Raw genomic sequence first — 117,871 nt, forward strand, 5'->3', positions numbered from 1 at the left:
GGAAAGTCATCTCAGGTAATCATTGAGTTAGGGGATCAAACTCATTGACATCTCCCACTGCGTGAAAGGCTCGCTGACTCCTTGTCATCTTTCTTTAGCTGCTACCTCGTTCACATAGTTTGTTCTTGAGATCACTGAAGGGGAAGCTAGAGAAGAGATCTGGTCATCTGTTAATTATATTCTTCATTTTTACTTCTTTGCTCTACAGAAAGAACCAACATCTTAGGCATGGTATTGTGTGAGCAAAAGATTTGAAAGGTGTGCTTGGGCCATAGATGAGTAGAGCAAGGGGGTGCCTGGTTTAAGTTAGTTACAATATAATTTTGCTAAAGTGACAAGACAAAAGCTCTTTCCTGCCAAAAGCTGCTTCCATTACCCCATCTAGATGATCCAGCACAAGATACTGTACTGGTTCAGTACGTGAATGTAACGGGACGTGGTCAGGGATTCTGCTTCGGATTTCGTTGGGGAACGTACAGTGGGAAGTTGTGAAGGAGATAAGGGCAAACCGATGAGTTGTCCAAGAGGACTCTGTGAGTGATCTAAGCCCTGGAAGGTCCTGACCCACCCCCGGGCTCCGGGAATGTGGCTGCCCTTTTATGCAAGGAGGGCAGAGTCTGGCTCTGGAGTGGGGGGTGAGCAGATGGGAAGGAGGTGGGAGAGGTGTCAGGCTCTGTGGCGGGGGATCAGGATGTAAGGGGGTAAGGGAGGGGGAGGGGCACAGGGGAAGTGATGGGTGGAGATAAATCTTTTGCCTAAATAAACAGGATGTTGTTTGTAAAAGAGAGCATTTCGCAGGTATAAATATTTTGTTGGTGGTGGTGATGAGTAAACCTTTAGTGAAGCCCCAGAGCTTCGTAATATACACTACATATTTGTACATTTTGCTGTTTCTTAATTAGCCTGGGGGGTTATTCAGGACCCTCTGTGTCTGCCTGGAAGTTCATTGCTCACTGGCGTCCCCGTTAGTGATGGGTCAGAAGACTCTCAGAGCAGACTGCGTGGGTAACCTGAAGAAGCCAGGGTGAGGAGGTTGAAATCAATGCCTCCTGGCACTTAGGAATAAAAGCCAAAACTGGGGACCCCAGAGAAATGTTTTACTCGGTCCACATCACGTGCATTACCCGCTGCCCCCAACCCCGACCCAGGAGGTGGGCACGCCTGACCCAGGCCAGTGTGGAGCACGTTGCTCACCCAGGGTCAGTGTTTATTTGCAAGGCTGTTGTAGAAGAAAGCCGGGGCCCTCAGGGAACTCCTCCCTAGATCCGTCTAGTACGCACCCCCCATGCCTGTAATTTGCATGGTCACCCTTGCGCCATGGTGACGTCTACCAGCTTCTGGATCATCTGGGCGTGAGTGCCATGGAAGGGCAGCCCGTCCACCTCCATGCCTAGGGTGCCCGAGACTCTGCTCCGGACTCCATGCTGCACCAGGATGCCCAACATTTTTTCTTCCTGGAAAGAAATGGGGCAGAGATAGAAGCAGTGGAGGGGGAGGAAAAAGAAAGAAATCCATACATTTATAAGTGGAAAAAGAACGTTTGACTTGACATAGTCTCTTTTTTAAAAATAAAATGTTTAAAAATACTAACGCCACTGGAAGACTCATAGTGAAAAGTAACAGTGTCCTACATCACACCTCATGGGCTCCCCAATCCACTCCCCGGAAGCTGCTACTTTGAACAGTTTGGGCTGTTTCTTCATGTAACTATATAGTATGTTTTTTATGGAAATCTGCATTTTCTTAACAGACGCTAAAGATTCACTTCTGCAGGGGCAGCTTGGCTACTTCCTGCCAACCTAGCCCTGCCCAGCTCTGCATTATCTGCCAATGGCCTTCGTGCCAGGAAGGCCCCTGTTCCTCCTGAGAGCTCCTCCTCGCTATCAGCCTCTGTTAGCCCTGCTTCAGTCACCTTCTAGACTTTACCCGGTGTGGTTGTGGGAGAATCTGGAGGGAGCAGAGCCACGGAGAAAATGCAACCCCATCCTGGGCCCAGCAGGCAGAGTGGTTTAGAATCAGACAGATCTGACTTGGGTCTTTCCTGGCAGGTGTGTTAAACCTCTCTGTGCCTCAGTGTCCCCATCTGTATAATGGGGAGGTGGATGATAATAACAATGCCTCCTTAGAAGGTTGTTGTGAGGATTAAATGAGAAAATGCTGGACTTCCCTGGTGGTCCAGTGGGTAAGGCTCCACGCTCCCAATGCAGAGGGCCTGGGTTCAATCCCAGAACTAGATCCTGCATGCATGCTGCAACTAAGAGTTCACATGCCACAACTAAGAAGTCCACATGCTGCAACTAAGAAGACTACACACCGCAACTAAGAGTCCACATGACGCAACTAAAGATCCTGCATGCCGCAACTAAAGATCCCGCATGCCGCAACTAAGACACGGCGCGGCCAAAATTAATTAATTAATTTTTTAAAAAAGAGAAAATGCAAGTACAGCACCTAGCACGGTCCTTGGCACACAGTAGGTGCTCATGAAATGAGGTGGATTATTATTGGCAGGGCTGGGTCCCCTAGTCTTTAGCCCAGAGCTTTCTTCCTTTGACTTGTTGATTTTTTTAAAAAAGTGATCTGATTTGCTTTCTTCCATCTCCCTCCAAAAACAAGGTGCCAAAGAACCACTTGTCTAAGCCACTAACGTGTCTGTCCCTTGTTGAGCAGTTCAGGTCCCCCTGAGGAAGGTGGGTCTTAGGTGAAGACACAGGAGAGAAGATGGTGCCCGAGGGGCAGAAGTCAAGGACAACCTCCTTCTTCTCTACAGACAAAGGAAGGGGACAAAAGGATCTAGAGCAGGTGGATCATGACAGACCAGAGGAAGGTTCTCATCTTCCTGCTCAGGCATTTGCTCATTCATTCCATCACCCATCAAAGTTTTATTGAGCACCTGCTTTGTGCCAGGACCTGAACCAGGGATACAGTGGTGAATGTGATGTGGTCCCTGCCCCCCACACTCCCGGGGGCGTCACATTCTAGACGACTGATCAGGCAGGCACAGTCCATGGGGATCACGGCACAGAGCAGGGGCCCCCAACCCCATTTATTGAAGTGGCTCAAGAAGGACTTTCTGGAGGAGGGGCAACTAGGACCACAGGTGACAAGAGCAGGAGCGAACCGAGCCAGGGGCTGTGGGGAGCACTCACTGAAAACTTTTCAGAACAAGGGAGAAAGTGTTGGCAAATATCACCTAGGACTTGTCTCTACTCACACCTGGCCTGAGAACCTGCATTTCCACTCTTCCCCAGGGCCCAAGATAGGAGGGAGGCCCGGAGCATTTCCAGGCAAGCCCTTCGTCCAAGAGCCCCTTCCCAGGGGTACCCAGCCCAGAATGGCATCTTCCGTCAATTGTCTGGACTTTATTCTCCCATTTCTCTTCTCCATTGGGACATATCCTCTCTTTATGGGGCAAGGCTCCTGGGACCACAGGGCCATTTCCCCCTAGCACACTGCCTGCCCCCACCATTCACATCCTCCTGGGTCCCAGTAGAGCCCTGGGGGTCCTCAGGGTGCACGAGATCAGTCAACAGCTTAGGAACTGGCTGGCACTCAGCCTCCATGAGCCACAGGGAGCAGCTGGGCCAACAGTGATTGCCGGCAAATTCCCAGGAACCCTAAACGACCAGACCATCTTCAAGGAGGCCCCACCAAGAGGAGGTGGTGGGGCGGGGAGGAGAGCTGACCAGGGAGTGGCTGGAGACACAGGGCCTGGGGGCTGCCACACCAGTCCAGGCTGAGACGGTGGGGCCGGAGGAGAGGGACAGAGGACTGAATTGGGCAGAGGGGGCGGGGCCTGGGGCCTAGTTCACTGTGGATGTGGAAAGAGGCCCCGGGATGAGTTCTGGATGTCAAGGCTGAGTGTGTGGGTGTCACTATTGATTCATGCTTGGAGCATAACGGGCTGATTTTCAGGCGATGCTGCTGTTCAGAGTGGGGTGGGAGAAAGGGCCTCCTGGGAAGTTGGAACTGCTCTGCATTGTGACCTTGGTGGTGGCTGCATGGATGTGTACGTGTGTAAAACTTCACCCACTGTACACTGAAGCTTATGTGCTTTACTCTGTTAGTTGTACCTCAATTTAAAAAGTATAAAGAAAATGGAGTGGGGTGAAAGTGCTGGAAGAGAATGGTAGCCAGGATGAGGCCAGAAGTCATGTTCCTGCCTCTCTGTATCATCCATCCTACCATTATCCATTGATCTATCATATCATTCATCCAGCCAGCCAGCCAGCCTACCAGCAGTCCGTCCATCCATCCATCCATCCATCCATCCATCCATCCATCCTTAGTCCCTCCTGTAAGGTGTCATCAATCAGCTCTTGGCTCCTGATAAGCTCTAGGAAATGTCCTCCAACAATTTGTTTTGCCCTCAAGTAAAACCCCTGGGACACAGTCAAGGGCCAGAGTGGGCAGGGCGTGCCCTGGATGGTGGTGGCCACCTTCCCTGGGCTCCTCAACATGGTGCCCGCTCCTGCTACAGTCATGATCACATCCGCAGAATATGGAAGGCCCTTCTTATAAGCAACACACAGAACAGGGTTGAGGGACATTCCTCCGCTCCTAACCAGCCAAACTTCACCAAAACTCAGGCCACAGTTCTGTCCGGCATCTCTTGATGACCCAGGGGTTTCCATGGAGTGACCCACTGAACTCCAGTAGGACGACTCTAGTTATCCCCTGCACAACGCGCTGCTTCATGTCTCTGCACCTTCACTTCTGTGAGTCCTGCTGTCTGGAAGGTCCTTCCCACGCTTTCTCACCTGGCTCCTTATATCCTACTCACCCTCCAAGACCTAGTTCAGTGCTACCTCTTCCAGGCAGCCTTCCTTGAGCTCTCTGAACGAGCCAAGCACCTGTTCTCTGTGTCCCCACAAGCAGTGTTCACAGTTCTATCCCAGCTCCTGAAATGAGCCCCTCTGCGCCCCCATGGACCCTGGGTTCTTTACCCCTCATTATCTCCCAGAACAAGCCTGGGCCTGGCCCAGAGGAGGGGCTATACAAAAATGTGTTTGTAATTTTGGTTTAATGATGTTCCCTTTTATTTTCTTTATAAGGGTGGTACATTATTAATATATTTATGAAGACTGGGTGGAAATGTGGAAGGAGAATTTCCATCCCCAGAGGGTAAGCGTGGGGCTGCGTGAACTTGTTTGGCTGGGTTCAGTCTTTTGTGTCTGCATGAATCAGGAATCATGTGTGAGGCGGCCCTCTGAGTGTTTTTTTCCAATTCAGATCCAGGAAGTGTAAAGAAAGCATAGAAGGCTCTCTGGGCCCCTTTAGGGCAGACCATTTCCCCTGAAAATGTCACTTTAGCTGCGCGACTCCTCCTTTCCCCTCCTCTCCTGCACCCTGGCATTGCCGGAAACTAGGAAACTACTGAGCCACATCAGGAAGAGCTCAGAGTATGGAGTCAGAGAGCCTAGACTCAGCTCTGCCTCTTAGTTGTGTGGCTTTGGGCAAGCCACCTTCCCTCTCAGAGCCTCAGCCCCCTCCTCTGTAAAGTGGGGATAACAAACCAATCCGGGGAGGTGTTGGAGAGAAATGGGGGCGGGTGCAGGAGGGAGACAGACACAGAGGCAGGAAGAAAAAGGGAGCAGAGAGGGTGCAAGACAATGTAAAAGAAGGACAGGAAGGAGGCAGGGAGGGGCTCTGGATGCAGAGGCTTCGCACAAGTGAGGGGCCCCAGGACCTCAGCTGCTGGCTGGCTGGGGGACCTGCAAGCAGCCCCACCTCAGCTGCTGTCTCCAGGCTCAACGCTCAGGAACCTTCCTGTCTCCTGGATCGCCTTCCCATCTCCCCACACCAGCCTCTGCCACAACGCTGGGAACCCACCCTCTAGTCCAGGGTCTCAAATGTGGTCCCCGCAGCAGCAGCAGCAATATTGCCTGAGAACTTGTCAGAGGTGCAGATTCTCTAACCCGTCTCAGACCTACCGAATCAGGAGCCCTGGGGTGGGCCCCACTGTGCGCTTTAAGATGCCCCTGAGGTGATTCCTGCTGTGTGAAAGGTCCCTTAGATGCCTCTAAACTTGGAAGAATCACTGCTTTAATAAGCACGGCATTCATTCATTCATTCATTCATACACTCATTCATTCAACAAGGATTTACCAAGCACTGGGTTTCCCTCCACTAGTTGCTGGGAAGGCAGATACGAAAGACCTGGTCCCTGATTTCCAGAGGGTTTTCTTTGTTTTGTTTTTTCCTCATTTAGCAAATCTATTTGGGGGGAATAAGACTGGGGCAGCCTTAAGTTGCATGAGACTGTTTGGACTGTCTGGGAGTGGCCTTGTGGTCAGCCTGATGGAACTCGAGAAACTTCTCCCCCGACCCTGACCCGCTCCCTGTGTCCGAGAGCTCCCTCCTCGCAGGCTTGGGCAGTAGCTCTGAGGAGAACAAGCTCTTCCTCACGTGAACCAGAACCTCTGTCTTCTGGCCTGCTTGTGTCTCTCACGCGGCCGAGGAGGGTATCTGTGCCCCTCCCCCAGGAAGCTGTTGCGATCTCAGGCCCCCCCAAATCCTCTCTCCAGCAGGCCAGACACCCCAGCTCCCTCGGCTGTTCTCCAGGTGTCCCCAGCCCTCCCCCCTCCTGCCTGCCTGCCCTCAGGCGAAGCTGTCCGCTCACAGGTGAAGTCACCTGTGACCTGGGATTTAGATGTAAAGTCTGGGCTTTGGCCCCAATTTCCCGTGATCCAGTTACTCTGGAGAATTCCCCCAGAAGGTGCCTGGTAGAGACTGACATGCCACCAGCTTCTCTCCGGGGTGGGCGGGTCCCAGCTCTGCGAGGGGCACCCGCTGGGGAGGGGGCTTGAGGCTGGAATCGGTGCCAGGAGAGCCGTGGGAACTGAGGCCTGAGGTAGGAACAGCCGAGTCTCCAGCGGCCCATCTCGCTGCCCAGGGTCCAGGACCGGGAGCAGAATGCTGGAACCACTTAGAGGACTGGCTGGCCTTCTCTCTTTTTGTTTTCCCTGCACGTATATGTGAGTTCACGTAAGTCAGCCATGTATGTGCACGTGTGTGTGTGCGTGTGTACGTGTCCGTGTGTGTCCTGCCTCTGCGCTGGTCTATGGGGAACGCCTGGAACTGCACACAGCCCTTCACAGTTGGCTCTGCAGTCAGAGGAGCTCACTCAAAAGCCACCCAGTGGGACCCCGGTTCCTCGCTCAAAGCCCTCACGTGGCTCCCTATTACTTCTCGGGTAGAAGCCTCAGTCAGGAGTCGGGTTTGCTTTGATCCGGCTCATGTGACCTCCCTCTGCCAGGGGTTCTTAATGGCCCCAGACTACTTGGAGACTCTGATGAAACCAGGGCTTCTTGCCCAGGAAAATCCACGTATGAAACAATTTTGCAAACTGTTTCGGAGGACTTGCGGGCCCCCTCTTTGGGGACGCTGGGGTCAGAAGCCCTCCTCTGCTCCTATCACACCCTGGCTTGCTGCTGCCAACCTCAAGAGCAGTCTCCCCAAACCAGCACTGAGCTGGTCCCCATCTCCCAGCTTCTGTTCCCTCCGGTCTTCCTGCCCAGATGCCTCCCCTTCCACTGGCTTTATCCCTCCCAGCCTTCAGCCCACAGGGTCCTCTTGCCACCCTGGGCCCTCACACCTTAGCACCGTGTAGGATGGCTGACGGTGCCAGCGGGGGTGTCAGTGCCCTTGCCGGGTTGTAAACTCCTTGGAGGGAGATGCTAAGGACACCTCCAGCTACCGCTATGAAGCGCCTACCATGGCTCAGGTATTCCGTCCTTCCCAGAATGCTGACTGCCCCTCTTTCACAGAGGAAGAAAATGAGGTTCAGAGAGGCTAAGCAACCTGCCTACAGTCAAATTAGAAGGAAAATGGTCATTTATATGAGATCTTTCATAGTGATTTAGGGTCACTAGTAGGTCAAAGTCCAGTCCAGTGGTTGCCTGATGGGAGACTTTTGTTTTGTTTGTTTTTTTTTTGCGGTACGCGGGCCTTTCACTGTTGTGGCCTCTCCCGTTGCGGAGCACAGGCTCCGGACGCGCAGGCTCAGCGGCCATGGCTCACGGGCCCAGCCGCTCCGCGGCATGTGGGATCTTCCCGGACCGGGGCACGAACCCGTGTCCCCTGCATCGGCAGGCGGACTCTCAACCACTGCGCCACCAGGGAAGCCCGAGACCTTTGTTTTAAGGCAGGCTCTGCCTCTGACTTCTGATGGGCAGCAGTGGTGCTGGCCCCTGGCTTATGGATTGAAATACCATGTCTACTCCTCATCCGGGGAAAAGGTTGCATCCGTGAGAGTTGCCTGCTGGGCTATGTTACCTTAGTGATGGATGGGAGGGCCTGAGTCCAGTTCTGTTCTCCAGGTGCTCTGAAGGGCCCAACTGCCTTCCTCAGATAACGTCTGTGGACCTCACATGAGTTCAGGATGTACAGAGCACAGGCCAAGGCATAACCTCCCCAGTTAGAAACGCCTGGAACAAATAAAAAAAGATTCCATCATAGGATCGCAAAAGTCATGTCGTTTGCCTGGGAGGAAGAAATTTTCCTCTACTCTTCTATGTTCTTCTGGCTGGTCTAACAATTAAATTGACATGAGACAGATTAACAGGAGAAAGTCAAACAAAAGTTTAATAACACGTATACACAGGAGAAACCCAGGAGAACAGAGAAACTCACCAAAATGGCTGAAGCCCTCACCTTAAATACCATCTTCAGCTAAAGAAAAAAGGATTTTAGGGGCATTGGTTTGGGACCAAACCAGTAATCAAAGACCTAATAAAAACAACATAGGAAATTATTTTGATAAAACATAAAATCCTTTCTTTATAGGCAGACTAATCAAAGGTAAAGAAAAACATTTTATAAATTATCAAGAGCAGACTTTTGTCTTCTTAACACAGAGAAAACAAGATTCTAATTTTGTATCAGCTTACTTTTAATATTAAAATTCATTCACTCAATTGAATGTATTCTAATCTTTGCCAGTCCTGACCACACACAAAACTCTTTTCTCAGAGTTCCTTTTCCATAAACCTACAAATCCTTTTTTTTTTTTCACATTCAAACTTTGTCCTATGCTTTTCCTCTTTTTTTAACTTTTTTTTTTTTTTTTTTTTTGTGGTGCACAGGCCTCTCACTGTTGTGGCCTCTCCCGTTGCGGAACACAGGCTCCGGACGCACAGGCTCAGCGGCCATGGCTCACGGGCCCAGGCGCTCCACGGCACGTGGGATCTTCCTGGACCGGGGCACGAACCCGCGTCCCCTGCATCGGCAGGCGGACTGTCAACCACTGCGCCACCAGGGAAGCCCTTTTTTAACTTTTTACTTTATTTTCCCTTAACAAAATACATTCCCGTTCCTTATACCTTTTAAACATTTTCCTTACATATGAAGATGTTTTCCTTATTTATTTTAGTAGTTTTATGGTATATTAATTAGAATTCTTAACCCTTAGAAAACAATGTCTAGTGAAAACTAAGAAGTAAGCAATTGTGAACTGTTTGTTATACCAGTATTTTTTAAAGACATTTCATAATGTGTAATGTATAATAGACCCAAACATCTTTAGGTGTTTTTTTTGTAATAAGAAGACAAAAGTAGGTAAACTTAGACTTGTTTAGCAATTAATATTTCAGTATTTTATCTTATTTGGAAATGATCTAGACATTCAATGAATTCCCATCATTTAACTTTCCTTAGAAAAACTCTAAAGTTTTAAATTACCAAAAGATTTTCAAAGTTATTTTTAAGTCTTACCCCATTTATATCAATATTTATCTAAATAATTTGTTACCAACAATTATGTTTAGAGTACTCATGAAAACTTCATGAGACATTAAAGTCAACTATCATCCCAAGCCATTATTCTTGCCGATAAACTTCGTAACAGACATAACGTGAACTTATTTGATTAGTAAACCCAGGTAGAATAAAAGTTTTACATTTGCTGATAACTCTAAAGACATGCCTATTTTAATTAAAGCAGTAACTTTAAATTGCTTTTATTTACTAAAGGTTAATCTTAGATCATGTGAACTCGAAAAATATTTGGGTTAGTCTGTTATATTTAGAAATATTTAATTCAAAAGTGCTTACTTTTAAGCCAATTAGAGTTCTTCTACAAGTTACTTTTGGCAATACCATCAGAAGGTAGAAAAATACCCTATCTAGAACACGCATGCAGAGATATACAGACAGACACAACCAGAGACCTCATAGCTTTCATTTTAAGACTTTAGTCATGAATCAGGTATAACAATATAAAACTCACTAGTTCATAAACATCAGTTGCAGTAAGTTAAGTTTATCCACTCAGATGGCAAAGGCTTTTTACTATACGTGGAAAAGACGTTTAAGATTTGTATTTGTCCTTGACAAATAATATTAATTAAAGAAGCTGTGAATTAGATTTTGGGTGAGGGAGCACTTCCAGCAGTTAGTAATTTGTTTTTTTTTTTGGCTGCGTTGGGTCTTCGTTGCTACGCTCGGGCTTTCTCTAGTAGAGGCGAGCGGGCTTTCTCTAGTTGAGGCAAGCAGAGGCTGCTCTTCGTTGTGGTGCACAGGCTTCTCATTGTGGTGGCTTCTCTTGTTGTGGAGCATGGGCCCTACAGCGCGCGGGCTTCAGTAGTTCTGGTGCAGGGGCTCAGTAGTTGTGGCTCACGTGCTCAGTAGTTTTGGAGCACAGGCTTATTTGCTCCGCGGCATGTGGGATCTTCCTGGACCAGGGCTCGAACCCGTGTCCCCTGCACTGGCATGCAGATTCTTAACCACTGTGCCACCAGGGAAGTCCAGTTAGTACTTTTGAAAAGGTCTTTTCCCCTTTTTTTCCCCCCAGGTTCTACTGATTGATTCCCCAGGCTCAGTCTCAGGTGACTGTGGGCTGTGCTTACATTTCTGATTTTGTAGAGATTTACAAGACAAAGACAGTCGCTTTCAATTCCACAAAGAACTGGGCTACTGCCTAAATGATATCAAAAGGCTGATCTGCTCATCCAACTATATTTTCTTTAATTTGCTTCTTTATATCAGGGAGAAGATTTCCAATTAAAATGGAAATCAAAAGATTTCTATGTTTTAGAACTTCAGAGATCAATGCATCATGCCTTCAAAAAGTCTGCACAAGGTATTCAGTCAAGGCCCTCTTTATGAGTGCTCAAGTCAACCCCAGACCAATTCACCCGAGGGGCAAAAAGCCTCCACCATTGCTCCTATCAGGCCCCAGTATCAGCCCCCAGTTTTCATCTCACATTGTGTGGGCCCAGGCAACCCTACTGACTCTCATTAGCATGTCTAATTAACATTGCCCAAAGGGTGTATTTATGTGCCCTGTTTTACAATACCAAGCAGTGGAAACATTCCCCAGGGAGAGGCAATGTCTACCCCGACAATACAATCAGGCAAAAGAGACATAACCACCTTACATAAAGCCCATTCAAACACTGCAATTTTCTTACAAGCTTTCACCTCAATTTCATCAACTCTTATACCTTTGACCATAGCCTCCATTAGGACCCCATCAATAAGTCTCAGTCTTACAATACTGGGTCGGAGAAGTGTTCCTGGCCATAACATCCATTACCATAAAGCATTCCAGCAACGTTGTTTAACCTCTTCATATAACACCCACTCAAACATTCCGACTTTTATAATCTTATCAACTCTTGCACTTTTTACTTTTCTCAATCTTGTTGTAGCCCAAGTCAGGGTTCCACTAATGGGTTTTGGTACCACAGCTTGTGAGGTTCTGGCATCAAGGAGTTCCAGAAACTTCTCTCCATCCCTCTGCCATCTCCCCACTCTTGTGTAAAAGGCTTTGGGTCTGCAGTGAGGGGTTGAGCTAAGGGACCCAGGCCCTTTTGTCAATCTTGAACTCAATTAATCGACCTAATTCTTGCCCCAAGTGATTGTTGGTTAGGTTTCACATTGTAATTTTTGCCTTCCAGTTTAAAAAATTTCTCTAAACTGAAGTAAGTAGAGAGGACTTGTTTGGGGCCCTTTAATGTTTTGGGGATCAAAGAACGTCCCTTTGGCCCACCTAATCTTAGATAGTGCTGTATTAGAAACCTTTATTTTAATCCCATCAATGTCCATTTTACTTATCCCATTTCTTAATAGCCATCTGAAGATTTCCATCCTGCTGGGACAAGTCCTGTGTCTTCTCTTTCTGATTCCTCTTCATTCTGCAACTTTCAATATTTGCTTTATTTACCTTCTTAATAACCCTTTAACACTTTCTACCTTTTGGGGAAGAGTACCTTGACTTTCCCCTTGGTTTCTTCCCATTCTCTTGTTAATTCACTGAATGCTTTTATTAGCATCTGTAAGACCCATGAGGAGAGGCTGAGACACCAGATTTGATAAGCTTTCCCAAATCTTTTTGTTTTGTTTTGTTTTTTAATTAAGGGAGTTCTTAGGGTTAGCCATTATATTTTTTTGTTTCCACCTTTTAATTTGGTCTTTCCACAGGTGCCAATAAAACAGCTGTTTACAATGAGAGTTCTCTAAAAAATTTACCAGTTTAGAAGTTTTTCCAATTCAAAGGATCCATCATCTGCTATTGACGAATAGTGTCTTAATAGCAACACAAACCAATAAGTCTTTTTATGCCTTAACCGTGGATGAAAGAGGCATCCCACAAGCATGTAAAGGACACAGCCCTAACGAGATCCAGAAATTTCACTCCCCAAAATAGTCTAAGAAAGTGGAGACAAAGGTTGAACAACAAAGGCCCCTTACGGACTGGACCCTTTATGACAAACTCCCCTGAGAGCTGGCATGGCCACACAAAGAGACGCCAGTCAGAAGCCTGGGTTGTTACCTGGGCTTCTGACCAGTTGGCTACAGCTGCTTGGAATCCCAGTCTATCTGACTGCAAAATGCATACCAGTATGTGTACCCTTCTGATGGCAGAGACCAGAGAGAGTTTTCTCACTGGTCAGCAAACCAAGCTCTTCAGGATGTATAGTAAGATGGAAGGAAAAAACTCATCCAGTTTTTTTTTTTTTTTCTTATGAGACTAGCAAACTCACCAGTGTGCGGGGCCAGCCTGGACAACAAGTTTAATGGACCTATGCCTGCGTCCTACCCTATGGAATTTCCTTCTTATGACAAACAACACAATAGAGAGATAAAGAAAAGCAATAACCATCTTTGGGAGGAAAAGGATCAACAAATCAAGCGTACTCTGCCAGTTTTCAAAACAAGAGTCTCTGGGTCCAAGGAACTAGGCTCCATAAATATTCCTCCTGTTAATCTAACTTTAGAAAAGCAGTAAAGGGCTCTTACCACTCGCTTCCAATAGACGCTGCAAGCAGAGATGGGGAGACTGACTGACAGGCAAGAACTCTTACCGTCTGTGGCTTCTGTCAGTTGTCCCAGGATCTCTTAGCCACAGCAGCTTCAGGGAGAGTAGTATCCAGCCAGTAAAGGGAAATCCTGCTGATTGTGCCAACTGTCGGGGAGAAAGGAATTTTCCTCCATCTTTCTAGGTTCCTCTGGCTGGTATAAGAATTAAATTGACATGAGTAAGATAAACAGGAGAAAATAAAACAGGAGTTTAATAACATGTATACACGGGAGAGGCCCAGGAGAACCGAAAAATTCACCCAAATGGCCGAAGCCCTCATCTTAAATACCATCCTCAGCTAAAGACAAAAGAGGATGTTGGGGGTACTGGTTTGGGACTTCAAAGGGGAGGAAGGCAATGCACATGGAGATGGAAAAGCAAATGTTTGGCAAATAAATGTTTGCTGGGTCATGTAGAGACAACAGGACACAGGGTGGACTTTGATCTCTAGGCCATGCTGAGTTTCCCCCACTACACCTAGCCCGTATTCTCTGCAGATACCTCTGCTTATAGCTCTATTCTGGGAACAGGCCCTTTAACTAAATTCTTTATGCAGCTAAGGGGGAGCTAAAAAGAAAAACTTCCTGAGTCTTCTGTTTCTTAAAAATCATCATCCTCTATACACCTGAAACTAACACAACATTGTAAATCAAATATACTCCAATAAAAATTTTTAAAGATCATCCTAAATTAATCCTCATGCCAAGGAGACAGATTTCTTTTTTTTTTTTAATAGATTTATTTATTTATTTATTTTTGGCTGCCTAGGCTCTTCGTTGCTGCGCGCAGGCTTTCTCTAGTTGCAGTGAGCGGGGGCTACTCTTTGTTGCGGTGCGCGGGCTTCTCATTGTGGTGGCTTCTCTTTGTTACTGAGCACGGGGTCTAGGTATGTGGGCTTCAGTAGTTGTGGTTCATGGGCTCTAGAGCACAGGCTCAGTAGTTGCGGCGCGCGGTCTTAGTTGCTCCGTGGCATGTGGGATCTTCCCGGACCAGGGCTCAAACCCGCGTCCCCTGCACTGGCAGGCGGATTCTTAACCACTGCGCCACCAGGGAAGCCCCAAGGAGACAGATTTTGGGGTCACAAATTTTGCTCCCCAGCAGGTTCATCACCCTGCCTCTAAGCAGCAGAACTCAAAGAATGGTCCCAAGACCAGTGGCAGTAGTACCTGGGAACTTGTTAGAAACACAAATTCTAGGGCCCCAGCCTAGACTGACTTAATCGAAACTCAGCAAGGGAATAGGGGAGCAAACTGAGTTTTAATAAGCTCTCCAAGTGATTCTGATTCAAGTTAAAGTTTGAGAACCATTGCCCTAAACCATCTGGGTTAGGCACTGTTAGTGACCAGAAGAGAAGAACATTCAAGCTCTAACCCTAGGAAGCCATTCCAGAACTCTCCCTTATGGCTAACCTGAATCCCTCACGCTGCATGGAAGCCCACCATCAGAGCGGTGAGGTAACAGCTCCATCATGCTGTGTTGCATCACTTCTTCTTGTGCTTAAAGATCACTCCTAGGTCACTCAGAAGCCAAAAGTGGGTTTGTACTGAGTATAAGAATTAGAAGCCAACAGGCAAAATGAAAAAATGCTGATTGTGCTGTGATGAGATGACAGTATTTTTGTCCTCCTGTCACCCTTCACTACCGCCTTCTGAGAATGTCTATAGTATTGTTATGTCATCTTTTCAATTAAAAAAGTGAAAGGTATGCTGTATTCAAGCATGGCTAGATCATGGGATACGTAGTGGAGATCAGGGAGATGAGGCTGAGAGGGTCCCCAAGACCAGGAAAAGGGATTAGACTTGAGCCCATATTCAGGAGCCTGTTCTGGGAGGCCCCCTGTGATGTCCCACTGCAAACTTTGATCTCTATAGGCACCAGATAGCACAGAAGAATACACCTTTAGGGCCAAGGCACCATTTGCTTGTGGACCTTGTCGTGGGTTTTTTCTCTTCTCACTTCCATCATACCTGTCTGACTATGGCTAGGCCTGACACCTTGCTGACCAGCCCTGGTGTCAAGAACCAAAGATGGAGTCAGCAGGGCTTCTGTGCCTCCTAATTCACTCTCCTTGGGAGATCCACTACCTGCCTACTGCCCCCTCTTGACTGCCCCTCCTGGAAGAAGAATCGCAAATTTGCTGTGACTACCCAGCCCAGGGCCAGCCTGGGTGACTTTGAAAAGGCTTTCTCTAATCCTCAAAGAGACTCACTTTCTGGGTGAGGCCAGCGAAGCTTGGAGATAAGAGCTGCCATCTCCTTACTGATTCCAGAGCCCTTGATCTTTCTTGTCTTTGTTGAGCTGAAGGAGCAGACAAACTTCTCTGCTTTCAGGGCCCAGCAGCTCCCAACCCTAACTGGATGGGCCCCTTTCCATCTCTCTCAGCCCCAAACCACAGATTTTCATCTGAAACTCTCCCCACTGCCAACTGGGATCACCTTTTCTCTTTGGGGAACTTCACCTGCTGCTAAAATCGCATCAGTGATGCAGTTGGCCAAGCGTTTGAGATTTGTTCAATTATACAGAGAACCTACATTCTGGGTGGCAGATAAACAAGGAAATCTGGGGACTTCCAAAGAGATTCTCCAGAGGCTCCCTTCCACTGAGCTCCAAGACCCCATGATAAAGGGGACTAGTAAATAACAGACGTGCCGACAGCAAGCAAGCTCGGCACGCCTGAGGGGTAGGGTTTGTCTGGGTGTCGCAGCCGAAAAGCTAACCCAGGGTGGAGACCTGAGACATAAGATGTTGAACATCTTTTCATACCCTTACTTGCCATCTGTACGTCTTCTTTGGTGAGGTGTCTGTTCAGGTCTTTTGCCCATTTTTAAACTGGACTGTTTAAACTGGACTGTTTATTTTATTATTAGTGAGTTTTAAGAGTTCTTTGTATATTTTGGGTAACAGTCTTATCAGAAACGTCTTTTGTAAATGTTTTCTTCAAGTCTATGCCTTCTCATTCTCTTGGCATTGTCTTCTGCAGAGCAGAAGTTTTACATTTCCTTCTTTCAGTTTTATTGAGATATAATTGAGATACAGCATTGTATAAGTTTAAGGTGTAAAGCACAGAGATTTGACTCACAAACATCATGGAATGACGACCACAAGTTTCGTGAGCATCCATCAACTCAAATCATCTCCTATTGATACAAAATTAAAGAAACAGAAAACAAGTTTTCCTCGTGATGAGAACTCTTAGGATTTACGGTCTTAACAACCTTCACTTATACAGCAGTGTTCATTATACTTATCATGTTGTACATTGCATCCCTAGTACTTATTTATCTTATAGCTGGGACTTTGTACCTTTTGACCACTTTTATCCAATTCCCCCACACACACCCTTTTTCTCTGGTAACTACAAATCTCATCTCTTTTTCTGTCAGTTTGTTTGTTTGGTTTGCTTTTTTTTTTTTTTTGCGGTACGTGGGCCTCTCACTGTTGTGGCCTCTCCCGTTGCGGAGCACAGGCTCCGGACGCGCAGGCTCAGCGGCCATGGCTCACGGGCCCAGCCGCTCCGCGGCATGTGGGATCTTCCCGGACCGGGGCACGAACCCGCGTCCCCTGCATCGGCAGGCGGACTCTCAACCACTGCGCCACCAGGGAAGCCCCTGTTTGTTTGTTTTTGAAGTGTAATTGACCTACAACACTATGTTAGTTCCTGGTATACAACATAGAGATTCTGTATTTCTATACATTTCAAAATGATCACCACTGTAAGTCTGGCTAATATCTGTCCCCATACAAAGATATTAGGTAATTATTGACTACATTCCTCAAACTGTACATTTCCTACCCATGACTCATTTATTTTGTAACTGGGAGTTTGTATTTCTTAATCTCCCTCAGCTATTTCTTTCCTCCCCAACCCCCTGGCAATCACCTATTTGTTCTCTGTATCTATGACTCTGTTTCTGTTCAGTTATGTGTGTTCATTTGTTTTGTTTTTTAGATTCCCCAAATAAGTGAAATCATACAGTACTTGTCCTTCTCTGTCTGACTTATTTCACTTAGTGTAATCCCCTTTAAGTCCATCTGTGTTGGTGCAAATGGAAAGATTCCATTCTTCTTTATGGCTGAGTAATATTCCCTTATATATATATACCACATCATCTTTATCCATTCATCTACTGATGGGCATTTAGGTTGCTTCTGTATCTTGATTAGTGAAACTAATGCTGCAGTGAACATGGGGGGGGTGCATATACCTTTTCTAATTAGTGTTTTAATTTTCTTTGGCTAAATACCCAGGAGTGGAATTGCTGGATTGTATGGTAGTTCTATTTTTAAGTTTTTGAGGAATCTCCATACTGTTTTCATCGTGGCTGCACCAATTTACATTCCCACCAATAGTGTACAGGGTTCCCTTTTCTCCACATCCTCACCAACACTTGTTGTCTGTTGTCTTTTGATAATAGCCACTCTGACAGGTGTGAGGTGATATCTCATTGTGGTTTTGATTTTCATTTCCCTGATGATTAGTGATGTTGAGCATCTTTTCATGTGCCTGTTAGCCATCTGTATATCTTCTTTTGAAAAACAAAATGTCTGTTCAGGTCCTCTGCCCATTTTTTTTTTTTGTGGTATGCGGGCCTCTCACTGTTGTGGTCTCTCCCGTTGTGGAGCACAGGCTCCGGACGCGCAGGCTCAGCAGCCATGGCTCACAGGCCCAGCTGCTCCGCGGCATGTGGGATCTTCCCAGACCAGGGCATGAACCCGTATCCCCTTCATGGGCAGGTGAATTCTCAACCACTGCGCCACCAGGGAAGCCGGTATGCCATTTTTAATCAAATTTATGGGCACAGAGTTGTTCATGGCATTCTTTTATTATTCTTTTAATTTCCATGGCATCTGTAGTGATGTGCCCTCCTTTATTTTTAGTAACTTGTGTCTTCTCTCTTTTTTTCTTAGTTAGTCTGGCTGGAGGCTTATCAATTTTGTTGATCTTTTCAAAGAACCAGCTTTTGGTTTCGTTAATTTTCTCTATTGATTTCCTGTTTTCAATTTCATTGATTTCTGCTTTAATTGTTATTATTTATTTCCTTCTTTGGATTTAATTTTCTCTTCATTTCTTAGTTTCCTAAGGTGAACACTTAGATTACAGATTTTAATATACACATTCGATATAATAAATTTCCTTGCTTTCACTGCATCCCAAAAATTTTGATAAATTGTATTTTCATCGAGTTCAAAATATTTTAAAATTTCTCTTCAGATTTCTTCTTTGACTCATGTGTTATTTAGAAGAGTGCTGTTTAATCTCCAAGTATTTGGGGATTTTTCCAGCTATCTTTCTGTTACTGATTTCTAGTTTGATTCCATTGTGATCTGACAGCAGACATGTTATGATTTCTAGTCTTTAAAATTTGTTAAGGTGGTATTTATGGTCCGGAATGTAGTCTATCTTGGTGAATGTTCCATGTGAGCTTGAGAAGGATGCGTAGGCTATTGTTGTTGGAGGAAGCAGGGCATAAGATGTCCATTATATACAGTGGATTGATGGTATTGCTGAGTTCAACTATGCCCTTACGGATTTTCTGCCTGCTGGATTTGTCCGTTTCTGATAGAGCTGTGTTAAAGTCTCCAATTATAATAGTGGATTCATCTATTCTTCCTTGCAGTTCTATCAGTTTTTGCCTGACATTTTAGGAGTATGCACATTAAGAATTGTTATGTCCTCTTGGAGTATTTACCCCTTTGTCATTATGTAATGCCCCTTTCAACCCTGGTAACTTTCCTGAACTGTTCTGAAGTCTGCTCTGTCTGAAATTTATATAGCTACTCCTACTTTCTTTTGACTAGTGTTAACATGGTATATCTTTCTCCAAACCTTTACTGTTGATCTATACATTTCTTTATATTTAAAGTGGGTTTCTTGAGACAACCATATTTGGGTCTTGTTTTTTGATCCACTCTGACAATCTTTGTCTTTTAATTGGAATATTTAGACCATTGACATTTAAGGTGATCATTGATATGGTTGGATTACTATCTACCATACTTTTGCTATTTTCTATTTGTTGCCCTTTTTCTTTTTCCTATTTTGTCTTTCACATTTTTTTGACTTTCATGGTTTTAATTGAACACTTTATATGATGCTATTTTCTCTCCTTTCTTAGCATATCAATGATACTTCTTTTAAAAAAAAATTTTTTTAGTGGTTGCCCTAGAGTTTGCAATATATGTTTACAATGAATCCAGGTCCACTTTCAAATAAGCACTTCACAGGTAGCTCAAGCATGTTATAATAACAAAATATTCCTAATTCTTCCCTGTCATCCCTTGTATCATTGCTGTCATTCATTTCATGTGTGTATATATATATATATATATATATATATATATTATATATATATGCCCATATATACACATAAGCACATATTATTGAACACATTGTTGCCATTATTATTTTGAACAAACTGTTATCCATTAGATCAATTAAGAATAAGAGAAAAAAATTTTAATTTTACCTTCATTTATTCATTCTCCAATGCTCTTCCTTTCTTGTGTAGATCGAGTTTCTGACCAATATAATTTTCCTTCTCTCTTAGAATTTCTCTTTTTTTGTTGTTTTAAATATTTATTTATTTATTTGTTTGCACCAGGTCTTAGTTGCAGCAGGCGGGCTCCTTAGTTGTGGCATTCAAACTCTTAGTTGTGGCACTCAAACTCTTAGTTGCGGCATGCATGTGGGATCTAGTTCCCTGACCAGGGATCGAACCCAGGCCCCCTGCATTGGGAGCACAGAGTCTTATCCACTGCACCACCAAGGAAGTCCCTAGAATTTCTTTTAACATTTCCTACAAGACAGGTCTACTAGCAACAAATTCCCCCAATTTTTGTTTGTCTGAGAAATTTTTTATTTCTCCTTCACTTATAAAGGAAAAGTTTCCAAGATACATAATTCTAGGTTGGTGATTTTTCTCTATCAACACTTTAAATATTTCACTCCACTTTCTTCTTGCTTGTATGGTTTCTGAGGAGAAGTTGGATATAATTCTTATCTTTGCTCCTCTATTGGTAAAGAGTTTTTTTCCTCCAGCTTCTTTCCAGATATTTTCTTTATTGTTGATTTTCTGAAATTTGAACATATGTCTAGGTGTAGTTTTTTTGGCATTTATCCTGCTTAGTATTCTCTGAGTTTCCTGGATCTATTGTTTGGTGTCTGACATCAATTTGGGAGAAAATTCTCAGTCATTATTTCTGCAAATATTTCTTTTCTCTTTCTCCTTCTGGATTCCTATTACAAATAGGTTACATCTCTGTAGTTATCCCACAATTCTTGGGATATTCTTTTCTGTTCCTTTCAGTCTTTTTTCTCTTATCTTTTTAGTCTAGGGAGTTCCCATTGTCATATCGTCAAGGTCAGAGATTATTTTCTCAGCTGTATCTAATCTACTAATGGGCCCATCAAAGGCATTCTTCATTCTGTTACAAGTGTATTTTATCTCTAGCATTTCTTTTTGATTCTTTATTAGAATTTCCATTTCTCTGCTTACATTATCCATCTGTTATTGCATGTTATCTACTTTTGGGTATTTCTCTCCCCTAGGTAAGTTAGGCTCTGTTAAAACCCTAGCAGGCTAGGCTCTGGTATAATAGTTTCTTCCGAGGGCAGGCGTTGTTCAGAAGAACAGGTGCCGTGGTGTATTTCAAAAATGGCTCACTTTCCCCTCCCCTACCTAAAGCATGAGGGGATTTTTCTCTAATATTCAGTGTGGACCTGGTAGAGCCTGTGAAGGTAAAGCTCACAGAAGGTGGGAGCTTCCTACGACTAGGTCCCTCTGGAGCTTCTAACTCAGACTTGTCCACACGAAACTTCCAGCAACTTGTCAATTACAGTTCAAGTTTTCTTACCCAGGCACTGGTACCCTCAGATATTTCTGCTTATCTCCACGGCTGTTTTTGACTTTGACAATGAAAAGGGAGAGGGCCTTTCTCAGGTATGGGTCAAAATTCCTGAAACTTGTGATGAAGTCAAGGGAGGAAGGGTGGGGCCTGGAAGGACCCAGACACAGGAAAGGTTGGTCCTGATGGGAAGGGCAGCTGCAGGGACGGGCAGGGAAGCCTGGGGCAGAGGTAAGTGAAAGGAGAGCTGAAGCCTCCTGCATCTTCCAAACGTTTGCCAGATTGTTCTCTTCCTTTCCACCCCACAGGAGGTACAGATAAAAGCAGAGATGACCCCTCTTCAGAGCACTGATCTAAAGTGGCCTGCCTGTCACTCTCTCTATCTACCTGTAGCTCTTCTCACTGTTTAGCACCATCTGGTATATTTCTTTGTTAGGGCTCATTGTCCATCTCCCAACACTAGAGCAGGCACTCCGTGGAGCAGGGCCCTTGCTGCTCCAGCCTCAGTACACAGAGCAATGTCTGGCCCACAGCAAACGTTTGTTGAATGACTGAGAGGCCAGAGGCTAAGAACCAGGTCCCCTTCTTACCCTGGCGCCCTCTAGACTCCACTAGAGGAGTGGAGCCTCCATCTCATCATGGAGGAGATGATTTTCTGGCTGGACAGGCTCCAAGCCAGGTCCCTCCCCCGGGCAGCCTTGCCTGATTGGCTGGCCGTCTGAGCACTCACCAGCGATGATGACCGCAAAGTCAGTCTCCACGTCACAGGCAATGACGTCCCCATTTCGTATGTGCCTCTTCACGGCCTCCTTGACTTTGCCCATCCCAAGCTCGTTCCCTCCGTCACCGACCCCTGGAGGGAAGGGAACTGAGTCAGGGCACAGGATCAGGCAAAATGTGGCGTGGTTATGGGGTAGAGCAGCCCCTTCACATGTGCCTCAGGGTGGGGAAAGGGGTTGGCTCTGGATACATTTTCACACTACCAGGAGATGCTGGACTTCTTCAGGTATTCTAGAAACTTCTCCAGTTAAAAATGAGTCCAGGTTTGGAACTCAGCAGAGTGTGGCCGTGTCCACCGTTGGGTCACATTCTCCAGTCACAGATGGGGCGCCAGGTCCACGAGAGATGGTGGCATCCAGGACTTCCTCTCCTTGCCAGTAGCTCCGGCTCAGGGAGGGGCCACAAGGCCCTGAGTCTCATTACTGTGGCCAGACAGCATTCCATTGGCAGAAGGGAACGGGTATAGGTTTGTTAAAGTCAATTCTGTAATTTAAAGCCTTCTGTTTCAAGTATGTGAAATGTATGTGTGTCATTTTAGTTAATTTTAATCTACACCAGATAGGCGCCTGGTTAATATGTGAAGCAGCATAATGAGGAATTCACACCCCAGGGGTGGCCTGTTAGCGTTTGAAAGAGACCACAGAATAAAGGCCAATCTGCTAGGCACCAGAAGGTTTGTTAATTATTGTAGCATAATAAATGCTAGAATAAATATGTTAGAATAAGTAAATGTCAGAAATTTTCTTTTTTTTTAAATTTAATTTTATTTATTTATTTTTGGCTATGTTGGGTCTTCGTTGCTGGGTGTGGGCTTTCTCTAGTTGCAGCGAGCGGGGGCTACTCTCTATTGCGGTGTGTGGCCTTCTCATCGCGGTGGCTTCTCTTGTGGAGCACGGGCTCTAGGCACGCGGACTTCAGTAGTTGTGGCAAGTGGGCTCAGTAGTTGTGGCTCGCAGGCTCTAGAGCACAGGCTCAGGAGTTGTGGCACACGGGGTTAGTTGCTCCGCGGCATGTGGGATCTTCTCGGACCAGGGCTCGAACCCGTGTTCCCTGCATTGGCAGGCGGATTCTTAACCACTGCGCCACCAAGGAAGCCCTGTCAGATATTATTTAATTCATTGGTGAAATAAACGGTGTTCAAGAGAGGTGAACTGGCTAGAAGTAATTACCAGGTAACTCCACCCTTGTAGGAACAAGATGCAAAAAACTCTCACAAGCCCTGCAGCCTGTGCCCTTTGAGGTGGTGCCCTAGGAACACCATTTGGTCCTGCGTCCAAGTGTTTCTGGAGGATTCTGTAGACTAGAGGTCAGCTGAATCTGCCTCTGGAAGATGGTTGCAGCTGCCTCAAGATAACCATTCACCAAGGGGATTATCCCAGTGCCCCAAGGACAGAAGGCTGGGCCCCTCAAGCCTACAGAATTGTTGTGTGACTGTTTTTGTGTCTATTTCTACAAATATGTGGAAGAATTCCACCAGAGGCAAGCATTCATTGCCTGATGGTGGAGAGGGGCCTGGAGCTGACTCACCTTGGGCATCAGAGACCTGGTCTCGGCCAAAAGAATGCGATGATTGTGGATGACCAGACGCCCTAGGTCCTCACCCTGAGGATTTTTCTCAGAACAGTTTTCTAGATCCATGACAGTCCATTGAATGAAAGAAAATAACAACACCTAGCACTGATATCTTGTCTGTTTCTGCCTCTGCCCTTTAACATTTTATGAAGTTCATCTTGTTCGCTCCTCAGGTGTGTCCCGTCTGTGGACTTGACCTCACTTTACAGAGTCTCTGAGAGGGGCAGGACCCGGGGAGTGAGTGGGACATGGGTGTCTTGATTCTCAATTGAGTGTGATTCCCTGACAAGGCAGCTGCCTGTGGAACTGAGGAACAGGGGTGTTGATGGAGCAAAGGAGGGAAAGGAGGGTTTGGGGGGCAACTCTGTTGAGCAGGGGGCTCCTGAGGCCAAGAGAAGGGTCCAGGGGTCCACAAAGGGGGCAGCTTGAAAGCACAGCCAGCTCCACCTGCTTGCTCTGGGATCTTGGCGGCATCGTTGGGGGAAGAGCACAGATCGGGGGTCCATTCAGCGGGGGAAGAGTGTTTGCTCTACAGGTTCTTTGGACCCTGCTGGCCCGTGTGGACACAGAAAGCCCTTCCGCTGTATCCTGGGAGGCCTCCCCAGCCCAGAGAGGCAGGAAGCATGAAGCCAGCCACACTGGGAGCACCACACCCAAGGCCTCTTCTGGGAAAGACCAGGGCGATTTGCGGAAATTTTCTACTCAGCCAGGAAGGCTTTCATTGTCTCATCAAAACCCCAAAAGCCAAAGGCAACTAATGGGCCTGGGAAACATTCTGAAGTGTTTGAATGGACAGAAAAAGTAAATATGGAACACGACAAACGTGCCTTCATTTCTCCACGCTCTGGTTCCCACCCCAGGGGAGGACTGCTGGCATCCCAGTCACATCAAGCCTTTCAGAAATTCATAAAGGCAACGCGGTCCCACGAAAAGCATAGTCGGTAGGGCCCTGGGAGTCTGGACTCTACTCCTAATTACCTCCCTAGGCCTCACCTTTGGAAACTATACCTGCCTTACCTGCAGGTTTTAAGAGAGGCTTAAACAATACAATGATTGTGAAACCTCTTTGAATACCATAAATTTCTATACAAACATGAATGATCCCAATCAAAATATCACACTGATCATACATTCAAGATATATTTAAAAATGAATAAACTTCATAAGATGATACAGAATACATATGGTACATTCACCCTGTATGACCAAAATAATATACCATGGCTTGAGCTTATTATTGTCATTATTTTATTATTAGTTTTGATGTTTTAGAGTTGGACAAATAGAATATGCTCAGTTAAGCGTCATTTCCCTTTCCTGCTCGTGGGAACACTGGATTTCTAAATGTCAGCATCGTTATTGTCTACACCAACCAGAATAAACAAAGACCAACTCTGAAGTGGAAAACAATGGTCCCATATAACTCCTTTTTGTCATGTGTTCAACAGTCAATAAAAAAGGTTTTTAGTGCTGACATGTTCTTGTCGCATTCTCAGCGCCCCTTGCTTACCAGTTGTTGAAATTCCAGAACTCTTCTGCACTGCAAGGAAAAGACCATCGATGGGGTCCACCAAGTGCTTGATGTTCCTCTTCCTTGCGTTGTAGTAATCGCCATCGGCAGCCCCTCCCGTGCACTCGATCGCCACCAGATGGTCAAACCTGCCGGGGTGAGGGCACAGGGTCCTTATGGAGAGCCAGGTGCCTGGCTGGCTCATGCCTTCCTGTGTTTGTGCGAAGGACCCTTCCGTCTTCGTTTCCTTCTTTCCTACAGAACTTGGTTGAAAATCCATTGTGTGCCAGAGCCTGTGCTGGGCGTTGGTCTCTCAGATCATTTTAAGAAACAGTATCAGGGCTTCCCTGGTGGCGCAGTGGTTGAGGGTCCGCCTGCCGACGCAGGGGACACAGGCTCGTGCCCCGGTCTGGGAGGATCCCACATGCCGCGGAGCGGCTGGGCCCGTGAGCCATGAACGCTGAGCCTGCGCGTCCAGAGCCTGTGCTCCGCAGTGGGAGAGGCCACAGCAGTGAGAGGCCCGCGTACCGCAAAACAATAAAATAAAATAAAATAAAAAAGCACACTTTCTAATTATAATAATAATACATATTATTGTAGAATATGTGGAACACACACACAAATCCCATAATAAAATAAAATTGATTTGGTTTCCATTAACTAAACCCCCTCAGAGCCGTTTGAGGTAGAATCTTTGCATATTCGCTGGCCCAGGACGAAATCTTATCCAGAGGCTAACAGAGGGCCTGGGACGGGGATGGTGGACCCAGTGCTCAGGTCCCGCTGGTTCTGCAGGAGCTCCTGAACTGCTCTGTGGCCCAGCAGCAGTATCAAGGGGCGGTTGGGGGAGCTTTGGTTACCCCCATAAGCTCCATCATCAGCCCCTCACCCCCTCACATAAAGCCAACCCAAATAAGCACCTTGTCTATGTTAAAACCATACGGCCTCGAGACAGCTGCTCCCCACCCCAGCCTCCCCATGTTGTCACCGCAAGCCCTTTGGGAGCTGTCGTGGCCCCCCCAGTGGGTCGATGGGGCGAGCTGAGGGCAAGGAGCCAGATCACTGTCCGAGCTCCTGAAGCGCCCCTACCGGGGCTCTCCCAACTCCCTTCTCCAGTTCCACCCCTCGCCTAGGGGGAAAGACAAGAGGAGGGCAGTTGTCCATCAAGGGATACTCATGAGGCACAGTCTACGTGTGACGTGACACCCCAGGGAATGGGGGGCAGTCACGACAGGTCGAAAGACCCAGCCCCTCTGTGTGCTGTGAGGGGCAGGCTGCTGGCCCCGCAAGGGGGTTGAATAGAACCAAACGACAATTCCTGGCTGTGTGACCTTGGGCAAGCCACGGGACCTCTCTGAGCTTTGGCTTCCCCCTCTGCAGAATGGGGGTAATCAGGCCCTCTCCCAGGATTGCTGTGGACGCAATGGTGTGATGTTTGCCGAGCACCAAGCTGGGGGCCTGGCACAAAGCAGGTGCTGTGTAAAGGCTGGCTCTTTATTTCTTTGAAATTGGATTGAGGATACAGGATACTAGTAAGACGGGGCAGCAGGGAGCCACACAGGGTGGGGAACATAGCATATCCCCAAGGGGGGCACACAGAGAGAAGGAAGCCCAGGCAAGGAAGGTCGGGGCGAGCGGAGACCCTGCACCCAAGCCATAAAGAACCAGTTTATCAATTTATCTTCAAGACAGGGAATCAATGACTGAGCTTTCTTCTTTAAACATTTCCCAGGCTTCACTTATAAAAAAAGAACTGAAATCATTGTCATTAAAAGGCCAAATTGCTTCTACTTTCTTCGTCCACATGTAATGAAAGTTCTGCAAAATCTAATACAGCGAATTCCAAATTCCAAGCCACTGTGTGGGCAAGACCCAGTTCTGAGCTGAGGTCCAGCATGGAGCCGGCGGTCAGGTGAACAGGAGGGCAGAGCGACTTCTGGGAAAGTGGGCAGCAAAAAACACCCAGCAGGGCGTGGCCAGATGGAAGAGACTGCCGGCCTGTGAAGCAGTGGGCACAGTTGGCTCTCCCTTCTCCTTGGTGACAACACGGTTCTTGGTTTTCCTCCTTCCTCAGTGCTGATCCTTCTTGGACGAAGGATCCTGCTCTTCCCCTTGACCTCTGGGCGTGGAGCGTCCCAGGGCGCAATCTGGGTCCTTCTCTCTGTCTCCACTTATTCCCTCCATGATGTCATCTAGTGTCTTGACTTTGAGGCCATCAACACGCCAACTGTTCTCCAGTTCCTCTTTCCAGCCCAGATGGCTCTCCTGAACTCGACTCGTGGATCTGATTGCCTGCTGTCTTCCCCACTTGCATGTCTAATAGGTACCCACACTTTCAGTTACCCAGGCTCAAACTTGCACTCTTATAAATTTTTTCAAATTGTAATTGTGGTAAAACACACCTACTGTAAAATTTACCATCTTATCCATCTTTAAGAGTACCGTTCTCTGGCATTAAGCGCATTCACGTCATTGTACAAATATCCCCACCATCCATCCCCAGAACTACGGGCCTCTCACTGTTGTGGCCTCTCCCGTTGCGGAGCACAGGCTCCGGACGCGCAGGCTCAGCGGCCATGGCTCACGGGCCCAGCCGCTCCGCGGCATGTGGGATCTTCCCGGATCGGGGCACAAACCCGCATCCCCTGCATCGGCAGGCGGACTCTCATCCACTGGGCCACCAGGGAAGCCCCATCCCCAGAACTTTCACATCTTCCCAAACTGAAACCCTGTGCCCATTAAACACTTACTCCCCCTTCCCCCGACCCCAGTCCCCAGCAACCACCTTTCTACCCTTTGTCCCTAAGATTTTAATTACTCTGCCCACCTCACATAAGTGGAGTCATACAGGTTTGTCTTTTTGTGACTGGCTTATTTCACTCAGCATAATGTCCTCAGGGTTCATCTGTGTTGTAGCATGTGTCAGAATGTTCTTCCTTTTCAAGGCTGAGTAACATTCCACTGCATGTACAGACTACACTGTGTCTATCCAGTCATTCGTTAATGGACGCCTGGGTTGTTCCCACCTTTTGCCTACTGTGAACAGTGCTGCTGGGTGTGTAAACGGGTGTGGAAATATCTGTTTGAGTCCCTGCTTTCAGTTCTTTTGGGTACACGCCCAGAAGTGGAATTCCTGAATCATATGGTATTTTCTATTTTTAATTTTTTAAGGAACTGCCATACTGTTTTCCACAGCGGCCGACCCATTTTACACCCTCACCAACAGGGTGCAAGGTCAGGCCTGCTCCACCTTGGTCTTCCCTGAACCAGTCCACGCCAATTCCATCCTCTCAGTCCCCTGCCCCGAACATGAGAGCAGTCACGACTCTACCTTCGAAACATAGATCTGGCTGCTTCTCACAACCTCCATCTCTACCATTCATCCCTCTGGGGTCCCCTGAAACCAGAGTCTGAGACAAAGACTTGGGTGCAGGTGGTTTATTTGGGAGATGATCCCAGGAGGGAACAGGGACAATGAGGACGGGAAGGAGAAGCCAACAGGAGGGTTTGTGCATTTTCAAGGCAATGGGGTCTCCGTTCCTTCGGGACCTGCGTGTCTCCAAAAGACAGGAGGCAAGGCAGCAGCTCCCACTCTCCACGGGTTGAGGGGGCCCTGGAGGCATTAGTCCCCATACTTCCTGGCTGGGTGGTTTTGCAGGGGTTTTTGGAGAATTCCCCACAGAGCACTGGCCTGGGCCATCTGTGTGACTCAGAGCTTCCACCCCAGCTGTGGCTGAAATCACTGGGGGACAGAAGGACTCGCCACAGGGCAGCAGCCTCGTCTCCCGCCTGCCGTAACCTGGCCCATCTCCTGTCCCTACGCTTGTGCCTGTGGCTACCCGGGGGATCCGTTTGTTTTCTTTTTTAGCGGTACGCGGGCTTCTCACTGTTGTGGCCTCTCCCGTTGCAGAGCACAGGCTCCGGACGCGCAGGCTCAGAGGCCATGGCTCACGGGCCCAGCCGCTCCGCAGCATGTGAGATCTTCCCGGACCGGGGCACGAACCCGTGTCCCCTGCATTGGCAGGCGGACTCTCAACCACTGCGCCACCAGGGGAGCCCCCGGGGTATCCTTTAAAACCTAACCGTGACCTCTGTCCTCCATCCAGCTCCTCTTCTCCTTACCCACTCCAGGCCGGTCAGCTGACTGCTGCCCTGTCTTAAGCCTGCCGGGCCCCCACTCCACCTCATAGCCATTGTCACAGCCAGGGCCACTCTTCCCGCAGCCAGTCCAGGCCTCACTCTTGCACCCGCTTCAAGCCTTGCTCACATGGCACCCTGTCCAGGAGGTCTTCCCTGACCCTCTTGTTTAAGAGAGCAGCCCACCCCTGCGCGCCCCCCTCACGCCTGGCCCGTCAGTCCCCGTTCCCTGGGTCCCGGGCCACTCTATTCCATAGCGTATCACCTTCTAACACACTACACATGCACTGTATAATTTTCCTATGCTGTTTACCGTCTCCATTACTCCATGAGGGCAGGATGGCTGTCAGTCTGGTTCACCGATGGATCCCAAAAGCCTTAAATAGCGCCTGGCACATATTAGGTACTCAATACACACTCATCGTGTGAAATGGATTCTGTATGTCCAGACACAGCCTTTTCACAACTTCTAACGTAGCAGGCGCTTTAGGATATGCCTTCCTGAGGTGGAAGCCCTTTTGAGAGGCTAAGAAGACAAAAGTACTTCTCTGAAGAATGCATTTTGAGGGACACAGAGAGACAGGCAGTCGGAAGCGCGGTAGGCTCCCGGCTGATGCCTGAGTGACACCCACAGAACGACGAGAGATGAGTAGCAGCTGTTCACCCTGCACCCTAGGCCGGTTCTGACACACTGACAGCAGCGTCACAGGCTCGCACGGTCAGCACTCTCGGCCCTGATGCCCATCTAGGTGTTCTGGGAACCTGGGAAGCGTGGGGCATCCTGCCCATTTGGGCTTTGTGGGACACGGCTGTCTCAGTCTCTCCACCACCCTATTCTCGACCATTCTACCCTCAACTCGGGGGTCCAGGCCTGTCCCGGGTGTCTCAGTGTCCTCTGCAGGTCACCCCTGCCTCTCATGGGGGGAAACATGTGCACAGGTGGGATCATGGGGCCTGGTGGACCCGGCTTCAAATTCCAGCTCATCATCCCCACCTGGTTAGATCACCTGGCCCTCTCAGAGCCTCAGTCTCTTCATCTATAAAATGGGGATAAGGCTGTTGCTATCAAAGAGTTGTTCTGAGTGTTAAGGAAAACGTCCCGTGTCAGGTGCATAGCACTGTGCCTGGGCACCCGGAGGAAGTCCCACAAACGCTGACTCCCTCCACCCTCCGCCCACGAAGCCTCATCTGGCTAAATGGACTCCCCTCCTCTCACTGCTCACCTCGCTGTACAGCCTCATCAACAAGCTTCTTGTACAAATTCAAGGCTCTCTGGTCGACGACCATGGAGACCCCCTTCTCCCAGGCTTGCAGGAAGGCAGCCAGAGCCGCGGCTCCCGGCGGGCCGTCCGTCTCTTCCGGAGGCTCGTGGTTGAGATGCGTGGGGAAGCCGGTGGTGCGGAGCACGGAGCGGGTGTGGGACGGAGACAGGAAGGCCCGCAGCAGCTTGCCTGGACGGAGCAGGTGTCCGAGACCTCGGCTGCCTAAAATTAGGCAAAAACAAAATTAAATCACAAAATCACATAACTGTGTTCCAAGTAGCATCTTATGGGACAGTAGCTTGTTTTTTTGTTCGTTTGCTTGTTTTTGTTTCAGAAGTGGATTTGAAGGTGTGGCAGACCCCTCCTGGGCCAGTCGAGAAGAATCACTGGGTAAGGGGCCCACCAGCCTCTCTTTCAGTTAAGTGTGGCCTCGAGACCAGGTCCTCTCCATGTGACAATCGAAGAGCAGTGGAAAGAGAGTGGGAGTGGTGATGTGGCCTCCCCCTGGCCTGGTTGTACACCCACAGGCTCTACTCCAAGCTCTTCCCTTCCTGGGAGCTGGGCTGTTGACAGCCAGCGCCCCCTGGGGGTCTCACGATGGGATGCGGAGCTGCTGGGTCCCTGAGTGACCGCGAGGGAGCAGATCCCCTTCCTGCAGAGCTAGAACACTCACCCTGGAGGACCCGCCCTGGACTGCTGTGTGAGAGAGGCACACATTTCTGCTGTATGTATTTGAGCAAAGCCTCTTGGGGGTCATTTGTTAGAGCAGTTTAGCAAGCTCTAACCAATACAGGGAATACAGAAGGAGGAAGGGAAACAGGGCTGTCTTAGCTGGGGATTCCCCCAAAGCAGACCTAAGACAAGGGCTTGGGGCAGGTATTTCAGTGGAGAGGGAGCCCAGGAAGGAAGTCAGAAGAGGGAGGAGGTGAAAAGCCACGAAAGGATGTGTGAGTGAGCAGGTTAACTCCAAAGGCAACGGCGGCTCAATCCTGCTTGAGATCCTCTAAGAAACCAAGCAGTAGCCCCTGGGGACTGTCCTGCCAGAGGACAGGGAGACTGAGCCGTACGCACCAGCTCTGCCCCCTACTGCGTGAAGGCTGCCCGTCGGGCGTTGACTCCCCGGCACTTCTGGGCTGCACCTGCTCTCCTGGAGAAACAGAGAGACCCGAGGCCCAGGTGGAAAGCTGATGTGCTGGGAACTGCCCACTGCAGCTGCAGTGAACCCGGGGGGTGGGGGGGTGGGGGGTTGTGCTGGGCACCAGCTGCATCTTACAGATGCCACCGTGGCTGCCAAGCCAGTCCCAGAAGGCTGCACAGCCTCCGGACTCCCATCACATACCATTGTGCCTTCGTCCATGCTCAGGCCACCTCGGGGCGTATCTGTGCCGTGCAACGGGGGGATGTGACTTAGAACTCCCACCCCAGCTGCGGCTGAAATGAGAGGGGGGGCCTAAGGGATGTGGGGGGCGTCAACTTGCATTCGAGGTACCTGGACAACGTGGAGGGACACAGGGTGTGGATTCTGGTTATGGAGGAACAGCTCCAGATTCAGCATCTGGAAACGTACATTCAAGTCCAGGCACTGGCACGTCACAGCTGTGTGACCTTGGCCTTGTCCCTTGATTGCTCTGAACATCAGTTTTCCTACATGGAGCTGGGGGTGGTCCAGGTGGAGGAAGGCTGTGAGGCAAGGGCCCCTCACGTACTGCCCGTGGGAGTAGAAACGGGAACATTTGTCTGGAGGGTGATTTGTACCTTAGATTTGTACACTCCACTGGAGCCAGCAATTCACTTCTAGGAATTTATCCTACTAAAGTGATCATGGGTATGTACACAAATGTAGTCATAAGGATGTTCAGTGCCGCATTGTTTGTGGTGTCAAATAATAAGCTATTAATAAAATGGTAGAACATTCATAAGATAGAATTCTATGCAAACACTATAAAGGATGTTGTGGTGATATTTAATGACATAGAAGGATGTTCACAATACATTTAAAAGGGAAAGAAGCAAGTCCTAAAATAGTATCACAGTATGATTCCTATATATATATATATATATATATATATACATTCAGTCTTATAGGTTCAAGACTGAAGAAAAAGACTTTAAGGGCAAACATAAAACTGTTAATAATGGTTAATTGTGATGGGAACCTGGTAATTTTTATTGCCTCTTTCATGTTTTCTGATGTTTGTACAATAAACATGAATTACTGTTGATAAGTGGGGAGAAGAATAACAACATCTTAAAAGAAAAAAATTGGAATGTAACCTATTTAATAGGATGTGGTGAGCCCCGATAGAGAGAAGAGGGGAGAGAGACCTTTGTCAACTTGAAAGCCGTCCATCCATCTATGATGATGTTATTATTAGCACAAACATTAACATTATAAACCTGCATTTCTTCATCTTCTCCAGGCACCTCAAACGCCAGCCATGTGAGGTCCTCTCAAAAATGACTGAGTGACTCTATTATTATGCTCTGTGACTGGTGTTCACTATATGGCCATCAGTCTTATACCTGCTTACTTAATACAGTGGGAATCAGAAGCCTCTGTTGTTCTTGAGGGTTAAAGACGTTCCTTGATAAACAATATTGGCACCTCTGGACAGTCATAAATCTGCCTATCCCCTGAGCTTCATGCTTCAAGCCTTGACACACAGTTCATCCAAGCACTGAGGGTATTGCTGTGGACGACCTCCCAGATCATTTTGATTAAGCAACGGGAGCACCGTGTCTGCAGCAAATTTACTTCCCAGTTACTTTTTTATCTGAGCTAATGGCAGAGCTAACAATACATCTTCCCTCATGACGCTTGTACTGAGCAGGAGAGCCGTCAGCCTGAGTAAGAATGTTTGTGAGACAGAAAGTATTGCAGAATTTTTAAAAATATTCACCACGGAGACCAGCTATGTCAGAAACTCTGTGTATACACAGCCACGACTCTATGTATGTGTGTGTCCTGAAACGTGCATCTGTAATGAACAGATATCCCAAACTTACTATGTGTTTTCATGAAAAGGAAACTGTTTTCTGCAGCATGAATGAATGAATGAGTGAATGAACGAACAGACAAGCACCTTTCAGCAAACCTCCTCCTAACTGGAACCAGCAGACCTGCGGCGAGCCGTTTCCGACCAGCAGAATAACGAGCCGCCACACGCAAGATTCTTCTCGTATCACACTTTATTGGAGCACAGCTTGGTTGAAGAAAGATGGAAGGAAGACCCCGCAATCCTATAGCAGTCTGCTTATATAGGGATTAAGAACATGTGTCGCTCTGTGATTGGCTTTCGCCGATGGTGCGATTTGTGAGCCAGCATCGGATAGGTCGCTACTTTAAAACCTCATTAGTATACTTAGCGCAAGCGCAGTGGCCACAGGAAGGATGACTCAGCTTATTTCAGCTTCCTGCCGCGTAGCAGTTAGCTGACCGCGCCCTACATCTCCCCCTTTTTTATTTATTAGAACACCAAGCAGAACATAGCCCGTACAAGTGTTCACCTCATGATGTGCTCACTGTTCGAGGGCAGTTTTCCGTTGGCATGTTTGAGACACCTTCCTGCGTGCAATGCCAACAAGGGCTGCAGGGTGCAAAGGCTGACTCAGAATAATGGCTGACTCCCTATAGAGGTGCAATGGCAACAAGGCCTCTCTGTGCAAGGGCAATCAGGACAATGGATGACTCCCTATAGAGGTGCAATGGCGACAAGGCCTCTCTGTGCAAGGGCAATCATTTCGAATTATTCAGGGCGGAGAGCCAGGCTGCGGGAGAATCTCCTTCCTTAATAGCCAGAAGTGCCTGAGTGAGCAGGACCCTATCTCGATGTGCCCTGATGCGCACACGACAGACCAACCAGAGACACAGCATAATCCCAAATACACAGCAGACTCCAAAGATTCCTACCCCCACCCACTCCCCAAAGGAGGAAAAGGCAGAAGAGAGCCAAGAGGCAAAATCTCCAAAGGCAACGGGCTCCAGCCCGGCAGCACTCAGTTGCACAATCTGAATAATCCTTTGTGGAATTCCAACTAATACAAAGACCTCGATTAAGAATCATCAGGAACATCCAACTCAGCATCTTCTCCGAAGTTTTCTTCAACAATTCTCGTCAGTCTTGATGGCACCCAGATCGGATCTTGATCCTGTGGGGAGACACAAAGAGATCCCCTGGATCGAGTAATAACACGATCCGGGCCCTTCCATTGATTGGCATCATTTAAATGTGTAAATAAGGCAAGTGAAAGTCTCTGTCTAGGGGTACAGTTCTCTGCGATTCCCCCTTTTTGTTTTATTAAGAGTTCTTTAAGCTGATCTGCCTCATTGACAAACCCTGTCGTTCACAATAGGCTTTCATTAGTTTCCTTGTGGATTATAGGGCAAGCCTGTAATATGAATCACCTGCATTTCTTGACAAAAAAGAGCAAAGCTTTTGGAATGCCTCTGGGGTTAACCCCAGTCTTTTGGGTAACAACTCTTCACAATATTCCTAGCCAAAGCTCTGGTAATGTTAAATTTTTTTTTTTTTTCTTAAGACTGTAGATGAAGCTTATGAAACTCTTGAGCCTGTGTCGTAGAGTCTAGCGCTGTTAGAGCGCGTGTGGATCCAAACAGGTTGAGAATCATCACAGCGTTCTAATTGTGCATTTGTAATAGCTTGTTCTACCTTTTGAAGTGCCTGATGGGCTTCTGGGGTCAATTGGCGTGGGGAATTAAGATCAGGATTTCCCTCTAATACACTAAACAAAGGTTTTAGATCCAAGCGGGTTAAACTTAAATATGGCCGAATCCAATTCACATCTCCAAGTAACCTTTGAAAATCATTTAATGTTTCTAAGCAATTAGTCCCAATCTCAATTTCTTGAGGTACTATCTTATTCCCATGTACAGCAGCTCCTTAAAAATTTACAACATCTCCCTTCTGTATTCCCTCGGGAGCAAGAAACAATCCCCCATTCCCTAAATATTTAATCAAAACGCCTAAGGCCTGTTCAAGCAACTCCATACAAGGGGCTTTATCTCGACTATTCAAAGGAATAGAAAAGAAACAATCTTTACACCATTTCCCTAATTTTTTCTTAATTATTCCAGGGTGACTGGGAGGGTTCTAAATGCCCTAATTGTAACTGCTCATCCACTAGTTTGGATGCCGCCTCCAGCTTTTCCTTTGACAAAGGCCACTGAGGTACCCACACAGGTGTTGTGGTCCTCCATGTAATCATAAACTCAGTGACCCTTGAGAAAAACCCAAGCCTCGGCGGTTTAAATTTCCGCGGGCTTCTATAGGGGCGGTCATGCCTTATAACTTACGTCTTATCCCTCTATTAGATATCAGGGGCGGAAGCTCTAGCCTCCGCAGGATTAAAATATGGTGGGCTAGCGAGCGGCGGCATGTACCAATGCTCATACCGCTCTTGTTCATATGTCGCGGCCGCTCCTTCTAAATCTTCCTTCTCTCTAGGATTTAATTCATCTTGAAACAAATATAATTCCTTAAACTCATCTAGGATTGGATATAATCCTGGCACCGTTTCTTGCTTTTCCTTTTGTTTTCTTTTTTCTCTTTTCATAATTTCAGGCCTATCTACCGTAGTCCCTGTTTGTTCATTCTCTGATGCGCTATCTTGAAAACATACCTGACTGGACTACTCACCGACGGTTCACTCCGTGTGTCGAGTTCTGAATCGGTCCTCCATGCAAGGCGCGAAGTTCCCGGGTTTCGGCACCAAATGCGGCGAGCCGTTTCCGACCAGCAGAATAACGAGCCGCCACACGCAAGATTCTTCTCGTATCACACTTTATTGGAGCACAGCTTGGTTGAAGAAAGATGGAAGGAAGACCCCGCAATCCTATAGCAGTCTGCTTATATAGGGATTAAGAACATGTGTCGCTCTGTGATTGGCTTTCGCCGATGGTGCGATTTGTGAGCCAGCATCGGATAGGTCGCTACTTTAAAACCTCATTAGTATACTTAGCGCAAGCGCAGTGGCCACAGGAAGGATGACTCAGCTTATTTCAGCTTCCTGCCGCGTAGCAGTTAGCTGACCGCGCCCTACACAGACCCCTACTGGACCCCAGCAGCCCTGTCTCATGTCTAGAAAGTCAGCGGCTCTCAAACCACAGAAGGGCTATCCTCTGAGATGCCAAATACAATATACATGTCGGCTGCAAACTGTTGTGAGGTTGTCTCAGCAGGGTCCTGCCCCACCAAGGATCCGCCAAGGAGGAGCAATCCAACACCCCCTCCTATCATCGCTGCCCAGTGCACAAAATCTAGTCTACGCCCAACCCCAGGCAATGGCACAAAAGAAGACGATTTGGGACATTATTACGGAATGACGGATGACATTGGTTAAACGGTGGCAGTTGACTACCTAGGAACCATTCCTCTCCCTTTTTCTTCCCTACTCAACCCCAATTTAGTTCTGGATGGGAACGTGCCCACCTCCCAAACTCCCTCATACGTTTAGTGTTGAAAATTTGGGGGGAAAAAAATGAAGAAAAAAAAAATCATCCGCAATCACGCTATCCAGAGATCATCACCGTTAGTATTCTGGTGCATTTACTTCTCTTCCGGATTCATACACAGTATTAGCATTAAAAAAAAAAATCATACTGTAGATACAGTTGGCATGCTGCTTTTCCCCCTGAACATTCATCAGTGATGAACTTCTCCAGGTCCTTGAGGTGTGACTGCTTGTTTCTTACCAGGGTCGATGGCAATTATCATCTCCAGTTCTCTGACCCTCTGAGCGACTGAAGCTGACGCCATGCTGCAGTGCAAAGGATCCTGGGAAATGTGATGGACCTCTGGCATTCCCTCAGGGGTGAGACATCTGGCCGGAGCCGCTGTACCCTTCAGGTCAGTCATAACTGTGCAAGCCGGTGCGCTGGTGAAAGCCAGTGGCATCTCTAAGGCACACAACAGGAGGGTCTGAGCCCAGCCCACTTCATCAAACCCTGTCCATGCCCATCTAGCCCACCGTCAATGGGAAAGATGGCGCCCATGCCTTGGCTCAGCCGGTGGCGCTCCTTACCCAGTTGTTGGCACCAGGCCAGGACGAGCTGGCTTACGACTAAATCAAGTTCCACATTAAGGGGGGCCCCTGATTTTTAGGAAGGTGAAGATGGGTTGAGTGTGGGCAAAGAAGTGAGGTACCCACAGCTACAGTTGGGGCTCTAGGAGTTTCCATCAATGCAATCCCGTGGATATCAGAAAGTACTTACTAAACACTTGCAACGCATCAAGCCATCTTGCTTTACTTTGCAGCAGTTGTTAGATCTGCTAACAAATAGTTCTCTCTGAACATAGCTTCTATTTTTCTCATGTCCCGCATATTTTGCTTTGGTTTATGCTAATTTTGTTCTCCCCCACTAGATTCTGGGCAACAGATGCACTGTAGCATAGTTATTAAGACATGACTTTGCATGGTGAACACGCTTGAGCATGAGATGTGACTTTATCCTCTCTAAACCTGTTTCTTCAACTGTAAAATAATGATAATGCCTCATCTGGTTGTTGTCAGAAGTGAACTGGAAAATGCACATAAAAGTGTTTAGCAAAGTGCCTGGTCCAGTGTAAGCCCTCGGTATAGGTGATGGTTTGCATTATTGAACCAGGTGCTGTATCTTATCCATTCTCATGTCCTTGTGCCTGGCCTGTTAGGTGCTTAATCCTCACTATAACTTAATTTAGACCTTCTGCTTTCTTCAGTGTCATTATGATCCTTGAGTACTTTAACCCCACTCAGCTGTATATTCCCAGAGAAGAGGGACCATTGCTTATCCATCTCACAAGTGCACACAATAAGTGCTCAATAAATGTAGACATGAATTGAGTAAGTAACAATGTCTTGGATTTCACAGGAAACCGTAAAATTTCTCAGATCTAACAGAAAGCCAAAGTCAGCCAACACTTCAGAAGGAAAACCTACTGACAGATGCGTCAAGCATTCTAACTTAACTTTCAGCTGTGATAAAAAGTGGAAGAACTAAGGATTTCGATGAATGCAATAGTTTTTCTGTGTTTGGGGCAGAACCTAAAATTGGTCACTCTAAAGCCATCACACGCTAGAACAGTCAGCTCGAAGTGTGACATGGGGTTTTGGCCCATCTGTTGTGAGATGTGCAACAATTAATCTATTGCTAACAGAAGTTTAAGTATTGAAGTTTGAGCATGATTTGTATAAATTAGAAAGATTCAAGGTGATCCCTGACCAATGATGTCATTTGTTCTCATTTACAACCAAACATGCTATCGCAAGTCAGAACTGAAGGGCTATCGTGTGCTGGGATCCCAGCCGCAGTGAGAGCTCTTCTGCAGGGCATCCCCCTGGCAGGGGACAGGAGAGGGCTGAGACCATCGTGCTGGAGGGTATTTACTGTGGGTGTGTGGATGTGTGTACACACGTGAGCACACACATACTTGTAAATGACCACAAGCTCCCTGAGAACTGCATCTTGTCTCCTATAGCATTTTATTCCTAAGATCTGGGCACAGAGTAGGCTCCCAATACATTTGTGTGAATAAACGAATAGAATCCCCTATCACCATATTAGAGATAATCTTCCCCTATCATGAGGCCATTCTAATAGCTAAGCGTCCATGAATGCTTTAAAAATAAATTGAAAGTAGCACTAAATTCTATTATTTGTAGTGCAAGCCGGGCTGACCTGGCTAGAATCTTCCTCTGTCTACAACAATGGGCTGCAACAGTTATTTTTAATGTCTCTGTCACATCCTTACCTCACTGTGTGCTAGTTAGGGGGCCCTCGTGTGTCGCTTCAGTGTAATATCACCCTTGGCCTTTGAAAAAAAGGACCGACAGTATTGCTTTCAAACACCCGGCAAATACCACGTGAAATGCTTTGCTTAATTGAGTTGCTTGCCTTCACCTTTGCTTTCAAAGCCCCACTAACCTCCAAGATGTCTCAAAATATCAAGCAAAACTGGCACCTCTGTTAGATTGGACTGTGAGCCTTCCGCTGATAGAAATATATTTAATCAAAACATATTTGAGCTGAAAGACAAGCTGCTCTGGTGAGACCCAGCACTGGGATGAAAGCAGTCAGAGGGATCTTTGCTGTGGGCTATAGGCCTGTGTTTTATGACTTTATTCCTTAAGTCATTGCACCATAATCCTATGCATTCAGGAACTGGAAACCCACCCAATTCCCTCCTAGGTCAGAGTAACAGCCCCCTTAAGCCCAGACGTACTGCAGGCGCTGACAGCTTCGAGACTGGTCAGCTGAGAAGGCCAGAACACTGGAACGTGCCCTGGCTGACACACCACAGGCTCCCCGTGGTCAGGTTTGGAAAGATCTTTGATACCCAACAGTTCTGCAGATGGAAGAAGAAAGTGAATTCCACTGGGTCCTGCACTGGCTGGTACTATCTGATTTGAACATGTTGAGTAGTTTATGGTTCTTTCTCCAAGAGCAACTCTAGTCACAGAACCACTGTAAATTGGAGAAGTCCAGGGAGGACACCAGGAATCCGGACTTTACCAACCCAGAATACTTGCTGACTTCTAGTGCATTTTGAGGGGCATAGTTTCAGAGCATGGAATCTTAAATGCTTGGTGTGATTGCTGGAGGAGACTAGGGGGGCATTTAGTCCAACACTGTCATCATACAGATTGCGATTTTGAGTTTATCTTGGTGCAGACCGAGTCACATAACCTAGACAGAAACTCTGTTGCTTGACGACCAACAGCATCCCTACCCCTGGCCGGATATCAGAGTGCTCACGAAGACAGCAAAGATGGATGTATTGGGTTCAATTCATCCCACTAATAATAAAACTGCCGACACGCTGCTTTGGGTGGTCCTGAGACCATCTTTCTGTGAGGGAGGTGACAGGTGCTGGTTGCATTTTTGCAGAAGACCGGGCTTTGTCTGATTTTGTTTGTTAAGCAGCTGAGTGAGTTCAATTACTCTGAACTCTGACTCTCACCCAAGACCCAATCCCAAGCTCTCATCAGGACCTCTGAGAGCCTGCAAGAGGCCTGGGAAGCTTCCACGCTTGGATCTGCTCACTTGCCAGCAGATTGAGTTAATACACTGGGGATCAATGGCTTTCGGCTCAAGTTAACATTTGGAAGGAAGCCGTCCCCTGCCCAGATATGCCACTGAACAATAGCCTAGATTAGCGGTTACTATGATTTCAAATTTCAAGGCAAATAGCTCTGCTGACATCCTCCACCACCTGCTTCCCCAACCCCCGGTTCACTTGAAGTTCACAGGGACCAATGGATGAGGCTGGCTATTCTGCCAAGGGCGTCACCTTCAAACCTGAAGGGCACCTGCAAACCCAGCCCTGGTGCTACTGCAGGAATCTGCGTCTTGTCCAGGGCCTTAACCCCCAGGACGGCTGGGAAAGATGAGGACACGTCAGGGGAACTCAGGAACACAGCAAGTTCCCGTCTTCTCAGGCAGAAGTCCACGTGCAGCTGTCAGAATCATGAAAGAGAGTGGACACTGACCTGGGTCGCCAGTGTGAACCGGTTGTCCATATGCTCACCCCCCACGGAGCAACAGGCCTGCACCAGCTGTTCCAGTTTGTCCTTGGGAACGGGCCTCACTGTGACCACCAGAGGGCAGCAAAAGCCAGCAATGGTGGCACAAGGCACCTCTGTCTGCCAAGAAATCAAGTGAAAAAATGTTAAAAAATAGAATTAGCACAGATGAAAGCCCTCAGGACCAAGAGTTCAAAGCAGCTCAGTGAAGGAGGAGGTCCAAGTAGCCATCATAAAAATATAGCTTCTACTTTTTTTTTTTTTTTTTTTTTGTGGTACGCGGGCCTCTCACTGTTGTGGCCTCTCCCGTTGCGGAGCACAGGCTCCGGATGCGCAGGCTCAGCGGCCATGGCTCGCAGGCCCAGCCGCTCCACAGCACGTGGGATCTTCCCGGACCGGGGCACGATCCCGTGTTCCCTGCATCGGCAGGCGGACTCTCAACCACTGCGCCACCAGGGAAGCCCCCTAGCTTCTACTTTTATGTGACATAGAGATGAGGAAGATTGCTGGTAATTATTGGTCTAAAACAGAGAATCTTAATTTTGTACTCACCCTGGACCCCTTTGGAAGTCTGGTGCAGCTACGGACCTGCGTCGAAGTAGTATTTTTAACTGTGAAAAAGGAAATGCATAGGATTACAAAGGAAACCCATTATGCTGCAAATGCAGTTAGCAAATTATGAAAAAACTATGATACAGCGATAGGTTTGCTTCTTCATTAGCAACTCAAGCAAGGAACAAGATGGGAGACCTACCCTTGGAAGTGTGAAGTAGCGATCAACATACGGGATATTTCTGAGGTGTCAGGAAGGACTGTAGTGTGACATGGGCACGTCTGTGACTTCTTTGGGCAGCCACCAAATCACAGGGGCTGCTGACGTGGTGTCGTTTTTTTCTTTCATTACAATCATAACGGAAGGAAACACTCCATTTCAGTTTGAGGCTATGAAAAAAATGCAAATTTTTTCCCACCCAATTTCATAGACCCTCTGAATTTTCTCCTCAGACCTCAAGGGGCCCGTGAACACAAATGCAGACCTCTAGGAGAATCAGAGGCAGAGGGTCCCCAGGAAGCGGGAGCCTCGAAGGAGGCCCCAGGGTCTCCTCTGCCCCATGAGTCCACAGACCCCACTGAGCCCTGCTCACTCCTCCTGCCTCAGTGGAAGCTGCCCAGGATGACCTGTGTGACTTGCCCTGCTTATGTTGGTTTTTTTCCCCCCGAATGTTTTCTGGTCCCTGTAGTGGGGCTTATGAAAGCTTCAGGCCACGGCCAGGAGGATACACCACTGGGACAGTCTTGGTAGCTGCTTGAAGGACGTGCTGTTAGCACCCTGGCAGTAGCAGGATGAAACCTTGGTGTGCCTGCCAGGTTGATGTCTGCAGAACAGCACTCAGGAGGGAGCACATGCCAGGGACACTCACAAGAGACCGGCAGCACTCCTCAAGGCCAAGGAGCCTCCTTCTGGGGGACTCCCTGCATCCCCTCAAGGCCGCCAACCGAATCCATGATGGCAGCCTGGCCATTTCTCCCAGCAGCCAACGGGCAGAGGCATCGATGTTAAACAGAAAACTATCTGGTATCCACTGGGATGGTGAGGTGTGGCTAGACCGTGGCTCTGCAGAGCACGTCCTCTGGGCAGCAATGGGCACCTCTGTGCAAAGCATCTTATAATTGGCACACCTCCACTATGGGCATTTTACAGATGGGAACCAGGAGTCCTGGGTTCCAGCCTGGCTTTGGGATTTAAGCAAGTCCCTTTCTCTCTCGAGCCTGAGCTTCTGCATCTAAAATGAAAGGCTGGCCAGGATGAGCCGCGAGGCCCTCCCGGCTCCTACCTGCCACAGACAGCGGTGTGTTCCAGGGCCAGCCCTGCAGGGGCGCAGCCAGCAGCTGCGGTTCTGCAACCCCCCTTCCCAACCGTCAAGAAAACCGCTGACACATATTTCACACATGAAAAGCAGCACGCACTGTGGGCAGCCTTGTTTCTCATCAGAGGCAGCCTGGGCCCCTCTGGCAGGAGCCCAAACCAGGCAAGTTTTAATAAACGTCTCAGACCCAAGATGAAATCTCCAATCTGCGTCCTCCGTAAAGAAACCTGGGGCTGGCTGTGGACACTGGCTGCCCATCCATCCAGCAGAGTATGTTCTCAGACTTCACACAAGTGTCCAGAAGGGGTCAGGGGAACGAGCGATCTGGTTCTCCACTCCCCCCATCTCCCTACCCCGTGACAAGCAGTGGCTGGAATAAAACCTCAGAAACACTGCAGAAGGCGGCCCCGTGGCGGGCACGTCATCCAAGAGGCAGCCACTCTGCATTAGTGACCACCAGCGGCCGCCTCTGGCCAAGAACATGACCCAGCTTTCCTGACAGAGACATGACCTAGCAGCTAACAGCCTGGCCAAGGCTCTGCCACAAATCCCTGGGCATTTACCCAGCCAGGCGCGCTCTCCCCTCTGCCAGGGAGCTTTTTCAAAAATCTCACTGAGGTGCCCGAAGTTAAAGGAGCCAGACAAATTCCAGACAGGTTTGGTTTACACAGCACAGTGATCTGCCCGGAAGGGCTTCACTCGCACTCCCAAGGGCATGCTGGGCGCTCACAGAGGTAGGCAGGGGAGAGGCTGGTGGTCCCATTTTCCAGATGAGGAAAAAAAGCCCAGAGAGGTTAACCGCTTGTCCTGGATTGCCCAGCTAGAAAGTGGCCAGAGCTTAGGTCTCTTGCCTCCTGCACCATTGTTCTCCCCACTGCAGGAAAATACAAGATGACCCACGTTCTCAAGTCATTCTGCCCCTGTGGATTGCGTCCCTACCTTGTATGCACCCTTGTGGCCGTGGCCTGCTGAGTCCCTTCTGGGGAGTCCCCCCTTCTCCCAGGCCCCTTCCAGGGAGAAGCTGCTGCCCAGGAGGAAGGCCATCATGTCCTTCAGCTGCCCCAAGGACTCCTCCAGCGAGGTCAGGCTGCCCGTGCAGGTGCCGAACTCATACTTCCAGAACTGGGACAGCCCGTCCTGGAGACACAAGGGAAAGCTCATAGGCCCCCAGACTCGGTATGGACTCTGACAATGCATTTTTAAAAAGGACTGGGGAGGGAGAAGAGGACACCTGGGGCTGAAATTTCAGACACCAGCACCAAGGTGGTGAGCACAGTTTTGGGCAGGGGGCCTTGCTGGCATCCTTCAACATCCTTCATCCTTTCCAGACTGGAAACTATCAAATCAGCATGAATATACTGTAGCCCCTGCCTCTACCCTATTATATTTCCTGTAACCTCAACCGGAAACCAGCCAAACCAGCAAGAAAAGGACAATGGTGCCCTCTCTGCCGTCGAGGCGAGGCCCGCAGACCAAAGGGACAAGGAAGCTCTCAGTGCTAGCAGTGGAAAGGTCTTTCTCTGCTCTCTTAGAGAAACTCCTCCACAGGGTTGAAAGTCTTCAGTCATAAGCCTATTCTTCATTCACTCCAAAACCATTTTGCTGAGTCGCTCCTCCGTGCCAGGCACAGGCCAGGTGATGGGCTATAGTGATGGAGAGGATAACGGCCAGCCTTTAAGAAGCTTGAAATCCCACACTGGCAGGCGAGGCTCCATTGAAATCAGATGCTAGCAATACAGAGCAGTGAGTGCTAACTGCCTAGATAGAGGAGTGACTCAGAGAAGGGAGAAATCCATTCTCTCCCACAAATGGGGAGAGGCTGGAGCTGGGTCCTAAAGGTTGAATAGGAGTTCACCAGCTGGACAAGGGAGAAAGCACATCCTAGGCAGAGGGAGCGGCATGTGAACAGCATGGAGGCATCAAGGCCTTAAGAGCCGCTGAGAGGGCAGCATGGGAGGGGCTCGCAAAGGAGCTGACCTCGGACCCAGGTGGGGCTCTGAAGGCCCCTCCCACCCCTGGAGTCCACAAATGATAAGAGAAGAATGTTCCTGGGAACTTTTTCTCTGAGGAGATGGTTGGGGATGACTGGACTGTCGGAGGGGGGTTAGGTACTGAGCCAGGGCCTGGTCACTACAGGCCTGATATCAAGTAAGGTACAAGCCACAGGAAGGCACCAAAGAACTGTATTAAAAAAAAATATTTTATTTATGTACGTATGTATGTATTTGGTTGTGCTGGGTCTTAGGAGCTCCTTAGTTGTGGCATGTGGGCTCCTTAGTTGCGGCATGCATGTGGGATCTAGTTCCCTGACGAGGGATTGAACCCGGGCCCCCTGCATTGGGTGCATGAAATCTTAACCACTGCGCCACCAGTGAAGTCCCTACACCAAAGAACTTTAAATGAGGGAGTCACGTGATCAGATGTAGAAAAAGTCACTCCAGGGGGAGAGAAGATGGGGATGGGTTGGGAGAATAGGAGAGGGAAAGAGTGGGACAAGGAGAACAGTTAAGACATCACAGGATTTTCGGAGAGAGATGTGAGCCTGAGCTAGGGCAGGAGAAATGTGGGCTCCCCAAGTGCTACTATGGAAGCAGAATCAGTAGGGCCATTTATTCCATATGTTGTATTTTAAAAGTCTGGGAGGGCTTCCCTGGTGGCGCAGTGGTTGAGAGTCTGCCTGCCGATGCAGGGGACACGGGTTCGTGACCCGGTCCGGAAAGATCCCACATGCCGCGGAGCGGCTGGGCCTGTGAGCCGTGGCCGCTGAGCCTGCGCGTCCGGAGCCTGTGCTCCGCAACAGGAGAGGCCACAGCAGTGAGAGGCCCGTGTACCGCAAAAAAAAAAAAAAAACAAAAGTCTGGGAGAACATTCATGACAGTATTAACAATGTCTGTCTCTGGATTTAATTGCAGGTGGTTTTATATCCTTCTTAATCCTGTGGAGTCAGGTTTCTAGCTTGGGCAATGAAGTGGACGGATGGCAGTGCCACCTGTCCAGGGCTGGACTTTCTTGGTAGTCCCAAAGATTTTTCCCAGGGCAGAGGCAGGGGCAGGGGACAGGGGTAGGAGTGGACATGCGAAGACGGCAGCCCCTTCCAAAGCAACAGTCATGAGTGAGGCTCCATGCCAGGCACCATGGGGTCCCCCAGGCTGGACAGAGAGGTTCCTGGTGACAGACACACCTGGCTGCAGCATCTGGCCACTCCCAAGCTTTAACCCCGAAAACTCAGGTTTTTTACCTGGTACCTGGGACAGCACCCAGGGCAGGCAACGTCCACTTGCCTGGCTCACTTTGGCCCAGCAGCGGCAGAGGGCCACTGTTGACTTGGCAGAACTTTTCAAAGGCCGGAGCAAGGGACCTGGGCAGGGCCACCACACTGGCTGGCTGGAGCCCTGGGTTTGGTGAGAGAAGGGAAGAATGCAGTCAGTTCCTTCTTGTAGAGGCTTTTTAACTTAACTTTTTGTTGAAGCGTAACATACACACAGAAAAACGCACGTACGTGTACAGCTTGATAACTTTCACAAAATGAACGCATCCATGGAACCGGCAACCTGGTCAAGACACAGAGTGTTACCAGCATCCCAGGACCCCCTATGCCTCTCCTGGTCATCATCCTCCACACGCCCCCGACAGGGATAGCCACTGCCCTGACTTCTAACGCCACAGATTCCTTTTGCCTGTCCTTCGTACATGTTCTTCCTAGAACGGAATCATACGGTATGTGTCTTTTGAGTCTACCTTCCTTCACTCACCAATAGTGGGTTCATTCTCATTGCTCTGTGGTGTATTCATTACTACAGTGCATTTACCTAAAACTATTGCTGATGGATATTTGAATCGCTTCCGGTGTCAGGTTATTACAAATGGTGCCTCCGTGAACCCTTTAGTACATGCATTTTGGGCACACGTGTGCACGGTTCTGTTTGGCACATACCTACGGTTGTAGGAAATATAATTGCTCAGCTTTAGTAGATGCGGCCGAGCAGGTTCCAAAGTGGTTGTGATATTGACCAGGGCTCTTGGCCTTCCCCAATCAATAGAAATTGATAAGAGGTCAATCAAGAAATTCTGGGTTTGGTGATTGGCCCCTTTATTGGGGCCCCTGTGGCCGCAGGAGGGAACGACAATAAGTAACAGGTTCCCTTGCTCGCTTCCCGACGCAGGGTAAGCTGGTTCCTTACATGGGGTGAGGGTAGGGGTGTGTCTAGGGTCTGGGCCGGAGCTGTGGCTTAGGTGTTTTGCCCACCCTTTTGGTGGCGTTGAGTGCAGGGGTCATGCACAGTACCCTGCTTTTGCTCCTGACTCCCTGTTTTTGCTCCCAGCTCTTGAGAAGTGGCAGTTGGGTTTTTCGGTCTTTTTGTTATCTTTTGTCCAGAATGTGCCCCAACTGCGCATGCACACAGTTATTTTTAGTCTTTGCATTTTGTAGCTCGAGGAGACGTTCGTCCAGGTGCAAGCGTTGCAGCACTGCAGCAAACGGTCCCAGGTCCCAGCCGATCCCAGTTGTACCGATTTATACTCCCACCAGGGGGCGCGTGAGTTCCTGGTTGCTTCATACCCGCTTCAACGCTTGGTGTTGCCTCTGCCTTTTTCATCCCAGCCTTTCCAGTGGCATCGAACTGTGGTTTTGATTTGCATCCCCCGATGAGTAATGCAGATGAGTGCCTTTTTGTTTGCTTTATTGGCAATTTGGGTATCCTTTTTGGGCAAGAGACCGTTCACTTCTTTTGTCTGGGCAGGTTCTTAACTGGGCAGGCTCAGAATCCTCGACTCTCCTCCAAAGAGATAGTTTTACTGGAGTTTTAGAGGAAGACCCCCATGTGCACGCCACAGTCTCCCCCGGGGGGCAACCAGCCCACCTCTGGAATGGGAAGTCCTTTGGCTTTGGAGGCAAGCAAACCCGAGTTTGAATCCTGATTCTGCCTCTGGCCACTGCTGTGACCCTGGGCTTGGTTTTCCCATGGATAAGATGGCAGTAATCATACCTACCTCAAAGAGAACTCCTTGAGTCCTTTCCTGTGTGTAAATCACCTAACACACCGGTATTCGGGAAGTAGGGGTTGGAGTTACATTCATTCAGTGAATCTTGTATAGACATTTAAAATTATGGTACAGAAGAAATATTTAAAGATATTAGAAGATATTTGGGATGTACCATTAAAGGTACATTACTAGGTAACAAAATATTATGTTCAGCATATTCTCCTTTTTAAAGGAGATAAGAGAAAGAACTAGAAGGAAACACATCTTCATGTTAATCACGGTTATCTCCACTGACAAGATGGTAGGTGATTTTAATTTTCTCCTTTGTGCTTTCCTCAATATTCTAGAATTTATGCAATAAATAGGTATCTGGAGGAAAACTGTAACTGGAGGAAAAACAAACAAGAAAAGTTATGTTTCAAAAAAAAGGACTGTTTCCTTAAAAAAAAAGATCATCCCAAAGAAAAATATACTCTTTTGGAGAAATAACCTTGGTGACAAATCTCCTAAATGCCGGGTATGCTCTATCAACAAGTGGACATTTCTTTTCTGCAATAATATCTGTCAGCTAGTATTTTCTGAGTGCTTATTATGTACCAGGATCTCTGTGCTAAGTAATTTACATGTGTAATCAATCATCTGTATTTTATACAAGAGGAGAGTAAGGCTCAGAGAGATAGAGTGACTTTCCCAGGGTTACACAGCTGGTATGTGGCACAGCCAGGATTCAAGCCTCAGACAGATGACCCCTGTGTCCCTCTGAGGTCACCACTGGGCTGCGGGCACGGGCCGCCCCGGGATGGGTCCACCATCACCTCCAGCATCTTCCTCCTTGGGCATGGGGTAGTGAAGCAGATGTGACCCTCTGCAGGGAAAGTCTGGGACTGGCTCCTGCTCTAACTGCCTGGAACTCATTACCTCAAACCCTACAGAGCCTGCCAATGCTACAGACTTTGCAAAGGAGGTCAAACTGAACACCCCCCGCTGCTGAAAGCTCAAGGAAGCTGGCTGCACGGCTCAAGCAAGCCCAGCATGCTCCAAAAATAATCTGGAGTGAGGGAAGGGAATTCAGCCAGCCTAGAGGCCGCCCATCCCCTCCCCACACCTTTCTTACCTCCGAAGCCTGTTTCAAGAGCAAACTGGATTAATACCATAAATCACGAGGTATTACGTGCACAAAGCTTCTCTGTTTCCTTTTTAACTAAATGTACTTCAGAAGGCGCTGTGTTTCGGTTTTGCTCATCTCTACTGCTGGTCATAGCAAGTCCCCGCGTCGTCCCCATTAGTAACAGGACATGGGATAGAAGGCTCCGTGGTGCCTTTTTGGAGGGGCGGTGGACACACGAGCTGGGGCTACTCTATGGTCTGCTGTCTCGGGCTCCATCTAAGGTCACGACAGCTTTTTCTTTGTGGCGAGAAATGAAGTGTGTCCTCTGAGTCCTTTTACCCAAAAATCAATGTTTTCATTTTTTTTTAAAAAACTTAATAACAAGAGAAACAAAAAAGAAGAAGCAGCAGCAGAAGCCTTTTAATGTTCCTAATCTGATCTAAAGCCCTGGAAGATGTAGTCCCAAGCTGGAGAGCGCCAGCTGTTCCACAAAATGGACTGCTTTCCTTGTGGAGAATCCACGACAGACAGCAGCTAACGTGGGTCCCGCATCTTATGTACATCAGCTCTGTGGGGAAGATTCCGTGGTTACTTTCAGTAATAGATGAGGCTCAGAGAGGTCACACAGTCTGCCCACGGCAACAGCCAGTAAGGAGCCACCTGTGCCCTTGGCCCCCCAAGGTTCTAGTGAGCAGGGTCGACCTGGTTGAGCTAGGGTTTGCTGGTCCATCATGTGTACGAAGGGTTGTGGTCCACTGTTCCTTGCTGACTCTGTAAAGCACACTTCCCGGTATTCACATCATTAGGAGCCCCCTCCCCCTTGACACTGGCCTGGGCCACATGACTTGCTGTGCTAACGGGACATTAGGAGGTGTGATGCAAGCAGAGGCTTGATATGTGCTTGTGCATTAGGGCTTGTCCTCTTGGAATATCTCCCACGGAGGCCTGAGCTACTCCGTAAAGAAGTTTGGCTTCCACTGCTAGAGGGGCTTCCTAGAGAGAGAAATGAGAGGCTAGTCCCAGTGGTTCCAGCCATCCCAGTGGACCCTCCAGACATGTGAGGAAGAAGCCATCTTGGTTGTCTAGCCCAGTGGACACCCGTGGAGCCCAGCCTCAGGGCAGAATTATGGTTTAAACCACTAAGTTTGGGGTGGTTTGTTAGGCAAGACTAGATAATTGTTGGCCCACAAATAGCGACAGAGGCCGGACGTGTCCATAAACAAGGAAAATTGTCCTGCTTTAGTATTTTAATCTGTGTTGCTGGTGACTCCACCAGAACCAGAAAAGTCTTTCCCGTCGTGAAATTTTGCTGGGATTCAGGTCAGTGACAATTTGGATATCTGTTTTCTCTTGCAGGACCTTTTAGAGCCTTGGGCGTCACTCCCGGGATGTAGTAGGGAGATGGGTGCCACCAGTCCAAGGAGGGAGACTTGGTCTGAATCAAAAGCAGATTAAAATGCGGCGTAACATGGGGGCACTTTTCCCAGAAGGGAAAACCTTTCCATCACCGGAGGTCGTTGGCGGTTCTGCCTATGGAGCTGTGGAGACCAAGCAGAGCTGGTTGGTGATAGCCTTCGCACCTGAGTCTGGTCCAAGGTGCCCGCTCCTTCTGGGAAGTTAATTAGTGAGCAGCGAGAATCTCCTTCTGCTCTGACTTGCCGTCTCCTGTGCAGAAGCTAGGCGTCTCAGGAGTTCCTGGGCCCTACGTGGCTGGTATTTCCAGGGAATATTTTTTTAACATCTTAGCACCACTCACCCCTAGCCATGCTGGACATGTTTCTGAGGTTTGGTTTCTTCTGTAGAATCAAACTCCTCACACCAGAGGGAAGGCGGGACTTCAGGGGGAGTGGGAAGGTCATCCTGGATGGGCCACAGAGGATCCGGGTTATGGGACAGGGAGGGACAGATGAGAAAGCACAGCTCCCTGGAAGGCAGCAGATGCAGCATCAGGACTGCCTCCCGACCTGCCCAGGGCTGCTCCTGGCCCTGTCCTGGGGTGGTTGTTATTTGGAGCAAGTTCTCGCCCAGCCCCATCCCCTTCATGTCTCAGTTTCTAATGAGAAATTCCTGACACTTCAAGATGCTCTTTCTCTGGCCTGGAATGTCCTCCCTGCCTCCCTCCCAGAAGGCCTTTCCATGCCTCAGAACTGGTTCAGAATCTTCTACCTCCAAGATGTATCCAACAGGCTCGTGCTGGCTGGCGCTGAGCTGCCTTGCCCCCAAAGCATTCTTTGAGCCACTGATTTGGGCCTGGAGTTGCAGTCAGCCTGATGTTCTACTTGACCCTGAACCCCCTTTCTCTCTCCCAGAGAGACCCCGAGTGCCTGGAGGGTACGTCCATAACTTAGGGCTCTTCCTCAGCCCCCAGAGCACTTATCACAGCCTAAGCACGTAGCACACACCAAACCTACTTACGAGTAAGTGAAGAAACGAATGCATACCACGTGAGCTCACAAAGGAATTAATAGGCTAGATTTTCTGTCTACGTATGACTTCTGTTATTTAGATTTAGGACCTAGAAGGTAGAGATTTTATGTTTTCTTCTTTATATCCCCTCCTCTCACCACTACTATAGGCACAGTGTCTTATACAGATTTTTGGTGAATGAATAAAAACTGTAAATTTTAAAATATAGAGATAGTCTCAAAGCTCTAGGAAAATATGCTCAAAAAGTAATCCTATAAATTGACTTCTTATACTCTAGAAAGAGAGGCATCAACATGTCAGCAAAATCTAGGGCTAGATAGCCACGTTGTGTTGGCCTCCAAGGCACAGCCCATGTCCTCCTCATCTAAATATACCACGTGCCTAGCATAGTGCCTGACATGAAAGTGGGAGTTCATACGTGTCTGTTGAATGACTGACTGCAGGCTGGTTGAAAGCAGGATTCAAGGGCAGTGTCCATAGCGAAGGTTCTGGACAAGCCTGATTTTCCACAGTTCTTTCTATCTACAGAGACGAGCCCAATGGAATTCCAATTCACCAATGTGTGTTTTCAACTCTCATCTCCCAGACAGAAGATCATGTAAACCTCATGGCTATTTTCATGAAGAATTTGAGATTGTATAAAATCTCTAACACAAAAAATATAAAGATACTGTCCTGGAAGGGGTAGAGATACATTTGAAACTGACTGCAGGTGCTTTCATAGGTGCAGGAACAAAGGGCCGTGGAGGCACAGAGGAGAGGACAGTCGGTTCCCATGGGCTGGGGTAGGGGTGCCGGGAGGGTCAGGTGAGATTGGATTCCATACCCCAGCTGAAGATACTGAGGCTTAAAGCAGCTGCTTTGGCAGGTCAAGCCTGTGCTTGCCTGCCAGACTGAGCAAGCCCCCGCTGGGCCTGGCAAGCCTGTCCTTTTAGCCCAGCATCCAAGGTACCAGCTAATGTCCTGGATGTCTGTGGCTCCCTTGAGGTTTGTGGAGGGCTTAGCACCTCAGCCAGGCATTCAGCAAAGTTTGAAGAGAGAACCACTCCATAACCATGTGGGTCAGTGGCCAGAGCCCTCTGATAACTGACCTCACTTCACATCCGGAGGAGAGAGTGGAGTTTACCCCGAACCCGACGAAATGCGACACCCCACAGGTATCTGTGGGCCCTCGCTCCCCATTATTGCTCTATAAGGCAGCAGATGCAAGCTGGGTGCTGTTTTGCAAATAAATTGTAGCCAGAAGACCCAAATCTGAGGGTAATTGCCTTTTCTTTCCTTTATTTATTGTTTTAATATAAATGTAAGTGGATCTAGGTAATTCCTATAATAATGTTACTTCCCTAGCCTGGAGATAGTTGAGTGTAGGTAGAAATCCTGCCCTGTGCAATGCATGCGGGGAGCGTGCCAGGCACTTAATGTCACTGGCTGTGCACGCTGGGAGGGAAAGAAGGTCGAGGACCCCCACTCAACAGGGTCGTTCCCTTGAAGGCAGGGGCCAAACAGAGCGTGAAGTACATGTTCATTGGCTCCTGCCAAAGAAATGCCCTCAGTAACCAACCAGAGCAAGTCAGTCATAAAATAAATGACAGGGAGAGCACTGTGGGCCAGGCACTGTGCTGGGCCCTTCACCCTCATTGGTTTACAACCACTGGCTCCCCACCACTGCCCCACAAAGAAGACATTCCCACTATAGGCAAGGAAACTGGGGCTCAGGGAAGTCAAAGAGGTTCCATAAATAGGAAGTAGCAGAGCCCAAATTCAAAAGCAAGTCTAAGTTCATGCTTGCTTGATCAATACCTATTTATCTATGGATATTTTCTATGTATCTATGTATCCATCCAACCTTACATCCACCCACCCACCCATCCATCATCTATCCTGTGGTGCTAATAGGAATCACATCCTCAGGAACATCAGAGGCCTTGTCCCTTTCCCCACAAGGTGATTCTGGGGCCAGGGTTCAAACATGTTTCTTTGTGGACTGATCCCTGGACTCAGGCTTCTCAGGGCCTCCGTGAACTCACTGCTGAGTGGCCCAGGTGTTGCGTTGTCCTGCTAGGTCTTACTCTAGAAGTAAGGTCAGATGGGATCCAGTCAGTAAGACTTGGTCAGACTCCAAAAAGCCACCTTTCTGCTGTGAGGTCTCTCTTTTCTCCTTAGAGAATAACAAACTATCAAACCCACAGATATCATTCCCCAGTATCGAATATGCCAGAGAGGAGGACCCATGGCCAATCAATTCCTTAGCAGGATCTGAAACACCCAAAGCCTCAGTGTAAACATATCTTATCTGTGCCTGTCACAGATGACTGAAATTCTACCATTAGAAAGTCATTCCTCTGCTTTACCCAAGCAATCCAATTCTGGGAATATAACCTCCAGATGTGTTCAAAAGTGGATGAGATAATGCCAGCACAGAGGCAGCACTGTTTATAATAGAAACAATTTAGAAACAACCTAATAGAGGCTGCTTAAATACATGGAGGACTGGTTAAGTAGAGGAGAAGCTAAACTATGGTACATCCCTACCGTCCATCTAAACCATACATAGATGATATGTAACCATTAAAAGAATAAGCCTACTCTATACGCCTCAAATGCAAAAACTCCCAAAGATGTAAAGTGAACAAGGCAAGGTGAAGACTTCTGTATTGAATAACACACAACCGATCAGTTCAAATGCACAGAGACCTGCTCTGGAAGGATGGAGAAGAGCTTGGCACCAGTGATGGCTGTAGAGAGGGAAACTGAGCAGATGGGGGCTTGATCAGGAGCAGTGGCTGCTACACGATTTTATGTGAATGGTACCCTCTGGAGTTGTGCCACAGGGTGACCCTGGTGAAAGAGGGACTCTCTGCAACTTTGAATAGCACAACATGTAAGTATTACCTAATAAAAAAATGGAATTTAATTTAAACATACATTAGGAAGGTAGAATCAGGTCATTATGATAAAATAAGTTACTCCTTATACTTCTGAGGATCTGGGTCACTTGGTTTTCACTCTTTCAGGAAATATTTATTTAGTCCCAACCGTGTGGGGTATGCTGAGTATACGGAGGTGAGTAAAACAGATCCTATTCCCGTTCGAGAGGCGTGGATGCCTGGGAGTGTGAACACCACAGTGATAATAACAACAGCTGTCATTCACCAAGTGCTTGCTCGATGCCCAGGGTCCAGGCACCATCCACCACCCATCCATGCAACAGGCACTGTGGTCCAGAGCACAGTTTTGGGGCAAACTGTCTGAATTCTAAGCGTGCCTCTACACTTAAGAGGGAATCATTAACTGCTCTGTGCCTATTTTCTCACCTGTAAACAGGGGCTAATAACCGTTTGCTCCTCATTGAGTTGTGGTGAGGATTTTAGCGACGCTTGTGAGGTTCTTAGAACAATTCCTGGCCGGGCCCACAGGTAGCAAGGTGCAAGCACTGTGTATGTTTATTCCTCCTCGCCCAGCTGAGCGTGCTGCAGATACAGTGGGAATGAGACAGACACAGCCCACGCACACAGAGGGCTTACCATCCCCCAGAGACAGACATTAAACACGTAATTACCATTGTGTCGTCTCCCAGGGAGAGACAGAAAAATAAATAGGTAACTATAACTGCATGTGCTGAGCGCTCCTGGGCCACATGGACTGCAGGTGGAGGAGAAAAAGGGGCTGAGTCTAGAACGAAAAGTAGGGGTCAGACTAGCAGAAGTGTGGGGAGAGAGGGTGCTCTAGGCCAGGGCACAGCACGAGCGAGGGCAAGGAGGTACGTGCAGGGAACCAGCTTCCGGTGCCGTTGGAGTATACACTGCACGGGAGGAGGTGAACGGAGCAGGGGCTGGGAGGGTAAGCAGAGGCCAGCTCCCGAAGGAATTTGGATTTGTCCCCAGAGCAATGGGAAATCACGAAGGTTTTCAGCAATAGAGTGACTTGGTAAGATGTGCCCTTTATGAAGATGGCTCTGGCTACGGGTAGCAGACGGACTGCAGGGCAGGCAAAGCAGGAAGCTGGCAGATGAGATAGGAGGCCAGGCCAGAGAGATGAGCATCTAGAAAGCCTCCCTCCCAAAAAAGAACCTGGCAGGAGAGAGGCTGCCTTAACCCTTCATGTGCCCTGCTGGACCAGCCAGTGCTCAGCGGAAGTTGCTCCTGTGAAGTGGGACCACGGGATCACACACACACAAGGGAGCAGGTTTTCTGTTTCCCTTCAGTTCTGCCAGGACAGGCCTTTTGGTCTGTTTTACTCCTTGCAGTATCTCCAGCACCTGTAACAACGCCTGGCACATGGAAGACACCCAATAAGTGTCCTCTGTCGGAGAGGCGGGGGATGGGCAGAGCAAATAGGATGTATCAGTACAAAGGCAACCAAGACGAGGCAGCCAGGGAGGCAGGAGATGTGGCTCAGCAGCCAAAGAAGCAAGTGTCTTAAAGAACAATTTGTGATCACGGAGGTCAAGGAGGATAAAGCCCAACAGGCGTCCGTCAGATCTTGTAACTCACGCTCTCTCTCCCTCACTACCATGAGGAAGCCGTCACAGCTCTGTCGGCCAGCAAGCCCGGGAGGCATCACATATGTACGTACACAGATCATACTTAGGACCTGACCTTGAGGGGTGCAAAAAATAGTAGAAGACACAGCCCATTTCCTTGATATTCCCAGTCTAGCCAGGAAGATCTCATTATTCACTACAAGGCAGTTCACAGTGTTACAAAACTCCATTTCTGGTTTCTGTAGCTGTCCCTGGATCACCTCCCCAGAGTCCTATAATTTGATAACGGAAGCATGGAATTAAGTAGGTGTACAGACCTTGTCTTCACTCATTAATTTTTGTGGTGGGAGTTGCTCAATGTTTGCCAAGAAGGTTGCTGGTGGCAGCCTAAACACAACTGCGAATTTGCAAAGTAGATGTGGCTGTAAGGAAGACGGCATCCTGGCTGTATAAATATTTCATAAAATTTTTTCATTACAATAACAGAGACAAAAGATTGGGAAAATGCTGGCAGTCATGATTAGAATTGTCTATGTAATAGGTCAGACACAAGTGTTCCCAATATGCAAAGGATTGTTAGCAATACAATTACTTTCAACCAAAGTCAGTGGTGGTCCCTTCCACTTCCTCTTCCTAAACAATTTGGTCCTAAAGTCATTAGGTGGAGTGGAGAGGTAGGAGTCCATGGCGGGGATGGAGGGCAGGAAGCCATGAAGGCCCAAGGTGGGGGTCAGGGCCAAGTAATGAGGAGGACATCCCCAGGGAGGGTGGCCTGGCCTGTGGTGTCACAGCCCGATCAGGGTAAGGGGGGATTCTTCAGAGTGCTGGGGAATGGCAGCCTGGCAAATGGTATCAGAGGGTAAGGAGTGTATCTGTGTATGTGTGTGTTTGCAGAGAAACATATATTCCTTAGCCCTGCCTGGGAGCAGCAACATCTCAATAGGAATGAGCACATCTACTGCCCAGATCTTGGATTCTAAATACCATTTTCCATTAAAATGAATTAAGACTCCTTGGAGAAGAGGCTGATTTCCAGAACTGAGGCAAGAACAGAAGATAAGCCTTGAACATCTTGTCATGCCAGAAAGCACATGGATGTGCTCAAAGAATGATGGGCCCATACAGAAAGGACACAGATCGAAGGGGCTCTCACTGGTCAAGCTGGGGCCAAGGTGCACTTTAAATAATGATGGGAATGGAGTATAACTCACTAATACAGGAATCCATAAGTCTATACGGATATAAAAAATAATTAAAGTTGATGAGGCATGTGATATTTACCTAGTTTCAAAGTACCTCCCCAGGGACTTCCCTGGTGGTCCAGTGGGTAAGACTCCTTGCTCCCAATGCAGGAGGCCCAGGTTCAATCCCTGGCTGGGGAACTAGATCCCACATGCATGCCGCAACTAAGAGTCTACATGACGCAACTAAAAGATCCTGCATGCTGCAATGAAGATCCCGTGTGCCACAACTAAGACCCAGTGCAGCCTAAATAAATAAATAAAGTACCTCCCCATAAAATACCTATTAATCAGAAAGGAGGAAAAGACTAACTTTATAGTGGTGAAACCTGGTAGACACCACCTTAATCATGGGATCAAAGTGCACATCATTAGTATAGAAACAAATCACAATGGTGAACCCCTTGGCAGGGGGCAAGAAGAGCACAGTGTCACTGCTGTGATTTTTCTGCCAGAACTGCATCACCTGAATCTGACCATGAGGAAACCTTAGACAGACATTCTACAAAGTCTGTGATCTTCAAAAGTGTCAAGGTCATAAAAGACATCCGTACATGCCAGAGTGGTTCTGAGCTGGACCCTGTTGTGATAAAAGACACTATTGCGATGCTTGGCAAACCTTGGACAGAGTCTGAGCATTCCATGGTGGTTATGAATCTGTGTCAGATTTCTGGTGTTGGTGGTTGGATTGTGGTGAGGTAAGAAAGTGTCTTTGTTTATAGAAAAACACAGGAAAGTATGGGAAAATGATGAGGATCAGGGCATCTTATTCTCAAACAGTTCAAGAAAAAAAGAGGTGTTTTTTTTGTTTTTTAGTACTGCCCTTGCAATTTTTCTGTCACTTTGTGATTGTTTCAAAATTTTAAAATGATAAGAAATAGGGCTTCCCTGGTGGCGCAGTGGTTGAGAGTCCACCTGCCGATGCAGGGGGCACGGGTTCGTGCCCCGGTCCGGGAAGATCCCACATGCCACAGAGCGGCTGGGCCCGTGAGCCATGGCCGCTGAGCCTGCGCGTCCGGAGCCTGTGCTCCGCAACGGGAGAGGCCACAACAGTGAGAGGCCTGCATATCACAAAAAACAAAAACAAAAAAAATGATAAGAAATAGACTATAGAAAAGTTAAATGTTCGATAAAATGTGGTATATACAAACAATGGAATATTATTTAGCCTTTAAAAGGAAGGAAATTCTGTCACATGTGACAGCATGGATGAACTTTGAGGACATTATGCTAAGTGAAATAAGTCAGCCACAAAAGGACAAATACCATATGATTATATTTATATGAGATACTAGAAGAGCCAAACTCATAGAGACAGAAAATATTAATAGCACAATGCTTGCCAAGGGCTGGGGGTGGGGGAATAGGGAGCTAGTGCTTAATGGGGACAGATTTTAAGGTAAGGATGAAGAAGAAGATCTGGAGGCGGATGGTGGTGACGGCTGCACAACAATGTGTGTGTATTCAATGCCACTGGATCGTACACTTAAAACTGGTTAGCGTGGTAAATTTTGTGTTGTACATATTTTCCCATGATAAAAATTTTAAATTAAAATTAAAAAAGGAAACTGTGATTGTTAAGGTGCATTCACATTAAATGTTTAGTTACAAACTGTTGGGAAAAGTGACACAAGGGTTTGTGTGTCTCTTGAATTAAATATCAACTATTCTCTAACTCAGGCTTCCTGTTCCAACTCCATGGAAAGGAGCTTATCTACGAAAGGAAGGTTTCTTTGTTTATGCTTCACATGGCCAAACATTAACTTTATGACTCTATGAAAATCTGGGAAAACTCTGTCTGCCAAACATAACTGTGAATGTCCATTCTTAGAGAGTTATAGAAGATTTGTTCTTCAAAGCAAATCTGCTTTTAGTTACTAGGCCAAATAAAGCAATCCAACCAAGTGGCAAAACTCCAAGGTATGACAGTGCTATGGGCAAGAAAGGCAAGCCCTCTGTTTCATAGTTTGCTTCGCCTGTAAAACTAGAGCACACGTGTTTGCTTATTTAATTCAGAGGCTCTGCAATGCTTGGTCACACCAAATTCCTGTAACCACAAAACACGATATACAGAACCCAGATGCAGGTTACGTGTATGATGCTACGAACAGTAAATGTGGAGTGACATGGTTTCACGGATGAGTCCTAGGGACAAACCAGGAAGTTGCTTTAATGTCTGGCTACGCTTCTACTGCGCAGCTCCACCAATGGCATGACCTACAGGCCTACTTCAAGGTCACTGTGAGCACCACTCGCTAGTTGGAGGGGCGGGAGACTCCATGCATTTCCACTGCTGGGACAGGGCTGGCCGTGTGGTAATGACCTGACACACCACCTGCATACACAGAAGATATGCTGAGCTAAACAGCAAAGCACCTCGACTCTTTGGGGCTCAGTGTCTTCATGTCAAATGCCAGATATGCCAGGATAGACTTACTTTTAGCGCCTTCCAATGCTATGATTTTCACAATCTGTAACTACCTGGGCAATAATTCATGAGTTGATGGTGGTATGGATTATTAATTGTTTTAAAACAAACTCCTTTGTTAAGGGTATGTGTGTATGTGTTTCTTTAATTGAGAGTAAAATTAACTTCAATTGGTCAATGCTTAGAATTACTGGTCTGAGGACCATACTTTAGTCCAGAATTATACTTCCGCTGCCCTGAAGGACGTATGCCATCTGATGGTATAAATGTATGGAAACAAGTATATGTAATAGAGCCCCACTGCAGAAGGAAATATGATGGAACAGATATTATAACATATGTCCTTTCAACGTAACCCTCTTATGCCAGGCCTAATATAAGACAGTTAGGTTTAAAGGGCGTGTGTACACATGGGTTCTATTTCAGAAGACGTGTAATTGGTCTAAATCCAAATAAAAACAAGCTAAGCTCCACCAGGATCATTTACATACATCTACAGACAGCGATGCTGAGATGGTTATATAAATGCTATGGGACAGCTCGAGCAGTTGTTTCAAAGGGTCTTTCAGTGCATTAACGCTGCATCCGGAAGCAGCTGTGAGGCTGGGCCTGAGTCTGCACTGTCCGAGGTTCACAGACTGAAAGCACGACCTCAGACGTGATTGATGATGCCCCTTCCTGCTCTGCTTTCAGGTCGAGATCCTCTGAGATTTCATTTTATGAGTGTTCCTGGTTACCAAATGTCTGGGACTCAATCCCAGTGGTAAAAGCTCTTTATTACCATTGCATAAAAGCAGTGACAGTTCCACATCTAGTCAGGATGGGGACAGGGTGTTCCCAGCAGTGGGGACAGGAACGCTGGCAGTGTTAGAGGCCACTTTTGGCCCGCATGGGCAAGGCCAAAGCTCCCTAAGACAGTGTCTGGTATGACTCAGAGAGCAGCTCCATGGGTGCCCTCGGAGGGAGGGTGTGCTATCAGGGACCTTGGACAAACTTGGTGAGAAAGTTGGAAGCCTCGAGGGGCCATCCTAAAGCAGTGTCACGTGGTTGACTGGAGCCGGGCCCTTCGGGGAGCCTGCTGTGCGCTGCAGCCAGAGCACAGCAGAACCCTGGGCTCTTCCCAGGGCTCGGTGCATTTCCATGGGAACGGCTGGCTCGGCAGCCCCGCGCTGGGCGGTGCTCCATCTATTTCTATGGTACCTGTCACCATGGCACCTACTTGCTCTGAAAAACACAGGCTAAAAACAGAACACAAGGAAAAGGGGGGCAATCCACTTCCCTGCAGTCACCTTCTCCCGCAGCTGCTGTTACACCTTCTGATTGCTCACGTGGACCTTGCTCATTCCCAGTTTCCATGTTTTTGTTGTAGTTGGCCTTAAAAAATAAAAGGCTTACTATCAGCACCAGCATCATCTTGGGGGTGATGTGTCCCGAGGCTCCGGGAAGTCTGCACTCTACTTGCTGCAGATAGAAAATTCCTGGGGCGGAGGGAGCCCGCACGGGAAGTGACTCCTCTGGGGCTTGTTCAGGTATTGGGGGAGGGGGGAAGAAGTGGAGAGTAGGGGAGAGGGATGGTGACATCAGTGAACACAGGTGCCCCAAGAAAGGATCTGTGCTTATTCCAACAAAGTGGATCAGACGCTCTCCAGGGAGCACGTGACGTTCTCTTTGGGGAGGGATCCACAAGGCCAAACAGCTTCACTGAAGGTTTTCCCTAAGTTCAAGGTCACCCTTCACAGCAGAGCACTTAATCCAGTCTCTGGAGTCAGACAGAACTTGAGTTCAAATTCCAACTCAGTCACCTGCCAGCCACGTGAGATCGGTGGGCAACCTCCCAGAGGTTAACGTACTCATCTGTAAAATGGGGATGAGAAGACACACCCACAGGCACAAGCCGCTTGCTGTGACCTCAGCTGTCATGGCCGTTCCTTGGTTTGCTCATCTAGGAAAATTTGTGATGTTCGAGCAGACACTGTACATAGAGCAGCGAGCAGAGCACTCACAGCTGCCGGAGGGGAGGGTGTGAGGAGGACAGTTATGACTTCCGGAGACAGTTATGACTTCCGGAAAGGAAGCTCAGCAGCCCCTCTGCCCCCGGTTCTCCTGGGCCTGACTTCCCGTCCTCGGTCCGGTGGGGAAGGTACAGAGTCCCTGTTCATGAGTAGCCCCCCGCCTCCAGACTCCCACATTCAGTAGGGTCCTCGGGCACAACCAGTGTAGCCGAGGACAAGCTTGTGCTCTGAGGCAGGTGTCACCATGCAAAAGGGTCATCAGCCCAGGCGCTGCTGTGATACAGGACAGCGGAATTCTCAGGAACTGGAGAAAATCCCAGCCTGGTGCCCTGCTGTGGGCTTGGGAGTCAAGCAGCCTTGGGGACTCCAGGTTCCCCACTGCCATCTCTTAGCTGAGTGACTCAGGACAGGTCACTTCCCTTCCCTTTCCCATCTGCGAATGCTGTAAAGCCTCCTGTCCCAGAGGGAGGTTGGGAGCATTATTAAAGGAGAAAACACAGGAAACTCCTCTACCCAGAGTTAGCATGTAGTGGGCTCCCTCTCTTCTAATCCCAACACTGAACGTTTTCAGGTGGAGTGAATACTCTGTTTCATGAGTAAAGGATCAGCCTTTATAATAGAAGGAAACAGGCTCGTTTCCTGAATTTGCTGGTGGTGCCAGGATACGCTACAGTAAAACTCCCAGGCTCACACAAGGCCCCAGGCCCCAGAGGCTGGCATGGCCTCCTGCAGGGCCCCCACTTCCCTCTCAAATGCTCCATTTCTCACAAATCCCTCTGGAGAATGCACTGCTCCCCGCAACAAGTCTGTGGGTTCACTCTATCCACAGCTCCCTCGATCCTTTTTACTTTATAAAAGCAATTTCCCTGTGGAGGGCATTGCGTCTCTCCCTGCCAAATCCCACCTCTCAACAGTGCCCAATTTCCATTTGAGGAGCCATGTACTTCCAAGGAACTGGTCCCTACTGCAAGGCTCTAGGGATGGAACATGTGACCTAAGCTGAGCCAATCACATAATCCCAACCTCCTGTGTGCAGGGATTGGTTCATGTGGTCTAGATTGGTCCAATCAGAATGGCTCTTGGGACTCTTCTTGAGAATGGAGGACAGAAGGTCCTCAGGGGCTGTAGATGCGAGGCTTGGACTGTTTCTCCAGTCACTTGACTATCATAAGTAAAGTCAGACTCTAGGTAAAACTGCACATGAAGAGTACCAACAAAAGCACTGCCAAGAACTATAGCTGCAACCGTGATGATATTATCAACACCTAGAGCATCTCAAACTTGCCCTATCTCTGAATTTCTTAGTTCTATGAGTCAATCAATTCCACTTGTGTTTAAACCAATTTCAGTTGGATTTTCTATAACATGAGGATAAAAAGCACCTGGAACATTACTTCCTCTCTCTAGTTTCAGGGCCTTCACCTCATTCAGAGCTCAATTCCAAAGTCAGATCTTGAAGGAAGTCCACCTAATTCTATTTCCTCCTTTATCTCCAGACCCTGTGTACTGTTTATTAAGTATTGACCGTATATGTGCCCCTAACAGTAAAATCCTTTGAGATTGGTAGTGTCTCCATTTTTCCAGAGAGGACACTGAGGTCCAAAAGGGTGTGAAATCATTTTCTCCAAGGCTACACATCCAGGAGTGAGTAAGATCCCAACTAGAAATGAGAACCCTGTATGATATGTAAACTATGAATAAGTTCTGAGTTTTTTTTCTAAATATTCAATTCTTTCAATACCCCAGTTAGATTACAAAGGTCTTAAGTCCAAGGCTATTTTTTCTTCCTATTTTGACCATCCATTGTAGTTACTTGAGAAGTGTTCGTTACCAAATGGTCAAGGGAACCTCCTGCAGCCTGGAACACACCTGACTCAGGCCTGACAATGCCCGGAGGTCTGCCGAGTACTTTAAAAAGTATCAGGCACTGGGCTAAGTGCTTTACATACGGAATCTCAATTTAAAAAAAAAGGTTCATTGTATTAATGTTATTCTTGGACCCAAGGGTGAGTGGCCTTTCGCCAAGGCCTGTGAGTGGAACCTGTTTAGATTGGAAGTAGAGGATCTATTTTGAGGGATAAACACAGAGGGCAGTGGTGCCTTACAGTGGCACGTGGCTAGGTGAAAAGGACAGGACTATGGGTTTGATTCCTGGTTCTACTTCTTGCTATCTGAGTGGCGTTGGGCAAGTTACTTTGAGTTTTGTGCTTCTGTTTTCTCATTTGTCAAATGAAGATACTGATATAATCCCAACACCTCGCTGGGCTGTTGGCAGATTAAATCATATCAGTCAAACACCCAGCAAAATTCCTTGCATAGTTTTTCTCTTTCCCCCACTATATTTCTTCTTCACTGGGCACTAACTAGTGGCTGGCCCTCATAGCCATGTGTACCCCCAACCTCTGCTCTGTGGATGGTGTCCAACCCCACCCAGGATCCAAAGAGATATAGAAGTTCAAGAAAACACTGGCCACGAGGTGGGGAGAAGTTTCCATCCCATTCCTTGCCAAACATAGATTTGCTGCTAGAAAACCAGGGCATGCCCAGGAATGGTTGTAGCCCAGGCTGCTTTGTTCCATTGCAAATTCATTGTGTTTAGATTATAACTAAGCCTTTTTCCTTTCGTCTCTGCCTAGTGAGCCATGGACAGTTCCAGATCTGACAGGCTGAGTACCAGGTCTGACTTATTAAAGAAAGGAAAGGGGATTTGCTGGGCAGCTCAGTACACATTTTCAATGAAGATGTGCAATCGTTCCTCAGAAGAGCCAGGCTTCCCTTAGCTGCTGAGTGTTATCACATAACCAGTTGATTACTTGCTCAGGGCTGCTTGTTAGCAAAGGTGACTGTTACACCTCTTTAGGTAAACCTGATAGAGCAGCACTTCTCTGGGGTTTAGTTGAGGGACAGGAAGAGATAAGATTCCTTTACATTTTATCACTTCTTCTAATCTCTTTTACCCAAAGAATGTGGGTAGGCCCAGCATTTTGTTTCACCCAAGAAGGAAGCTTCTGGTGTTGAATAGTTAGATCCTTCTGCTGGAAGCAGTTCAGTTTCTATTTATGGGAGGCAGTGTTCTCAAAGTGTAGATCTCCGGGACACCCGCAGCAGAACCCTGGAGTGCATGCAAATGTCTGGCTCCATAGATTCCCACTGAATTAGACCCAGTATGAAAGACTGAGAACCTTAAGTAGCAGTTAAGAACATGGGTTTTAGAGTCAGATATATATGGACTAACTCCGAGCTCCAACTCCACTACATATGACCTGTACAGGGTATTTAGCCTCTCTAGGTCTCAATTTCATCACCTGTACAAAGGGAACGCTCAACAGTCAAGGGATATGGAGCTCATGTGGTTGTTATAAGGATGAAATGAAATAACACATATTTAGCAATGCTTGGCATATACGAAACGTTCACTATGTGATAATTCTTCAAAGAGTCTTAGGACCCTACGAGAAATAATAAAATTGGCCATCACAGCCAGTGTTAAGATCCCTGATTGTATTTTCTACTGGAGCAGGTTTTGACAAGTCTACGGACCAGCACCCAGACCTGAAGGTATTATGAGCCATAGGAACTCCACCAGGACTCTCCTCTGAGTCTCAGCAATGGGCCAGCCAGGAGAGGGCAGCAAGAGAGAGCCAGAGACTAACTCTGTAGCTGTTAGAATCACAATGCTTCCAAGTTAGGGGCATTTACTTGGTGTGTCCAGGTTGGTACTAATTTCAAAAGATACTAAGTTTGGTGGATGCAGGTCTGGCAGCGTGGACCATGCGCTGGGTGGGTGTACATTAGTACTGTGGTGGTGGCTGTCTATCTGACTCCTTATTTTCATAGATTATTTACTTTAGGAAACCATACAAGCATCACTAAATTGTAGAAAACAACAAAACTTAATTGTGATGTAAGGTATTGGGAGACAATCTAAACCAAGGGTTGGCAAATGTTTTGGCATAGCCTGTGAGCTAAGAATGGTTTTCATATTTCTTAAGGTCGTTAAAAAGCAGGAGGAGAAATAATAACAGAGTGGTAGTTAACTTCATGCGTCAGCTTGACTGGGTCACAGGGTACCCAGATATTGGGTTACACATTATTTCTGGGTGTGTCTGTGAGGGCGTTTTCAGATGAGATTAGTATCAGCAGACTGAGTAAAGCAGATTGCCCTCCCCAAAGTGAATGGGTGTCACCCAGTCCATTGAGGGCCTGAATAGAGCAAAAAAGCAGAGGAAGGGAGACTTTGCTCTCCCTAACTATTTGAGCTGGGACATTGGTCTTCTCCTGTCCTCTGGCAAGGACTTACACCATCCGTGTTCCTAGTTCTTAGGCCTTTGGACTTGGGCTGGAACCACACCACTGGCTTTCCTGGGTCTCCAGCTTACAGACAGCAGATTGTGGTACTTCTCAGCCTCCATAGTCCCATGAGTCAATTCCATATCTCTATACATCTATGCATATCTTATTGGTTCTGTCTCTCTGGAGAACCATGACTAATACAGAGATGTAAGTATTGCACAAAGCCTAAAATATTTACTATTGTCCTTTGCATAAAAGTTTGTTGAGCCCTCATCAAGCCAACTCAGGAGCTGACTGTTCAGCACATGGTCTGAATATAATTCAACATCATGCTCCATCAAAACACAAATTCTCACGTGCTGTTGGTGTGTTACCAAGTCAGCAAAAACCACCGATCTACTATCCTTATTTAGGCAGCAAACGAAGCTTATCTGGATCAAAGAAACCCTCAGGACCAAAAGAAGACAAGAACAAAACAGGATAAGAAAGTGACAGGCTGATCTAACTCATGAATATAGATGCAAAAATCCCAAACAGAATATTAGCAAACTAAATCCAGCAATGTATCAAAAAAGTTAGTACATCATAACCAAGTTGGGATTATGCCAGGAATGAAAGGTTGGTTTAATATTAGAAAAGTGGTTAATAGAATTCATATTATCAGATTAAAGGCAAAAAATTTACCACCACAATAAAATCAGAAAAAAATTAATAGCATTTAACATCCTATTAAAAATTTTAAAGCTCAGTTCGACCTAGAACTTGATAAAGAACATCTAGCAAGAAAAAAAAAGGACAAAAAACTTACATCATACTTAATGTGAAATGTTGAAAACATTCCCTTTAAGAGCTAAAACAAGGCCTAAGAAGTCCCATTAACACCACATTATACCAGCCTGTGTAGTAAAACAAGGAAAACAAAGCAAATGGAAATGTGTAAGGATTGGAAAGGAAGGGAAAAAACTTGTGATTGTCAGCATGGAAAGCCCAACATTATTTACAAATAAATTATTAAAATTAGTAAGAGAGTTCAGGAAGGTTTCTAGATACAAAATCAATGTGAAAAGTAAATTGTATTTCTATTCACTGGTAACTGCTAAAAAATACAATTTTAAAGATACCACCTATAATAGCATGAATAAATCTCAGATATCCAGAAGTAAATCTAACAAAACATGTGAAAGCCCTTTCTAGAGAAAAACTTTACTGCAAGTTTTAAAAAAATGACATAAACAAATGTTCATGACAGGAAGATGATATTGTGAATATATCATTTCTCTCCAAATTGATGTATATATTCTAGGCAATTCCAATCAAAATCCTAATAAGATTTTTAAAAGGAACTCAACAGCTGATTATTTGGAAGAGCAAAGAGCCAAGAAATGCCAAGTCATATTTAAAGAACAACCAACAAGAGTGTGTGTGTCGGGGGCATTTCCTCTACCAGATATCAAAATGTATTATACCGCCATGGTAATTAAGATTGAAAGAACTCCTACAACCCAGCAACAACAACACCAAAAAATCCAATTAACAAATGGGCAAATGACTTGAATAGACGCTTCTTCAAAGAAGACATACAAATGGCCAAACAAGTACATAAAAAGATACTCAACATCACCGATCATTACAGAAATGCAAATAAAGCCACAATGAGACAACACTTCGTACCCATAAGGGTGGCTATTATTTTAAAAAAAAGAGGAAAAAAACCCCCCGCCAGAAAATAACAAATGTTGACAAGGATGTGGAGAAACTGGAACATCGTGTTCATTGCTGGTGGGAATATAAAATGGTGTAACCTCTGTGAAAACGGTATAATAGTTTCTCAAAAAATTAAACATTGAACTACAGTTCCACTTCTGAATACATACCCAAAAAGAATGAAAAGTGGTATTCCAACAGATATTCGTGTACCTACGTTTACAGCAGCATTATTTACAACAGCCAAAAGGTGGAAGCAATCCAAATGTCTATCAATGGATGAATGGATAAAAAATATGCGGTATACTCATATAATGGAATATTATTTAGCTTTAAAAAGGAATGAAATTCTGATATACGCTGCAATATGAATGAACCTTGAAGACATTATGCTAAGTGCAATAAGCCAGACACAAAAGGACAAATACTTTGTGATTCCACTTATATGAAGTACCTGGAATACTCAAATTCACAAAGCCAAAAGTAGAATGGTGGTTACCAGGGGCTAGACGGAGGGCGGAATGAGGTGGTATCATTCAACAGGGACAGAGTTTCCATTTGGGATGCTGAAAAAGTTCTGGAGATGGTGTGATGGTTATATAATAACGTGAATGCCTGTAATGCCACTGAAGTGTATCCCCAGACATGGTTAAGATGGTAAATTTTCTATTATGTATATTTTACCACAATATAAAAAGATTGAGTGATAGTACGGCAGGAATAAACAAACACATCAGTAGAGCAGTGCAGATTAGCATGACTCAGACGTGACCTGTACACTGGTTACCATCTTTGAATTCCTTGCCACGGGCCCACGATCAGTGCAGAAGTGAACAGTAAGCATTTAGAAACTTCCATAGCAACTTTACAGAGCAAGTTCATGCCCACTGAATCTAATAATAAATAATTGAGGCCTTTATTTTATGCATGTTTTAAATGTTTTTAGTAATTAATTTTCGTTATATCTACAAAAATATTGATCTGCCATGGATTAAGGGAAAAACTGGAGCTCAACACAGAAAATTTGAGAGTTCAGAGGAAAAAAAAAACACACTCGTATATGGAACTTGATTTGTGACAGAGAACATTGCAGACAAGTGAGGGGAAAAGTAAAAATGGAAGTCTATTATCCTATAACAGTTACAAAAATCGAATCCAGGTAGAATAAAGGCTTAAATATGAAAGATTAAGTACTAAATATAAAGGACAAAATAAAAGGTTTTTAGAAGAGAATAAAAAAGAATTATTTTTGTGACCTCAAGTTGGGAAAGTTTTCTTTGACAAGGTAAATTTGACATGAAAATTAAGAGCTTCTGTTCAAAAGTCACCATAAATAAAATGCAAAGGCAATCCCAAACTGCAAGGAGATATCTGAGAGATATCTGAACATATAAAAGCTAACATAGGATTATAATCCAGACCATAGAAAGAGTTCTTATGGATCAACTGTCAAATACCAACAGCTCGTTAGAAAACAGAGGAAAAGACTTAAATGGACATTTCACAGCAGAGGTAAAAAACAGACGGTTTGTAAACATGAGAAGATTCTTCACTTCAATAGTTATCAAATAAATGCAAATTATAACCGTAATGAGACACAGACCATACCTATTGGAATGACAAAAATTAAAGCCGACAGGAATGAGATCAACCAAAATACTACCATCGATTGCTAGCGGAAGTGTAGATTGTTATAATCACCTTGGGAAGATAATTAGCAATATCCAGGAGAGTTGAAGATGTGAGCACACTTGAACCTAGCAATTCCTCTCCTAGGTGTGTACTCTAAAGAGCAGAACAGATGCACGCAATGCGGGATAATCACATACTGGATGATTACACAGCAGTGAAAGGTGAACTGCAGCTACTTGCATCAACACAAAGGAATCTCAAAAACATAATGTTGAATAAAAGAAGTCACAGAGGGCTTCCCTAGTGGCGCAGTGGTTGGGAGTCCGCCTGCCGATGCAGGGGACACGGGTTCGTGCCCCGGTCCGGGAAGATCCCACATGCCGCGGAGTGGGTGGGCCTGTGAGCCATGGCCGCTGGGCCTGCGCGTCCGGAGCCTGTGCTCCGCAACGGGAGAGGCCACAACAGTGAGAGGCCTGCGTACTGAAAAAAAAAAAAAGAAGTCACAGAAGAATATATATTGTATTCTTAAATACAGCATTAAAAATAGGCATCTGTACCCTGACAAACCAAACAATATACTGCTTAGAGATTTAAGTGTATTTGTGTGCGTGTGTGTGCAGGTGTGCGTGCGTGCATGTGTGTGTGTGTGTGTGTGTGTGTGTGTGTGTAGTAAAACTATAAAGAAAATCATGGGATGATGAACACAGAATTCTGTACAGTTTCCATCTGATAGAAGGATACGTGCCTGGGGGGAGCATTCAGATATTTCTAAGAAACTGACACTGTTCTATTTCTTAACTTGGGTGGTGGGGATGCAGGTGTTTGTTTTGCTATTCTTAAGCTGAACATATGGTTTATATGTATGTATGACATATTTCACAATTTTTTAAAAAAATTAAAAGAGAGGATAAAACGTCTCTCGGTGATGGCTAAGAATGCAGAAAGAGGGTCAAATCCCCTGAGGGTGAAGGCAGGCTGCCTGCTCTTGACTAACAGGAAAATGCAAATCAAGAGCCTGCTCAGAGGCCTAGCCCCTCAACACTTATTTTTGTCTCCCCAGCACTTTTTTCCTTTCAGAAACTGCCTTTCCCCCAACCCAGAAGGGCTGTCGTTCATGTGGCACGTCAATGGTGGGTATATGACTCAGGCCAGCTAGAGTATTTCTACTTGTCTGGCCTCAGTGGTTAATACTGGGATGAGCAGAGGTCCCAAGCCAGCCCAATCAGAGCCATGCCTGCCCTTCTGTTGGAGCAATCAAGAAAGAGGTGAGGGCTTCCCTGGTGGCGCAGTGGTTGAGAATCTGCCTGCTAATGCAGGGGACACGGGTTCGAGCCCTGGTCCGGGAAGATCCCACATGCCGCGGAGCCACTGGGCCCGTGAGCCACAACTACTGAGCCTGCGCGTCTGGAGCCTGTGCTCCGCAACAAGAGAGGCCGCGACAGTGAGAGGCCCGTGCACCGCGATGAAGAGTGGCCACCACTTGCCACAACTAGAGAAAGCCCTCGCACAGAAACGAAGACCCAACACAGTCAAAAATAAAAATAAATTAATTAAAAGAAGGCTCAACATTTAAAAAAAAAAAAAAGAAAGAGGTGGGATTTCTATATGTAAATGAATGCATGGTAAGCCTAGACCTCCATGAAAATCAGCCTGAAAATGAAGCCAGCAGAGAGAAAGCAGAAAGGAGGACTAGAGAATCACAGAAAGGCAAAGAGACGGGGTAAGAGAGAGAGAGACAACGTCCTCATTGAGTATCTGGATCCAGCCATTCCTGATTCCCATTAAGTAGACAGTTGCAGATCCAGCTGCAATCAAAAGTGTCCTAAGTAGCACAGAATTTTGGACCAGGAGCAGGATTTTGGAAGTTGGCTGTGTTGGGGTGGAGAGCAGGGCAGTGTGAAGCCTCCCCTCCGTGACCAGGAAGTGAGCCATATCTGTTAAGTGGAGCAAAGTTGCTAAACTCTCTCCTGTTGAATCCGGTGAGGTTGGAAATTTAGAGGACTTGTTATTTTTTTATTTTAAAGCCAGGTTACTGGGGTGTGTCAGCCCTTTCTTCAGCCCTAAGTGAGGGTCTATAAGAAAAGATACACTTGAGTCTCAGCTGGGCCTTTCTGAAAGCAGGGAAAGGGAAAAACAAAGACTCTTTCTGCTGTGGCCTGTAATTCAACTGAGCTGAGAGCCAGAAAATCATTTTCAGGATTGCAACAGTCAAATTCCTGCCCCAGGCTAAAGTTGGTGCAAGCACAGGCTGGGAGAAGGAAACACAGGGGAAGATAGGAGAGGGGCCCTGGAGAGGGCTTCTCCCCCTCCAGCAGCACCTGCTGGGCACTCCCTGCCTGAGTGAAGTGCCTTTTACCCCACTGTAGGCAGCTGTCCACTGGGAAAGAGCCTGAGGGCAAATGGCCTCCCCCTCCCCCAACCCAGTGTGTCCAGGGCAGAGGCCAAATGGACAAAGTCTAAATGAAAGCTGGGAGCGAGCAGAGCACAGAGACGGTTGTTAGGGGATAGACGTGGTGAGGACAGGGTCCAGATTCCAGAGCATGACTTGTCTGGGTTCTGGCTCTGGTTGCCAGCTCATGGAGTTATCAAAAAACTAACTTCCCAGCAACTATCTAAGAGTTTGAGAGAGTCATACTGCCAGAGACGTCTCAGTCTAGCAAACCGCAGCACGGGATTGCACAACCACTGGAGCCAGACCCAGATCTCTGGACTGACATCCTCAAACTGTGGCCTGCTAGAGTCTATGGTTTCCAGAAGGGACATTCTCTCTGATCCACCCATGGAGGGCCGTGGGCAAGGGACAGTCTTCCAGAGATGGAGCCCTGGGTACCCCTGGCTGATTGAGGAACTCACATCTTTCAGGGATATGAAGTGGCTCCTTGTCAATCCTCTTCTGCAGGATGTTGGACAAGTGACTGGAGCCTCATGTTTCCCCTTCTCCCCTTTACTAAATGCAAGTGGCTTTTATTCAAAGTATCTTACTTTTCTCCACTATTAAATGCCAGGGGTGTTTGAAATGATCATTTAGCTGTTGGTTAACAGACTATTAAGAGCAATAGTCTTAATGCAATAGTCTTAGCAATAGTCTTAGTCTTCTTGACTAGACCCGGTCAAAAAGAAGGTATATCCGCTAGCTTTGCTTTTATGTGGATAGCCTGTACCATGTTCCAGGGGGTGCATTTCTGAAATTGTGTGGGAAAAGGGCACAGATGGATGCTAGGAAGTCAAGGAGCAGAGTTAATGGCTATCTATTACTCTTTCTGCCCTGTAATGGGTTGAATTTTGCCTCTGCTCCCTGCAGCCCTGGCCAAAGAATATGTCCAAGTCCTAACTCCCAGCACCCGTGAATGTGATCTTATATGGAAAAAGCATCTTTACTGATATAATTGAGCACAGGGTCTCGAGATGAGATCATTATGGATTAATCCAGTGGGTAGAGACAGAACAGCACAGAAGGGGCAGTCATGTGAAGATGGAGGCAGGGCTTGCAGCCATGCAGCTATAAACCAAGGATTGCCTGGGGCCAAAGAAGCTGGACAGGCAAGGAAGGATTATACCCTGGAGTCTTCAGAGGGAGTATGGCCCTGCTGACACCTTGATTTCGAACTTCTGCCCTTCAGAACTGTGAGATAGTACATTTCTGTTGTTTCTAGCCACCCATTTTCTGGTGATTTGCTGCAGCAGCCCTAAGAGACTGATACATGCCCAGACGTTTTTAAGACTGTCCCTCCCCTGGCGGGACTGTCAATCACTATCTCAGACCTAGGTGACCAATCAAAATACTCCACCCCCATGATCACAGTGTTTGGTTTGGAGACGATCACTACAATGGACTGAATGTTTATGTGTCCCCCAAATTCATATATTGAAATCCTAACCCCCAATGTGATGGTATTAGGAGGTGGGGCCTCTGGGAGGTGATTAGGTCATGTGAGTGGAGCCCTCATGTATGGGATTAGTGCACTTCTAAGACCCTAGAGAACTCTCCCCTTCTATTATGTGAGGACATAATGATAAGACAGCCATTTATGAACTGGGAACTGGGCCCTCACCAGACACAAAATCAGCCACTGTGTTGATCTTGGACTTCCCAGCCTCCAGAATTGTGAGAAGTAAATGTTTATTGTTTAAGCCACCTAGTCTGTGCTATTTTTGTCTTAGCAGCTCAAACAGACTAAGACAGTCACAGGAGAGAGCTGACCCGTGAAGGAGCCTGCAGAGAAGTAAGCAGAGATAGGAGTATAAGGGGAGGGACAGGTCTCAGTGATGCCACCCCTGGACCTACAAAGAACCATGTCTAAATACAGATCTCCCTCTAGACTTTTTTTTTTGCGGTACGCGGGCCTCTCACTGTTGCGGCCTCTCCCGTTGCAGAGCACAGGCTCCGGACGCGCAGGCTCAGTGGCCATGGCTCACGGGCCTAGCCGCTCCACAGCATGTGGGATCTTCCCGGACCGGGGCACGAACCCATGTCCCCTGCACTGGCAGGCGGACTCCCAACCACTGCGCCACCAGGGAAGCCCTCCCTCTAGACTATTGAGTTAGTAAATTCATCTTTTTGGCATGTGTCAGTTTGAGTCGGCTTTGTCATTTGCAAACCTTCCAGGTCCTGATGTGCATATCCTGTGAGGTATCTGACCCCAGCAGATATCCTCAGTCATGTGAGAGCCCAGGCTTAGAGGAGCAGCAGACGTAGAGGTCCCACTTGGTGATAGGCACAAGGCTCCTGATAGGTTTGGCTTTCAAGGTCTGGGCCATTGGACCTGCCTCGATCCACACAGCTGGACAGAGGGCCTTATTTGCCAGGCTCAGTTGATGACCAGAGACTAGGGAGAATCTCATCTATTGCAGAGAGCAGATTCGGCAGCAAGTACATTTCAAGTACGGTAGGTAACACTGCATCATAACCAACAAGGAAGGCTTCTATAAAACATGAAGATTTGCTTCTGTTCCACCACAGAATCAGAGTGAGTTACAACCAGCTCTACTGGGACATGACCGTTTCCCTGGCCAATGCACCTTCGCCTTCCAGCAGCACTGTGTCTAAGCCTCAGCGTGCTCCTGGTTGAGGAAAGTCACGTTGTTGACAGAAATTCTAATCCACCTCAAATCAACAAGCAGCTACCCCCACAGGGGCCCCAGTTCCTACCTCAAGCCTTGAGTCCTCCTGCACTGTGAACCCCAAAGCCGAATGCAATCATACATGGAATGCAGAAACCCCACAGTAAAGAGGAAGTGGCAGCGAGAAGAGACACACAGTGCTTCCCTTTGCGAAGAGAGACACACGGTGCTTCCCTTTGCTTAACTCCTCGAGGAGTGAATTAGTAAGGAATAGCTGTTTCAGTGGGCTGGGTGTGCAGCTTCTAAACTTCTGATTATTGAAGCCAAATGATGTTTCTATTTAAAAATCAGACACATAGGACTTCCCTGGTGGTCCAGAGGGTAAGACTCTGTGCTCCCAGTGCAGGGGGCCCGGGTTCGATCCCACGATCGAGCTAGATCCCACGTGCATACTGCAACTAAAAGATCCCACACGCCACAACAAAGATCCCATGTGCCGCAACTAAGACCCAGCGCAGCCTAAATAAATAAACGTTAAAAAAAAAATCAGACACACCCTGAAGCGTTGTTACAATGCACCTTAACGTGATGCATCAGGCTTTGTGAGTAAGAGTTAAAAGTTTCTGAAAAAATGGTGGGTCTGCTTTACCTTTTATAGAGCAACTTCTGTGTGTTGGGCAACATGCTTAAGCACTGGAACTGCCAGTGAGGAAAGAGATGCATGACACTGTGATGACAGTACCAGGCAGTTATGGTCTGGGAGGTGATGTATGAGCTGAATTTGGACGGACAACTGGAAGTTAGCCCTAGGAAGAAGGGATAAGAGGACACTGCAGTGAAGTCATGTCCCGAGGCAGGAACCTGCAGCACGCTGAGTGGTTGACACACAGGGAGTAACGTTCGAGAGGGGCTGGAAAGGTAGACAAGAAATGGATCAGGAAGTGGATCCATAGATGTGATTAAGCGAAGGAGTGTGAACTTTATCCAAGAGCTTTGGGAATGCTGAAGAACAGAAGGATGCTCTGAGCAGACAGCCTTGGATGGATGACCCAGGCAGGACCCCAGTGGAGGACGGGAGTGGAGAAGAAGGTCCCTCAAGGGCCCTTTGACATAGCTGTGTGAGAAGCAAAAGGGCTTTCACCAGTGGTAGGGGAATGAGAGGAAGGGGGGATTCAAGGCATTGGAAGAGGTAGACTCATCTGGACAGGATACTTGATTGAATGTAAAAGGTGACATGAGAAGGAGGAATCCGAGATAATTACTAGATTTCTTTTCTCTGGCATGAGCAACTGGGGTAAGGGTGACATTCCTGAAAATAAGAGATACAAGTAGAGGGTTAAGTCTTGGAAGAGGCTGGTGTGGAGCTTGGCTTTAGAACTGTAAGTAGGAAGAGCCTGTGGGACAGCCACCAGCAGAGGGCCATGACAAGCTGGGCATTCAGATGTCAGAAGACAGATCTGTATGGAGGAGGGAGAGCTGGGAGCCGTCAGATCATGGTGGTTGGGGACACCAAGGAAGAGGGGCAGAGGGCAAGAAGATCAGGGGGTGGGATACAGACCCAGGGGACGTTCAGGGAATGAGTGGACAGGAGGTCTCTGTGAAGGAGATGAAAAAAATGTCCAGCAAACTAGGGTGGAAGCTTAGAGAGTAAAGCCAAGGAGCGAGAGGCTCAAGGGGCAGGGGAGTGCAATGGCACCAAGGTTCCAGAAAGAGGGAGTCAGGTGAGGGAAGAAAAGCACCTTCTGGACCCAGAGTATGGCTGTCTTTAGTGACTTTAGTCTAGGCATTGATCATGAGAACAGAAACCACATTGCAATGGGTGATGGAGGACTGAATAGGCAGGTAGGCAGTAGAGATGAGTTTTTCAAGAAGGTTGGCCATGAAGAGACAGAGAAAGGGAAACTGAAGAGAGAGTTTAGAAATATGGGATCAAGAACTGGGTATTTTTCAGATTGAAGAGACTGAACACGTTCAGGTACTGATGAGAAATGTTGGAAGAGAAGAGGGTGAAGATGTGAGTGAGAGAAAAATGACTGGAGGGAGGCTCCAGGGGCACAAGGGGAAGGGCAGCTGGGGGCTGGAGCACACTCCTTCCCTGGCATGGGGGGATGGAGAAGAAGAGCAGGAGATGGTTTAGGTGGTTGAGCTGGAGGACCTTGAGAGAGTTTCTTGGGACCTTAATTTTGTTGTTTTATCAAAGGGCAACTTGGGTTCTCTGTCAATGACGATGACAGACACGGAGGTTAAAAAGAAGGGTTGGTGAAAGAGGGACGGTCAGGAGGAGATGCCAGTGGCAATGGACAGGGAAGTACCTAGGGACATCTGGAAGGGTTTCCAGGCATCCTTGGGAATTTCTCTAGCAGCAGCTGGCACCCCAGGAAGGAGCAGGGCAGAAATGTCCTAGAAGTAGGGTTCAGCTGGGTGGGTTCACACAGAAGGATAAGTGGACAACAGTGGTTAGAGAGAATGCAGGTTAGAGAGAGAAACTGACCACCATAGTCAAACAAAGCTGACCGCCGAGTTAACAATAGTAACCGGTTCAGATGTTTAGCAGAGTGGTCAAGGTCACTTCTGTGTATAGACTAGATTCCCTCTTCAACAAAGAAAGCGACGGGGGGCAGATAGAGTAATGATGGAAAGAGCAGGATTTTTTCTGGCCACACCGCAAGGCTCGCGGTATCTTAGTTCCCCAACCAGGGACTGAACCCCGGTCACGACAGTGAAAGCACCAAGTCCTAACCACTGGACTGCCAGGGAATTCCCAAGAGCAGGACTTTAAGAATCAGCCAGGGCTTCCCTGGTGGCGCAATGGTTGAGAATCTGCCTGCTAATGCAGGGGACACGGGTTCAAGCCCTGGTCTGGGAAGATCCTACATGCCGTGGAGCAACTAGGCCTGTGAGCCACAACTACTGAGCCTGCGCGTCTGGAGCCTGTGCTCTGCAATAAGACAGGCAGTGATAGTGAGAGGCCCGCGCACTGCAATGAAGAGTGGCCCCCGCTTGTCACAAGTAGAGAAAGCCCTCGTGCAGAAACGAAGACCCAACACAGCCAAAAGTAAATAAATAAATAAATAAAATTAAAAAAAAAAAAAAGAATCAGCCAGATGTGGGTTCAAAAGCATCCTTACTATTTCCCTCTCTGAGCTTAGCATTTTTGTCTATAAAATATGAAATCCTTTATATTAATTCTTTGCAGAGTTGCAAGGATTAAACACGATGATTACTGCAGAGTAATCCTGTTAGGTTGTAATCTCCATTAGGTGTCTGTCTTGTTATTTACTGCTCTAATTTCTGCTTCTTGTAGGTGCCTGGCACATAATAGGCCCTCAACAAATACAAATTTCCTTCTTCATCTCTTAGGCAATATTCATCATAGCACCTTCTCTGGTAAGTTCCCCTGAGACAACTGGCATTCCCTTCCTTGACCTGTCTAATCTCAATTACCTGCAGTAATGAGAATGGAACATTGATCCACACTTCCTTTCATTGAGTCAGGCTGTTACTTAACTTTGATTTCAGGAAAGTATGCATCATTGGAGGTTGAACTCTAAGACCACAGAGATTCAGGACCAGGTGGCTGGCCATCCATCCACCAAACAAGTGGCTTGGCTTCTTTATCACAGCTTTGTGGGCTCATAGATAATTCCTGATGAGGTGGGGATAAGGTTCCCTCCTCAACACATGGAAAGATGGACTCCAAGGGAATGGAAGGAACACAGGTACCTTTCCTTAATCAGCCACCAGAGGCCCAAGATCCAAGGGACAGTGACTCTCAAGAGACAAGGGAGTACGGAATTTACTTTGCATGTTGAGAAAATTGTCCAAAAATTCAGAAGAAAAAAATTTAAAACAGAGCCCAATGCTACTCTTGCTGGGAGATTTGGGCAGTGAAGGAACAGGCTGCCCCAATCCAGTGGACAGTCAGTCTGACCAGCCTGTTGGAGAGAATCACACTGCCACCAGAGGTGTTTATCTGAAACATGGAGCTAAGAGCCATCCTTGGATTTTGCTAAAGAAGAAATCCAAGGGTAAAGCAGACATCCAATAGACAAGATGTAGCACACCAATGGGCTGAGAAACTGGCAGACCAAGAAGACATTAATGACTTCAAATTCAGGTCCAAAGCACACGTCTCTGGCAACATGGCACAGAGACTGTGAACTATCCCCATTTCCACTCTCCCTTTCTTCCTTTTAATAAGAGAACTCCTAAGTTTCAGCTGGGCATATTTAGCTGGCCCAGTTAGATAATACATTTCCCAGGCTCACTTGCAGCTTAGTGTGTCCAAGTTCTGGCCAATGGAAGGACATGGACAACCTCTGAATGACATCATTTAGAAGGGGGCTGCTGGCTTTCCCCCTCCTCTCCTCTTCTCCTTCTCTTCCTCCAGGCAGGAACAGGTGGGTGTGATGTTGAGCCAGCTTTGACTATGCAGAAGAGCACACCATAGGGGATGGGGAGCAACACAGTGGAGGGAACCTGGGTCCCTGAATGACTCTGTGGAGCAGAGTTGTTTATCTGTCCTGGACTGACTAGCATCCTCTTAGCTATGAGGTGAAAGAGAAATACATGTCTCTCCTTTTCTGAGAAAATGTATTTTTTGGTCTTTTTGTTACAACTTAGCTGGCACCCTAAGTAATACAGAACATTTCCCAAAGGAACAGATAACAATAATTTTAGCACTGATAGTAATATTTACTGAAAGCTCACTGTGTGCCAGACATTGTTCTAAATACTTCACATGTATTATCACATTTAATCCACACAACACTCCCTAGATAAGGGCCATTATCATTTTACAGAAAAGAAGGCACAGGTAGATTGAGCACTTTGTCCAAAGACTCATGGCTACTGAGTGGCCAAACCAGTAGTCAAACAAGTGATCTGGATGGAGATCATATCCTTAGTCACTATGCTTTTCAAAGCATAACTTTTCACAATTCCATGCAGCCAAAGAACATGGCTTAGTTTTCTAGAGAGCTGTGCCCAAATGTTAACTTTTCTTCAAAATTATTGCAGGACCAAGGGAAGTCATTTAGCTTCTCTGCTAGTTGGTTTTCTCCAAGAGAGCACAGGAAGGAGACGCAAACTACTTGACCTCACACAACTGCTAGAAGGATAGAATCAATTCATGTACGTTCAAGAAATGTTGTGAAGCTATAAAATGTGGCATAAATGAAATATGGCCTTAAGGAAAGCTGGGAAATCCTTAAAACCAAAATAACAAAATGCACTCAAAATTTTTTTTAATGCAAATACCATCTAGCAATTTGGCAGATCGCCTGGAAAGGCTGCGAAATCTAAGGAGAAAGGTACGTTTGGTTTTGTGCATCTGTCATCCTCAACTGAAAAAGGGAGAGATTAATTGAGGTTAATTGAAAACGAGGATACCTGTGTGCCTGGTGTGTGTGTGCACATGCACACACACACCACGCACACCGGCTCTCAACAGAAGAGAACCATTATTATCAAGAGCAGAAATAGCAGTAATCTGCAATGCCTATGGGAAGCAGGCACACAAGTTGGGGCGTGGGGTGGGGATGCAAAATGCTTGCAGGGTGAGTGGGGACTTTGGTGAACAGGCAGCTCCAGCTTCAGCTGCCCTGCTGCAATGGGAGCCTGGTGTTTCAGAATTTTCAGGGTCACATATGAAATACTTCCATTGTCTAAAAATGCTCAGATTTATACATCAAACATGTCATGGGCCAGCAGTTGATTTCCTGGAATCTAGCCCTGCAGCTGGAGGTCACATCTGACCCTTTAAGACGTTTCATCATAATTAGGTATAAGCCACAGTTTAGCTTTCTCTCAGCTAACCCCACCCTGCCCTGCCCTGCCTCACCCCAGGCCACTTTCCTCTTCCTTCTTCCCCACTTTAACTCCACCCCTCTGGGCTTTCTCTTTGCCTTCTGCCCTTGGACCTCTCCTTCCCTTCCTTTCCACTTGTACCCAGTTATCTTGAAGACACAGAGTAGCTTCCCTCCTCTGCATGCCAATCAATGCCAACATAATCGCAACCTGCTACCCCCCCCCAACACATGATCATTTTTGCATGCCAAGTAAGGTGGATTACAGCGGGCTCTTGATGGTCCATCACGAAGGAGGGGGGCAGGGGGGCACAGGTAACGCTACATAAGGGACACCCAAAAGTCACAAGGCTTTGTCTTTAGCGTTTGGTGGCCCACAGGTCAGAAGCCCGCCACGGCGGTCACCTGCGCCATGTTGGTCCTGCCCCGCCAGTGGAGACCGAGACAAGGGGGCTCGCGGCTGGGAGAAAGCTCTGTCTCCAGCCAAGGTGGGGGTGACGGCCTCGCCTCCACCCTTCCTTCCCCAGAGGTCCCCGCCTGTGTCCCGTGGGCGCCCAGCTGACTGCCCATGTCTGCGGCACCTGGAGTTCCTGCACCCCCCGCTCTCCCCACCCTCACCTTGGCCATTAGCTTTATCACCTTGTCGCCAGCAAGACTGTGGCCCAAAGGCCAACGGTTACTTCTGACAGGTTTCAGTTTCTCTTTCTTTGCTTTCACGTGACCTTGGGTCCTCAGGGCAATGACCTGAACTGAAAGGCCCAGGAGTGAGGGAGGACAGAGAGGAGGCAGGCTACCCACACGTGGGGCGCGTCCGTCATCAGGTGCTACCTATTATGAGCCCAGCTTTCCAAAGCTAAGAACAGATGGGAACCCCTGGGGAGAAGTTCAGGAAATTTTGTGCCCTGCTAACTGGCTTTGCCCTGCGCGGGCTCCGCAGGCCCTTCAGCTCCTCCGGTGGCGGCGGGGTATGCGGACATTGCCTGGGACAGAGTGGGGCTGTGCTGTGTTCCGTGCCCTCCTGACTTACTGTTTGCTTGGGACGTCTGGACTAGGGCTACAAACAGTTCCTCTCTTTGTTTACCGCCTTGCAAAAATGTATGCGTCCCTCAAAAAGGCACAAAGGTCCCCTTTCTTCAGCTCGCCTGCACCACCCGGGTTGTTCTGCAGGGCTCGGGTCTGCAAGCCCAGACCAGCCCCAGCGCAGACTGTCGCAGCCTTGCTCGGCAGCCCGTGCTCACGTGGCCTATGCGCTGGCCGGTGGCCTCCTAGGCAGGCAGCTGGCCCCAGTTCTTAAAGCCGCAGAGCCCCCGGCGGCTGGGTGGATGCTACCAGCTTGTGCCTAGTTTCTCTGCAGGAGTTAGCCTGCCCTCCCTGGAAACAGGGACACATAATGCAAGAGCTTGACTGACATCACCCAGGGAACTTTGAAAAATGCCGATGCCCCAGAAATTCTTTTTTTTTAACTGAAATATAACTGATACACAATATTGTGTTAGTTTTAGGTATACAGCAAAGTGATTCAGTAATATATATATTTTTTTCAGATTCTTTTCCATTATAGTTATTACAAGATATTGAATATAGTTCTCTGTGCTACACAGTAAACCCTTGTTGCTTATCTATTTTATGTACAGTAGTTTGCATCTGTTAATCTCATACGCCTAATTTATCCTCCCCTACCCCTTCCCCTTTTGGTAACCATAAGTTTGTTTTCTGTTTGTGAGTCTGTTCTGTTTCTGTTCTGTATGTAGATTCCTTTGTATTATTTTTTTGATTCCACATACAAGTGATACAATATTTGTCTTCCTCTGACTTACTTAGTATGATATTCTCTAGGTTCATCCCCATTGCTGCAAATGGCAATATTTCATTCTTTTTATGGCTAAGTGATATTCCATTGTGTGTGTGTGTGTATATATATATATATATATACACCACATATTCTTAAACCAATTGTGTGTTGATAGCCCCAGAAATTCTGATGTAATTGGAGTGCAACCTGGGCACCAAAGATTTTCAAAACTGCCCAGGAGAATCTAATGTTTTGGGAATCACCATCAGTGCTTTTCAAACTTCAGTGTGCTCAAGAATCATGTGGGGATCCTGTGAAAATGCAGGCTCTGATCCAGAAGGTCTGGGGTGGGGCTGAGGTTCTGCATTTCTAACAAGCTCCCAGGAGATGCAGTTGCCTCTGGTCCACGGACCACACTGAATAGCCGAGTTGATGGTTGGGTCTGCATCCTGCCACCGCCACTTGGAGCCCTTGGTGAGTTTCTCTCTAGGCCTCCATTTCCCTGTCATTCATCTTGGTCAGCTGTTGTGAGGATTGACTGAGATAATAAGCCTGAAGTACTAGAGCAGCACCTTGTACTCGGAAAGCGCGCAGATATCGGCTCCTGTGACTTTCTGTTAGACGCCTTCTTCTTCAAGGGAAGAACAGGATCTCTTTCTTCTGATCGGTCCCTCTCCTACTTCAAAGCCATCAGGACTTCTCTTCTGCCCCAGGATTAAGCCCAAACACCATCCGAGGTCCCTCACCAAATGATCTCTGCCCGCACCTGTGGCTTCACTTTTCCGGCCTTTCATGAATCTTAGCACCCTCACCTCAAAACACAAGTCATACACCTAAGCCGTCCCTCCTAGGCCTGGCTCACTCTTCCTGACCTCCTCCTCCACCTGGCTAACTTTTTCCCTCTCCTTATGACTTGACACAGGTCTGACTTCCTCCGAAGCCTTTCCTGGCTTCCAGGTACAGGTGAGGGGCCCCCTCTGTGTTCCCACAGCCTGCCATTCTTCTCCTCCCCAAACCCTCACCCTTAGATGTTGTCAGTAGCGATTTACTTGTCTCTCTGCCTCTAGTGGTTGGAAGCTCAGGGCAGGCTGAGCTCACTACCTGATTCAATAATACTGGAATGAGTGAGTTAATAAATGGACGGATAAATGAATGGGTTTAAATGAAAGGTCTCTTTTCTTATAGAATCAGAAACCCTGTGTCATACAGCCCCACCCACCCAGGGTGCTATCTCTGACCAGCTCTGCAAAGGTCCATACATAAATAAGCTACCCATGCTTCCCCCTCTCTAGCCCTAGCTTGCCTTGCCCAGCCCTGGGTCCAAGTCATACTGTTTGATATCCTATTTCCAGAGAATGAAATAAAGTAAATCGAAAGGTAGTTGTTAAATTGGTCCTGATCTCAGAGAGGCAGCAGTGAGTGGTGATGTGAAGTGAGATCTTAATTCCCTGCCCAGGAATTGAAGATGGGTAGCCTGGATGAAAGCCAGGAATCCCAGCCACCACACCCCCTGGCTCTTGCCACCAGTGAAAAATGCATTTCTCACGTAGGCAAAAACTGTGAAAACGGGCTCAAAGTTTATTATTAGAGACATGGCACAACAACAAGTGGGAGAGCACACAGAGAAACTGTTAAGACAGAAGCAAGGCAGAGATGCACACCCGAGAGCAGGGGTGTGGGCGTCCTCCCCAACGAGGAGGAGTGCGGTAAAGAGGCGGTTAAGTCATTCATATAGGGCAGTTCTTCTGGGTCTTTGCTTACCTTTGGCCAATTACCTGGTTTCTTTTTCCACACCTGACCTGCCCTAGGGCTCTCCCCAACATGTGTGCGCACCTTTTTTCCAAGATGGGTTTCAGCCAAGAGGCCTATGGGACAGCCTTAGCATCACATATTATGGGGCGCTGCCCCCTCCTTTTTGACCCCCAAGGAGCCTTTCTGCGCATGTGCAGTGTTTCCCTTGCCCCAAGGATAGGAAATATGTGACCTCTTGAGCTTTTTCTCAGACAGGGTTTAGCCCCTCTCTGTCCCTGCCGTGACTGTTATCTTAAGGCATCCAGGGGAGACAAAGCCTGCCTATTTACCCTGTTTCTGTTGTTATTTCCCTTTCGGAGAGGAAACAGGGGGCTGATTTTTTTTTTTTTAATCAATTAATTTATTTATTTTTGGCTGCATTGGCTCTTTGTTGCTGTGCACGGGCTTCCTCTAGTTGCAGCGAGGGGCGGCTACTCTTTGTTGTGGTGCGCGGGCTTCTCATTGTGGTGTCTTCTCTTTTTTTTTAAAAAAAAAAATTATTTATTTATTTTTGGCTGCGTTGAGTCTTCGTTGCTGTGCGCGGGCTTTCTCTAGTTGCAGCGAGCGGGGGCTACTCTTTGTTGCGGTGAGCACGAGCTTCTCACTGCGGTGGCTTCTCTTGTTGTGGAGCACGGGCTCCAGGCTCGTGCTGAGCACAGGCTCAGCAGTTGTGGCTCTCCAGCTCCAGAGCGCAGGCTCAGTAGTTGTGGCGCACGGGCTTACTTGTTCTGCGGCGTGTGGGATCTTCCCAGACCAGGGCTCGAACATGTGTCCCCTCCATTGGTAGGCGGATTCTTAACCACTGCGCCACCAGGGAAGTCCCAGGAGGCTGATTTTAAATGTCTAACCTGGAGCCCATCTATCTCCTGCTTCAGTCCTAGGTCACAGAGGATCCAGATCCCACCTATTACATTAAAGGTTATTAGACAACAGCCAATGGAAACAACCCGAGTCCATCGACAGATGAATGGATACACAACAAGTGGCATAAACGTACAACAGATCTCTGTTCAGCAATAAAAAAATTCTGATTCGGGCTACAATATGGATGAAGCTTGAAGGCATTATGCTAAGTGAAACAAGCCAGTCACAAAAGGACAGATATTGTCTAATTCTACTTATATGAGACACCTAGAATTGGCAAATTCATAGAGACAGAAAGTATCAACAGAATGGTGGGTACCAGGGGCTGGGGGAGAGAATAATGGGGAGTTACTGTTCAATGGGTACAGAGCTTCTATAGGGGATGATGAAAACGTTTTGGAAATGGACAGGGATGAAGGTTGCACAACATTATGAATATACTTAATGCCATTGAATTTTACATTTAAAAATGTCTGAAATGGTAAATGTTATGTTACGTATATTTTCTCACACACACAAACACTATTAGAAACTTTGTGGCAACACCCTAACCTGCACCCCTCAGGGGATGACTGTTTATGAAGAAGCACAGCCTCAGGGCCAGAAACAGGCCCCGCGTTTCCATTTTCCTTGAGGCTTAAAGCTGAAATGCAGAGCCCCAGAAGGTTAAACTGTGTGGATGACCAGAGGGGCAAGGAATGTCAAATATTTACAGTTGGTTTTTCAGTGGGTGTGATCCAGGCAAAACTGCTAAGGGAGAGAAATATTACAGTATTCAGATAGCGTCAGAGCCCGCTTTGCAAAAGAAGCAATTGCTTGTGTCAGAAGAATTTAGAAGTATAATCAGCTATTGTTTGCAACTACTTAGCTAAAATGAGGCCCCCTCAAAAACAAAATTTAAACCCAGGTAGCTATCGTATGCCAGGTAATTGTAGCTATTTAAAAGTTAAGGAAAGGGAAGGCAATTGAAGGGATTCAGTGGGTGATAGAAATTGGAATTCAAGATACTTTTCCTAAAGAGACACCTCAACCTGAATTAGATGTGAAGCTTCCAGAAATGGTAGTCTCCGACAACCGCAAGGCTGAGGGATTAGGCCTCTGGTTGGAATCATGATTTCTGCAAACCGTTGAAGAGATATCAAAGTCCATTTCCTGCTTTGGCTCCACTGAGCTGGAGTATCCAGGGCCTGCCCTGAAACCCCAAGGAGAAAGGGGCATCGGGCAGCCAGCACCCTCAGTACCTTATTGCTGTTTTTTTACGTCAGCCCCAGGACATTTAAGTTAGGGCGGGGAAAGATGCAAGTTCCTGTGTGTGCTGGGTTGGTGCTCCAAGGACAATGGTGCTTCAAGGACAAAGGTCCACCCTGCCTGTAAGATTGTCAGCGTTACACCCCCTATGGGGACTCTTAATCGCCCTCCCCACAATGTTGCCACGGTTACAAAATTCCTGAGCCCACCTGGGTGACGCCCACCTGGGCAACAGGGACCTGTTCCAAATAAGGAAAGGCATCTGCCCTGTCCCACTCCCACGCTATAGAAGGAAGGTATATGTGCCTCAACCAATCAGTAAATGAAATTTTCACCTCTGACTATTCCTTTGTTTTCTGGCTATAAAAACTGATCAATAGCACATGTTCAGTCTCGACCCGCCCAGACTACTAGGAAGTCTGCCCGCTGTTCTGGCAGCAACACTTCCCTCTCATAAATTCTGTCTTCTTTACATTCTGCCTTGTGTCTGGAAATTCTTTTCCAACCCATGTTCGGACGACGACACTGGGTCCACAAAGGTAGCTGGGAAGGACCTGGCTTCTGGTTTCCTGTTCAGGCTGTCTCCATCTGGGTCTCCACCTTCTCAGGTATTACACACCTCTCCCTTTCTACAAAGGGCTTTTGCAACGCTGATCTCCTCCAAGTAACTGCTCCAGCTCTCCAAGGGAAAGGGACGGAGGCAGATGGCTGAGTATTACAATCTGAAACTTATACCTGTGGGATGAGGCGCCCAGAGTCTAGGGCAGCCAGGGCATAAAGACAGCCAGGCCTCAGAGGCCCCACAGGTCCAGGGAGGTACAGCGGGACAGGCTTAGTCACTTCCATCATCCTCATATCTTGAATCACGCTTTACTTCCTCTAGAAGTCACCCTGACCCACCAGACCAAGGCAGCACCTCCTGTTATAAACTCTCAAAGCTGCCAAACCTTTCCTTCAAAGCACCCATTACTTTAAGGAATTCTAAACCCATAAAATTATTTGATTGTCTGACTCTTCCACTAGACATTAGGTTGCATGAGAGCAGGAAATATGCCTGTTTTGCTGGCTGCCATGTCCCTTGTGCCTAGCAAAGTGACTGGCACATAGTAGATGCTCAATAAATACTTGCTGAATGAATGAATCAAGGGAATCAGAGGAGATGGAAAGGGAGTTCTGAAATATTTCATTGAGGTCCTGAAAATTAAACTTGCTCCTGTGTTCATTCCACGTTATCCCACAGTTACATTAAGAATAGCTACCATTTCCAACCATACTAGTAATTATAGTAACCATTTACTGAGTTCCTACTATATGCCATGTTCATGGTTTACCTAATTTAGGGGTTAGTCTCATTTGATCCAGACAGCTATGCTCTGAAGTAGACACTATTACTATTCCCATACCAAGGATGAGAAAACTGAAGCTTTGAGGGGTTGGCTAAATGTCTTGCCCGCGGCCATACAGATAGCAAGTGGTGGAGCAGGGATTTGACTATTGCTGGGTCCTTTATATACATAACTGCATTTCATCCTCATGGAAATTCCATGAGGGAACTGAGGCTCAGAGAGGTTAAACAACTTGCATGAAGTTACACAGCTAGGAAGCCATGGAGTCAGGCTTCAAACCAGGCTCTGATTCCAAAAGACCACTCTCTAAAAGAATGCCTTCATGGCTTAATGAAATGTGATTTTTAGAAAATGATTAGAGAAGTTCAGATGAGTGAGGCCAGCAGGGTGAATCAAAACGAGAAATCCAGATTCAACTGAACAGAAGACTAGAATTTCCTGCTTAAGGGGCTGGTCCCCCAACTCTAGCTCGGTGTCTACTGCACATTCTCGTCTGCCTCTGTCTCAGGAAATTACCTCTCCTCTGAGATCCCCCATCCTGCAGCCACTACCTCAAACTGAAATGTTTGTGTAGGACCAAACCCTGGGGCAGGGGAGGGTTTCCTGTGACCTCCTTGTAAATCTCTCTGCTTTCACAGGGCCTGGCGGGCGCTCAGCCAGCCTCGCTCTCTGCAGTGCCAGGGGCCCACACCGCTGGAAGTTCCTGAAAGGCTAAGTAAGCAACCTTGTCCCCTGTCCTAGGAACACAGCAGCTCTTGAGTCCATTCTGCTGGCAGAGCAGAAGGAAATCATGGCGCCTGTTGGAATAGGGCCCAGCCAATGGGAGACTCCTCGAGCACAGCTGAGCTTCAGCACAAGGGACCAGTGGTTTTCATAGTTTTCAAAAGAACATTTCTCAGCCACAAATAATGCCATTGTCACGGTAGCCCTTCCTGTTTTGCACAAATCAACCACATTAAAAACAGAAAGAGGCAAGAGGCTGCCACTCGTTACATCTGCAGTTGTTTGGGAAATGTTGGCTTCTGGGGATGGTTTAAGGCAGGCAAAGGCATATGAAAGGTGGGGGGCCACCAGCTTTTCTTTCCACTGCCTTCTGTTCCAACACCCGGGCCCAGACCATCACAATAAATTTCCCGACGGGTCCCGGTGCTCTGGTCTCTTCTTGCCCCCTGCCGTTCTCCACACGCTTCCAGACCAACAGTCCCCAGGTGGTAGTTTGGTCACATCATCTATCTGGCCAGACCCTTCAGTGGCCTTTCCAGAGACCACAGAGTAAAGTCTGAAGACGTAGGCATCTGAGGCCCTCCTCTAGTGACTGCGACTCCATTTACACACAGCCCGCTTCCGGGGCTGAAACCAGGGTGAAACTAGTACAAAAGGTAAAAGGGTACCAAATAACTCAGTAACCGAGATAAGCACTGATTTAAAAAAAAAAAAAAATTAATGCAAAAAAATCCACGATGAGCAAATTACCAAAATTTCATCTGCACTTCCGTGCTCACCTCACTGGCCTGTTGCCTGTCTCTTGCCCCTTCCCCACCCAGCTCCTGACCCCTCTCAGCCTGCTTTGGTTTTTCACAGCAGGTACCGCCATCTGATGTTCCATTCATTTATTTCTCTCCAGTTATTGCACTACAATCTATGCTTCATGAGAGAAGGGCCTGATGTCTGTTTGTTCACGGCCGAGTTCCAGGGCCTAGAACGGGGCCTGGTATGTGGCACGTGCTCAACTAGCATTGGTAAAATTGAATCTCTTCAGTCTCACTCTTATGTACACGCTCAGTACATAAAGCAGATAAGTGAAGTTTTTTAGTTAGTATGAAATATACATTATCTACGTTCAAATTTATATAATTACTTAGAAAGGCAGCCAAAGGAAATATTTTGGTTTGCTTGAACATAAAATTTTGGAAATTGATATTATGGACACTTGTGGGCATCAGGTACCACCTTGCAGTATCTTCATTTCACTTTATATTTGCATTTTCTATGACGGCACAAACTCAAGAGAATATGGATTCATTAAGATAAGATAAGCAGTTGCAATCTGTAACTGTTAAAAAAAAAAAACACCAAAACTTTAAATGGGTGAATTATATCTCCAGCAAAGCTGTTAAACAAACCAAAATAAAATATTTCTTCTTGCAACTCTTATTTAGATAAACAGAGATTTTCTTTTATTGAAAAGAAATGGAAAGAGACCCTTCATTATGGCCTGGACAAAATCTATTGACCCAAACTAAAGCTTAATGTATTATGACCGTTTTAAATTTTTTATTACAACTTAAAACAATTTAAAATACACTTTAAAATAGAAATTTGATTATTGAATCATTACATTGTATACCAGAAACTAATATAATGTTATACGTCAGTTATACCTCAATTTTTAAAAAAGGAAATTTGAATTCAAAAGTTTGAGGACCCTGTTGAAGCATCTCTAAAGAGTGGGTTTCATGAAATCCTCTTTGAAAACTACTGTCTCTCAATAATTGGGCACCTGTCATATGCTGCCCAACACCTCCATGTATTCTTCTATGTTTCTCTCCAGTGTACTCACTGCAGATAAGTTCTCCGGGAAGCAATCCTGCCTTGCACCATAAATCCCCAGTCTTAGTACTGTGCCTGGCACACGGCTCGTCCTCAGGCAGTTTTTGTTTTTAATTTGATTGAACTTAACACCTGTCTCAGTTTGATCTGGTGAGTCTTCAGTATCTGTTCCTGAGCTCTCTGGTGAAAAGTAAAAAATATGCAATTTTTATGTGTTAGAGTCATAAGTAAAAATAACAATAGATAGCATGAATTAAACCCTCTGTTGTGCATTTATTTGGATTTCCTCCTTCAGTTATTCTGTGCAGTACAGTGCTATTATCATCAGCCCCATTTTACTGAAGAAGAAACTGAGGCTGCCAAGTAACAGAGAAGAAATTGTTACTATGGACACATAGTTGGGAAGCTGAGAGCTGGGACTCAGACAGTCAGGCTCCAGAGTCAGCTTGGAAATGATATGAAGCCACCGGATGGACCAATTAGCAGGAGAGAAGAAAGAGAGATTCGGGAAGAAAGCCCAGGACTGAGTCAGGTAGAAGAGGATCATGCACGTGAGTGGCCCAAAGTATGGGTGGAAAACCAAGAGAGAGAGAGGAGTCATGGAACCCAAGAGAGCAGGACCGCGTGTGATAAGCACATAAGAGAGTTTCTCAGACGTGGCGTCACGGAAGCTCTTAGTGACTCTGACAAGAGGAGTCTCTTTATCAGGGTTTCTCAACTGCGGCACTATTGGCATGTGTGGCCACAGAATTCTGTGTGCAGGGGGCTGGCCTGTGCACTGCAGATGTTCTGCAGCAGTCCCGGCCCCCACCTGCTGGATGCCAGTAGCACCCCTCCCTGAGTACTGACAACCAAAAGTGTTTCCAGACGTTACCAGAAGTCTCCTGGGGGACAAAAGTGCTCCGGGTTGAGAACTACTGCTTTGGGAGTGGTGGGGGCAGAAGCTAGTCTGGAATAAGTAGAGGAGAGAAGGGGAGGTGAGGGAGAGGAGAAAGCCAGAAATGAGGTGGGGCTGGAGGTGGCAGGCAGGGCCAAGGGACATGTTTGTTGCTGTTGTTGTTGTTTTTAAATATTCATCAATCATTTGGCTGCGCTGGGTCTTAGCTGCGGCACGCGGAACCTTCATTGCTGCGTGCGGGATCTTTAGTTGCAGCCTGCGGGAACTTTTTTTTTCAGTTGCGGCATGCGGAATCTAGTTCCCTGACCAGGGATTGAACCCAGGCCCCCTGCATTGGGAGCGTGGAGTCTTAGCCACTGGACCACCAGGGAAGTCCCTCTGTGGTTGTTTTTAAAGCTCATATATATATATATATATATATATATATATATATATATATGTTATATATAGGTATGTATATATATAAATATACATTCATATACACATATATATGAACGTTTTAAAACTCTCATTATGTCTCTATGTATGTATGTGTGTATGTATATTTTTATATGTATATATATACACACATATATATGAAACAGCAGAGAAGGCCTATAGGTTGATGGCATTGATCCAGGAGAGTGAAAATTTGTTGATGAAGGAGAGACAGAGAGAGAAACAGTAGGTGTGATTTTTCTGGGATACGCAAAAAAAGGAATGGGATCTGGATCACAAGTTGAAGGATTTGCCTATGAAAGAAGTAGAGACACTTACTCCAGCATAAGAGTAGAAAGAGAGGCCTGCTGCCAGGGTAGACGTTGGAAGGTGTGTACATTCGGTGGTGGCAAGAGGAGGGGCTTCCATCTGTTGGCTTCTATTTTCCCAGTCAAGCCTGTGGCTGGGTCAGCAGCAGAGCTGGGATGGAGAGCAAGGAGGAGGGAGGAAAATGCACAATACTGTGTTGGAGCAAAGCAAGCTACAAGGAGGAGAGGGTAGGATTCCTAGGCAGTGTCATAGCCCATTTGCAGCCTGAGGCCAGGAATTTCAAATGAAGCCAGCCTACGTGGTGTGAGGATTTTCTGCAGCAACTTCACCTGCACTCGGGACAGCAAGGAGCAGGTGGGTGGAGCCTCGGTGACTGGCAGAAGCTCCCCAGGCAGCCGGCAGGAACGGAGCCCCAGCGTTGGGTTGTTCATCCTCCACCCAGAGGGAAACCCGGAGGTATCTGTGCACCTTCGAGATCAAGAACTAGGGGCAGATCATCAAAAAATCTACAAACGATAAATGCTGGAGAGGGTGTGGAGAAAAGGGAACCCTCCTGCACTGTTGGTTGGAATGTAAATTGATACAGCCACTATGGAGAACAGTATGGAGGTTCCTTAAAAAACTAAAAATAGAACTACCACACAACCCAGCAATCCCACTACTGGGCATATACCCTGAGAAAACCATAATTCAAAAAGACTCATGTACCAAAATGTTCATTGCAGCATTATTTACAATAGCCAGGACATGGAAGCAACCTAAGTGTCCATCGACAGATGAATGGATAAAGAAGATGTGGCACATGTATACAATGGAATATTACTCAGCCATAAAAAGGAACGAAATTGAGTTATTTGTAGTGACGTGGATGGACCTAAAGTCTGTCATACAGAGTGAAGTAAGTCAGAAAGAGAAAAACAAATACCGTATGCTAGCACATATATATGGAATCTAAAAAAAAAAAAAAAGGTTCTGAAGAACCTAGGGGCAGGACAAAAGACGCAGACATAGAGAATGGACTTGAGGACACAGGGAGGGGGAAGGGTAAGCTGGGAGGAAGTAAGAGAGTGGCATGGACATATATACACTACCAAATGTAAAACAGCTAGTGGGAAGCAGCCGCATAGCACAGGGAGATCAGCTTGGTGCTTTGTGACCACCTAGAGGGGTGGGATAGGGAGGGTGGGAGGGAGAGGCAAGAGGGAGGAGATATGGGGATATATGTATTTGTATAGCTGATTCACTTTGTTATAAAGCAGAAACTAACACACCATTGTAAAGCAATTATACTCCAATAAAGATGTTAAAAAATAAATAAATAAAAACTAGGGGCAGGGCACAGCAGCTTCTCATGCTCAAGAGCAGACACACAAGTCTCCCAGACCACGCCCAATCCCCCAAGTCCATGCTCTCTGTGTCGTGCCTGTGAGCCCCTACTCTACCCCACCAAGCTGTAACCAAGGTCCACTAACCCTCCATGTTTCGCCAGTGGATGTCCCTGCTCCTCTGCAAGTCATGCCTGCCTTCCGTTCCCAATAATACCTTCTTTTTGGCTCCTGTCCCCAGTCCAGAGAGAGGGCAGCAAGTATGAGAAATGATTCCAGGTAGGAAGCAACATTCAAAATTCCAGACATTACGATCTGCTCATCTTGAGGCAAGTCCTCTACTAGATACGAGATGGAAATTTTAACGAGAGGAATTTCAACTCGCCCCAACACCTCCTTCTGGAATCCAGAAAACTTCAGTAAGAATAAGGGAAACAGGGGGCTTCCCTGGTGGTCCAGTGGCTAAGACTCCGTGCTCCCAATGCAGGGGATCGCTGGTCAGGGAACTAGATCCCACATGCTGCAACTAAGAGTTTGCACGCCACAACTAAAGATCCCACATGCCACAACTAAGACCCGGAGCAGCCAAATAAATAAATAAATATTAAAAAAAAAAGAAAAAGAAAAAGAATAAGGGAAACACCCAGAAGTCTGGAGTACTGATCAATTTATTGGAGCCAGAAAGTCACATTAGAAAGACAGTTTCTGGTGGTTTATTTTGATTTGACTCAAGAATGCTTCAATAAGCCAACTTTATGATTTGCGTGGCATTTGGAACCTCCCTAAGGTTTTAGGATGTTACCCCCTTGCTAGGGGGTGGGTGGTTTTCAACATCCCAGTGGAAATGTCATACCACTGTGAGAACATCAGAAATATTGGCTTTCTGGGGATCCCAGTGTGACAGCTGACCATGCTACTGCCAAGGGGCAGCCTACCATCTAAGGGGGTTTTCGGATGTGAGCGTGCATCAGAATCTCCAGGAGGGCTTGTTAAAATGCAGATTGCTGGGCCCACCTCCAGAATTCTTGATTCCACAGGCCTAGGGAATTTGCATTTCTAAGCTCCCAGGGGATGCTGCTGCCCCAGGACCACACTTTTTACCCACTGGCCTAGCGGAAGAAGACAAGTATTGGTATCAGATTAGAGCTTGAATCCTGGCTCCATCAGGCTTTGGAAGCCTGGGCAAGTCACCTCACTGCTCACTTATAAAATGGGAATCATCTTGCACACGTGGAGAGCTTGTTTTGAAAATCAGAGAGATTTCATGTCAAGTCCAAGGCTCCAAGCAGGCACTCGGGAAAAGAAAGGGGCAGCTATTTTCCACACCTCCACAACTCATAGCTATTTGGATTAGGCATTCAAGACAAGCATCTCCTCGGCCTCAGAAGTCGAGAGGAGGTTACTGAATTAGTAATCTCTCCACCCTCTCTTCCTCTTCTTCTGAACATCCAGGCACCAAAAATAGCCCCCAACGCCCACCAAGGCACTGCCAGGGATGACATTTCCAAGCGGAGGAGATAAGTGATCACTTTCAAATTTTGTAATATTTTAAGTACATTATCTTTAAAATCTAGGTCAGGATGAGAAATGAACTTGGGCTGACAGAATGTTAGAGCTGAGAGGAAACTTTAAAACCATCTCACTTTCTTGTTACAGGTGAGGAAGTTAAAGGGGAGGAACCTGAGACCCTTTAGAGAGGGGTGGCCATTTGCCAAAGGGGGCAGAGCAAGTCAAAAGACAGGTGCAGACCTGGAGGCCAGGTGTGCTGCCTGCCAGCCCTGGGCTCAGTCTCTCCCATCCTGAACCTCTGCCTGGGAGATGAGGGCGGGAGGAGATCACTGTAAAAACAGCTCAACTGACCAAAGACGTTATGCTTTCATAATTAAAACTGTGAGTCCCTTGGGCTGGTGCGGTGGCCCAGAACCTCTGCGTACGGATGATTCTCACCCTAAGGCAATGGTTACCTGCCAAGGGGGACAAATCAGAATCTCTACAAAAGAAGGGAGATCCTTATGCTTATCAGTGAAGGACGTGTGCTAAAACGAGTTTGCAAACACTGACCCCGCACCCTGTCACCTCCCTTCTTAATTCGTTTTTTCTCTTTTGCAGGTCAGAAGGTAGATCAGTTTCGTTGCCTTAATTCTTCTAAAACTACTTCCTGCTTCAGGCAGCCTCCCTTCTACTCTCCATTTTCTTTCATTCTCCTCTCACATCACCCCCCACATGCAGAGAACGCTTGTTCTGGGCCCAGGACAGAACAGACAACTTTTACTAAACTTATAAAATGAATAAGCGAAAAACCTATTTGCATTCAATTTTCTCTTATCCCATTTTCTCTTGTCCCAAACAGCCAGTATTGTCAGGGGCCTATTATTTGCCAAGCATTCTTTCACTGCTGCCGCGGTTACAAAGGTGGCCCTTCGTTATGCGAGCACGCACTGAGCACACCTAGTACCTGCTGACCACTGGGCCACTCAGGTGTTTCAATGACCACCCGGGTGGGCACTCTCCCTGTCCTTGTAGAACGTCCAAGCTGCCTTCTAAGAAATTATGTCTTTTCGGCAAGAGGACAGGCATAGACAGGATGAGACGGGCTGGAGCTGGCTCGTTCGAGCTTATAGGAGCTGACTGATCGATTTTCAGGGATTTTTGTGAGCCAGTGGTTAAACAGCCATTATTAAAAATTAAGTTATATAAACTTACAATTAAATAAATTACGTCAAAGACAAAGGTGGTACACACTCAGAACTCATCACTTCCTAATCATTTTATGATGAAAACATCTACAGATTTAAGGCTGTTGTTGTTTTTAAGTTGACACAGAAACCAGAAATTGTACGAGTTAATCTTGGAGAGTGTTTTCATGGGTAGCATGCTCTGTGCCAGTCCTGCAATTTATCCAATTTTCCCAGGGTAAGCTCAGTAAAATAGTCTCTTGACCATAACTTATCCATCCCTTCCCAGTGGGCCAACTGGTTTCCCTGGGAAAAAGCAAGGAAGGAAATTCCCCGTGAGTAAGCAGAGTTGTCATGAGAGCTGGCCCCAGGCTGAAGCTGTAAGCTAAGATCCTGGTGGTTGAGGAATTCAGAGAAACAAGCCAGACAGGGTGTCCCCCTCAGCAGTGCCCCGAGTGTGGGTGTGGACCCAGAGCATCCCAAAGGCAGACAAGCCTCTCAGGAGAACTGTGCCGTGGTCAGTCCCCAGGCATTTCTGAGAAAGCCCAGAGTCCTGATGGCTGTACAAACTGCTCCACTGACTCGGTGCCCCCAGGAGGAGTGGAGAGAGGGTCTCACTCCCCAGTTTTCAACAATGCATTGTTCCACTGGTTCAGTTGGCCCCTTACGCAATTTAACTTGAAGGCATGATGAAGACTCCAGCTATCTCAAAATGTGCCCACCAACAGCCCATCAAGCACCTGAAATCTCCATCATTTCTCTGAGTTACGACAGTATCTCCAGACGCCACGGGGGAGACTCTCGTGAGGAGGGCCTGAGTGGAGTGGAAGGGCACCAGCGCCTATAGATATAGCGGCTCAAGTCAAAGTCTCAGGCCAGCAAGATTTTACCTTGGGAGGCAGGGACTGCATCCTGCTTCCGTGGGACATTGAGATGTGAGGTTTAGATTGGGGCAGTAGTGACAGTTCTAGGTTATTAAGATAAGAGGGTGTGTCTGGGGGAAACGCGGGCCCAGATGAGAAGCTGGGGAGGGCAGGGTGAACCAACGGAGAGTTCCACTGAGATGTAGAAATGAAAGGCCCCCAACATTGGAGGAAAAATCGGGGGCATTGGCTCCTATCTGGTCCCTTCAGCCACCATTTCCCCCCCCCCCCCCCGCCATTTGTACAGTCATCTCTCTCTCCTCTCATCCCACACTACAAATAATTGCAAGTCTTTGTTCTTTGCCTTCCTTCCCCAGCTGTTGCCTTATTTCTGAACTGAATAAAGCCTCTCTTTTGAAATCCACAAAAGAAATTGATTGAACTGTGTGTACTTTTTAAGAGAGCCTTGATTTCATTAGGGAAAAAAAAACCACTCCCTTGAAAAAGGAAGAACGGAGTGCATCTAATAGTCACTCTCCTTCATGCGGAAAGGGGTAGTGGTGAGCCCACTCTTAAGGCCACTTGCCTTGTCGTGGCCGGAGGTGAGATTAAGTGCAGGCTGGAGTACAGCTTGACCCCGGAGGATCCTGAGAGGCAGCCCTCACCCTCCTCCCTCCTCATGCCCACACCCCCACACTCCCCCACAAGACAGCATTTCCCGACCATGTCTCTTGGAGGCTCTTTCGGCAGGGGTGGATCAATTGCTTAGCAATAATCACTGAAAGGCAGGACCGCAGAGGAATGACACCTGTTCTGTGGCTGCTGAGAAGAGTGAGCCTGTATCCTCTGTGCTTTCAGGGCCAAGGCGATCGTGAAAGAACTGGAGGGGGATTTCTCATGGTGCCGCTGGGGAGGAGAGACGATGGCTTGAGCTTTGTGAGACAAGGAGAGGTGACTGGGAACAGGAGTTCAGCCGGTGCCTTACACCCCTGTGCCCGAGGCTCAGAGTGAGAGGGCTTCCTTCACTTTGGGTGGATCCTTTCACAAAATTATATCTTCTTTATATTGATGCCCAGATGACAGCCCAGTCTCGTGAGATCACGGCTTGAACTCTCATTCCAGGCCTGAAGAGATTCCCACCTGTATCTACAAGATTCCAGAGGGCTGTTTTCAAATGGTCACCCCCACCTCTGGGATCCTGCTTCCGCAAGGGCTGTTGTCACTCTTTTTTTTTTTTTTTAATTGTGGTAAAATATTCGTGACATAAAATTCACCACTCTTAAAGTTTATAACTTCAGTGACATTTAAGTATATGAACAATGTTGTACAACCACCAGCACCATCTAGGTCCGGAATTTGTCATCACTCTAAACAAAAACTTCACAGTCATTAGGAAACGCTCCCCATTCCGCCCTCCTCACAGCACCTGACACACACTAGTCTGCTTTCTGTCTCTATTGATTTGCCTCTTCCGGCTATTTCACACACATGGAATCATACAATATGGGGCCTTCTGTGTCTGGCTTCTTTCACTTAGCATCATACTTCAAGGTTCATCCAGGTTGTAGCATGTCTCAGTCCTTCATTCCTTTTTATGGCTGAGTAATATTCCATTGCGTGGACAGACCACATTTTGTTTATCTGTAGTTGCCGTTTTGTATCTCATCTACCCAAATACAAAGCTTGGCCTCTTCCTTCATTTCCACGTGACCACACTCACACTCTCCTCATGAGAATAACGATGTTTCACAGGATTCTGTGAGTGTTAAATCACGCACAATAGATAAAGTGACCAAAAGCACCTAGCAAGTAGTGCTCAATAATATATTATTAATATTATCGTCATGAGTACATGAATTCCTCTAATCCCTTTTCTGTTGTCTCCATCCATTTGTTTTACAAAACACCTTAAATGCAATCAGCATCTCATAGCAGCACAGAAAAGATGCCTGGATTAGGTAGTTGCAAGGACTGTATTGAAAGCATACGCCAGTGGTTCCCAATCTGGGCACCCAGAAGCCATGGGGTCTCTGCTATACAGTTACAGCAAGGAGCTCCTGAGCTGTATCTGCAGCAAGCATTCTCCAGCACTCAGTGGCTACTCTTACTCTTCCGAACATGCAGGCATGGCTATTTCTCACATGTGCGTAGTCGCCATTGGAATGAACAAACGATAAGTCACGCAAAAGCCTTTTATCATCACATGCCTTCTCGATCTAGCAATACTCAGCATACCACTCACTTCATGTGGTCTTTATATTTGAAAAGATTAGAAGCCACCAGCACACAGCAAAACTAACAGAAGCCAAAGCATTTCAACTCAGTACGAAAATCAAACCACTAACAAGAGTTTATTGAACACGTACTATGAGTTTGGTACTATCCTAAGCACCACGACGCGAGAGTGGGGATATGAAAACACGGAAGGCAGTTTCTGTCCTGCACACCTGTAACTGAGAAGATCAGACCCACAGGCCAGTGTAAGAGTAAGGAATGTGTCCGCGTGAGACCGACTGTTGAACTAGTCATATGGATGATAAATGAAATCAATGTGGGTGAAAATTCTCAGGAGAGGCTTCAAGGAAGAGTCTGGCTTGAAGGATAGCAATGTTAGAAAGGGTCAGGGGGCTCCAGGCAGGCAGAGACGGGAATGAGTAAGGAGAATAGGAGGATGGCTATCAACCTGCCTGGAGTCCAGGGTTTGATCTGGGAGACATGGTAAATTTCCATGGGTAGGAGTTCAGAGGACAGAGTGCCAGAGTTGCAGGGGTGACTGATGGACAGCCAAAAGCCACTCAAGTTTTAGAGCAGAAGAGGGTTGAAGGAAAGCCGTGTCCCAGGAAACTCAGCCTGGCTGAGGCAGGAGAGCCTGGAGCCAGGGGACCTGAGGGCATTTATTCCATGCTGCAGTCATTCCCACCAGGGGTGGAACAGGGGTCTAAGCTGAGAGTGGTCTCTCATGACAGAACCTGGGTGTCTTTATCTTCTGCCCCAGAAATGCAAATCTGAATTGCCCAGGCAGGCTATGAACCTTTGCCAAGTTGCCAGAACTTTTTGCCTCGTTTCCAGGTTCAGGAAAAGGCCTATGCCCTCTGGAAATGGACAAGTGGACTGAAATTTACCAAGCTGGTTTAATAGATGTCTTCCCACGTCAACACTGCTTAAAGCAACAGCCCTTCACATGGTAAAGTCCACACTGGCCCCACCTTCCTCCCAGGCTTGTTGAGGGCAAAGGGTAGAAGAGGCCGGGATGCTTAGAGAAGCCAGAGTAATTGGTGGAATTACACCTGAGGACGCAGCCCCCGGGGTCACCTTGAATAGTCCCTGACAGCTCACCCTCCATGACCCTGGAGGATGGGGCCGTCACCACCCTCAACATGTACACTTCCTGGGATTCTGGTGAGGACAGCCTGGCTCCACAAGAAGGGGTTGGGCATTGCTGCCAGGACCTGCCTCTTCCCAGCTGTCCCGGAGAGCTGACCAGTGTGATTCCGCAAGTGGCACCGCATACGGTCGCAAGGGCTGAGTCGTGCACCCCACGGCCACCAGTGGACTCTCTTTCTGGACATCAACAAGCTCCTCCCAGTGGCTCCTAGTTTCCTAATTAGGACAGGCCTCCCCCAGAGCCTAGGCAGGAGCCACCCCCCAACATTCAGGAACTCCTTGTCACCCTCAGCTCAGATGAGAAGCGATGCTTATGGTCAAAGGAACATGGGAGGGAAGGTTTCAAAAAAGTCACAGGTGGTAGCTCAGGGGGCAGCAGCATCTGAAACAGGAGGGCAGAGCATGTGGGGATGACATTGCTGTCACTGAGCAGGCTCCCTCCCCCTCTGCTTTTTTAAAATTTATTTTTGGCTGCATTGGGTCCTTGTGGCTGCACGCGGGCCCTCTCCAGCTGCGGCAAGCAGAGGTCACTCACCGCCGCGGAGCGCAGGCCTCCCATCACGGTGGCCTCTCCTGTTGCGGAGCATGGGCTCCAGGGTGCACCGGCCCCAGCAGTTGGGGCTCGTGGGCTCTAGAGCATAGGCTCAGTAGTTGTGGCGCACGGGCTTAGTTGCTCCGCAGCATGTGGGATCTTCCTGGACCAGGGCTCGATCCAGTGTCCCCTGCATTGGCAGGCAGATTCTTAACCACTGCGCCACCAGGGAGGTCCCCCCTCTGCTTTTCTGATTGAGGAAACAGAGGTCCAGAGAGAGTAAGTGGCCCTTTCCAGGATCCATGGCTAGGACGGAACCAGTCTAGTTCCCAATCTGTGAGGAACCCCCCTCTCGCCGACAAGCAATTTTGGAACAAGCTGGGAACAGGGGCTTTCCTCTCTAAGGTGTAGTGAAAGCGTGGTCAGGCAGGGGGTGGGAGGAAGAGCTACCAGGAAAATACTACCACCATCAGGTGTTCCCTCCATCTTCACAGCCCCGCCTGCTGCACCTCGATGTTGGGCAGATTGATTTCCATCCTCCTTGTATTCATGGGTTATAAGGAGCGTGAACAGAATCCCCAGGTTATAGCTGTTGTCCCAGAGAAGAGTCATCTCCCCCTCAATTCCTGCAGTGTGCAGTGTGATGTCACTCATCCTGGGGTGGGAGGTGGAGCTGGCCTTGGAGCAGGGGAGGGAGGGGTTTCCTTGCTTCGGAGGGCGGGGCTCCTGAGGAAAGATGCTGGTACCCAGAATGCACGTGGCTTTAGATTGGGAGCAACCCCACCTGGGGCGTGCTTGTGTGTGCGCACGTGTGCGTGTCTGCGTTCACGGGGCCTGGAGCGCTGGGCGCTGAGGTCCACTGTGACTGCCGCGTCCCCCACCGAGGGTGACCCTGTGGAAGAGAGGCTTCTTCCCCCTCGCTCTTCCTGACACAGCCCACACCTCTTGTGCTGGAAGCACTTCCTTCCTTGGACAAGCTCTGCCCCAGGCTCCCATGTGTCAGCAGAGGTGCTGCTACAGCTTCGGCAACAATAACAGCCGAGAACACAACCCTCCGGGTGCTCCGGCTTTCCTGGTTTTCTCTGCGAGAGGCAGTCACCAGGACTCTCATGGACCCACAGGGGTCCCTGGGGTTGTGGACTTACTATGGAAGGAGACGCCCCCAAAGGGAAGAAACCCATCCTAAAAGCAGTGGGCTGGAGGCTCAGAAGCAGATTCAAAGTGTCATCTTATTAAGTACCCCCCCCAACGTAAATCAGAATATAATGCTCAAATTGTTGTTTTTTTCACTTCTCACGTATATTTTACTGTAAATTCCTTAAGGGCACGGTCCTTGTTTCTACTTGGTTGTAACCACAGAGCTGGGAACAGCACTTGGCACATAGACTAAATTCTCAGTAATTACTTGCAGTCCCCAGTGGGGCCCTGTTCTCCCTGGCTTCCCGCTCGCCTTCTCTGCCTGGAACATCTTCCTCTGGCCCTTTGCCTACCTAACTCCTTCTTGTCCTTGGAGACCACTCAGCTGTCCTCTCTCCCCGACGCCCCCTCTGAGCAGCGGGCTGGGTCAGAGGCTCCTCCCCTGGGCTGTCTGAAGGCACAGACCACACTGCCATGTCGTGGCTGACGATAGGTCTCTCTCCCCTCACCGCGCAGGGGGCTTCTGGAGGCCAATGCAATTTCTGGTACACAGTAGGTGATCAACAAATGCTTTTTGAATGGATGAAGATGATTTTTTTTCTCAATATAATTTAACACTTTTACATGATTTTACAGACGAAGATGATTTTGTAAGCAATGTTCTAGGCACAGATCAGATGAATAAGACATTGACCAAGTCCCTTGAACTTCTTTGGGGCTTGACTTTCTTGATCCCTGACAAGGAGACCAGGTGACAAGATCGGCTTGCATCAACATTGTAGCAAATTGCTGGAGCCCCTCTGGGCCTCTGACTTTCAAAGGTGGGTCCCAGGAACTGCAGCTCCTTGTAGGTACAGCCCTGCTCTGGACCCTGGGATCAACCCTGCCCTTGGTCAAGGGGGGAATTTAAGAAAGCCTAGGTTCTTTACTTGCATAAAAATGTTTACTGAGTTTCATGGGCTGAATGTTTGTGCCCCACCCCACCCCCAAATTCATATGTTGGAGATGGGGCTTTGGGGAAATAATTAGGTTTAGAGGAGCTCATGTGGGTAGGACCCTGGTCTGATGGGATTAGTGTCCTTCCAAGAAGAGAGCTTGCTCTCTCTCTCCACCATGTGGGGACACAGCAGAAGGTGGCCGCTACAAGTCAGGAGAGCCCTCACCCAAACCTAAACGTGCTGGCAGCCTGATCTCAGACTTCCAGCTTCAGAGCTGTGAGGAAATAAATGTGTATTGTTTAAGCCATCCAGGCGATGGTATTTTGTTATGGCAGCCTGGGCTGACTAGGATACTGAGTGCCTTGCCCTCATGGGCCACCCAATCTGATGGGGAATCTGAACAAGTACAAAGTAATGACCCATCAGAGCTGTGGACACACGCTATGGGGCTTAGGGGGTGGGCAGTTAGCTCTATGGGGAAGAGGAAAAAGAGGTGGGCAGGCATCACAGGAGTGGCCTTTGAACTGGCCCGTTAAGAGGGGCAGGAGATCAAGGCGTGCCCGCAAGGGGAAAGGCACAAAAGGGTGAGATTTCACGACCAATTTAAGAGAAGGAGCAAGTGACACCTCTCTTAACTTTTAAAAACCACACCTTCGCCTCCTTGATAAACACAGAACCTCAGGCCCCCCCTACCCAATATTTGATACAAAAAAAGTAAATATTATGAGTACAGAACAGAGCAAAGCTAGTGGGAAAAGCATTGCTTTGCTTTCAATCTGAACATCCTTATTCTCACCCTCAATTCCAATGTATCCCCAGGGGGTGCCCCCTCTCTGCCACCATACCGGAAATCAGCCAGTTGGTTTGCATGGAGGGCCATGAAGGTAGGCTTATAAACGGGGAAGCAGCAGGGTGAGATGCAGGAGGAACGCTTGGTGGCAGGGTGGGATGCAGACTGGGGTGGACAGAGCAGTTGTGACTATTGTAATTGTCTTAGGAGCTGAACATTACTGCTTAGGGAGGATGGAGAGGAAGAGATGGGTTATAGACATATGATGGAGGGGGGACGGTTCAGGCTTGGCATTGAGTGGATACGGGGCATGCAGGAGCTCAGGGCACTCACTCGTTCAACAATATGTATCACTAGTTCTACCGCGTGCCACAGACGATGCTAAGCACTGGGGATACAGCACAGAACAGCACAGGGAAGCCCCCTACTGCCATGGAACTTGCATTCTAGAAGGGGGAGGATGGGCAGCAAACAAGCAAGTAAATAGATGAACATTATCACATTAGATAGTGGTTCCTGCTAGGAGGACAATAAAGTGAGGTGAGGAGATGGAGAATGATGGGGGTGGGGTGGGTGGAAGAAGACTCGGGGGTCACGGAAGTGGCTCTAAGAAGTGACAGCTGAGCTGAACCCTGAACGATGCTTCAGCTGAAGCCACAGGGAAATCTGGAGGCAGAGCACCCACGGCCCCAAGGCAGGAGCACATATAAAAAAAACCACTGCTGGCATCCCTACTCTCGAGATGACATAAAAGCAAGGAGACATCTCCAACCCCCGGAAGGAACTTCAAGGAGCATACTGTCTTGCTGCTTCTACCCTTGCTTGCCCACAGTTGGACATGTGGGTCGGGGCCTGGAGGCTCACTCTTCCGGGTCTTTCTCTTTGTTCTGTAAGTGTGAAGCGGACCACAAGCCTCACTGTGGTGAAGGGGTAAATGTCTCGGAGCGGGCTCACAAAGAAGGCTGTCTTCCCTATTCTGTTCCCAACAGGGAGATTGGGGGTTGAAAGTACGGGTGAGGCATGCGATGCCTGCAGATCTTTCTGAATGAGCACAACCCGTACCTCTAACCAAGTGAACCAAAGGCCTGTGTTGGGGACGATGAAACCTATGCCAAACGTGAACTTCACTGGGCTCCCCCAGGCATGTTAAAATTTTAAAAAACCTAGAAAAAAATACTAGAAGAAAATATGCCAAAATAGTAGCAGAGGTTGCCCCTGGATGGCTGGATGAAAGGTTATCTTCTCCCATTTCTTTACTACTTCTCTGTACTCTCCAGTTTTCTTCAGAGAACGTGTATTACTTTGAAGACTAAAAACCAAAACCCCAAAATGTCTAAAACCCCAAAACTTCAGCCTGGCATAGTTCTCGCTTACTTGGGTTGGCCACATCCTCCAGGGTATAGGCTACGTCCTTTTCTAACAACTGCTACTTGAATCTTCCTTGTTGAGGTCAATCTAGTGTTTCAAAAAGAGGTATCTGCTTCTTGGCAGAAAGGCAGACGGACCAATTTAGTGAATGAATGGATGAAAGGACAGACAGAGAAAAAGTCTCAAAGGAAGAGACCCATGGCGGGTGGGGGTGGGAGGGGGGCAGGTACTGTTTCATTCTCCCCACTGTCGCCTCACCATAAAAAAATTGGGTCCTAAAACACTTGTTTTCATGTTCAGGATAAAAGCAGACAACCAAGTCTTTTGAAAGTAAATGTAGGTCAACGTTATTAAATTCAGTTTTCGAGGGGAACTGAATGTAATTGCTCATTAGCATACCCTTCAAAGTAGCTTTTTTTTGTTTTGCTTTTTCTTTTTGGCTGCGTTGTGTCTTTGTTGCTGCGCACGGGCTTTCTCTAATTGTGGCAAGCAGGGGCTACTCTTTGTTGCAGTGCGCGGGCTTCTCTTGTTGCAGAGCACGGGCTCTAGGTGTGCGGGCTTCAGTAGTTGCAGCATGAGGGCTCAGTAGTTGTGGCACACGGGCTTGGTTGCTCCGCGGCATGTGGGATCTTCCCCGACCAGGGATCGAACCCGTGTCCCCTGCATTGGCAGGCGGATTCTTAACCACTGTGCCGCCAGGGAAGTCCCCAAAGTAGCTTTTATTGACACTGTTATTATCTTTAAAATTAATTAAAACAAAATAGCTTAGTTTTCTAAGGCCCGCCAGTGTTTACTGTACCAGAAAGACACTATAAGCAGGGTCTGTTTTGCAGGATGTTATGAAAAAGAAATTTATTTTACTCTGCCACCTGTGATTTCCCAGCTCCTGCGGGGTCACCCCGGTCCTGCAGCCTGCCACATGACTTCCTCCCTATGCACTACCTTGGGGCTCTGGGCATTTGCAAAACTCCCAGGCTGCTGCCTTGTGTCTTTTTGTTTTTGCCCTCACCGTTGCCTTTCCCTGGAATGCTTCCTCCATTGCTTTGCCCACTCATCTTTCAGTACTTAACCCAAGAATTGCCACCCCTGTGGAGCTTTTCTCTCCTCTCACTGGGTTTGAACACTCACCCCTTTTCACTTCCACCAGGTTCTAAAGAGGCTCCTATCTAAAAAGAAGGAAAAAAAAAAAAAAAAAGAAACAAAAAGGGACTTCCCTGGCAGTCCAGTAGTTAGGACTCAGCACTTCCACTGCAGGGGTCCTGGGTTGGATCCCTGGATCCCTGGTCAGGGAACTAAGATCCCGCATGCCACGCAGCAGCGCTGCGAAAAAAAATTTAAAAAATAAATAAAATAAACAGGCTCCTATCAGAACCCCCAAGATACTACCACACACAATTGTTTTCATGTCTGTCTCCTCTTGCCTGGCCAGGAGCTTCTTAAGTGCAGGCCTGTCTGCGATTTGTCGTTATAACCCCTGTAACGCTGGCACACCAAGAGAGCTCAGGAAGCTGCTGAGTAAACGAGAAAACTAACCATCGGCAGTGACTTCTTTGGTGGTAGCAAGAATTGACTTAAAAGATGATAAGACGCATTGGGACAGGAGTAAAACGCAAACCCTCACTCCGTTTCCTCTTCTCCATTCCCGCAACCAGCCAGCTCCAAAGTTAGGCCATCCTATTTCCAAATATCAATGATTTGTCCCTGGATTCGTCCCTCTGCCACCTGCCTCTGTACCCTGGCAAGTCACCCTAATCACACATGGTCTGTCCTGTGCACAAGGGTGATGACAGGTACCATGTGGGCATGCCAAAAGAGAGGTTTGGGATGTTTCACTGTCACCTCCCTGTTTAAAAGTCTTATTTTGGGGCATGAATTATAATGTTCATACCAGTATTACTAACTCTTATTTAGCACTTACTCTATTTTTAGAGACTGTTCTGAGCACGTTACATATATCTGTCTATTTAATTCTCACAACAATCCAATAAAATAGATACTATTAACCCCACTTTTCAGATGACAAAACTGGGGCAGAGGGGTGAGGAAATTTCTCCAATGTCATATAACTAGTAAGTAGCAGCTCTGGGATTTGAACTCAGGCAGTCTTATTTCACAGTTCTAACTCTCGTCCATAGCCCTACCAATGTTGCTTATGTATATGAGTAGTGTAGTGCACAAGATATATTAAATAATTTGTATAAATAGGACATTCATGCCCAAACTTTTATTGGTGAAAGTATGCAATTAAGAAATGACATAGGGCTTCCCTGGTGGCGCAGTGGTTGAGAGTCCGCCTGCTGATGCAGGGGACACGGGTTCGTGCCCCGGTCCGGGAAGATCCTACATGCCGCAGAGTGGCTGGGCGCGTGAGCCATGGCCGCTGAGCCTGCGCGTCCGGAGCCTGTGCTCCGCAACGGGAGAGGCCACAACAGTGGGAGGCCTGCGTACCGAAAAAAAAAAAAAAAAAGAAACGACATATATTCCATGACTTTCTTCAATCACTGACCATGCCAGGGGTTGGCAAAATTTTTCTGTAAAGGGCCAGATAATAAATATTTTAGGCTTTGCAGGCCAAGAGACAAAATCAAGGATATTATATAAATACTCATATACCAAGAGAGAAAACATATTTTCACTAATATTTATTGATGAAATAAAAATATAATAATAATTGAATATAATATTTTGTCATATGAGGATACTAATGAGTAGAATGGAATTCTTTTCTACAGGCTAATATTTCACTTAAGTGGGGTTCAAATTTAGTGGTCCCTATCACCAGATCAACTGTGAGCGTTCATCTGTAAAAACCATTGTTAACTTATGGCCCCCAAAACAGAGAGTGAGCGGATTTGATCTGCAGATCACAGTTTGCTGACCCCCGGACTATGCCATTATTGCCCAAATTAGTGCAAACTCCACAATAAAGCCCAAGTATCTTTCTAGCTTTGATCGTTGCCATTCCCCCGATGAATCTTATTTTCCATCCAACTGTATTACCAGTATTCCTTGGACATCCTTTGGTTTCTCCCGAAAGGCCTCATGAACAATAGAACAAGCAGAAATCCAGAAGATCTGGTTTCAAATCTGAATTCTTTCACTTTACAGCCATATGCTTTGGAGCAAGTGATTAATCGCTCTGTGCCTCAGTTTTCCCATCTGGATGTAACCTGGTTTTCAAGCCTCAACACACTAGGGGCAAAGATGGAGTCACCAGTTTCCCTGGTGTTTGTCTCCACCTTCTCAAATAGGGCCCTTGGTCCCTGTCAAAGCCTCCCTCACTGGCTTCTGCCCACCCCTCCACCCTCCTGTACAAGTCCATTCATGCTGGGCACCACCATGGTCTAGCTGGGCACCACCATCGTCTAGCCAGGCCCCATGGAGTCTCACCATTGCTCTGGGTCCAGATCCCACCTGTGACACCAGAGCGGTTTGGTCAGTCAGTTGGAATGACTTGGGAGGGGGATGACTTGGGAGGGAGACGTCTTGTCCTGTCTACACTTGATCGTTAGAGAAGCACCAAAGCCATACTGCTTACGGCCCAGGATTTAAGAGAGTTTCTGCTAAAATGAATCCTTCCCATGTCAGCCCCACCCCACAGAATTCAGAGGGGAGATCACTAGGGCTTGAGCCAGGAAAACCCTTAAAGTCCCAGCCAGGAGACTATCGTCAGAACTGCCTTGCTTCTTGGATGACCATGACATTCTTATCAGGGAAATCTCTTTGTGCCTGACTGGACTGCTTCTTCTCCTGGGATATTCACTCCAGAAGGTTCTTGATCCCCCCTGAAAACAGTCCTCTGTGAGATTATCCAGTTCATTAACTTGGATTTGAGGTAAGACCCTCCTCCTGCCCCATTACAAGTCCCAGGGTCAAGAATAAAAGCAATGACTCAACTGCAACTTTCTTTTGCATTAAATAACAGCTTAAACACGCTTACAGAGCTCTGCTTCCACTGACACATATAGCTGAGCTCCTCCTAGATCTTTCATTCCATGTCCAGGTGACCTGGTTCTTCTCACTCGGGATGATAATCACTAATGAGGGCAGTGTCCGCATATGCAGCCTTCTCAGAATATATGCACTGATGGTTTCTGGGGTTTTCCCAAGTATGAGTGTGCGAGGATTAGGCAGTGTCTGCGGCATCCATTTCCTCTCGAAGGTTGCCAGATGTGTCTGCCTGCTATGAACAGCCCCACCTCGGACAGCTGCAGACCTCACCTGTCCGCAGGTTGCAGATGTTCACGAGCCCTGCACAGCTGTGCTGCATTATTTAAAGTCATGCTTCCGTGTGGTTTCAGCTGGCTTGTACTGCGCAGAAGGGGATGTGACCGTTCTGCCTTGGTCCAGTCCAGCACAACTACATCTGTGCTGTTACCATTCCCCAGTGCGAACCACTGTGCAAATACCCTTTTAATGGCTGCATAATCCTACATCATAAAAATATGATTTATTTAATTGATAAGCAAATATGTCATTTTCAAATGCTTTGTTCATATAAAAATTGCTTCTGTGAACATATTTGTACAGCAATCCTTGTGCCATTCAATATGAAATGTACACAATAATGATGAAACTGAATGAAAAAGCAGACATTGCCTGGATTGGAGGTCATAATCTCCCAGCCAAAGGAAATGTAGAGGTTCCTGCTCTTCTGCCAGCTGAGTTGAATTAGAACTTGGTGTGGCCTCGACACCACAGTTCTCTATCAGTTTCCCAAAGATTGTAAGGCCTAAAGGGCATTTTCTGACCAGCATATAAGTGGAGTTCCTGAAAACTAAGGAGGATCTGTGGTCTTCCGGAATTGCCCTTCCCAAGTCGTCATGTGAATACAGGAGTCAGCACATTCCAAGGACTTCTGATGACAGGATCACCTCCTTTCCTACTGTTCCTTGTTAATTTACGTGTCTTATTTACATAGGTTTAATGAAATGAAATAAACTGCAGTCCATTGCATCAGATGGAATGACATCAACCCTGAAATGACTGGCAATTTCATCACAGAGTAACCTTGGAGTATTTCTAAGGTTTATATCCTGCCCCACCCTGTACAATTCAAATGCACCCTTAATTTCTCCAATAGAGGCGATGGTTTATTTGCAATCACAATGCCATCCCCTGGCACATTATCTCATTTGCTTCTCGGAACAATACTATGAAGTACAAACAGCTATTTTTATCATCTCAGTTTTATAGAGGCCGAAGTTCTGGCTCAATGATGTTAAATGGTTTCTGGTCCACTTCCCAGGCTCCAGGCAGGCCTCTGGCTAAAAACTGCCCCTTGTCACCAGTCCTCAGGGTTTCTGATCTCCGCCTCCCTCCTCACCCTCGTCAACACCTGTATTTAGTATTCATGAATTCTTCTGCTGTGCTATGGGTTCTGTCATCCAAAAGGAGGAAGATTTCTTTGAGCAAATGACTTGAGAGAAGAAAAGGGGAGAGACTAGCTGGCTTAGGATCTAAGACAGGCAGTGGGGTTGTGAATGTTAAGAGGAGTATGAAATGATCACCAGACCCATCTCCCAGAGCGTCTGGGGCTCAGAGAAGGCACTGCCTGGGTTTGTCTTAACCGGACTTCTGTGATTGGCCAGGGGTCCTGCCACGGCTTTCACTTTCTGTTCCCCCCACAATCTCGTTTCAGGTTTTCTCTCCCAAGTGCAATGTCTAGAGGCAGCAAACTAGTCACCACAGCTCGTCTACAGCCACAGTTGAACTTGAATTATTTGCCGACATTTTGCATCATTACCCAATGATACCTATTACTTAATAATCTGAATTTTGATGTTTCTTGAAAAATCAGATGAGGCTAGGGTTGGCCAGCATTCCTGTGTGGCAGCAACTGGCCACAGCTGAGGAGTAACTGCCACTTTAAAGGAGGTGTGTGATCCCCGATCCGGTCTCCCCCTGGCTGCTTCACTTTATCGCTCTAGCCTACATTAACTATTTGAGTGGGAAACTTTTGAAGGAAAGAATACGATCCTAAGGCACTATAAGCACTTAAAAGCGGACAAATCTATCATGTCTGTTGAAATACAGGCCCAAGTTCCTCATCCTTTTCGATCAGACCTTAACCATGCAGTTGCTAGGATGCTGTGGTGAGCGCAGGGACCTTGGCTTTGGAATTCGAGAGTGGGTTTGAGTTCAGGCTCTGGCATTCATTGGCTCTGTGACATCAGGGAAGAAAAAGTCATGGTCTAGATGGGTGGTTTCCCCAGTGGGGTGCAACAAACCATAGAACAGCAGGAGGTTTGGGGCCCCACTCTCTGGAGTGCACACAGAGGTTTGTAGGTGGGAGGAGGCTGATCTTTCCAGCTGAATCCCAGAGAAGCTCAGGATGGGACACCACCACACGTGGCAGAGGATGTGACACACAGGGCTGAAACCAGGCGGATTAATTGAAAGTCTGCATATGGAAACACTTAGTCCTTCCCATCTCACCCCTATCTCTAAAGCGAGGCCTCTATCACCCAGGAAAGGTACTGTCAGACTCCACTCTTTATTGATCTTTTTATTTGTCCACGACATGCGGCTTGCGTGTTGAACCCAGGCCCTCGGCAGTGAAAGTGCAGAGTCCTAACCACTGGACTGCCAGGGAACTCCCAGACTGCACTCTTTAAAAAAAAAAAAAAGGAATATCTACAGAGTGGGGAAATCAGCACAAGCTACTATTCAGGACTCCCAGGCACTTGAAGCCTTCCTACCAGTCGATAAGCCCAAGCACACAGAACTCCTCATTAGCTTCTTGGGCTTCATTTTAATTAAAGGTGGATGATGAGGAGTCTCTGGGCACTTCAAGAGAGACTAAAATAAATAGGGGAAAAAAAACCCACCCTGGAGGAAATAGTTATTTTGAGGAAGAGAACCCAAAGCAAAAGCAAACTAAATGAAAAAGCTCTAATATACTCAGAAGGACTCATGAAGCGATTTCATCTGTAAAAGAAGAACAGGATGCTCTGACAAAGGACACACAAGATGAGCTCTCCTAAATTAAAAATATGCCAGTTAAAGTCATAAAAGAATCAATGGAAAGTTTGGCAGGTAAAATTACAGTACTCTCTCTGAAACTAGACCCTTTTTAGAAAGGTAAGAAATAAGATGTAGGAAATGAAGAGAAGTTCTAACATCCAATTAATAGTAGCTATATGGAGAGAGAGCAAAGAAGATCAAGGGAGAGGACAGTATCAAAGAAATGCCATGAGGGACTTCCCCCATGGTCCAGTGGCTGGGTTTCTGCGCTCTCAATGCAGGGGGCCCGGGTTTGATCCCTGGCCAGGGAACTAGATCCCACATGCCACAACTAAGGGTTCGCATGCCGCCAACTAAAAAGATCCCACATGCCGCAACTAAAGGTCCCACGTGTCGCAACTAAGACCCGGCACAGCCAAATAAATAAATAAAAGAAATACCACAACAGTTTTCTAGCACTGAAGGTCACACAGCTCTAGACAGTAAGAGTCCACTGAGGGGTAAATACAGAGTTTGGAAAAAAGACCCACCTAGTCACATAATCTGATTTTAAATACCAAAGATAAAGAGAACAATTTTTAAAACTTGCAATTAAAAAGAAAGTCATCTATAAAGGAATGAAAATAATAACGAAAATAAAACAGACTTCTTGTCGGCAGCACTGAATGCTAGAAGGCAACAGTGTGGGGAATTCCCTGGCGATCCAGTTGTTAGGACTCCGAGCTTTCACTGCTAAGGGCCCCAATTCGATCCCTAGTCGGGGAACTAAGATCCTGCAAGCCATGTGGTGAGGAAAAAAAAAAAAAAAGAAGGCAATAGTGTGATGCCTTCAGGAATCTGTAAGAAAATGATTTTCAACCTATAGTGTTGTCCTCAGCCAAACTATCATCCAAGTGTGCGTGTAGAATATCTTTTGGGACAAACAGGGCCCAGAAAATGACCTCTCACACACCATTTCTTAGGAAGGTACACGAAAATGCACTGCAGGAAAAGAAAGGTATCATCTAAGAAGTGGGGAGATGCGGATCTTGGAAAGCCTGGAATTGACCCAGGAAACCCATGAAGGAAAATCCCATCACATCTGCTATGCCGCAGGAGGATGTTGGGCCTCAGAGGGGAGGGCTTAAAAACTCAACAGAATCCCTGATTGGATGAAGAAGCTGGGGGGAAATGAGCCATGATAAAGAAAAATGTAACAAGATAAAAGAGAGGCAAATAGAAAATCCAAGGGAAAAAATTGTACCATAAAAGGAAGAGCAATCTTCATAAACATTTTGCTTCTTCAGAGAACAATATTTACTGAGTCACAACAATGTAAATGCTATTTAAGTGAGTTTCAGTTTTTAGGATCAGTCTGTGGGAGAGTTAATTATGATTAAGAGTAGATTGTAAATGTTCTTATTCTTAAAATTGTAAATGTCAGAAGTTGGGAGGTAGATATGGAAGAGAAGTGTAGGGCTGCTGCTACCTTCATCTTAGAAAGTGAACAGTCAACAGATACTGCCCTTATGACATATACACACTACTATGTATAAAATAGATAACTAATAAGGACCTACTGTGTAGCACGGGGAACTCTACTCAATACTCTGTAATGGCCTATATGGGAAAAGAATCTAAAAAAGAGTGGATATATGTATAACTGATTCACTTTGCTGTACACCTGAACCTAACACGACATTGTAAATCAACTATATTCCAATAAAAATTAAAAAGAAAAAGAGAGATACTACCCTTAGCTGATGGAACAAGAAATAAAGGTGTATCAGTGCAACACAGGTAACCTATAGAAAAACAAAGAAGTTTTGTAATTATATAAAGAGAAGGGGTCGGGGTACTGGTGAAATGACCTAAATCCTTATTTATCATGTAAGGAAAAAATAATGTATAAAACGAATCAATCAATAGTGATAGAAGCATATTATTTACAGATAGATAACCCCAGAAGAAATATCTAAAAAGCTAAAATTATTGTTTCTGAGGAACGGAACTGGGAGAAAAAGATGAGGTGCGACAGAGGTATTTTCACTGCTCCTGTCTACTGGGCCTCCCACCAGGCTGCCTTCCTACCCTGCCCATTCCTAACCTCCTCCTCTTCACCTCCAGCTTCTTGTCCCCAACTTGTCTATTTATCCCTTTAAAACCAATGTTTTGATTGTTGTTTAAAAAGTCAACTGGTGCAAAAGGCATAATCTGATTCAACACCTCCACAAACATCTAATCCCAAACTGGAGTCTTCCAGTCATCATACAAAGTGGTCCGTTTTCTCACAGATCATTTGGGGCTTCTGGAGATACGCTGAGCTCTGCAAATGCAAAAGGGTGAGGAGGGCGTGGGGATGCTGACGTTTATGATGAGGACTCTGATTCTGTATGTTTGGCAAGGAGAAAAATGTTGACTACTTGTACTGGTTTTTTATTACTGTGTAACAAATGACCACAAACTTCAGCAGCAGTTATGATCCCCCGGTTCTGTAGGTCAGAACTTGCCAGATCAAATGGGTTCCCTGCTTAGGGTCTCACAAGGCCGAAATCAAGGTGCAAGCCAGGCTGGGCTTCTATCTGGGGGCTCTGGCAAAGAATCTACTTCCTAGTTCATTCAGGCCATTGGCAGAATTCGGGTCCTTGCAGTTCTAGGGCTGAGGGCCTGGTTTTCTTGTTGGTTGTTGTCAAGGGGTTGCTATCAGCTCCTAGAGGCTGCACTCAGGGCCTCTTCCCGTGGCCCCCCTCCATCTCATAAGCCAGCATCAGTATACCTATTTGCATTGAAGCCTTGTCATGCTTTGAATCTTGTGATTTCTGCTACTAGCTAGAGAATACTCTCAGCATTTAAAGTGCTCATGTGGGGGCTTCCCTTGTGGTGCAGTGGTTGAGAGTCCGCCTGCCGATGCAGGGGACGCGGGTTCGTGGCCCGGTCCGGGAGGATCCCACATGCCGCGGAGCAGCTGGGTCCGTGAGCCATGGCCGCTGAGCCTGTGCGTCCGGAGCCTGTGCTCCACAATGGGAGAGGCCACAACAGTGAGAGGCCTGCGTGCCACACAAAATAAATAAATAAAATCAAGTGCTCGTGTGATTAGGTTAGGCCCCCCCTGATCATCTCCCAATGTTAAAGTCAACTAATTAGTAACCTTAACTGCATCTGTGAAATCCTTTTTTGCTATGTAACATACCATAATCATAGGAGTCACACCTGAGGACAAAGGTCATGGGGGCCATTTTACTGTTCTACCACACTACTCAGAAAGTGACTATTATTTTTATACATGGTATTTTTATGATAAAAATAACACAAAAGTACAAAGAGGAAGTTTTTAAAAAACATGCCCCAAATCTCACTTCCTAGAAACAGCCATCGACATTTGGAATATATTATCTCAATGGGTCCTTGTGCTCAGAAACAGAGCCGAAAGAAAGATCAATTTTATAGAAAAAGAAGCTGAAATGAAATTGAAGGAATTGCTGAACTTCAGCTAAATGTTTCTGTACCACAAACATTCTTGAAGTATCCGTTAAGAAAAACGAATATAGAAATCATCAAGAAGTTGGAATCATGCTTGCTTAAACAGCTGTAGTTCATGCATTCCATTTTTCAGAGTGATTATTTCTGTGTCATTACAGATGAGTAAATTTACATGCTTACAAGTTCTCCCACTGCCTTTTCCCCATCCCAATTTTTCTTAGGTATATAATTATTTTTACAGCGTAAGAGTTTGCAATGTTTACATTTTGCTCTTTAACTGTCAATCCCACAGCTGTTTACTCTTAACTCTGCATTTAAAACCTTGCAAAACTCATCTTCAGCAGTTTTTCTCAATACTCAAGTGTTCTCTTGATTTGTTTTGATTCATTTTTTGGTTGACTGAATTTAAGTATAAAGAACTTTTCTCAAGAATATGCAAACCCTTAGTTTTATTATGCTCAAGAATGACTGCCAATAGCCTTTATACTTAAAGGACAACTTGGCAGAAAATAAAATTCATGAGTCGTAATTTTATGCTCTTGACTTCTGTAGACTTGCTTCATTGTCATTTAATATTAGGTGTTGCTTTTGATTTTTTACCTGGTATGTTTTTTTTTTCTCACATCTTTATTCGAGTATAATTGCTTTACAATGTTGTGTTAGTTTCTGCTGTACAACAAAGTGAATCAGCTATATGTATACCTATATCCCCATATCCCCTCCCTCTAGAGCCTCCCTCCCACCCTCCCTATCCCACCCCTCTAGGTGGTCACAAAGCACTGAGTTGATCTCCCTGTGCCAGGCAGCAGCTTCCCACTAGCCATCCATGTTACATTTGGTAGTGTATATATGTCAGTGCTATTCTCTCACTTCATTCCAGCTTCCCCTTCCCCCCTGCACCCCGTGTCCTCAAGTCTGTTCTCTACGTCTGTTTTTATTCCTGCCCTGCCACTAGATTCATCAGTACCGTTTTTTAGATTCCATATATATGCATTCGCATACGGTATTTGTTTTTCTCTTTCTGACTTACTTCACTCTGTATGAAAGACTCTAGGTCCATCCACCTCACTACAGATAACTCAATTTCGTTCCTTTTTATGGCTGAGTAATATTCCATTGTATATATGTGCCACATCTTCTTTATCCATTCATCTGTCGATGGACATTTAGGTTGCTTCCATGTCTTGGCTATTGTAAATAGTGCTGCAATGAACATTGTGGTACATGACTCTTTTTGAATTACGGTTTTCTCAGGGTATATGCCCTGTAGTGGGATTGCTGGGTCATATGGTAGTTCTATTTTTAGTTTTTTAAGGAACCTCCATATTGTTCTCCACAGTGGCTGTATCAATTTATATTTCCACCAACAGTGCAAGAGGGTTCCCTCTTCTCCACATCCTCTCCAGCATTTATCGTTTCTAGATTTTTTGATGATGGCCATTCTGAACGGTGTGAGGTTATACCTCATTGTGGTTTTGATTTGCATTTCCCTAATGATTAGTGATGTTGAGCATCTTTTCTATCTGTTATGTTTTATCACTGATCACTTGGTACTGATTTTCCCTTGACACAGTGTGTGCTTTCTACCTGCTGACTCAAGTCTTCTTTTCAGTTAAGTTTCTTCTATTGCTCCATTTATCCTGGGCACTTCTTCAGGAATGCCAATTATTCATATATTGGATCTCCATTGTTTATTTTCTGTAACTATAAAATTTTTAAATAATTTAAAACGTTTCTTTGTCCTTTTTTGTATTGTTCCATTGTGTTTTTACTTGTGTTCGTTTTATTTTTGGTTGATTCTAAAATGGCTTTCCACTCTTTCCCTTCTTGAGTTCTGCCGCTCAGTTTTATCCTCTTTTGTTGCTATGTAATTCCTTATTTGTACCCCTGAACCTCCTCTTTGAGATTTCTAAAAAAACTTTTATAATTTCTCCAATGAGATGGAGAATTACTTGCTAAAGAATAGCATGGGAAGGGGTGGAAGAAGGGCACAGAGGCACTTGGTAGCTTTACTTTAGTGTGATTCCAAATCTGTTAATTTCCTCTCCATAAAGAATATCTCTTAGATACTCAGGTTTGGGTGCTGAAGAGCTTCCTGAGGGCCTCAGCAGGGCCCTCTCAGTCTAGGCTCTCTGGGCAATAATCTAGCCATTTTCTCTCCATCCCCCTCACCCTCTCTTCTCCAGGAGACTTCTTTGGTTTGGAGGCCAGGTCACATACAATAGAAATAAATAAACATCAGCCTGCTTTCTCCTTAATGTTGACCTTCCTGCTATCATCCTGTTTGTTTTTTGTTGTAAGAACACTACCTGTTTCTCCTCTGGGGTCCTTGGATCTTATTATTCAAATCTAAATTTCAGTCATTTGGGTACCACTTCTCAACTTTTGCCTCATCTGCATATCCTCTCTGGTATAACCAACATTCTTCTTTGAATCAATTCCCAATTTTTACTTATTTAAAATGGAGGCATATCACTATTATAAATGAAAAGCCAGTATCACTTGCCATAAATAGGAAGTAACTATTAAAATAAATACAATGAAAACACAACAAAGATAGTAAGTTCTAGCTAGATGCAGTTGTCTGAGGTCTATATTTTTCTGGTTAGAAAGAGAGTTTAGTACAAATTAGAAATAAGTTAAAGGCCATTGGTACCAAACCAAGACTTTTTCTTGATGTAATCACAAATGAAAGCAAGCTCTAAATGAATCACTTTTTCATTATGCTAGTTGATATAATTAAATGACTCTCCATGTACCACCTAAATTTATCTCCTGTTCCCCCAGTAATATAAGATCCCCCTTGCCTTTGGGAAACCCCACTCCAATCCCAGGATCAATGATTCGGTCCCTTGGGAGTATGATACCAACATCTAAGAAAGCATGTTTCCGGCTCAAGCCTGGAGGCAGTGTATGTTGGCTCTCAGCATTTCACCAATTTCAGCGCATATTTTTACAGTATTTGGCAGGCATACTTCACGGTTTGTGGTTTGAGGTTTTGAGAGTTTCCTTGTTTCATTAAAAATGGGGCTTTTTCTGTGTTTTTGCTTTGTTTTGCTTTTTGTAGCTTCCGGAAGATTTGGAGGGGGCGGTATGAGTGAGAAGGAAGGGAGTAAAAATGCCTTTGCTATCTTTACCTGGATATATTTGCGATGTGCATGCCTCTACAGTCTCCCCCCGCTGTGCACTGGTCGGCACAGGTCCACATAGCCAGATCTCAG

General features: G+C 46.9%; 1 protein-coding gene across 1 annotated transcript; it reads right to left on the minus strand.

Moving 5' to 3' along the window:
* Positions 1-1,203: 1,203 nt before the first annotated feature.
* DGLUCY (D-glutamate cyclase) lies at positions 1,204-50,976 on the minus strand. The gene is given in 15 exon segments (XM_079912795.1): positions 1,204-1,454; positions 8,278-8,429; positions 21,879-22,001; positions 25,011-25,159; positions 25,750-25,821; positions 26,100-26,139; positions 30,371-30,631; positions 37,122-37,325; positions 39,631-39,753; positions 40,898-40,925; positions 40,928-41,050; positions 43,738-43,928; positions 43,931-43,935; positions 46,037-46,190; positions 50,646-50,976. Coding segments are annotated over 15 exon segments (1,878 nt in total). The 5' UTR covers positions 50,749-50,976; the 3' UTR covers positions 1,204-1,304.
* Between the last annotated feature and the right edge of the window lie 66,895 nt (positions 50,977-117,871).

Source organism: Stenella coeruleoalba (genome assembly GCF_951394435.1).
Source record: "Stenella coeruleoalba genome assembly, chromosome: 2".
Classification (NCBI taxonomy): domain Eukaryota; kingdom Metazoa; phylum Chordata; class Mammalia; order Artiodactyla; family Delphinidae; genus Stenella; species Stenella coeruleoalba.